General features: G+C 34.5%; 9 protein-coding genes and 1 non-coding gene across 14 annotated transcripts; 5 read left to right on the top strand and 5 right to left on the bottom strand.

Annotated features, from left to right (window-relative positions):
- Positions 1–3,181: 3,181 nt before the first annotated feature.
- Positions 3,182–5,386, top strand: LOC137826537 (uncharacterized). The gene has a single exon (XM_068632535.1). It carries the CDS (start codon positions 3,348–3,350, stop codon positions 5,097–5,099), a length of 1,752 nt encoding a protein of 583 aa, XP_068488636.1. The 5' UTR covers positions 3,182–3,347; the 3' UTR covers positions 5,100–5,386.
- A 3,518-nt stretch (positions 5,387–8,904) lies between these two features.
- LOC137824253 (RPM1-interacting protein 4-like) lies at positions 8,905–15,219 on the bottom strand. Its single transcript, XM_068629808.1, has 4 exons — positions 14,985–15,219; positions 9,701–10,237; positions 9,367–9,555; positions 8,905–9,257 (listed from the first exon to the last, which is right to left on the bottom strand). The coding sequence occupies exons 1-4, from the start codon at positions 14,988–14,990 to the stop codon at positions 9,228–9,230; spliced, it is 762 nt and encodes a 253-aa protein (XP_068485909.1). The 5' UTR covers positions 14,991–15,219; the 3' UTR covers positions 8,905–9,227.
- A 25,814-nt stretch (positions 15,220–41,033) lies between these two features.
- Positions 41,034–46,265, top strand: LOC137826318 (uncharacterized). 2 transcript variants are annotated; one of them, XM_068632246.1, is made up of 3 exons: positions 41,143–41,376; positions 41,453–41,967; positions 45,517–46,265. In XM_068632246.1, exons 2-3 carry the CDS (start codon positions 41,682–41,684, stop codon positions 45,885–45,887), a joined length of 657 nt encoding a protein of 218 aa, XP_068488347.1. In that variant the 5' UTR covers positions 41,143–41,376; positions 41,453–41,681; the 3' UTR covers positions 45,888–46,265. The 2 variants fall into 2 exon arrangements, with proteins under 2 accessions (XP_068488346.1, XP_068488347.1); XM_068632245.1 differs by having other exon boundaries at positions 41,034–41,967.
- Positions 46,266–49,084: 2,819 nt separating this feature from the next.
- Positions 49,085–49,164, bottom strand: TRNAK-UUU (transfer RNA lysine (anticodon UUU)). The gene has a single exon. It is a non-coding gene; the product is annotated as a tRNA-Lys (tRNA).
- Positions 49,165–49,201: 37 nt separating this feature from the next.
- On the top strand, positions 49,202–59,758 carry LOC137823964 (uncharacterized). Its single transcript, XM_068629364.1, has 13 exons — positions 49,202–49,427; positions 49,517–50,120; positions 50,639–50,723; positions 50,806–50,895; positions 51,272–51,345; positions 51,521–51,605; positions 51,700–51,789; positions 52,227–52,357; positions 54,802–54,883; positions 54,965–55,012; positions 58,591–58,663; positions 58,775–58,878; positions 59,253–59,758. The coding sequence occupies exons 1-13, from the start codon at positions 49,217–49,219 to the stop codon at positions 59,367–59,369; spliced, it is 1,794 nt and encodes a 597-aa protein (XP_068485465.1). The 5' UTR covers positions 49,202–49,216; the 3' UTR covers positions 59,370–59,758.
- A 3,299-nt stretch (positions 59,759–63,057) lies between these two features.
- Positions 63,058–65,067, top strand: LOC137824736 (acyltransferase GLAUCE-like). Its single transcript, XM_068630407.1, has 2 exons — positions 63,058–63,348; positions 64,180–65,067. The coding sequence occupies exons 1-2, from the start codon at positions 63,058–63,060 to the stop codon at positions 65,065–65,067; spliced, it is 1,179 nt and encodes a 392-aa protein (XP_068486508.1).
- Positions 65,068–68,770: 3,703 nt separating this feature from the next.
- LOC137824735 (uncharacterized) lies at positions 68,771–69,706 on the bottom strand. The gene has a single exon (XM_068630406.1). The coding sequence runs from the start codon at positions 69,704–69,706 to the stop codon at positions 68,771–68,773; it is 936 nt and encodes a 311-aa protein (XP_068486507.1).
- Positions 69,707–86,293: 16,587 nt separating this feature from the next.
- On the bottom strand, positions 86,294–87,983 carry LOC137825924 (probable inactive dual specificity protein phosphatase-like At4g18593). Its single transcript, XM_068631736.1, has 3 exons — positions 87,852–87,983; positions 86,721–86,991; positions 86,294–86,630 (listed from the first exon to the last, which is right to left on the bottom strand). Exons 2-3 carry the CDS (start codon positions 86,953–86,955, stop codon positions 86,476–86,478), a joined length of 390 nt encoding a protein of 129 aa, XP_068487837.1. The 5' UTR covers positions 86,956–86,991; positions 87,852–87,983; the 3' UTR covers positions 86,294–86,475.
- A 648-nt stretch (positions 87,984–88,631) lies between these two features.
- Positions 88,632–90,796, bottom strand: LOC137825922 (scopoletin glucosyltransferase-like). Of its 4 annotated transcripts, none has more exons than XM_068631734.1 (3): positions 90,583–90,796; positions 89,538–90,332; positions 88,632–89,403 (listed from the first exon to the last, which is right to left on the bottom strand). In XM_068631734.1, the coding sequence occupies exons 2-3, from the start codon at positions 90,294–90,296 to the stop codon at positions 88,756–88,758; spliced, it is 1,407 nt and encodes a 468-aa protein (XP_068487835.1). In that variant the 5' UTR covers positions 90,297–90,332; positions 90,583–90,796; the 3' UTR covers positions 88,632–88,755. The 4 variants fall into 4 exon arrangements, with proteins under 4 accessions (XP_068487835.1, XP_068487836.1, XP_068487834.1 ...); XM_068631735.1 differs by having other exon boundaries at positions 90,602–90,763; XM_068631733.1 differs by having other exon boundaries at positions 89,526–90,332; positions 90,602–90,759.
- Positions 90,797–113,497: 22,701 nt separating this feature from the next.
- LOC137825487 (uncharacterized) lies at positions 113,498–117,654 on the top strand. The gene is made up of 6 exons (XM_068631155.1): positions 113,498–113,917; positions 114,914–114,975; positions 115,083–115,348; positions 116,936–117,010; positions 117,239–117,301; positions 117,453–117,654. The coding sequence occupies exons 1-6, from the start codon at positions 113,811–113,813 to the stop codon at positions 117,495–117,497; spliced, it is 618 nt and encodes a 205-aa protein (XP_068487256.1). The 5' UTR covers positions 113,498–113,810; the 3' UTR covers positions 117,498–117,654.
- The last annotated feature ends 26,525 nt before the right edge of the window (positions 117,655–144,179 follow it).

Below are 144,179 nucleotides of genomic sequence, written 5' to 3'. Positions count from 1 at the left end.
TTTAAAAAAATTGGAGAAAACATTTGAAGAGGAATTAAGAGAAAATTGTGGAAATAAAATTACACTTAATAGTAATCTCATTCCTCACTCCAAACATACAAGATGATATTTTGTCTACTCATTTAATCCACATGGATTTAATCCTTCATCCACAAGTTTTCCAATTATATATGTACATCATGATCACGTGACAAATATTCAATAAAAATAATATAGCAATAATTAGTGTAAGAAAATTCCAATCATGATTAGTGCAATAAAACCAGTAAAATATTGTAGTAAAAATTCAACAAAAATTTGTAGTAAAACCAATAATAAAACAATTAAAGAGGGTGAGGCTTAGGGTAACTCACTCGAAAACAAAAAAAATAGATAGCATAAATATAAATATATATAGCATAAATATAAATATATATATATAGCATAAATATAAATATATATAGCTAGTTTTATTCATATATTCACAGTTTCCTTTGGAATTTAATTAGATTTCAATAGCTAGTTTTATTTTTCCCATGAAAGGTGAGGTGGTACAGTTAAAAACTGAGGTGGCATAGTGAAGTTTATCTTACTTTAGAATGAAATGCTTGAAGATTTTTATCTGTTATGCTCGTCTCTTTCGTAAGAAATAATCTCTTATTATATATGTAGGATAAACTCACGTTTTTAAAGAGATTTAACTTAATTAATTTGTTTAAATTTGTAGTTGACACGTTAGATTGAGTATTTAAAAGTTATTATATAGATCGTTTAATGTCCTTCTCTTTTGAACATATATTGATGTGTTTATATTTAATCTAAGATTGACCATCTAGGTTTGACCTACTAATCCAAATTTGATTGTCTAGTTCAAATTTGACTATCTAAAGCCATGTTAATAGTAAACACTAGGGGTTGATCTTTATTAATTTATTATTAGTAGATGATTGTATGATTCGAGATGAATGATTCCTTGTTTTGATAATTGTATAAGTTTATGACAAAGTCAAATAAAGTGTACATATATTCTTAATAGAAATTTGTACAACCGTACAGTATATTAGATTATCAGAGCATTTAACAAGCTATTAGACGACTCATTGAATCTGAAAAAATATTATATTATAAAATTTGTTGGATGTTTTATTTTGCCTTTTGACATCTTTGTTAGTGTTTTTAAACCAATCATTATTAACAATTATCAATTTATCACATAATAAACGATTTTAACGACTTTGGCCCCAAAATTTCATTGTTCTTAAAATAACTCTTGTTGTGTCCAAGGAAGTTTTTTTCATCTATCATGCCACACTGTTCTATTGAGGTGTATGTGTAAATATCATTTTCCTTGTAGAATGCTAAAAATTCACTACTTACATATTATTATTCGTTATTTATCCTCAAACACTTAATTTTTTCCTAATTTCAAGTTACACTCGTGATTTGGGTTCCTTGAACATTGAGAACACATTTGACTTTCCCTTGATAGAGTACATTGGTAATCTCCTAGAATAATCATCAATGAATAATGCAAAATATTTTTATTATCCCGTAAATCAAAATAAATAAAGTTCAATATGTGTTTACTTATAGTAGTCACTCTAGGAAACGTCAATCTATGCTACTTGCTTATCACACAATACTTACAAAAGGATAAAATAACCTTTTTGAGCTCGAGTAAGAGATTATGTTTCGCAAGAATTTTAGACCTTGCTCTGACATATGACTAAGTTTATGATGCCACAGTGTCACCACTTCTTAACTTGTTAATGCAACTATTTTCTATTTCTTGCAACGTATCTCCCCAAAGTACATACAAATTTTCTTTGATATTATTTTCTTTCACCACTACTAGATTCTCTCTCACCACCTTTGAGATCCAACTTTTAGCATGAATCTTATACCCGAGGTCATCGATTTTCCTAATAGACAATAGATTTTTATCCACCTCTCATCACCATCAAAGCATCTACTTGCTTTGAACTTTCCCCATTTTCACCTTATCTTTTTGCTTGGATTCTCCTTCAAGAATAACTCTGACAACATAATAAAAAATATGTGTCCATCAATATTATTTTTTATTATGTTGATGACGAGTTAACCATACAAATCAAGTAAACTTCAAAGTAGAAGCTTTGCACACTCATTTTCAACTATATTGAAATTTGCTAAAAGTTGGACAAGTAAGATATTCAAATTATTGACGTAGTTAATCACCGGTGTAGACTCACTCATACATAAAGTATAATGTTTTTTCTTCAAGAATATTATTGTGTGAAGTTTTAACCTCTAAATTTAAGTATTTAATCACATTCTAACTCAGGATAAAAAAACATAAAATTTAAGTGTTTGTTAAAAAATTAAAAGTAGAATCCTAAAGATATGAATGTGTATATATATAAAAAAACATGTTAAGTATTTTTTTCTTACACATAAATAAAATATATGAAGTGTGGATGATTAAGAAGAAAAGAGAAGGATGAAAGAATAAATATATTTGAGAAATTGTTTAAAGTGAACTTAATCACGCTAATGACAATTAGCAAAGGATATTGTTAGACAAAGTTTAACCATTTAAAGAAAATATAAAAATAGTAATTTTTGTATAAAGAAATTATATAAAAGAGTTTTTAAATTGTGTATCAATTAATTTTAGTTAAAAATAATTTAGAGAAATTTGTTGAAAACATATATAATTTGTATGACATTGAGGAACTTAAGAGAGGCAAATTCTTTCTGCATACCAATTTGATATCAAATTGAACTTGTACCTTAACAACTTCAAAAATTTCATAATTACCATCTATTCTGGATGTTTGAAAATCTAGAATTTAAAAATTAAAATTTCATTTCAAAAAAATATTAAAAAAAAAATTCTGAACACAAAATTTAAAAATAGACTCTAAAAAAGAATTTTCAGAATTTAAAAATATATTTCGGAAATCCAAATCTAGAAAAAAGTTGCAGAATTATTTTTTTACCCGCGCCCCTTTTATTAAAATTTATTTTCGTCATTTTCAGGGATATTTTTGTCATTTCAGTGGATTTTTTTTTGCTTCCAGTTATGGGAGTGGGACCTATCAGAGTTGGGCTCAATGGTGTGGATTGGCCCATTGAGTAAAGTGGAATGAGAAACATTCGAACACACGTGGCAATTAAATTCCAATGATGAAACCAAAGGCGCCAAGTTTGTACCCGCGCTCTGAAATTTTGATTTTCATTGGATTCAGTTGAAACAAAATTAGTGTTATTTGTGGCATCACCTGCACTTCAAAATTCCCAATTATCCTCATGAACCATTCTTTCTCACACAACAAACCCCAAATCCCTTCTTCTTCTTCTTCTTCTTCTTCTTCTTCAGTGTTACAATGAGAGAGACACGCGTGGATTCCTTCTACACCAAGCTTCGTCAATCTGCTTTATCTTCTTCTTCTTCGCCAGTTCTCATTTTCCCCTCAACCTCCGACGTCGATTCCCTCTGTGCTCTCAAAATCATCTTCCACATTCTCGAATCAGATTCCATCCAATACGCCTGCTACCCTGTCTCCTCCTTCCACGAGATCCACAAATACACTTCCTCTGCCTCAAACCACCACCCTCTCTCCGTCGTTTTGGTCAATTGGGGCAACCACCGGGACCTCCGCAAAGCGCTCAATCTCGGCCCCAACGCTCGCGTTTTCGTCGTTGACAGCCACCGCCCCATCCATCTCCGTAACCTTAGCGACCAAAACGACGCCGTTGTTGTCCTCTTCACCAAATACGACGAGCAGCAGTCTGATCTCGCCTACGACTTCGACCTCACCACGCTCGCCAACGCCGCCGCCGCTGATGGAGATGAATCCGAACCTGAATCTGAATCCGATTCCGAATCCGATGATGACGGCAACGGATCTAGGAAGAGGAGAAAGAAGAACGACGATGGCGAGGAGGATCCGATTAAACTATACCGGAAGCTGAAGAAGGACTATTACCGACTGGGGACTTTCCATGGGAAGCCGTCCGGGTGTTTGATGTACGAGCTCGCGGACTCTCTCAGGAAGAATACGAATGAGTTGCTCTGGTTGGCTTGCGTTTCGCTCACGGATCAGTTCGTGCACGAAAGGTTAAGTGATGAGAGGTACCTAGATGGGGTTATGGAGCTTGAGCAGCATATAAACAGTTCTGGTAATTTGGATGTGGTTACTTCGGTTACACTAAAGGATGGTACGAAGATTCGAGCACCGAATTCGTCGCGGATCACTTATGAGGAGCAGCCAAGGCTTATGTTGTTACAGGAGTGGAGCTTGTTTGACTCCATGATGTGCTCTTCTTACATTGCCACTAAGTTGAAGACGTGGAGTGAGAATGGGGTGAAGAAGTTGAACCTTCTGTTTGGGAGGATGGGGTTTGCTCTAACCGATTGCCATCAGAAGTTTCAGCACATGAATGTGGAGGTGAAGCGCAAGATGAAGGAGGAATTTGAGCGGTTTTTGCCTGAGTATGGACTCACTGATTTCTACTACAGAAGTTTCCAGAGGACTCTCAAGTACAGTTCTAAGGTCTCTGCCGCGGATGTGGTGTATGGTGTGACGGCGTTACTTGAGTCTTTTGTGAAATCGGATGGTTCTAGTGCTTCTAAGCAGTTTGGCGTGGCATATGATGCTCTCTCTTTGAATAATATTGACAACTTGAGAACTGGGATGCAACATGCTATTAAGATTCAGAGGGCCATTTTAAGGCAAGGGAGTGCTGCAATTACTAAGAATGGGTGTATAAGGAGTGGGAGGAGTTTCCGGTGGCTGAAGCTGGAGGATTCAAGTGATGCTAAGTTGTTAGGGTACCCACAGGCATTGACTAAGTTTTGTTATTTTCTTATGGATGCTTTGAGGGAGAAGGGGGCGACAATGAAGCCTTTGCTTTGTGCTTGTGTATCTCAAGAGCCTGGGAAGGTGCTGATTGTAGGGGTTTGTGGGAGGCCACGTTTGGCTGGGGCTCGTGGGAATGCATTTGGTATTGCATTTAGGACCGCTGCAGAGGAGATTGGATCTGAGTTCTTCCATGAGTTATTTGAATCATCGTGGATTGTTCTGGATGCTTCAGCGGTGAATTCCTTCATGGTTAGGTTGATTGAGAAGCTGTGATGCTTCTGAATTTCTTATTAGAATTTGTTCTTTGAGGAAGTGCTTTCTCTGACTGCTGTGCCTGGGACTGAGAGTAGTAATAAGTGAGGTGCAGTGGTTGATGTTGCACCAAGACATGACTCTTTTCTTAGTTAATTGTATTGTGATTTATAGCATATTCATTTGACTTTTCTTACCTGTTCCCCCAAATACTTTCATGTAACTAGTGTTCTATTCCAAATTAGATGTAACATTGCAATGTTAAATTGAAAGTACGAGATCAAATGAAGTTCGCATATCTATCTACTGCTACATTTTAAATTTGTGTGAAGTATTTCAGTGCCTTCTACCTGAAGTTCAACTTGTATAACGAGGTAAGTTAATACGGAAGTGTGAATAGCAGGAAGATTAAAGATTTAGTATGAGCATTAAAGATTTGAACTATGGTGTCACGAAAGAGGACAAAAACAGATATTTCTTGTTTTGAAGGTTTGAAGACAAAAATCCACATCCCCATATCTTATTTAAAGTGAAACCTTTGCTTTGAAGACTATTTTGTTACGATTCTTACAAACTATTATTCTGGCCCTAGGTAGATTTTAGGTCTCTTGCCTACAGTCTTTGATGATTTCCAAGTGGAAGGGTTTGATCACATGGAGCTGCCTGCAAGGCTGTCATACTTTTGTGGTCATATAATTTAGTCATTGGTTGCAGTTTAATTTGCTTTAATTTGTATTTCATTCCTAAGCACATTGACATTGATACTGTTGGACAAGCTCAAAGACTATTTGAGTTGATGATGAAGACTATAGTGAGGACTAAGAACTTGAAGCTGTCATCTAGGTTTGTCAATAATCCCAAGAATCAATGCTCTATTTTTGTCAGAATCTCCCAACCAAAATTCACGTAGTCTTGCTATTTTACCATTTCATTGAATTTTCTTACATTTTGCTCGTCTTGCTTTATTTAATGAACAATTTTTCGAATGCTTATATAACGTGTTATTTTTATCTGAATAGTAGGCTTGGCTTGATTCTCTGAATATTCCTTAAGGGAGGTCACCTGTATGACATTTGAGGAGACTCTTTAAAATTCCTGCTTCAGGTATGAAGCTAATGTCTCATACTATTATTTCATGTGCATATAATTTATTTTATAGTTATACTTGTGGATTGAGATAAATTGTATTACCTTTTTGAACTGCTATGTTTTTTGCATCAACTTATACAGGAGTATTTCACCAGATGTCATATGATTTCGTGAACCCTTTCATTACGTGCCTTCTCTAAGGGATCAACATGCGAAGATTTACTAGTGATATTAGATTGAGAAGCTGCAGTGCTTCTGAATTTCTGATTAGAATTGGTTCTTCAAGGAAGTGCCTTCTCTAACTGCCGTGCTCTGTGCCGGAGACCAAGATTACACAATAAGTGGTGTGCAGTGGTGAAGTTTCACCAAAATGTGACTCTTTTCTTATTCCTTTAAATTGTGATTCTTAGCATCTTCATTTGACTTTTCTTGTTTGTTCCCTCGAATATGTTAGCTTATACTTTCATGTAAACAAATGCTTTATTCCAATTTGATTAACGTTGAGTTGAAACCCTGGGAGATTTTCATGGATATATTTCACATTTCAAGTGCTAAATTTTCTAGTTTTTTACATTAGAACATTTTTCGTTTGGAGTCTTGCAATGACTTCTACCCCAAATTGAACTTGTTAACAAACTTTGACTTTGGTGGTTATAATGGGAGATAACGGACCTGCTGAAACTGGAGTTTGGTTTACTCATTGTCGTAGTATTTGTTTAGAGTCATGAGAGACAATTTATATAAATTGACATTTTGTTTTATGAATGTTTACTTGTTTAGGGAAGTTTGTGTTTTGGAAGAAAAGCAGGTGTTCCTAGTTGTCTAGAGGTTCTTTAGATTATATATTGTAATTACGTGTTCGTTATTTTCTTTATTTTAATTTGTAGATTTGCAACTATTCATTTAGTATGTTTTATGAATTTTATATATATTTATTTAGATATGTATTGTATGAGCTATTATGAGCTATACTTATTACATTTTATCCTCCTTTTTGTTACTGATTCGCGGAAGCAACTTACATTGTGTTAAATCCTAATTACAAGGGGTGAGGTGGCAAGGTATTTAAGTCAGTCTCTGCTGTGAAATTGTAAGGATAAACAAGCTTGATATTTTTACAGCATAAACACAAGCAGGTAAAGGTTACTATGTAAAGTTTTGTACCGACTATTCGGCTTCTTGTTAGTTCACATTTTGAGATAATTACTGTACAGTTGAAAGCAACACGTGTGGCCTGAGTTTGAGATCATCATTGAAGATGAAAGTGGAAATAGTAAAACATATGAGTATAATACCTAAGCTAATTCTTTGATCTCAAGGAACAGGGTTGATGACGTATTGAATCACTTTTGGGTAAGTTTCAGATATTATAGTTCTTTTTTTTAATGTATTATCTGTAAATCAAATTACCTGTGAACACATGGTGATGATGACAAAAGCAGATTTAGAGTGGCAGATTGTTTATTAATCTGAATGGAAGAAAATGTTTTCCAAATGGATCATCTTGCCTTGGGATATAAACTAATCAGGAAACCAATAGAATTATTCATTGCATGATGTATATCCCCGTATTTGAGAGATATCAACCTTTTTGTAATGTTGTATTGTGTTGATGTTATGCATAATCTAATGGCGATTAATGTTGATGCAGTGGTACGAAGTTGGAATTTGGATAATACATCTTAACTTCCTTCAAAGTCGCATCATACAAGGTACATTGCTTGATTTGATTGTGATGAGATAAAAAATAAATAAAACCGTGTATAACCTGGTTGATGTTATTGATTTATCAATATAGTGTTTGGTTACAGTTTTGTACTTTTGGTGAAAACAGATACTATAGGAATACAAATGCTAAGTCAATGTGGCTGGTAAAATTCAGCATGGTATGAGAACTTCGTAATTCATCCAAGGGGCATCTTGATTACGGGCTTATTTTTAATCAATGTTAGAAATTGGCTAGTGTATAGGTTGAGAATCTTGTTAATGAGAACCTTGAAAATAAGCCTTGATGGCCGCTTGAAAGGAAGTTTAAAAAATAAACTAGTTCAGTTATTAATTTGGGTCTAGGTAGATACAAAAATGTTAATCTCTACAAGTAAAAACATTTTATTTAAGTCCTTACGCATAACTTTCAACATTTTTTTTGTAGTTCTGCATTTTATATTTTTCTTTTTATTATTTACGCAAAGATTAAAAGTAGTATATATAAGAATTGATAGGACTTTTTATATCAACATACTATTAACTTGAATGGAACTTAACTCAAATTATTGGATTCAAGTTATATGTCGATGATACAGTTGAGTGAAAAGGTCTCACTAAAAACATTCAGTCGGATTTATCCATAAAAATTAATCATTAACAAAATTAATGATTTTAATATCAATGTCACGGTGAACTTTCTCCCAAAAAATAGAAAACTTTAACGTATATAGACTAAAAGTTTAAGTTTGTGACTATAAGAACAAATAAATAATTAAAAGAAAAATTTTACTCGTTATCATCGGAAATGAAGGAAATCTTGCAGACAAACCAAGACATATAGTCTAGTATTAAGAAAGGAGTAAAGAGGGATAGTAGGTGAGCATAAAGGCCAACAATTGACAATCTAAACATACCTTGAATTCATTTAAGAACCTGCATAACTTACAAAGACCAATAAATTTATATCAGCAAGTTTGTTATTGAATAGGATCAGTTTCAGTTATGGTGCAGGTGATCAACAAAATAGGACTAAAATCAGAACCCATTAATTCATTATAAAAGAATTGTATACTAGATCTTGTATAGCCCACCCAAGTACAGAAAATTGAATTATAAAGCGTGGTAGTCACATAACAAAAGATTAAAAAGGACAAGTCACAATCTTGCACTCAGTGTCTTTACTGACCAAAAGAAAGACAGGGAGAAGAAGACAACACAGATTTAAGACAAACACACGTCTACAATGTTTTCCTGGGAAGATAGAGCCTTGAATATTTACATGTGCTAGACACAACTCATGTCCATTCCCAACTCTATCTTTTCTCTTCAGATAATAATTTATACTTTCACAAATCATTTTTTGCCCCACCAAAAGCAGCAACTCTGAAGAAGCAAGAACAAAAAAAAAAGAGAAGCAAAGAAATATCAGTACGATGAAAACTCCATAGTTACAGATGTACTTTCTAAAGATTAACAGGTTTTGCAGGCATACCTGAGCTTTCTCATCATCAGGATGATTCCGCGCACCATATTGTCTAGCATTAGGTGTGCCTGGCACATGTCCAGCCCCCACCTGCTTCTCCTCCCGCACTTGGTTGAAAATATGAGTGTAGTTATCAGCTGATGCAGGGTTGCTCTCATCCCACTCACCAAATTTTGGAACAGCAGCACCTTTATCAGGCTGCCAAATCAGAGTGCCAGATTAGAAATTATTTGCGAAGGAAAGTCTCATTAATTCCTAAATCAAACCTTAGAGATTTGCAATATTCATGACTTTTACATTTCTTGCCACACATGGTCATAAAACAGGAGAATAGAAAACTTACAGTTTCATCACCTCGGTTAGATGGTCTTAACCGGGACCTTCCTGGAGTACCATGGCTGGTGTCATATGAATTCTTTACTTCCCAAGAAGGACTATCTCTGCCAGGGGTTTTTGCCTGGCGATGAAGGGGTGAACGGTCAAAATTGCGTTCTGATCCAATAGTTTGTTTTGAAGGTTTTCTACTGTTGTCAGTAGAACCTACTCCCTGGCCTCGATGGGCAGAATCAGTGCCACTCCTATTGCTGCCATTGTCATCAGCTGGAGTGTCAGTGAAATGTTTAGCATCACCATCCTTCCTGCTCTTTTGTAACTCATATGTGGATCTCATTGATCCCTTTTCAAATGGATCCTCTGAGTGAACTCTTGGTTTTGAATGGGGTACATCAGCAGAAGAAACTGGATATGAATTTTCCTTGGGCTCATTTGGATTAATCATCTTTGAACCAGGTTGACCTTTCTGGTCTTTGTCAGAATAAGCTGTATCTGAGACATTTTCTTCATTCTCCCCATTGCCAAACTTTAGATCATGAGAATTTTGCTGTCAAATAGAAACATTGAAAAGGTCCTGCTAAGTAACCGATACAAGTTTAAACGCTATGGATGTCATTCCAGTATCACAATAAGAGTTATCAATGGAGAAATTCCCTTTGCTTTTCTTTGTAATAAGGATCATCCTTTGGCATTTCAGGAGATTGAACATGTTAGATGATTATTTACATAGCAAAGTGCTGGTATGAAAATGGCTGCATTTTGCAGTATATAAAATGATAGAACAGCTAGCAGAGGATGATACCAACAAACTCAATTTGAGTCTAAAAGGCTTCTCATCAGAATGCATATATAGATGAAGAAAGAAACAAATGAAAGCACCTTGGTGAAGCACAGAAGACTAAGTGCGTGTTCGGAAATCCGTTCCAAACACTTTGAAAGTACTTTTTACTCAAAAGATACACTTCACTTCCTTCAACCAACATACTTTTGCTGCCCCACCACCGGATTCCCAAACATTCCTTAAATTTTCCCAAAGCAAATGTAATAGTAAACATAAACTACAAAATTTTAGCATTTCTGTAAGCACAGTAAAATACTACAGGCAGAAACAAAATTTCTCCATCTAACTTGTTTCCCATCCATTATTGTCCATCAAAACAAATGCCCACGGAACTCTCAAATGGTTGAAGGATTATGCAGAGAAATACTCCAAAATAGCCTTTTACAAAGTGTCATGCAACTGAACAATGCAAAATATACAATAATACATAATCAAAAGCAGAAGCCTACAATCCCAAATTTTAGGATATGATGTTTTACTTATCCCCACTCTTATAAGTGGCAAAATATTATTCATAACCTAGGTAAAAAACAATAAAGCATCACCTAGGTAGTATATTTTCTGTATTATGGGACTAGGCAAGGAGGCATGGGAAAACGAAATTAACAGGGATCAAACCCCCCAACCAACGGCAGGCCCCTAATAAAAAAGATCAGGAAAGGAACCATGTAAGCTAAGACTCGTCAAATCAGAAAGGTCCTTAACCATGCTTACATAACCAAAGCCGGAGAGTTGTCCAAAACTAATTAGTATCCTCATCAACAAATATATCTGCATTTTGAAGTCCAACTTGCATCTCACCTGTTCTAATTTTTATTCTTCTTGCTTGGTCTTTAATCTCTCCTTCCCTCCGGTATGGTATCTCTCAAACTTTCTATATTGCATTTAGGTAGTTTTTACCCATTTACACATTTATAATCATTCTCATATTAATAAAAAGATGCAATTTACTGTAAGCATTTTTTTCATCAATTCTTACATTTATTTTCTTTACCAATTAATCACCATTATATTCAATTTTTTTCTAAAGAAAATTGAAGTCATTGCCGCCATATTGACCCAAGACAGACAACATGGTTAAAAGATTGATGCAATTTATTATTTAGTAATCTGGCGTACTTGTTATTTGCAGTATCATGGCATTTTAAGATGTCCGTTAGTTTAATTTACTGTAATCAAGCGACTAACAGTCAATAAAGTCCATGTTCTTCTCCACTCCTTGGGAACCAAAAAATAGAGAAAAAAACTTTAGTGTTGAAACTGGCTCATTAAAGACTTCATTTACAATTCGCTTGTGCCATCTTATAAATTCAATATTCTGAATACTCTTGCAGAACTGAATAATTTCCAGAAATTTCCTTTGATCTTGAGGGGAAGGCTACAGATTAACTAAATCTCTAAGTCTTGTAAGAAAATTTCCAACAACCAGGTTCCAAAGAAGCAAAGATATTATCATTCTATGTTAGGACTATGAGAAAGGGGGAGTTAGTTAGGAAAGTTAGAATATTGATGAGTTAGTTAGCTAGAGGGGTTGTTCATTAGGAATCAATAGGGGAATAAGAATAGAAGGAGGGATTTAGATTTGTTGTGGTTGTATATTGAACCTTAGCACCATTTGTGAAGGGGAAACCCTTAGAGGAGATATTTCTCTTCTATTCAATAAAATATTTCTTTTCTTTCTCATTCCGATTCATGGTTTCTAACATTCTTTAATTACATTATATAACCACCTAGTATCTTACAGAAGGCATGATATGAGTCAACATACAAGTTTCAGTGCTGTTGTTATATGAAATCAAGAATGATTTTGTAGGTCTAAAATATTTTAAGAAGTCACGTTCATCCTACAAGGCTGATTCATGACAATTTGCTTGTTGAAACAAGTTTTAGAGCTATTGTTATTAAAATTCTTCAAATTATTTTTTAGGACTAATATTTAGTAGGTCTCTTAACTTCAACCTACAAGGCTGAGACACGACAATTTGCTTGTTGAACAGTTGAGGTTAGTTCATTTACGTTTTCATCAAGTTCAATTTAGATTTCTCAATTCCAGTTTCAAAAGGCTGGAGGATGTTCAAAATAACATAACATGGTTTAGTTTACAAACCCTAGATTTAATTTGCAAACCTAGCAATTTCATATCAACGGATACATATTTGCAAAAATCAGTACAACTTAAATCACAAAAAGCATTATTCATTTTCACTCTCATCTCTTCCATCAGACCATCCATTATGTATCAAAATATGTTGCATATACTCGTACCACTGAAAGTCACCAACTAACTAAAACTCAAAGTCATATGAAGCAGTAAATTCCCCATAAAATTTACTATGTTGTCAGTTGATGTTACACAAGAGTCATCATTATTTGGAAAAACTGAAATGATATTAGTAATTTCTTAGGAAAGAAAAAGCAAAGGTCCCTCTTTGTTTCAAAGGCCAGATGCATTTGAGATACAGCTGACAGTACATTTATCTGGATCTGCAAATGTGGATATTAAACAAAAAGGGTAACTTGGTGCAACAAAGTTCCACCCATGGTGGGGTCCAGGGAAATGCTTTGACCCATTAAGGGAAATAAACAAAGATGGTTATGTTGGATGGAGTTACCTTGGAGCTAGGAGCTATTGATGCAGTTTCAGTATTAAATTAGTCTATAAAAAAAACTCATGATTAGAGGATTCAATTTCCCTGATCACCTTAGTGTCCTTACCATGTTATATGCATCATGTTGGACCACTCCGAAAGTCGATCTTTAACTTTCCTTTTATGGCTTTTCATCTTTAAAAAAAGCAAGAAATTTTGTAAACTATAGCCTGAGTTATTTTATAAGCCAACTGTGAGAAAAAAAAATAGCTAATGATATAAAGTTCATGTTTTCTTTGTTATGCTACTGGATCATCAGATCCTAGCTCCAAAATAATTTTATCCAACATATTTCTTCTAGTTGGAACTTTGGTTGTCCTTTTTTGCTTACCTGAACAAAATTGTAGACACAGCTTTTCAAAGTTGCTCAAACATCTCTAGCAAATATATAAATCCTGCTAAAGTCATTAATTTTTTGTAAGAAATAACAAAATAGGATTATTAAGCTTAAAGGGGGAAAACATGTTCAATGGTTGTTTTTTTCACTTTCCATCAAAGTTTGCTTTTATATATTGTGATATGATTTACACATTTTAATTCATCTATATTTTGTATCCATATCCTTATATATTAAGTTTTAAAATCCAACATGATATAGCTCCATGCACTCAATACATAGCACTATCCTACATTAACAACTTTATCTTTATATAATGTTGTGAAGTTTTTAGTTTTTGCTACTGTAAACTCTTAGACATGCGCTAGGGTGTTTGTGACTCGGTTTGGTTGGGTATTTCATTAAATAGTCAAGTGAATCAAATATAAAAATTAACGTGGTTCAATTTGATCTGGTTTAAATTTAATATAAAGTCCTAAGTAAACCAAACCAAAGTTTTGTGATTCCATTGGAATTGGTTTTGTTACTATAAAGTTGTTAAACATTTGTATATTTTTGTATGATAGTTGTTCCATACATAATTTCTACTTTCTTTCATATTTATAAATTACATAATTTAATAGTTAAAAATTACAATACAAATTTGTTGCCTTGTTTTATAAATATAAGTAAAATACAATCATCAAGAGACATACTCATGCATATTTGTCCATAAAACAACAATCAATAGACATACTCATGTATGTTTGTTAAGTAACTCTAGACATCATTGTATTTAAATATAATAAGCATCCTTGTTTGGTTTGGTTTGGTCCTTGATTTCAATTAATAATTTAAATCAAACAATTCGGTTTAGAAAAAAGTAGATCCAAAAAATAGAAAGAAAATTTGGTTTTAATCGTTTTCGGTTGTTTATTTCGATCTACAAATAGCAGACCTAGTTGCTTTGTCTATGTTAATTCAACCAAAAATTGAACCTAAGAGTAACAATTTTTGTTTTTCCAATAACACTAATATTAATGCACATACAACTTACAAGTACAACTACTGAATACTTTATCCATACCTAATAGATTTAGAAGTAAGAAATCCATAAAAACAAAAGAATCCATTTCATAAGGCTAAGCTAAAATTTTAGTAAACCTGATTCATGAAACTAGTTTCCATCATAAACTAAAATCATTTGTTAACATGAACTGCCTCATGATTCCAATCAGCAGGATATAAAGGGATGGCAAACCAGAAAAATAACTACCAAATTTTTGCCAACTCTATCAGAGTTTCAGAACATGAAGGTATGCACAGTAAAGATAAAAATAAGAAGGAACTGCACTTGAACAAAAGATTACAACATAATGCAAGAGATTGAAACTCTGATTCCCTACCCTTTTCCTCAATTTTTGTCAGGGGTAAGGAACACACACAAGACAAGAAAAAGTGAAAGAGGAGTCAAAGTGGAAGAACTCACAGCCATCTTCTGCTTTACTGAACTTGGGAAAAAGAAGCAGTACCCAGAAGTGGTAGAGATGAATTGCTGAAGAAAGTTGAGATTTTTCTTTGGATCAGAGCCTGGAAAGGTGAAAGCTGAGAGAGCCCAACAAGTCTCTCCACAGAATGAAAAGACCAAGAAGGAAGCTTAGAGAGAAAGGTTTTATGCACCACACTGACCGGCGAAAAGAAAAAAAAAAGAAAAAAGAGAAAGATGGTCCAAAATCATTATTTAAATTGAGAAAAAAAAATAAAAGTTGATAATTGATTTAGTTAATATGAGAGGATAAAAAATTTAAATTCATTAGATAATATAATAAATTATTAAAATATTTTTTGTGTTGATTTAATAAAAATGGACGTGAACTAAAATTAAAATATAATTAAATATAAAATAATTATTTTATGAAATTTAATATAATATTAAAAAATATTTTAAAACTGAAATTTAATTTATTATATAATTAATTACGTGTAGTGCACATCTACTTGTTTTATTAATATTGTTGTGTAATAAAAATTTATTATCTACATTAACATTTAATACAATAATTTATTATATTAAAACTCCTCAAAAATTCTAATTAAACTTGTGAGATTGGACGTAACTTATGTTCACATATAAAAAATTAGTTCCTTTATATACATAATGAGTGAACTTAATAATGAGATGTTTAAATGCTATGTAAGAAGTAATCGATTTAAATTTCAATAAATCACTGTTAAAAATTATAAATATAAATATAACTCACTTTGGAATATAAATATAAAAATTTAGTAATCTACTTAACCCAAATGCATAATTCTTTTATCAATTTTTTATATTATATAGGCTTCGTCAAGTGTTTTTTCATACTTATGTCCTGATTACCAAAGTGATTCTAGTATTTTATTTGTTGAAATTCATTGGGTTATAAATATAATTGCTTGGTGGATTTTTTTTAGTTATAAATACATGGTAAAATCAATTACTAAAAAAATTTATAATTTAATTAATATATATTATATATATATATAAATTATACATACTATACTTTTTAATTTATGAAATTTTTACTCATTTATATACTATAAAATATTTTTATCTTTAAAAGATTTATCAACTCGTGCATAAGATTATGTTTATAGATGATCCGATAACAATGGTTGAATAAATCTAACAAACTTTTATTATAATACATTTTTAATAATTCTAATATTATATTAAAAAATTAATTTAATTTAATTTTATAAAATTCAAATGACATTTACCATCTCGTTCCAAACAATCATAATTTACAACTTAGATATCAATAAAAATTTTTTCCACAATTTACAATATTTTCCAATCATAAAACTAATTACTACTGATACAAATATCCAAAATGTAACATATCACTTTAATCAATGATTGAAATGAACCAAATCATTAACAGCAAGAGTAACATGTTATAGACTTCATCAATAAACTAACTAAATTCAAGCATTTCCCTTAATATACATACCAATCACACAATAATAAAATGCTAATAATTCATTACATAATTGATTCAGGAGTGACCTATTATAAATTGATTCAAGTGGCAAAGTAGGTTAGTATGATTAGTTTTTACTTGATTCATTATTGATTTGCATGGGCTGAAAATTTTAGCTGGTTTCATCAATTTTTTTGTAATTTTGTTTTTATTTTAGTGTATATATATATATATACATATATATTAAAAACAGTAAAATATTTTCTGTCTTTAATTGATTAATCAGTGTCTTTGATGGATAAATTAAAAATTGTTCTTACAACAGGGACCAAGAACACTCGAAATAGGTCAACAAGATTAATTCTTCATGCAAATCCTTCAATCTTGGGCTGAACACTATCTTGGGCTGGACACTCGGTTTCTCTTTACGACAGGTGCTCTCGGCTTCTCCTCACGGCAGGTGCTCTCGACTTCTCCTCACGGCAGGTGCTCTCGGCTTCTCCTCACGGCAGGTGCTCTCGGCTTCTCCTCACGACAGGTGGGGGGTACCTGCAAGTCGCTCCGATGCCAAAGTCAGAAGTAGTTAAACGTTCATCAGATAAAATCACTCTTACCTTTTTCTTACTCTGAACTCCTATTTATAGGGTTTCTTTAATGGGCTTTCCCCTTTACTTTTGGGCTTTCTTTCTACACCTTTTTTATTATTTATGCACCCCTCTTATAAGTTTTTATCTAATTGGGCTCTTATTTTTATAATAATATTTATATTTTGTTTTATTCTTTTATATGTCTTTTCCGCTTTCGGTCTAAACCTCTCGGTTTTAACCTAACATTTCTTAGTTGTTTACTATGTAGTTCTCGGCTTGAACCTCTCGGTTTTAGCCTACCAGTACACTAGCCCCCCAAGACAGAAATACTTTAAGCTTAGGCAAAAAATATTTGTGTCTTAATAAAATATAATAATTTTAACATTTGATTTGATATTAAATGCCTTGGTTTTCGTGCTTTAGTTTGTTGAGTTTAATTAATTTGACGTGAATTTGTTGTTTTAGCCGTTAGATTATATATTTTTGAACGGTTTCATATTGCTTGCAACGTTTCGAATTCTAGGGTGTATTTTTGGGTTATAAATAGGTTCTTCATTCAAACCTTTATGAATGTGTGTTTCGTTGCTTATTGAAAAAGGGAGCTCATTTTCAATCTTCAATCAATTCTTGCAAAGGTAATATGTCTCTTTCGAGTTTTTCTGCTTCTGATGATTTTTCGAGCGCGGGTGGTGAATCAACTGGGCGAGTGGTGCGAGAAGAAGATCATCTAGACTCGAAGTCTTCATCTGCTACTCCTTCTTGTATGAACGATTCAAATGGAGCACCGATTGTTGATGCTCCTCAAGAATTCGGAATTGTATTGCCTCGGAAAAATCTTCGTCCAAGTTATCAATGGGTTAATCCTAAAGTCCGAGAGTTTTTTTCGAAGTATCGTTCTGCTATCGAACTTCGTAGTTTTCTTTCCCATTCTCAAATTTATTATTCTGACATTGAAAATGATATTATTTCTTTTCGGCGTGTTGGAGATGTCGATAATGTTTGTCATGGCCGAGAGGGTGATAGTTATGAATTTTTATTTATTTTTATGCTTGCTTTTTTAGAGATCTTCATATTCGATTGCCTTTGAACAACTTTCAAATAGGCGTTCTTAACTTTCTTAATGTTGCGCCTACTCAACTTCATCCCAATGGTTGGGCTGCAATGCAAGCATCTAGTATTTTGTGTAAATTATTATCGCTTTCTCCCAGTCCTGCTTCCTTCTTGTACTATTACAGCTCTCGGCCTGGGAAACGGCCAGGGTGGTTATTCCTTATCAGCAAATCCAATGTTTGTTTCCTTAAACCTTTTACATCATCATACAAAGATTTTAAGGGAGGTTTTTTCAAAATTCTAATAGAACCTGTAGGAAGAGAGTATTTTTTTGATGGAGATTCTCCAAGGTTTCCTCTGTATTGGACAAGGGATCCCGTGAAGTTTAATTCAATATCGTTTCACTCAATGGGTGCGGCCGATCGTCATGTTATCGAAGTTTTTAGTCGGCTCTCGTACCAGGTTCCCACTCACGCCTTGCTACAATTGTACACTTCACCAAATCCTCGAGAAGATTTTATTGGTACATGGTTGTTCCACATTTTCCTGCTTTATAGGATGAGTTTTTTTTAACTTTGCTAAGTTTTTTATGGATTTTCAGCTCTGATGGGAAGCACAAATCCGAAAGCCCGATCTTACTTTTCAAAACTGCTGAACAAAGTAGGTGATGTAACTCCTCGACGTGAAAATGTGGTGAATCCTATGGTGGAAGTAGAAGTCGTGGAACCGGTTGCACATGTTGAAGTGGGTGAAGCTATACGTAATGTCGATGTTGGTGGTCCTTCGAAGAAGTCAAAGAAACGAGACAGAAACAGCAAGAGATCACATTCGTCGTCTCGGCGTCATCGTCATGTTGAAAACATTTCATCTGAACCTCTCTCTGAAACCATTTTTAGTGCTTCAACAAAATATGCGAAGTTTGTTCAAACTTCTTTTCATGAACCATCTTACAACATGTTAAAAAATATGGGCGCTGCTTCGTTGGCGGATTCTATTATTGAATTGTCAAGTAGAGGTCTGCTGATTGGAAAAATGATGAAAGAGAAAAATGGAAACTGTGTGTCTTTGTCTGAGTTTGAGAAATTGAAGACGGATCTTGCCGAGTATAAGGAAAAAATGAGCTCTTTGCTTGGCAATTAGAAGAGATGAAGAAACAGAAAAATGAAGACGATGCTGTAAAGGAAGGTCTTGGGAAGGAAAATGCTGAACTGAAGAGTGAAAACTCAAGGTTTGGTAAAGAGAATGCTCAACTACTCACAGAAAACCAACTTTTGAACGAGAAGGTATCAACGTTATCCTCTGCAAATGAAGCTGACAAGAACACAATCAAACTTATGGATGAAGAAATAAATCAGCTGAAGACTAATGTTTTTGAGGCCGAAAGCTTTATCTTTGAACAACACAATCTTGGTTTTGAGAAGGCTCTTCAACAAGCAAAACATTTTTATAAGATTCCCATTGATGAAGGGAATTTTGATGTTAAGAAGGATTTTTATAATGGCGAGTTAGTTCATGTTAATGAAATTCCGGATAATGATGCTGAAGATGTCAATATCGAAAATTAGGGAGATATAGGTGCTTATCTTTTTGTTTATAGCTTCTCGGTTTACTTGACGAGAATGATTTGGTTTTGGAATGTTGATCCATGTATGGATGTTTGCATTCTTAATGTAATCTTTTTTGGAACTGTAGCACATAGAAAGTTTATTAGCTTCTTTTTAATTGGAGTTATTTTGTTTGTTTGTTTAGTAGATATTACGTCATGCCTCTTACTTTCGGCGTATCATTTGAATGTTATCAAAACCCCTCGATTTTCATCCTCTCGGTTGTAAAAGGATCTGTTTCATAATTCTTTCGGTCCTACCCTGTTGGGACTATGCTTTCGGTTATTTTATTAAAATGCTCTAAATGGTATATCTCAAATTCTTAACTATTGTTCTCGGTGTCTATAACCTTGAAATAATAAGATTATTTTTCGGTTTTTATTACCTTGAAGTAGTGATTTTCTTTTGGCTTTTATTATTCAAAAACCATGATTACCTTTCGGTTTTTATTTTACAGTGCCGAAATGGAAGATTTTCCAACCTAAGTGCAATCATTAGCACTAGGGAATTCTTTTGGTTGTAACGTGGATGTATAATGTCAAAGTATATACAATATTTTAATATACTTTATCCGTAGTCTCATTAGTTGATAATTTTAATAGTAACAATTATGGATGAAAGATAAAATTTTAGATAAGCAAATATAATAACCGGCTTTGGACTTTAACTTTTTATTTATTTTTTGAATTGATTATAGATAGAGCTTATAATAAATTGCTAAGGTTGAAACGTAAATAGGATTGTAATAATTGGACGTTCCGTTCCTTTCGGTTTTTGAGCGAGTTATGAGACATTGTGAGGTATGGATCGAATTGAAAAGCTGGTAAAATTGAAATAAGAACGTTTATCCGGAAGGGATTTCAACTGAATCAAAAGACTGAAAGCATTATGTGACTTTGTCTTGGAGTGAAAGCTTTCAAGACCGAAAGAATTATGTAAATTTCGCCGGGAGGGATTTCACTTGAAGTGAAAGCATCCAAGACTGCGAAGAATTACGTAAATGTTTCGGGAGGGATTTCACCTGAAGTGAAAAACATCCAAGACCGAAAAGAGAAGAATGAAAATCCAATAAGATGGTGTCGGTTGGCGATTCTTCTTGATTTAGATGATAAGTATGTACACAAGTTTTTCGTTTACATCAGGTATTTCAACTAAAATAGAACTTTAAATGACTTGCATTCCATGTATTTGGTATTGCTTTTTCTTCCAGAGTTTCTAATCTATAAGCTCCATTGCGTAAATTTTCCATTATTCTGAAAGGTCCTTCCCAATTGGATGCTAACTTTCCATGTCGTGGATCTTTTCGAGCATCAGTTCGCATTCTCCAAACCAAATCCCCTTCCTTGAAATCTCTTAACTTTACTTTTGCATTAAACCTCTTCATTGCTCTTCTTTTTACTGCTGCTTCCTTTATCTTTGCTCGTTCTCTAAGTTCTTCAATAAGATCAAGGTCAGTTCTTAAACATTCATTGTTGATATTCCAATCTTCCATTTGCCTTCGTAATGTTGGTTCAGTAACTTCCACTGGTAACATTGCATCTGTTCCATATGTGAGATTGAATGGTGTTTCTCTAGTTGATGTTTGTGGTGTGCACCTGTATGCCCATAATATCTCTGGTAACTTTTCTGCCCATAAACCTTTAGCGCTTCCTAACCTCTTCTTTAACTATCCGAGAATAACTTTGTTTGCAGCTTCAGCTTGTCCATTTGTTTGCGGATGTTCAACTGAAGTGTTTGTTGACTTGATTCCCAAATCTGATACTCTTCTTGCAGCTGTCCCACCGAAAGTTGAGAGTCACTCTTGCAAATGACATTTTCGACTCCCATGTCTCGGGCTAATAGTAACCCTGCAACAAGAGCTTCATATTCGGCTTGGTTATTGGATGTTCTGAACTCAAACCTGAGCGCCATTTCTACTTGGAAGTTATCTGGTCCTTCAAGTACTATCCCTGCTCCGCTTCCTCTTTTGCTTGACGCGCCGTCTACATACAACGTCCACTCCTCCGGTTGCGTTGCTGTCGGCATCTGGATAATGAAATCTACAAGTGATTGGGCCTTGATCGGTCCTCTTGGTTCATACTTGATTCCGTATTCTGAAAGCTCCATCGACCACGTCACCATTCGACCTGCAAGTTCTGGTTTTCTCAAAATTTTAGATATTGGATAATCTGTTCTCACAATTATCTAATGATTCTGAAAATATGGCCGAAGACGTCTTGCAGCATATACTAATGTTAGGGCGACTTTTTCAACCTTGGGATATCTGGTTTCGGCGTTTTGAAGGGATTTATTTACAAAATATATCGGTTTCTGCTATGGATTTTCTTGTATTAAAGCTGCTCCTATGGCCTCATTTGAAGTTGCCAGGTAAACTATGATAGGTTGGGTTGACACAGGTTTAACTAAGATTGGTGGTTCGGCTATCATGCTTTTGATTTGAGTAAAGGATTGCTCACATCGGTTATTCCACTCAAAGGTTTCAGATTTTTTTAACAAGTTAACTATCGGCTTGGTTCTCTCGGCCAGTATTGGTAAATATCTTGACAATGAGTTCAACTTCCCTATCAGTCTTTGTACCTCCTTCAAATTCTTTGGACTTCCCATTTTCATTATCGCCTCACATTTATCAGGATTTGCTTCGATACCTCTGTTGGTTAACATGAAGCCCAAAATTTTTCCACCTTTCACACCAAAAACACATTTTTCCGGATTAAGACGAATATTGTATTCTCTTATTTGTGCGAACACCTCCTCAAGGTCTCCCAAATGCTTTTCTACTTCCTCTGATTTTACAACCATATCATCCACATATACTTCCATGTTTTTCCCAATTTGATTTTTGAATACTTTATCCATGAGTCTTTGATATGTTGCTCCAGCATTCTTCAAGCCGAAAGGCATGACTTTATAACAATAATTGGCAGTATCTGTGGTAAAAGCTGTTTTTGGAACATCCAACTCATACATTTGTATTTGGTTATACCCTGAATAGGCATCGAGAAAGCTCATCATTTCTTGTCCAGACGCTCCATCTACCAATCGGTCTATGTTGGGTAATGGATATGTATCTTTCGGACAAGCTTTATTCAAGTCTGTATAATCGGTACACATTCTCCATTTTCCATTCGGTTTTTTGACTAGCACCACATTGGATAACCATGTTGTGTACTGAGCTTCCTTAATGAAACCAGCTTGCATTAACTTCTCGGTTTCTTCAATTGCTGCTTTTCGCCTTTCTTCACCCAACTTTCTTCGTTTTTGAGATATCGATCTCGCTTCTCGACATACCGACAATTTATGACAAATCACCTCTGGATTGATTCCAGGTATATCAGACGGTTTCCAAGCAAACAAGTCTTTGTTGTTGCGTAACAATGTGATAAGTTTATTTAACAATTCTTCGGGCAAACTTCCACTTATGTAAGTGCATTGCTTCTCGTCCCGGCCCAATGCTATAGCTGTTGTCTCTTCTTTTGGTTCCAACCTCTCATCATTCAACCTGGGTCCAAGTCTGCCATCGCCACCATTCTTTCAGTATCTCTATTTGTTTTTAAATTCATCTTTAGACCTGTTGCATAACATTCCCGAGCATCTTTTTGATTGACATATATCGTGGCTATCTCCCCCTTCTCCGTTGGGAATTTCATTGCTAAATGTGGTGTTGAAACTATTGCTCCCAACTTATTCAGAGAAGATCGCCCTAACAACATATTGTATGATGTGGAAGCGTCCACCACCAGGTACCTGATTTTGATCTTTTTTGTCTTACTGCCTCTGCCGAATGTTGTCATTAAATCAACATATCCTTTAGTGCTAACTCTTTCGCCCGAGAAGCCAATAATTTGTTCCCAGAAAGGTACAATATCTTCTTCTCTCAAATGCAATCTTTTGAAAGTATCCCAAAACAGAATATCAACTGAACTCCCTTGATCAACCAAGGTTTTCATGACAACATACTCGGCTATCTCTACTGTTATCACCATAGGATCATCATGATCGGGATCGATTTCTTGAAAGTCTTCATCTGTGAAAAGCATTGGTGGCAAAGTTCTTTTTTTAAAAATGTGATTAATGGTTCTGATACTTCTCCAGTGTTGTTTTCTTCCTGATGAAGATTCTTTGCCAGAGAAACCACCTGAAATTGTATTTATGAATCCTCTGACCGGCCTTCCCAGACTTCGTTCTCTACTTCGTCTAACGGACTGGGTGTTTTGATAAAACCTATCACCTCTTTGTTCTGGCCTCCCATCCCTCCTATCCTCTCTTTTTTCGACTCTTCTATCTCCTCTTCTCTCAAATCCTTCCATTCTTCTTTGTCCTATCTCTCTCCTTTTCAACACTTTTTCAGGACTTAATCTTGTTTTCGCATTTCCTCCTTGGATGAAGCGTTTCAACTGTCCTGCTTGGATCAATTCTTCTATTTTATCTTTCAACCCGATGCACTCTTCTGTATGATGGCCATGATTTTTATGATACTCACACCGCCTGGTATGATCTGCCCTTTCTGGTGTTCTTGCTTTTCTTGGTGGTGGTATTATTTCTGTTGCCATGGCTTCTTGCAAAACTCTTGCTCTATTGGTATTCAGAGGTGTGTATTGTTGGAATTTTCGGCTTCTGAACTCTTCTCAGGCTCTTTTGACTATCGGTCCGCTTTCTCTTTCCATCCCCCTCCTCTCACCTCCATCGATCCTTACTTGGTTTCGAAACTCTCTTAGCTCTTCCATCTGCATGAATTTTGAAGCTCGCTGCCTTAGTTCATCCAAATTGGTTGCAGGCTTTTTGCAGAGGCTATCAGCAAATGGTCCCGGCCTCAATGTTGTTATCATATGATGCATGGTAACCTCTGGGCTAAGATTTTGAATACCTAAGGCAACCTTTCCGAAGCGTTCCATAAACATTCTTAATGATTCCCCTTTCTCTTGTCTTATGTTCACCAAAGCAATTGATGTTAAATGAAGAGGGCGACTAGTTGCAAATTGAGCGCCAAACTTTCCCACCAGTGTATCGAAACAATCAATGCTCAAAGGTGGGAGGCGCGTGAACCAACTCAATGCTGCTCCTTTCAGCGTCGTAGGGAACACTCTACACATAATAGCATCATTCCATGTATACAAGCTTATCTGAGTAGTATATATTGCAATGTGTTCATCAGGGTCTGTGCTTCCATCGTATTTGTCAATTGTCAAATTTTTCCAATTGTCAGGTAATGGAGTATCAACTATAACGTCATAAAACGGATGCTTTCTGGAGGATGCTCCTGAAAAAACCCCAGAGGTTTCAAGCAATCTTCTTTTGGTCTGGGAACTTTCGTTGTGATGAAGTCTTTCATTCATCTGCGCCCTAGGTTGGACAGTTTCAAAGGACGAATTCAGAACTGTCTCTTCCTGTAGTTTTCTCCTCATATGTGCGTTTTCGGCTCTCAACATGCTTAGTTCTTCTTCATTATTCTTTTTTAACATCTCAAATTCTTTCTGTAGTTGTACCAACATTGCCATTGGCATATTAACATTATCTTCCTGTTCTCCACCTTGTTCTCCTCTTTGGTCCATCTTGTCTTTAACCCTTTTCAACTACCTCCCGGCCCCACGGTGGGCGCCAAAATGTTCTTACAACAGGGACCAAGAACACTCGAAATAGGTCAACAAGATTAATTCTTCATGCAAATCCTTCAATCTTGGGCTGGACACTCGGTTTCTCTTCACGACAGGTGCTCTCGGCTTCTCCTTACGGCAGGTGCTCTTGGCTTCTCCTCACGGCAGGTGCTCTCGGCTTTTCCTCACGGCAGGTGCTCTCGGCTTCTCCTCACGACAGGTGGGGGGTACCTGCAAGTCGCTCCGATGCCAAAGTCAGAAGTAGTTAAACGTTCATCAGATAAAATCACTCTTACATTTTTCTTACTCTGAACTCCTATTTATAGGGTTTCTTTAATGGGCTTTCCCCTTTACTTTTGGGCTTTCTTTCTACACCTTTTTTATTATTTATGCACCCCTCTTATAAGTTTTTATCTAATTGGGCTCTTATTTTTATAATAATATTTATATTTTGTTTTATTATTTTATGTGTCTTTTCCGCTTTCGGTCTAAACCTCTCGGTTTTAACCTAACATTTCTTAGTTGTTTACTATGCAGTTCTCGGCTTGAACCTCTCGGTTTTAGCCTACCAGTACAAAAATATTATTATCTTTAAATCTTAAATTATTCTATTATAACTAATAATTTAAAGTATATCATTATTTCATATTTTTATCCTTCAAATAATATCATATAAAAATCAGTATTTTAAATTATTTATTCATTTTAATTTAAAATTTAGCAGCTCCAACTTCAAGCAAAGGTTATGATGGTTGGTACCACTATCAAGAAATAAGTTTACATGTAGTGTTCTATGCAAGGATGATATTGTAATTCACAGATTGACAGGTGGATTTAGTTGTAAATTTTTGCAAATATATGTGACAATTTACACAAAGAGAAGGTAAGTGTAACCAAATAACACCATCTTCCAATTTGACCCTTCTTTACTCAATGATCTTTTAATATTTTCTTCTTCATATTAGATCAATTTCATTTTTAAGGTCTTGTTAGCTTTAAAAGAGAAATTAAAAACACAGAAAAGCAAGTTGAAAACAAATAGACAATAGATAAAATATAATAAACTTGAAAATTATATAATTTAATTGATTTAATATAAATTAAAGAGATAAATAAAAAAAACAAATAAAATAAGTGAATAAGTCACTTCATTTTATAAAATTATTTATGGAGAGGAGAAGCTTTGGAACGGATCACCTGGGAGGCTGCCCATATCCGAAAATTTCATTTCTCTTGACGAATCAGAACAGGGAGGCCTTAGTGGGGAAGTCAAGATCACCTCACACCATGCGAAAGCACGAAACAGAGTAACCACTGTGCCCCCCTCTAACTCGTTTGTGGTTGCGAAGGAGAATAGGAGGATTCCTCCGTGCACGACGAAACTGGTAGCGGCAGGAACAACAGACTCACGGTCTCAATGTTCGATGTCAATGGAAGTTAACGGTTCATCCAAGTCCGTATCGAGGGTGGAGGATTCGTTAGGTGAGTCACAAGAGGCAAACCAGTCAACTAAGCAACACTTCTCTGTTGTCGCAAAGAACAAACATAAGCAAAGCCAATCTCAATCGGATTCGAAATCAAACAGAATCAAAGATACGTATCTTCCGCTCGGTAAGCAAAAGAAAAAGGGGACCCAACTGATTGAGGATGAGGTGGACTACCAAAAAAAGCAAGTCCACAATTCGACTCCCCCGAATTCGTCTACAACAATGGATAGGAGAGTGTTCTGGGTGGGAGAATCAAGCAAGAGCAGCAAGCGGGATGAACGCAAGAATATAAGGTCAGTCCTATCTCAAATTAGTAATTCTGTTTCTGATACAGCCATTAATAATTGTAATCGTTTATTTTGGTTGAAACATGGGAGCCTTGAAACAATTAGAGTGTGGGAGTTGGGTAAACAGTTAGGGGCTTCTTGCGGGGAAGAAGGAAAAGTTATGGTAAGCTTAGAGGAACTAGAAAAAAGGGATAGGTTTATGAAACTTAAAAGGGAAGCGGGGGACGCTTTAGGTTGTTGATGAGAATTCTCTCTTTAAATGTGAGAGGGTTTGGGAGTCCTGTAAAGTGGAGGTATGTTAAGGAAATTATTAGAAAGGAGGGGATTAAAATGTTATGTTTGCAAGAAGTAAGAATGAATAATTTTAGCTTAGATTTATGCTGCAAGTTATGGGGCGATAATGACATTGATTTTTTATATAGTGAGCCAGCAAACGGGTCAGGGGGTATTCTTATGATTTGGCATAAAGTTTTCTTCCAGTGCACTAGTAACATCATAAATAGAAGGTTCATTGTGTTCTTTGGGTTATCTAAGGAGAAAAATATCCCTGTTGTCGTTGTTAACGTGTACTCTTCCTGTTTAATTCACGAGAAAACACAAATGTGGTCAGAATTATTGGAGTTTAGGCAAAGGGAACCTTGCAGTTCTTGGTGCATATTGGGGGACTTCAACTCCATAAGAAATGAGAGGGAACGAAAGGGGATTAATAAAGTAAGCAGTAATAAGAGAGAAATGCAAGGTTTTAATAACTTCATCGATAATATGGAATTGGTGGATATACCTTGTATTGGAAGAAAATACACTTGGTATAGACCTAACGGCAAAGCAAAAAGTAGGCTTGATAGGTTTTTGGTGTCCTTTGAATGGTTACAATTCTGGCCAGGTAGTAAGCAATACATTACAGAGAGACAAATATCTGATCACTGTGTGTTAGTGTTAAAATCAAATGTGGCAGATTGGGGTCCAAAACCTTTTAGGTTTCTTGACATCTGGCAGGAAGATAAAGAGTTTGTTAATTTTGTTAAAAGCAAGTGGGATAGTTACTTGGTTCAAGGTAACAAAATTTTGGTGTTAAAAGAGAAACTGAAAATGCTAAAGAGTGACCTAAAAGGTTGGAACATAGATGTTTTCGGGTATACGGAAAAGTCAAAACTTGAGATCTTGAGGAAAATACAAGAGTTGGATTCGAGAGATGATGAGGAAGGTTTGGATGAAAACAAGATCATGGTAAGAAGAGAACTCCTGAGCCAGTTACAAGTTATAAATGAGAGAAATGAATCCCTATTACAACAAAAGTCAAGAGCGTTATGGATTAAGCAAGGGGATTCGAACTCTAAATTCTTTCATGCCTCTATCAAATGGAGAAGGATGAGGAACGAAATAAAAGGTATTAATTGTAATCTATCTGGGAGTTGGGTGGAAGAACCAAACAAGGTAAAGGAGTTGGTCTTGGAATTTTACAAAAACAAGATGTCGGCAATCGAAGATATCGGGGTTAGGTTGGACAATGTGGTTTTCAAGGAGATATCCGATTCTGAAAATAGGTTTTTGACCGATCCGTTCGATGAAAAAGAAATAAAGGAAGCCATCTGGAATTGCGATAGTCATAAAAGTCCTGGCCCAGATGGGGTAACCTTCAGCTTCATTAAAAATAATTGGAATATTTTAGAAAAGGACATCTTGGGAGCTGTAAAATTCTTTCATAAAGAGGGGGTGATCCCGAAGGGTTGCAATGCGTCCTTTATAACGTTGATCCCAAAATCGGAGAATCCCCAATCCTTGGAAGAGTATAGACCTATTTCTCTTGTTGGTTGTTTGTATAAGATTTTGACGAAAGTGCTAGCTAATAGGATTAAAAAGGTCATTGCAAATGTAATAGATGAGTCTCAATCTGCTTTTCTGTCTAATAGAGGTTTGTTAGACAGTGTTCTCGTATTGAATGAGGTTGTGGATGATCTGAAAAAAAGGAGAAAGAGCGGGGTGATAGTGAAACTTGACTTTGAGAAGGCATATGATTCGGTAAGTTGGGAATTTTTATTTTATATGATGGGAAGATTAGGATTTTGTGGGAAATGGGTTCAATGGATTAGAGCCTGCCTTGAATCAGCTACAATCTCGATTTTGGTAAATGGTAGCCCAACAAAGGAATTCAAACCAACTAGAGGCCTTAGACAAGGGGATCCGCTGGCACCGTTCTTGTTCCTGATCGTGGCACAAGGTTTAGCTGGTTTAGCAAAGCAAGCCACAAGAAAGAATATGCTTTCGGGTATTAAAGTAGGGGGCAAGAAGGTGGAGGTAAATTTGCTACAATTTGCGGATGATACCCTTTTCGTGTGCGAACCAAACTTGCAGAATATCATGTGTATCAAGGCTATTCTAAGATGTTTCGAACTAAGCTCAGGCCTCAAAGTTAACTTTCACAAGAGTAAGATTGGGGCAATCGGAGTAGATAGGTACGAGGTGAAGATGTATTCTGAAATTCTGCATTGTGGTTTAATGGATATCCCGTTCATCTACCTAGGTTTACCTATAGGTGGCAATCCATCTAGGTGTTCTTTCTGGGAACCAGTGTTATTAAAGATAAGAAAGAAGCTGTCTGTTTGGAAGGGTAGGAATTTATCCTTTGCGGGAAGAGTGTGCCTTATAAAATCTGTTATCAATGCTGTCCCACTCTTTTATCTATCCTTCTATAAAGCCCCAACTGGAGTGTGTAAGGAAGGGAGGGAGGAAAATTGCTTGGACTAGTTGGGAAAATATCTGTAAAGCGAAAGAGGAGGGCGGTCTTGGCATTAAACGTATTGATCTGTTTAATAAGGCTCTCTTGGCAAAATGGATGTGGAGGTTAGACTCCACTGAGTGTGGACTTTGGAAGGAGGTCTTGCAATCTAAGTATGATTTGAGGAGGTTGTTGAATTCATGTACACCGAATCGAAATAAGTTCACATCTAGTTGGTGGAATGATTTATCTAAAGTTGGCCTCTCGGACCAAGGCGACAATTGGTTCAATCAGAATACAACTTGGAAAGTTGGAAAAGGGGATAAGATCAAATTTTGGGAAGATGAATGGCTAGCTATTGGCCAACTCAAAGCAAGGTATGATAGGTTGTACAACAACTCTGAGCTTAAAGATAAGACTATCGAAAGCCTTGGCAGCTGGAATACAGGTGGGTGGGAGTGGAAGTTCAGTTGGAGAAGAGAATGGTTTGAATGGGAGAAGTCCTTGGTAGATGATTTCATGTCAGTAATATCACGGACGTCATTCCAAGCAGATAATGAGGACGTAAGGTTATGGAATGACCCTCCATCATATACTTTCTCGGTTAAATCTGCGTATAATAAGCTAGTTAATCACAGGCAAGGAGGGGTATCAGTGTTTGGTTCTCTCTGGGAACTGAAGGCAATGCCCTCAGCATTGTTCTTTGTGTGGAGGGCTCTCTGGAATAGGATTGCGACTAAACAGAATTTGCATAAGAGGGGTGTGCCACTAGGGGATAATTTATGCGTGTTTTGCGAAAGGGAAGAGGAGACTTCTTCGCGTATTCTCCTCTTATGTAGGGAGTCAAGTAAAGTGTGGAATATGTGCTCTAGATGGCTGGGAATTAGTTCGGTGAATCACAATGTGTTGAATAACCACTTCGAACAATTCTCTAGCATTTGTTTTAATAAGGAAGGTAATAGACTTTGGATGAGTCTTTGGGTGTCAATTGTATGGACTATTTGGAAGCATAGAAATAGGGTCACCTTTAATCAAGCAAAGGTAGATGCAGAGGAAATTTTCACTATGGCACAAGTACAATCATGGGTCTGGATGAAACATAAAGATAAGAGAGTCACTTTCTCATTTTCAGACTGGATCTTATCTCCTTTAACCTGCGTAAATATGGTAACAAGGTAAGTGTTGTAATTTTTTTCTCCCAAACTCTTACATATTCCTGCTTGCAAATCACAGGTATTCGGACAATCTTCAATATTAGAATGTTTTGGTTGGACGTTCTATAATATGCTTGTAGAAGTCCTTATCTGGTTTATTGTTCTAGAATTGTGCGGTGGGAAGGTTGTCTTTTCTTGATGCAGGTCCAGTTGTGGGGAGCAGAATTTCTTCAGTAAAAGGGAGTACAAAGAGACAAAGCACTTTAAAGGAAGAGGAGCTGTTTTTTACGTTTTTGATTATTAACGTTATTAATGTTTTGTAAGATTGAGGTTATTAATGTTTTGAAAGAGTATCTACTTTGTGGGGGAGGTTTTGGCATCATGCTGAAGACTAAGCTGGAAGTGTTTAAGCTTAGGTTATAATGAGAATATCTGTAACTGGTGTAGTTATGATGGATTACCTTACTGCATGCTTCGGTGGTTGGATTGAGACTGGAGGTGCAATCTAGCAATACGGACCTATGTTGCACTGATGATGAAATGTCACATTATTTTTTCCAGCTGAATTTAAGTTGGGTTGTTAGAGTAGTCTTCTTTCAGGATCAAAAGAGATTGGGTATGGGTGAAGTGTGTATTCTGTTTTGGGTAACAGGGAACCATTATGTTGTGTAAGTTTATATTGCAGGTTGATGGGGGTTATTTTTTGTTTTTTGGAGCCAAGGTGTGCTTGGTTAAGTAGGTTTCTTAAATGTAGTCGGACTTATTTGTTTTTTAAGGTTTGTATAAGGGTTGGGACACCCCTAAAGTGTCCTCTAATTTAATTTAATTGATTCTTTGCTGAAAAAAAAAATTTATTTCCTTTTTATCAAATAAGTTACATTAACTTTCTCTCTCCTTATTTCTTTTTTCTTCACTGTACTGAATAAAAGTTTACTCTTGATTTCAGTCATTTCTTTTCTTTCGTCCTTTATTAATAAAGTAAAGGTTCTTATAGTTTAATGTTTTCTATCAATCATTTATTTTCATCCTTTATTAATAAAGTAAATGTTCTTATAGTTTGATGTCTTCTACATACTTACTAAACCAAAAACATATATAAGGTAAAAACACTAATTTATAACTATTTTTAGGGAAAAAATTATAAGTTAAAACTAACTTATATGTAATTTAATAAGAACAATCTTTTATATTAGCTTCTCAAAATTAAAATTTTTGATATATATATATATATATATATATATTAGTTTAACTTATACAAAAATTATTTTAATTTATTTTCTTAAAATATATGAAAAAAATTGATCCAATCATGTTGAAAGTCATTAGTATTCACAATCAAGTAACAATTCAAAGAAACATTGGTAAAATAGAAGTAAAAAATTCCGAATGTGTATTGTTTTGATTAAATATCTCATATCTTCCTATTATTAAGAGATCTATAAAAAATGTTTAAAAATATTGAAATATTTTTTAAAATAAAAATGTTATTCCCAAATATAATGTGAGAAAATCATATTTATTTTATCATAAAGAGGTTGCTAAATGTTTCATACTCTAAACATGACAAAGTAAATCAACTTTGTAAATTCTTGAAGCTAAAAAATTATTACAAAATCATTTTATCGTCCACTTGCTAGTACTTCCTCTTCAAGCTCTTTTGTATAACTTGAGTGACGACTAAGACGTTCTTCTTTATTCAACCTGGAAGTTGTTGAAAGGTTATCCAAAGAGTTTGAAAAACGTTGAGTTGGATTTGAAGAGTTTTTTAGAAGATTTGAAGAGCTTCCAATATGGTTTTTGACATTATCATCCTTGATATTATCATCCTTAACAACATTGTTTGTTGTTCTTGATTTTCCACACCCAAAGCAACTAAATATGTTAAGAGCATATTTCTTTTGACGACTCTCACAATTTTGCTTTGGAGAATTAGAGTCTTCATTTCTTCCCTCAATTAGATACCTTTTGTTCAAATTTTGTATGATGAAAATTAAATTGGTCAAATGATACCAATGTTACATAATATGTATAACTTTATGTGAATGTTATAAAGTGAAACATAGAAAAAAAAAGAATATAGAAATAAATGACTATAAAAGAAAATAATTAATTTTTGTAAATGTAAGAAAAAAATTATTTGTTATTTATTGATTATGATCAATTCACTAAAACAATAAAAAAATTAAAGTTACTAAATTAATTTGGTAATTAAATAATAAGTTATCCTAATTCAAACCAATGAATGTAATTCACATCTTTATTGGTATATATTGTTTCCATGTGAAAGAAAATACATACATACACATAACATGTATATGTTTGGGGGCTTTAGAACTTGGTTCATAGGACCTTTTTGCTTAACAAGAGTGATTTTCTACTAATGAATCTCAAGCGATAAATCTACTTGATATTTTTTTAGCTAAAATTAATTTTTGTCTAGTCACTCTTGCATTAGATAAGAAATTCATAACTCAAAGACTTTCACTCGACAAATTTTAACTTGCATAACACATACATTTCTACAAAATCACAATCATTTGCGATTTTGCTTCCCCGTAGTCATCCATGGCCTCCCAACCAGTTCTAAACATACCAAAAGACTCCACGACACTTCTATTACAAAACCCAACCATTAATCACTCTTAACAAATTGTCAACCACTTAGTCATATAAAAATCCACTAAAATACTCATTTAGGCGAAAGAAAAGGGAGAAAATAAAAGATATACAAACACAAGTAACAAGGTTAGGAAAAAGAAAATGGAACACTCATACCTCAAGGATGATACAAATTTAAGCTTTGGGCTTAAAGATCTTAGTTCCTCTTCACACCTTTTCTCTTCTCTCTCTTTATTTTTTTTTTACCCTAACTTTTCCTTCTCTTTCTCCCTTAAAGGTATGCATGTATAAAAAAGTGTTTGTGGGCCTGAACTCATTTTGGGCCTTAACCCACCTGTCTATCTAATCTTACTAATGAGGCCTAATACTACGTTTGAGCGAGGAATTTCAAAATTTTAAAGAATATGAAATATTAAAAAATAGATTTGCGTTACTTTAAATTTCCTATTTTTTTTAAAATGTTTTTTTAAATGAATCATTTCAAATTTCTTAAATTTCAAATTCTTATTTTGGATAAGGGAATTTAATTTGTATTATAATCAATATAAATATATATATATATATATAAATAAAGAGATATTAAATTATGTTTATGTAACCTACATGAAATTTTACACCATAATAAATTTAAATAATACAACTAATTTGTCAATCTAATATTTGAATCAATAATTTTTATGTCAAATTTTGTATATACAATTAATGTAAAATGAACTTTTAATCTAACGATGCATTTTGAAAAAAATAATGATTCAATTAAAAATTATTTTTTACCCTATGTACAAGATGTTGATCTTGGCATAATTGGTTTTAGATGGGGACAATTGAATGAAGTCCTTAGAATTTTATTGTAGAAAGATAGACTCAACCATCTAACAAACAAGCAAAACAAAAATGACACAACACAAATTTCTTTTATACTAGTTCACTGAAACTCACAAGCTACGTCTAGTTTTCCTTTAAGGAAACTTCTTAAGAGGTTTCGTGAATCATATTAATTATTACAATGAGTACACAAACTAGTCCTACTTACAATGGGTACACAAATAACTCCTGGTTATGTTGTCTTGATCTCCCCATGAGACTAAGACCTCATAAAATAACAAAATAAGTAACTCTCAAAGAAAGGGCAGTTTAAACTCATGGGGTAATTTCTCATAGTGAAGAATTACACAAGTTTTTGCTCACTCACAAAGAATACTTAAAATCTAATAACCATTGGAAGGTTGTATAACACTTGTATTTTCTTGTTGTGTATCTTGTGTTTTTTGTCTTGATCTTGATGACTTTTTATAGGTCTTCAAAGATGATTGTTACTTCAACAAAAGGTTAACATCAGATAACATTATCAACTTCGTTGATCTTGCATTGTATTTCCTGAAATTCGTTGATTGAAACCTTGATATGGAAGGTCTTGATCTGAATGAGCTTATGTCTTCTCTTTGAAAAAAAATCAAACACATAACAAACATAACAATGATAATATTTAAATGTTAGATTAAAAGTACTATAGTTTCTAATATGAATGTTGTAAATATATATTCTTTCTATATGAAAACTCTTTCCAGTTATGCTTCTTACAATGTATATGCGTGATTATTATTTCTGAAGATAAATTCCAATGAATGTATCAAAACTTTTTGTGATTACGACTTTGATTACACACTTTGATTTTAAACAATATACGATTAACATGAATATAGCTTCTGCTAAATCGTCTGATGCTTTAAGAAGGATAAACGAACTAAAGATTGTGCCTTATGTGCTTCATCTTATGTAATTTGCTTCATTTTACACTGATGCACTTTGTCTAATGTGTTTTTCTTTGTCTAAAGCACTTTGGTTCATTTGACTCTGATGCACTTCATAAAGAGATCAAGCAAATTGCACTTAGTGAGAAGAATAAACAATCTAAAAAGCTAAAGCTTGCATAAACACACATTAGAAGGTTCATATGAGATATCATGCATATATAAGTTAGTTTGTTTGAGTGTTTATTTTCATCATCAAAACTCTTTTGGAAGAGGCTACAAATACATTGGGATAAAACCATTTATGGTCTCAAAAATCTCCTATTTTTTATGATGACGATGACTTGGACAAACACAAACAAAATGTCAAAGAAAATAATGAATATTAGAGATTATGCACAACTATAGATGAATATTCATTTATATATTGTGTTTAGTGCATGACAAATAACAAGTCATTACCAATATTTGTTGGACTTAAAAACAATGTTAAGCTTCAAGAGAAGTTATTTTGATGATGATGTTCGAAGATGTTGATGTTTATTTTATCAACCAAAGATGTTAATGATATTGAGTGTTGTAGCTTTCATTGCACGTGTTTGAGAGTATTTCACAAAAGGTATTTACAAGATACTCAATTAAGCACACAACCTATATTAAAATTAATAAAAATAAAATTTATTTTTTAAAGTTAAAAATATTTAAAAAGGGTTTTATGACTATGTTAATTGATTAAGATTTTAAGTAATCAAATAAATTATTCTTGAGATGTTTCAGGAAAAGATAAACAATTATCTATTTTGTTAACCAATTTAAATAGAAAGTGAAATAATGTGTTTTGAAAATGTTCTCATATATTAACTTATTAAATTCTTGTGATTAAATTTGTTTTCTAAACTAAATATAAAGTTGAAATAATCAATGACACATGTTATAATCAATTAAAACAAAATGTATTTTAACTTATTTTCAAATTTCACTAAGAATAATTGATTATCAACTTAAGATAATCAACATCTAAATAAATTTTTTATCAATGTTTTTGAACTTTATAAATAGAACATTGGTCTCATTCTTTTACACGTCTAATACTACTTTGAAAAGTGAATTCATTAAGATCAATTGAGTTATTTTCAATTGTCAAAGAGTGCTTTCAAGATTATAAATTCAAAAGGTTGTACTATATTACTATGTTGTGAAATTGTTGGTACATTCTTTCTTTTTCTGAGTTGTTAGAGTGTTTCTAGTTGATACCTCTTGTGTGATTAATAATTGATTGAGTTAGTATCCTCTTGGAGTGTTCTAAGGGTAGAACATTGTTAGGAAAAGGGAATGGTTATATTAAACCAAAAGGGGGTGAATTGGTTTTCAAATCTTTTTCACAAAAATCTCCTTTCTTGAAATTCTTTTAAAACTTCTTTAAGAGTAAATACAATTATAAGTGGAAGCAAGATTGATACAAGAATTGGTTGCAACACAAATATAAAGAGAAAGAAAAAGAAAGATTGCATAAGATTTTTTATACTAGTTCATATCGACAAGATCCTACATTCAGTCTTAACAATTCAACTTGAGAATTGTTGGTTCAACTAACTTTCAAAGTTAATACAAACAAGAATTAGCTCCTAAAATACTTCAAGAGGATATACACACCAAATGTTATCAACTTCTATTGATCATAAAGATGATATATGTCTATCAACTCTTGACCCATTTCAAAAGGATCTTAGGCTTTATAAACTTTTTCTCACCTAAGAGGATATATGCCTTATCACCTCTTGTTCACCAATAATAACAACACTAAAACACTTCTAACAAGAACAACAATTACAAAGTAATACCGAAACAACCTTGCAAAAACAAGAAAGAGTTTACTAAAGTATATTCATAGTAAAAGATTATACAAGATTCAACAATATAGCCTTTGGAAAACTTAGATTATATTACTTTCAAATTGTATATCAATCCTCTTAAAATATGTATCAAAACATTGAGCCAAGTGCCTTATTTTAAAACTGAACCTGAGGCCTTTAATAAATTATTTTAATATATAATTGATTAATTTATGTCAACATGTTGAAAACAACTTATGTTTTAATTGATTAAGTGAAGTGTTAATCTGTTAAACTAGTTCAACAATTAATACTAGAGTGTATTTAATCGATTATTAAATGATAAAATAGATTATTTCACTGATAACTCTGGAAGCCTTGAAATAGTTCTTTGCTTTGATCAATTATTACTGAGATAATCAATTATCTTGTTCCAATCCTCACCAAGAACAATTTAATCAATTAAATTAAAATATAATCAATTATTTTGATTTGAAAACCTTTTGTTCTATTTTCAAATACCATTTTAACTCATTTTATCTTGGATGTATGTTGATCTTATGAATACCTTTGTGTGAGAGATTCAGAAAACAATTACATAAAGAGCTTAAACATTCTAGACTCTTTTACAACATCTTCATTTCATTCTTCATCATCAAAACATCATCTTTTTGGGGCTTGAGCATCTTCAAGTCTAACAAATTTCCAATTTTTTTTATGATGAACCATACTTCATGCATGATCTTCTCTTGATGTTGGAGATGAAACAAGTTTGCAACTTTCAAAAGAGTATTCTCTTCACTCAAAGCTCAAAGACATAACAATGAACACCCCTTTTTATGTGCTCCCCCTTGGACCAAGCCCCCTGTTTAAAATACAAGGAAGATAAACACAAACAAAGGTACCAAGATATTAGGAGACTAATGAAATAACAACACATATCAATTCATTATTCCCCTTGTGGCATTATCAGAAAGAATATGTAAAAGATTATACAAACTAGCATGTGCTAAAAGAATGAAAAAATTCACTCAAGAACGATTATAATTGATTTTCTCCAGAAAAAAAACACCTATATAATAATCGATTAAACATTTTAGTAATCGATTAATTGCATCAGAACATAGAAATATTTTAGTACTTTTAATTTATTATGATGTAACAATCATTATTTTATACCTCTAATCATTCATCTTCTAGTTTTAATAGATTAAAACACGAAATAATATATAAATTGTTGTCAATATAGATTACGAAAAAAAAAAAGAAAAATCCATACAATCATGAAACTGAAATTTTACTCAATCTCATATATACATCCATGATTCAAGTAATGTACATGGTTAAAAAACTTGATGTAAGCCATTATTGATAATATCTTCAATTTTATAATACCAAGTTATTCAAAGTGTTACAAAACCATGATGTGTAAAATATAAAATCAAAGCAGTGGATTATAATAATATCACATGTAAAGAGTTAGTTCATCAAAACAAATTTTTCAACATAGAACATCATTTGATTAAATAATATGTAAACATAATTATACATGTCTTGAAAAAAATTGGCAAAGAAACAACATGGTTAACGTTTACATCATGTTAACATGCTCCAATTGAAGATCTTATAAAATTCAAATACTAAACTTATAATCCTAAATATGGTTCAGACATAAGAGATGTCTTAAGAAATTGCATCATCGATCTACATTATTTTTTTTAATAGAGATAACATTAACCAAAGAAAAACAATAAGCACGTAAGAAACCAACTTTTTGTTGTTTAGTTTAATAGGTTTTTTTTAGTCCTAATATTTATCACAATTAGTTAACGTGTTTCCTCAATTTTTTTGTTCTCAATATAGTCCTTATTTTTTTTAAAGAACTCATTGTGATCCTTTTTGTTAATGTCGTTACAATGACTTAACAAGAGAGCGAAACATGACACATATGTGACATTTTAAGCTTAGGTGGATATTGTGTAACCTTTGTAGTTACCTCCACAATCAACACCACCACAAATCTTCAACAACACACTAACACCTCCATAAGCCAAAACACACCATGCATTGTCTGAATTTTCAGTCAACTTCACCAAACACCTCGCAACCGCAACCTTTCCCAAATCACTCCCACAATCCAAAACCTTAAACAAAGGAGCAATCACCTCACCCCAACCAAAACCCCTTTGTAAGAATCAAACCAAACAACCACAAAAACCACCTTAGCACTCTCCTCTTGGATTTCCACCTCATGGAACCCAAAAACCCCACCAACAAATGGACCACGTTACCCACGTCAACAGTCACCTTCACATACTTTTTCTCCTCCAACATAAACTCTAGAAGGTTCCGCAACGGCTATTATTTCATCCCCAAATCTCCAATCTTCATCCTTGTCGTTAAGTCCCACACGTAAAACCTCACATCCTCTTTTTAAGCACTAATACTTGGCATTGACACAACAAGTGTGAACCCATTTGTTAAAATTCTGGTTTTGGATATCTTAGAAAGCTTCCTTGTTGCACATCAAGTTTCACAAATGCTAGGTCCAAATCGCTTTGCATCAGAAGCTTCCTACTATAGTAAACATATATTGTGGCACTCTGATGTGGTCGCCGCCACCACTGCCACCAGCTGCAAAAGCGACGGACTCTCACTAAAGTCATAGTTCTCAGCGACTAAACCACCGTGCAACTCCTCCAACTTGTTACAAATGCATTGTCATTTTCCAACGAAGATACATGTTAAGTGCAAGAAAGAGAGCACAACAAGAATGAGCTCCACCTCTCATTAAAGACTCGAAGCTCCTGCGAATTCTTCTTCTACACGTCGTTAATCCTCAGTGGCTATTGAGAAATCCCATTTTTCTGAAGGAATATTTTGATAAAATACGTTACAAGTTCGGACTCTAAGTAACAATCTTATGTTATCAAACCAAAGATAAAGAAAGAGAGAAATTTTCATTATGATATTGTTTCTAGATACCTATGCTTATCCTTATATTGTAGTTGATATATAATGGGTCAAATTGAACTCTAGTATTGTATTGATAAAAATACCCTTCCAAAGTTTCGTTTATTTAGTATTAATGTGCAATTGTGACATTGAAGCTAGCATAATGTTTGGGAAGTTAGAAGTGTGTTAAAGGGAGACCAGAGAGGCCTAAAAAGGTTGAGTCTAGGAATGTGTATTTAGATGGAATCATGCAGGTTATAGTTCATGTTTCTAGACATAGTTTAGTTTTGTCCTAAGAAAAAGAGAAGAAGAATATAAGTAGAAGAAGGGAATAATGTAACATAATTACATAAAATAGACAAACATGACACTGTACATTGTTTTAAATATACATCTAGCAAATTATTACCTTTTTAACAATGTCAACGTCAATCTAACAAACAGAACCATATTAAGTCATTTTAACAAAAATAAAAACTACATTGAGAATAAAAAAAATTAAAAGACTACATTAAATAATGGATAAATATTAAGAGTAAAAACTGATTAAACCTAATTGTTTAAGAAAAATTAATTTTTTCAATCACATTCTTACGAGAATAAAGTTCACAATTAATATATTTAATCTCAATAAAGAAACACATGTTACCTTCATTGGGTATAATATATTAACAACCTAATTTTTTATACAATCACTTTAAACTCCTAATATTATTATATTAATATTTTTTATCAAATAATTATAAATTTATTTTTTATTATATATATTTATTTATAAACCTATCGCATAAAAAAATTATATACAATTTCAAAAAGTTGTGAAATTATGTTTTAACTGCGAGCATTTATATGAATATGTACTAAAAGAAAGAATAAATTATCTGAACTGAGGCTTTCTTAATGTCTCTGCACCGAACAAAGTAGTTGTAGACTGGTAGTTTCAAAATGTGGGAATCTTGAAAAAAATAAGTAAATGTTTTCATTCATTTTACTGAAAGAAAAAGTTTGACATGTCACGAACATAAGACATCACAGTCACTCACACGGCGGTGCTGTTGAAACGCTTGACTCAATTCTTTTTTTCTTTTCTTTTTCTTTTTCTTTGACACACCTTTCTTAATGTACCAAACCCATTTTTGGAGCCTTCGCATTCTCAGATCAAACCCTCTACACTAACAAATCTCTCTCTAAAGGGTTTAAAGACGTCTCCTTTCCAAATGTTGTCTCTTTCTACTTCAACCATCGCTGGTGGAATTTTGAGCCTTTTCCCTCGAAATTAATGCATGTAAGACTCGAGCTTTGATGCTGCATATCAGTTTTTCGTTTGCACATTCATGTGGGTCATTGTGTGCTTGTCTCAGTTTCAGCAAAGGGATAAAAGGGTCTGGGTGAGTGTGGCTTGAGGAATGCCTTTCCTTCAATTCAGTTCAAGGGTAGCCTTGTGTTCTTTTCATATTGGAGCATGAATTTGCTTGTGGGGTGGATTTTAATTTTCAAACCATAAGTGATAGCACTCTATTTGGCAAAAAGTAAGGATTTTTGCAATTACAGTGAAGTGGGGGGCATTTGTTTTAGTTGAGGGAGCAAAGGATGATTCAGCTGTTGTTCTTGGTGATTTTTGCTGAGGGGGTTCTGGCATTTCTTTTGTTGGTGAAGATAGGACCTTTGAGAGATCTTGTGATCAAAAGCCTGGATCAGTTGAAGATGGGGAAGGGTCCAGCTACCGTCAAAACTATTGCTGGTACCATGTCTGTGATTCTCCTTTCAAGTCTCATGAGTATTGTCAAGATCCAGAACAAAGGTGCTAAACTAGGCACGATGTCGCCCATGGATCAAGTTCTGTGGAGAACTCACTTGCTGGAGGCTTCCCTTATGGGTGCGTTCATGTTCCTTTCATCTGGGTTATTTGCATCCTTGTTGACTGGTTTAGTGCTTATTATACACTTCATGATTTTTTCGTAGTTTTAAGGCTCCAAGTGTTGATGTGCATTTTTTTGCTTGACCCTTCTTTAGTAGGATCTTAGTTGTATGAAATCTTAAATTGGTTAGTGTTTGATGCGTTGTTCTGCTTACCATTTTTGTCAGTTCTAAACTAAAAGGATTATTGTTAATGCACTTGCTAGTTCCCGAAAGAAAGGTTTTAAATCATGGTTGTACTGTGCTGATGGTAGTGTTGCAGTTGTTGTAAGGTTGACGTGGTGATACCATAATCACATATGGTTATGTGGACGATTGGTGATTCAAAAACCTTTCATGAAAGACGATGAAATAATTTGTTAGGGTGTGTTACAGGCTGTGGTTTTCTTTTCGTAGTTCTTCTCATGCAATGATAACACGTTTATAGATAGTAGAAGAACATTCTTCCCACACATGGTTTTTTAGCTTGGTGGTATCTTTCTCTAAACAATGTGTCATGTTCACAAATAAATAAATGGTCGAATTTAGTAATATCTCTGTATAACTGTTTGATCGAGGCCTCTGAAAATTATTTGTTGTTACTCTGTTATTGAACTTGTTCTAGAAAATATATCCATAATATCTTCAATTTGAAAAGATTCTGAGAAGGAATAATGTTTATTATTAAGTTGCTATTAGAAAATTGACTCCTAAAAGGATGCTTTTGGCTACAGGAGTATGGAATTGCATCACGAGAATATAAATCGAGAGTTGTTGGGGGGGAAGGGTTAGAAGAGGATAGTCCTGGGACAGTGTTCTCTGTGTTCTTCATTATTAAATCAAGATTACTGTTTTTGTTTCCTAAATAATATATGTTTGTATAAGCATGACTCCAGAGTTTTAGATATTTTCCTTAACTTCTTTGTTATTGAGCTTTCTCCCATGGTAACTTTGTACTACTGAATATTAATATCACAAACTTAAAATTAATATTGCTCTAATATAACATTAGAATATGAAAGCTCACTTTTAAAAGCAATGATGTTATAAACTAATTGCAGAAACTTTCTCATACTATTTTTCTAAATTCTTATTTTAACTTGTACATGAACTAATTTTAGCTTATGAAAAAGTTTATTTCATTTTTTTTTCTTACTTTTCTCTCCTAGAAGTGTCTATGGAGAAGTTACTCCAACTATGCTCAAAACCAATATGGGACATACACTACTCCATCAATCTTGTCAATTTGTAAAGAGCAATGGAACCCATTTCAGAGTTCAGAGGTTAGGTCCAACTTTTTTGATCCATCAAAATTCATTTTTGGACTGACCCGAACGTATGGTGGGCTAGGTTGGTCCACGGGTTTGGGCCTGTTTTGACGGCACACCTCAATACCAAGTTCCTATCAGTTTGAGAGAAGAAATAATGAAATGGGAATAGAGCTATTTGATGTAGTTACAAGTACTTTGGAGTTAGTTACCATGTCAGCACATGTAGTTAACAATAAGAGAAGTGGGGGCTTGAGAAAATATATGTTGGGAGGATACTGGTCCCTCAAAGAACCATAGTTATTCATTTTGTAATATCTTACATTTTGGAGATATGCATTGTTCAGTCTTTCTTCTTTCTGTAAACCTCATCTTTCTTAAGTTTCTGATCCAGTTTCTATAGATACGCCTGAGCCAACACCCACTTCCACAATTTAGAGTAGGAGATCCCCCAGGGTAAGATGACGACACTTTACTCTGGCATCCAAACCTACTCTGAAACAATTATCAGCTTCTTCAAACCAAGAACTTAGTGTTGATGGTAATGAGGGAGAAACTTCGAGGGTCCACTATCTTCTGACTGAGACAAGCCAACTTCCAATAAGATAACTGCTCTGATGCCCGTGTCTGGTGCTTCACTACCAAACTGGTTTGTTCATCTCCATCTGTACAAAAGGCAGTCATTCAAAAATTTAGAATCAAGAAATTTTTTTAAATAGTGAATAAAGCAAGATTTAGATGGACCCTGTCTTTATCTATCCACTGAAATACCTATATATATATGAAAAGAAATCTGTTTGAGAATCGATCTAGAATATCCTCTATCTGGTTAGGTAATATCCCTACGAGTGACTATAGCAAATGCAATGATATTATTAAAATAAATATTTGTCTTAAACTTATAGAAAAGTCAACTTAAAATTAAAATAAAATATTAAAAAGTAACATCTATTATTAGAGAAAAGGTGAAAAGTATGCAATATGTGTGTGTGACTGGTGTCTTGGTGTGCTACATTTTGGACATTAGTTGTCAGACATGTTGTGTCTGATCTGCCCTGATAAACTTAGAACGAAAGAAGATGAACTCAGAAGTCCAGAACATAACTCAGGAAGGACTCAATTGGTCAAAGAGGAACCCAGATGACCTCAGAACCAGAAAAAGAAGTCAAAATGAAGAGAGTGAAATGAAGACAGACCAAGTTTACCTGAATCTTGAAGAGAGAAGATTAATTGAAAAGGAGGCAGAAAATAAAAGGCCAAATGAAGCAAATAAATGTGGATCAGATGTTTTATAAATAATAAAAAAAAGGTTTCAAGAAGCACATTAAGATTTTTGCGCTTTTTGGTGATCTTACTTGATAGATCCTTTGATCCCACAGTTCCCACAAAAAAATGAGCTGCAACTTGGAATTGCTATTGCTCAGCCTTTCGAAAATCATAAAATCGTGCTACCTTACTTAAGATCATGATTTTGACTACCCTGATGGTAGTATTAAGAACAGCGTAGTAAGCAGTGTATAGAGTTGACGAAGCTGATATGGACTTTGATTGAATATGAAACATCATTTTATGATATAACACATTTCATGTTTCACAGTCATCTGGTTGAAGAAATATCTATGCAGTTCAAAACATAATTAGGAAGATGTAATGAATTTCAATAAATGCTTCTTAGTGTTTGTTTGCTGGGGGCATGATAACAAATACTATTATATGGCATTTCATCTACTGGCCTTTGTATTGTGTTTTTAGTTAGAGTTGTTTGTAGAAATTTCAGAACTTTTGATTAGGTATTTTTTTTCAGTCATGTGTCATACTTGTAGAATTTGACATAACTAAGGTTAAGGTTGTGACACTTGTAGAATTTGAAGTATTGGAAGTATCCGCATATTCTCTAGTGATGTTTTATTTACTTATTTTTTGGTAGAGATGTGCTGTCGTATGTGTTTTATTCAGCAAGTTTAGTCTGCAATTAAGTGCATAAGAAGATCTATGTCTATCCAATCTTGTCTTTTCTTCTAGACCTTCTTCACTTTGAATGCTCCGAGGACACTGGACACCAATTTTCTTGAGTTCTTTTAGGGCCAACTTAGTTTAAGGAAATGTTTTTTGGTTTCATTAATAATTAAACACATCTCAACAGAAATAAAGTGACATTTTTGTTGTTATTTGTAAAAATAGAAAATGGGACAAAAACAGTTTGACACAAACATTACCATACATCTTAAACTTGTCTTAAATGAATTATTCTGGTCTTGCAGGTTTTGCATTATTCCTTGGATTCCTTATTGATCGAATCCACCATTATCTTCAAAAACTTGTCAATTTAAGGAGTAGTACAAGAGCTTCAAACGAAGATTTGGAAAACCTTAGAAAGGAAACTGTCCAACTTAAAGGAAAGGGTGAGAAAGCTTCCAAGGAGATAAAACAGCTGAAGGAAGAGCTTTCACGTGTGTCCGAAAGTTTGAAAAACATAAAATTGGAATCTGAAGAGAAGGACAAGAAAGTTGAGACTGCTGAAGCACATGTTGCTTCCCTCCAAAAGCAAGCTGCAGATCTACTACTTGAATATGACAGACTCTTAGAAGAAAATCAAAATCTTCAGGCTCAAACACTGAGGCATAAGAGTTGAGGAATGGCTTAGATGCATTGATAAACAAATTTTTGGGTGAGCTTTCATCTGGGTCATCCCTGGTTAGGCTGCAAAATCTTTATTTTGGAAAAAAAAAATTCTTTTGGTCCTTTTTGAAAATGCAACATTAACCAAAAGAGTACTGTGCTAAGTTTTGCAGTTCGTTATCGATTTAGTTATTTAGATCGTTGCGTAACAAATGCACCATCTAGTTTCTCTTTTTGTTTTAACCCCGTCCTTTCATTGTTTGATGGATATATTTCAGTTGAAGTATATTCGCAAGAATTAGAGAGGGTTTGTTGAATTTCAACACTATAATTGTGCCTTCAAGTGCGTCTTGCCTTACCATTTTATGCAAAAAATTCTTGAGGTCAGAAATTCGTAAAGTACATTTGATAGTTGTTTGGACCGACTTGAGATAATATTACTAAGATGAATTACTAACTAAGTTGATTTTATTCTTAAAAGACGTTTTTGTAAGTTAAGAGAGAGGAAGGTTTATTTAAAGTGTCATTAGTCTCGATTCTTAAGTGATGTGAGATTATTGGACCACTGAGAGTTAAAGGGAACAAAGATTAGTCTTTAGAACTACTTTTCAGTTTTGTTTTGTAGATTGTAGATTGTAATTGTTTTAAGTAATTTAAGGTGTTATTTATATTAACATATATACTTGAGAGTTAAGGAAACAATTCAGCTTTAGAACTACTTTTCAATTTTTTATAGATTGTTGATTGGAATTATTTTATGTAGTTTAAGGCGATATGTATATTAACATATATATTAGGTATCTATTATCTTCTATGTTATAACACTAAAAGTACAAGTATTATTCATTATTTTTTTACTTTATAAAATTTAATTTATCTACATATATATTATTAATTTTTATTATTTTAACAAAAATATGTAATAAGAATTTCTATGACTTTGTTAATTTCTTTAATTTTCATAACAATTACCTGGATGTAAGAAAATATTTAAAATTGGAAGAAAGAATTTTGTTTTATCCTATATTAGAAAATGAGTTTAAAGTGTAAGTTATCTTTACAAAATTTATTTGTAAGGTAAAATTTATCTATACTTATATATTATAAATTGGTATAGTATTTAATTGTTATGCGTGATAACACATATTAACATATAACTAATTTAGTTATATCAATTACTTTGATTTTTCTTATATATATATATATGTTTGCTTCTCTCTTTTGTATGATAATTTTTATGATACCGTTTTCTGCAATACAATTTTTGCTTCTATCCTTCTTACATGATATTTAGAGATACCATGACTTTCACCATTTTTTCTCTTACCCATAACTTTGAAATTTCTTCCATTGTTTTCTCCTCTCTCCCACATGTCTTAAACACACCTATTTCTCTTAAAAAACTGTTTACAATTTTTTAATATGGTAACGACAAGTGTTTCTCACTTTTAAAGGTCTAGAACTATTCAAATTCTTGGAAGGCTACTTTCTCTAGTCAAATATCTTACCAGTATTGATGCTCTTCATGATATCATCGATCAAGAATTCAACTATGAGCAACAAGATCAACTCTTGGTTGTGTGACTTCTTGCTTTTATGGACTCATCCATTCTCACTCAAATGATAGGTCTCTCTTATTCTTTTGAAACATGGAATAAATTGCATGTATACATCATGTTTCTTGGTCAAGAGTTAAGGTGAAGAAATTAAAGCTTCAATTATGTACACCTAAAAAGGATAAGAATGTTACCACTTATCTTCTTGACATCAAGAAGATTGTTGATAGCTTAACTGCTATTGGTCACCTATCACGACAAAAGATTACATTGAAGCCATCTTGGATGGTCTTTCTAAAGACTATGATATTTTTATCACATATATTCTTATATACACATATTCCTACACGATTGAAGGGATTGAAACATTGTTGTTGTCTCATGAAGAAAGACTGCAATTGCTATCAACAATACCCATATTTTTGGATCTGCAAATTTTGTTCCCAAATTCAAAAATAAATTTTCTCAAAATAAGCAATAGATAGAAATACAAAAATCATTTTCAAAGTCAAAATCATTGGTTCAATGAAACTAAGAACTCAAAAAGGACTTCTTGAAACAATTTCATTATAATCTTTGCTACGCATAAGGACACAATGCATATCGTTTTTAGAGGAACTCTTAAAGATTATATATTTTTCAGCATTTTCAACAACCTACTATTTTCATTGTTAATAATGCATCTCTTACTTCTACTTTGTCTTTATGACATTCTCGTCTTGGACATGTTTCATACCAAACTGCTAAAAAGGTTTTAACAAATAACAATATTGTTTAATTTAGTAAAAAAATCGCATCTTTAATGTTTTGTATGACATTTGTGTAAGAGACAAGATGCATCAATTACTTTTTTAGAAAGTTTTATACAATTTATCATAATCCCTTATAATTAGTTTACATTTTACATTTAGGACACTACTCCTCTGACTAACACAAGTGTGATATAATGAGAGTAGAGAAATATCATATATTTTTAGGTGAAATTATTTTCAAGGAATGATATTTATACATATAGATTAAAAAAAATCACAATTTATAAAATTTATTCAATAAAAATAATTCATTGAAATTTGTATGATTTTAGATGTTAATGATTCTTTCTTAATATTTTAAAATGTCATATTGAATACCAAAAACTTTTTTTAATAGAAAAAATCTTTTAGAATATCACTTGAATACATCTATTTAGTTTTCCTACAATCTATTTTTAGGTGAAATTATTTTCAAGGAATGATATTTATACATATAGATTAAAAAAAATCACAATTTATAAAATTTAGTCAATAAAAATAATTCATTGAAATTTGTATGATTTTAGATGTTAATGATTCTTTCTTAATATTTTAAAATGTCATATTGAATACCAAAAACTTTTTTTAATAGAAAAAATCTTTTAAAATATCACTTGAATACATCTATTTAGTTTTCCTACAATCTTATTCTTGATGTGCAAAATTGAGAATGTCATACAAATCATAAGTGATGTTGTTGCATGTCTAATTCATTCTCACAAAATCAATCTCCTCAACTTATAAGGTGAATATTACCCATTTATAAATTAACCATATTTCTAGTTCATATGAAATTTCAATTCACATCCTTGAATGTAAATAATAAATAATAAAAATGAAAAAAAAAAATGGAAAAAAAAAAACGCCGTCTGTGGGAATCGAACCCACGACCACGTGGTTAAAAGCCACGCGCTCTACCAGCTGAGCGATGAGCTAAGACGGCTTTATATTATATATTTGTTTTGTTACAAAATAAAGGAACTTCTCACTCGTGTATGTATTTTTGTCTCCCACCTCTCGAATTCGAATTCGCACAACCTGGATCAACAATGGCGGAAATATCCGATTCTCCATCAACTTCAAAACCTGTAGAAGAAAACACGCAAACCCACGCGCCACAAATCGACTCCAAAACCACGCGAAACACAAAACCTGGAGTCAAACGCCTCATTATCAGTGTTTCTGTGCTCATCTCTTTCATCCTAGGTCCTTTTCTCCCCCTCTCTCTCTCTCTCACTTATCTTCAAATATTTATTATTTATTTATTTATTAATTTTTTGTTGTCGTTGTTGCAGGTTTTCCTCTTCTGTGGAAATCCATCGAAATCTACCGGGCGCCCCTCCCTTTCGATCGAATCGACTCCTTCTCGTCCCAAGTCGAATCGACTCCCCTGTCCTTCCCATGCCGCTTTCAAGCCGTTTTCATCGGTTTCGATTTCAAGGCTTCGCGCCGGGAGGTGGGAGCGGCGATCACGAGGAAAATGTCGGACCTAGGTCGCGGCGGTTGCGGAGGAAATTACTCCGTCGCCGTGGAAATGGGTGATGTTAGTGCGTTCGAGTTTGGTGGGAAGTTGCGGAGTGATGACGAGGAATCTGATGAGTTGGTGAGGAGTGTAGTGAATGAGTATGGAGGAGGGCATGCTTACAGCGTTGTGGTGGTGAATGAAGAGGGGGAGGTGAGGAGTGTGGTGGGGAAGTATCGGCACGCGTGGATCGTGGGGCGTGTAGAGGAGGAGGAGGCGGTGTTGCGTGTGGCTGAGATCTTTGTTAAGGTTTTTGTTAATGGAGGGGACGAGGAGGGTTCAGTTCGCAGTGAGTTTATGCCTGTTGGTGCTGATGGGAGGATTGTTCTGTCTTTCAGTTTGCTCAATGCAGACCCTCGAGATTGGATATATGATTGGTATGAATTGTGAAATGGAATTTTGCTCAGATTAGTATCAAATGTGAAATGAAATGATTGAGGCTTTGTTTCTGTTTTATAAAGAATTTATGTGTGATTTGATTCATTATAAGTAAGGTGCAGCTTGTATTGCATTGTTGCTTGGAAGTTTTGTTTTATACAAATTAGTTTTTGAGAGATGAGATTATTTGCAAGTTGATGGCTTAGTAGGAAAACTTGTGATCATGCTAACACTTTTGGGGATCAGTTCTATAGATTTGCATTTTCATGAATCAGTAACCACCCTATTATAATTGTAAGATATATACTTACGAAAGTTGAGGCAGGTACAGAATGCACCTGCTTCAACTAGTGCCAGAGTTGGTGATTTTATGATTGGGTAAAGACAAAGATTAACCATGCGATGTTAAATATTCACTGAACCTGTTATATAATGTAGGTCCTATCATCTATTATCAGGATTGTTTGAATCTTTTGAATTGTACCAATTTGAAGTTTTTGTGATGATCATATTGTAGGAATTTTCGTGAAATTGATGAGACTTTTTTACAACCCGTGATTGAGGCTTTACAACCTATAGCAAACATCAGTGTTGAAAGCCAGGTGAAATCTCGTAAATGTAACAATTGTTACAAGTCATTGGATCCCACAGATGAAATGATTTATTGTTCCTCCCGTTTTGCAGGTTTTATACCATACGCCAAAGTCTTCATTTTCTTACTGGGATGATAAGCATGACAGCCACATATTTACAACCAAGGATCTTCCTTTCTTTGTATGTTCATCTATGACTTTGAATTGTGATTTATAATATTTAGTTTATTTTGAAAACAATTACCATGTTTTTAGGTCTAACTTGTAACTCAACTAACTTATTAGCATGATGATGTAATGTAACTTCCCCCCCTATGCACATGACATATTAGCACGATGTTCAGCTGATAAAATGATGGTATATTGGTCATTCAGAGGTTTTTCTTATCTTTTTATGTATGAGTTCTCTTAGATTTGTTCTAGTTATATACTTTTTTTATGGAAACCTGCTATCTGTTCTTTTTTTATCTTTCTCATCATAGTTTTTTCAATGTTTCACATATCTGGTGGGATGCTTTAATGGTATATTTATGACATGAATATTCTAACTGAAACAGGTGAATTCAAATGAGTGGCACTTAGATACTTCTGTTGCAGCAGGAGGAAGGTCAAAAGTATTGCAACTTGTGGTGTATATTACTTGATCCTAAATTTATTTACATTTTGATTGCCACAATTTACGGTATGTAGTCTTTAGTACTAGGTGGGTTGGGGGGGTGTGTGTGGAGAATGAAATTACTTCTCAAGTGTCTGATTCCAGCTAGTTTATTAAAGACAGCTTACATTTTAAGCTTTCTTTATGTTAGGTATATACCATCTGCAAAGGAGTGTCCTCTTCAACTGAAGCTTCCAAATGGAGATATCTCTAAAACTAATGGCTTTATATCTCCGGTTATTCATCTTACCTTAAAAAATTTCCTTATAATCTTTTATAAAGTTACAAAGTCTGTTAATATTATGAAGCACTTATTCTGGAATGTTGCAGATGTGGGGAGGTGTTGTTGTCTGGAATCCCCAAAGCTGTATAAAAGATTTGGAAAGCAAGGATCCAGTTAGAATTACAATTTCTCGCCAGGTTTGTCTTATATTCATTAGTTGGCTATGTTGTTGACAATAATTTCTTCTCATTGTTACTTTTATACACAAGCATCTTGTAACTTTTTATTTCATGTGTGATTCACTGATACACTCGCAGCCCTGATTTGCTTCTAAGTAATAATTGATAGATTATCATTCTAAGGAACTTCATTTCAGCAATTTGGAAAATAATTTTTTCTTTTTTATAAAATAAAGAATTTAATGCCAGTTATGTATGCAGATGTACTTTGTGCATGTTTGGAAATTGCTTAGTTTTAGTTAATATTCATTTAAAAAATATATGCTCATGAACTGGCGAAACATAGCAACTATTCATTCATATTAAGCTAATCTTGACGTGATTTTTATAGTCCCAGTGTTGTAGATTATCATTATTCTCTTGCCAAACATTGAAGCATGCCTATTCTGGAACAGGATCTCCAAATGCTTTTTGAAGTTCTCATGGGGCAGCTGCGGCAACTCCTTGGTCTGAAGTCTGATAACCTTTATGTTGGTGAGTCAGGCACATCCATTCTCCTAGGCAGTGAAAGGGGTTTCACAGAATGGTGAGAATAGTAGTCCTTGTTCTACCCTTTTAAAATTACTAATTGCATGTTTTATGTAGTTATTTTCTTCCGTTCAAAAGGAAAGAACCAAGAATATGTTGGTTGAATTGAAACAATGTGTTTCAAATAGACAGTGGAGTCTGTTTATATAGAATAATTACAATTAATCATAGAACATTTTGTTCCTATAATCCCAATATCAATCCAATTAATCCTAGGACATTTTGTTCCTATAATCCCAATATAAACATAACTGTACAAATAATAATAATAATAATAAAAAGATAATATGAAACCAACGAGAAAACAAAAGGGGGGAGACCGTTTTGATATTCAGTTTGAGGAAGGATATTGACCTCACACTCAAGAAAGATGAGTGATAAATCATGGGGTTGATCACTACAGGTTATCCTGATAACATCAAATCTGGGTTCTTATAACTCAGAACTCCATAAAATTGTTACAAAGAGAAAACTTAATTTTCTTTTAGATTTCATATATTTCTCATTATATTACAAGTGCATCCTTTTATATTTCTTCACTAAGTAATCTTTAATATCCACTAGCAATTAACTCCCACTAGTGCGGCCTTTAATTCCCATTGTGCATCATTATTTCCCACCATGAGAAACATGAATGGTTCACTTTGAAGTTTTTTTTTTATCTTATCAGCTGACCATTCAACCTTTTAATTAAAACATAATAAAAGTTATAAAGAAAATCCAAAATTATATTGACCCCTCTACATCATATCATTTCCTCCTTCTTCAAGGAAATTCATCCTCAAATGTCATGAGTACACTTCCACCAAGAGAATCATAATACCCGGATCAAAGATCATCCTTTTATTAGTTTTCCATTCTAGAACTAGAATCCTTGCAAACACTATTGATTTTAATTGATACCATATGATGTGTTGTTGAGACATATCGTGAAAAACTGTTCCTCACATTATTGAATGGACAAAACAACAATATCTACTCAATCATAAAAACATCTTTATTATTATTTTTTCCTTCCTCTTTGTTGGTCACTTCTTTTCGTTTATTTCTCCTTTTCTCTTTTCTTCTATATCTTTTTTATTGAATTTCTTTTTCTCTGAACTCCTCTTTAATTTTTTTTTCTTCACTAATTTTCTTTTGTACTAGTTCTCTAATTTTCTTTTTCTCCATCTCTATCATCCCAATTACAAAATCATCAATAAACAATTTGTGATATGCATTGAGTTGAGGAGTAACTTTAGCACCGGTACCTGCCATAAGTCCAAAATATAAAAATAAAAATAAAAATAAATTGAAAGTAAAAAGAAATCTTACTGAATATCAAGTGTGGATTCTCTAATACTAACGATGAGAAAAAGGAAGGGGTGTGTTCTTATATCTAGTTTGGGAAAGGATATTGATGCCACACTCAAGAAAGAATGATAGGTCACGAGGTTGTTTGTCACATGTTACCCTGGTAAAATCAAATATGGGTTCTTATAACTCAGAACTCCATAAAGTTCTCACAGAAAAAAACTCAATTTTTGAAAATTCATATATCTTCCATTATATTACAAGTGCATCCTTTTATAGGATGAATTAGGTAAGACTCTCTAAATTCCACATTAATTCTTACTAAGTTATCTTTAATAACCACTAGTAATTAACTTTAACTCATACCAATGCTACCTTCAATTCCCACTATATGCATAATTATTTCCCACCATGAAAAACATGAATGATTCATTTTGAGGTTTTTTTTATCTTCTCATCTGACCATTCAACCTTAATTAGAAACATAATAAAATTTATAAAGAAATTCAAAATTATATTTACTTCTCTAGATCATATTAGAAACTGATCCTACTTTGATTCTTTACCGTCACTCTCAAACTGGAGAAAATAAATCATTCACTCCCTCTATCCTTTTTGGTTGGTTGTGTTACTATACTTTCATTCTTCTAAAATGATGGCCTAGTGCTGGCATTTGTTCACTCTAGCGCACCATATTGGCCAGATCAATGCTTTATTTTCCTTCTTACTTTCAACATGAAATAAGTGAGACTTCTCTTTGTTTTGTCAAATCTATAGTTTAAAACCATCAGATTAAGCGCTATACATCATTCATATGATATATTTAAGCTATCTTTTGATGCGTCTTTGAATCATATGATTCACTTCACATGTTATTTATTGTAATTAAAAAAATAGCATAATAATCTACTATATGAATCATGATCTGATAACCTTGTATTGTCCATTAAATAGATGAACCCTAGAACACATGGTATTGGTTGATGCCACTAAAGCAACACATTTAGTTTGAAATGGTGGTAGAACGGAAAATTTGTTACATTTATGTTGTATGCATGTGGCTAAGAGGCCTAAGCTATTTATATAATTTATTTTCTCATGTAATGAATAGATCACCATGAAGTTGTTTTTGTGGGGAATTGTGTGTAGGGAGTTGGATGTTTTGTCTCGGAAGCATATATGCTTTAATCTTCTTTCATGTGCTACAACACTTGGATCGCTTTCTAGATTGGTATGTTTGTGAATTAAGTTTCTTCATCTGTCTGTTTTGGCTGGCTACTGTCTAATATTATCGAACTTTCATTTTCTGCAGGTACAGTCATTGCCAAGGATGATTATCATGGATGAGATTGGAAAACAGGTGATTTGTTGGTCTACATGCTTGACCTTTGCTTGTTAGACTTATGTTGGATGATACTACACGAAGAAGTGTATGAGAAACGAACTTGAGAGATCTTTAATTCAGATTCATATACATTAGGATTGGTGGCTTAAAAAAGAACCTCAAGGAAAGATAAAAAGGAAAACATGATAGAGTTTATTCATAGGATTTTAGGTTGCATATAGATTGAACACAAAACACCTTTTGTTTAGAAAACAATATAAACTATTCTAACATCCCCCTCAAGTTGAAACATACACATTGTATGTTCCAAGCTTGGATCATGTAAATTGAATCCCTCATCATCTTAAGGATTTTGTCAAAATGTCTGCAAGTTGATCATTAAAGCCAACAAGCACAGTGTAAATTTACTTGGATAACAACTTTTCTCTAATACAAGGATAGTCAATGTCCGTGTATTTAGTTCTCTCTTGAAACACAGGGTTAAAAGCAATGTGAAGAGCTGCTTGATTATCTGAATACATCCTCATTTGTTCTAGCAACTACATTCTGATTTTTACTCATAAGACCTCAATTCTTGGATAAAATTTTTATCTACACAAGTTCATGAGTGAGTGGCGCCATTGTCCAGTTTTCATCTTCATCACTTGTTCTAGCAACTACATTCTGTTTTTTACTTTTCAAAGAAGCAATATTCCCTCTAATGAAAAATGATATCCAGTAGTGGAACGTTTGTCTGTAGAAGATCCTGTCTAATCAACTTCACAAAACCTAGATATTTGGGTACTTCCTTTATCTTCATATAGCAGACCTTGTTCTGGTGTCTTTTTGAGGTATCTAAGAATGCAAAAGACAACATTCTAGTGATCAATGCGAGGAACATGCATAAACTGACTAATCCCATCAATTTCAAAAGATAGGTCAGACCTAATAATAGTGAGATAAATAAGTTTTCTGATAAGTCTTGTATATATCTCTGGATATGAGAAGGGCTTACGTTGTTTTGCCATTAATTCTTGATTTGGATCCATAGGACCATCCACAAGTATACAATCAATCATGTCTCTTTCTTTCAATAGATCTAGCTTATATATCCTTTGAGAAATCACAATACCTTTTGATTGAGTCACTTCAATGCCTAGAAAATATTTGGGACACCTTAGATCTTTGTTTTGAAAGTTACTGCACAAATGTTGCTTTAGTTGAGCAACTTTAGTTTCATCATTTCTTGTGATAACTATGTCCTCAACATACACAATTAAGTAAACACATTTTCCAGGAGATGTATGACAATAAAAAACTAAATAATATGCTTTGTTGTGTTTCAAACCAAAGATTTGAACAATATGACTAAACTTTTTAGACCAAGCACGTGGGGACTGTTTGAAACCTTGGAGGTAATCTCAATCTGCAAAGCAACCCAGACTCTCCTTGAGCAACGAATGTAGGAATTTGCTCCATGTAGATGTCCTCATCCAGATCATCATGAAGGAAAACAAAAACATTCTTAATATCTAATTGATGAAGAGGGTAATGTCAAAGAGTTGCCATAGAAAAAAAGAACAATAGTAATTTTTGATGTAGGAGAAATACTCGTCACCATTTGCTATATAGGAGACATTTGAGAATATCCTTTGGTCGCCAACCTAGTTCTAAGGCAATCAATCTCACTATATGGCCCCACCTAAAGGGCATACATCCATCAACAGCCAATTGTCTTCTGCTAGGTAGTAGAGAAACAAAGTCCCATATGTTCAAGAGTCTGCATTTCAACAATCATGGCTTGTTGCCATCTAGGATCAAAATCTAGATTCACAACTCGCAAAATCATGACCATAAAGGATTTGAATGTCATTTGTAAAGATGCTGAGGCTTCTTCCTAAAGGATTTGCCTGTTTTGAATATTATGAGGGTCCCTAATATATTGGGTTCCACAAATTTCTTAGCAGAGCACAAAGTTGGAAGTCTAGCTTCTAATTGTTCAACACTTTCTGATGATATTTCACCGTTGTCTTTTTCCCAGTGATCATGAAAACGTGGCTAAGAAACCAAAGCTCAAGAAATGAAGAAAATAAATAATTTTTATTAAGTTTTTCCGAAGTAATTGTGGGAGACCCAGGAAACGAGTAGGTAGGTCCAGTACATAGACATTCCACAACTCCAACAGTCATGGTGACCAGAAACGAAAAACCAAAAAAGGTTTAGAGAATAAAGTCCTCTAGGGTTCAAGAGAACATGTACATAAACAAATGACGAAAAGGTAAGTAGGAAGGTTGAAAGAGGAACAAAAGAAGTCAGTGCAAATGACGGGGATGGCGCAATGGTGTTTCGGTGACAGGAAGGAAGTGTGTGGGTGACATGTGCTTGACTAAGATGCAAAGAGAAGCCGTGCCTGATAGTGTGAGGAAGAACCAGCCTTCTCAACTGGTCGGATTGGGCGTTGCACGAAGAGACATTTCAGATCTGGTGGTTGTTAGAGAAAAAGATGCTGTCCAGTGACAATGTCAGTGGATGATGTTAACTCATTGAACAATACAAGCAGAGTGGGAACAACTCGCTCTTACTTGAAGGAGTATATGCGAAAAAGAACTTGAGAGATGTTAAATATCTCTTTTGGTTCAGATTCATATGTTTATAAGGATCAGTGACTTTCAACATAAGCTTAAGGAAAGAGAAAAAGGGAAATGTGATGAAGTTTGTCCCAAGGATTCTAGGTCATAGAAGATGCGACACAACACTTTGCTTAGAAAATCATATAAATTATTATAACAGTATTATTAATGATGCCATTCATATGCTAATAGCTGATAGGGCGATGAGGTGTTGCCTTTAATGCATGTACCTAAGTGCATGAGGAACTCACGCTTTAAAGCTAGCTTTTAAAGGGGAAGAACCAAACACTTCATTTCTCCTCTGAACATCCCATACTACTGATAGGGTGTTGAAGTTTGACTTTAGTGCATGTTATTAATAAGCACCTAAGTACTTGGGGAACCCATCCTTGAAGCTAAGTAAGGAGAACCTGAACTTAAATACTCTACTGAACATCCAATATTACTCAGTATGAGACTTAAACACCTATGATTCTAAAATCCCTATCATAGCATCGACCTTGAGAGCTAACATCTTGACAATTCACACTTCATAGCGCTTCACTCAACCATTTTGTTGGTCAAAACCCTCCACCTACAACCCAGCTCTTCTAATACCAATTGATAAACACCTAAGCACTCGGGGAATTCACCCTTAACTTAAAAACTAGTTGTTAAGAAGGGGAAACCAAATACTTGAATACTCCACTGAATGTCCCATACTACTCGATTAGGGTTAAACACTCCATAATATTCAAATCCATATCAGTTAATGTTCATTTTAGGTAAAATAATGTTTTCTCCTTTTGCATTTTAGTTGTGAAAATTTTTAAGTTATGATATTTTATTTTAGATTTTTGGTCAGAAAATGACAATTAATTTTCAGCTGTAGTAATAAATTTGTTGTATATTAACACTTTGCCTGATGAAGTGATATAAAAATGTTGTCATCATCTTTAATTTCCAAATTATACGGTTTCTCAATATTTTATGGTCTTGGAGCAGGTGAAGTTTTCTCTTGAGGCAGCAAAATATGCTCAAAGTAATGCATCTATTGGAATATATGATGCTTCAGCTGGTATGCTTTTCATAGACTTTATGATAATTTCAAAAGCTTGTTACCGACCTTGGTGAAGATTTACTACCTGATTTCTGCTACTAACATATGGTTAATCTCTTCTCTTATCAGTATCATCAAGGCAATCGAGATCTCTGGCCGAGGATGCCTTTTTTCACCCTTCAATTATGTCCATAAGCTATTATTCTTTTGAGCATTGTTTTGCCATCTATTCGGTTTGTCCTTGAACTCTTCCCTATAGTCTGGCTTCTGTGGATTGATAAAACTTGACCTTTGGATGATTGCTTCTTATTGGTGGTCGTCTTTACCTTTTGGCATGCATCCTTAGGGAATGTAGGTTATGCATCTGAAATGATTCTTGTTTAATTTGTCAATTTTTTTATCACAAAGACTGAAATGAATTAAGATATTGAAAGAACCGTGGTGCCCATAAAAAGTTTAGCCTTTACGTTGTTCTTTAAGCATGTCTAAATTCTTTTTGGCTTGTTTTGCCAACCTCTTAATGTTTGTTGTTACTGCCTCTGCTGCTGAACGAGATCAATTAGTTGAGAAAATTTTAAGCATCAATTGAATACTTCTATTTTTGCAGCCATTTTTTCTGCCAGTTATTATGCATGTCCTCCTAGCTGCTTTACGAGAATGGAAGAGGTACAAACAAGAAAGTAGAAAGTACTTAGCAGCGAAGGCGAAAGCAAAAGTTTCATAATCCTCTTGACCAGAGATGGCAAGATGAAGGAAGTTTCATGGTGGTTGGGGCCTAGCATGTGGTAGAGCACCTCAGTAGAGCCTCCTTCCTCTCTTCCCAAGATCTGCTATATGTGAATTTTGTTGAAAATGACAATATTGACATGACACTTACGGGACAAATCACATTATTGGAGCAAGGTAATGTTGACACGGCGGCTTTTGGTTGTACCATAGTTGAGTAGATTGAGGGGAAAAAAGGCACTTTACTCAAAATTCACACTTCAGAAAAGTCTATCTTCATTCTACTATTGTGAATGAAAAACGATACTTTTGATTTGACTAGATTTTGCTGAATTGTGCTTATTATTGTATGTGATTTCTTAATGGAATATTTGATATTTGTATCCATTGTGATTTTATTTTTCACATGTCTCCTTACTGAACCAGTACAACCTTATTAGTGGAGCAAAAAATATGGAGATATACGAGGGAATTTTATTATCTATGTTGTCTTTTGCGGGAACTGCACATATACGAGAATACACTGATAAATAAAAAGTAGATTCCTTTAATGTTAAATTTTCATATGATGGCGGCGTTACAAGATTTAGTATCCATCTTTGCATTTAAAGGCCCTGGTTCCTCCATTAAAGGTATCAATTGAGCAGAGAGAGACGCTGGTGTTAGAGTCATTATATTTGTGCAAACGATAAACTCTAATGCTTCGCATAAACTTTAATAAACAAAATACAGCCCAGAGAGGTTACAATTACATTGAACGCTAACACAGAACAGGCATCTAAATTTTTAAACCAACTGTATGAATCTTAACACAAGACCCAGAAAAACACCTAACATTAATGTACATTTTGGTCGCACATAAATTGAAGGATGGAAGAAGGGGCAATTCTTATTGCACTTCCATGCGTTCCTCTGCAGATAGAAGAAGTGAAATGTAATTTTACGTTTTTTTCATCTTCTCCATTAGCACTTTCCTCCCCTTCTTCGCTGCAACATCTCCTACCTCCAACTTTTAGTGTCATAGTCGCAGTAGCCTCCACTTCTAGTGTCAGCGTTGCAGTAGTTTTTCGCCTTCATCGTTTAAATATAAAAAAAAAAATATTTTGGATTGTATAATTAGAATAGAAAATAAATTTAGTATTTTAAATTGTATGATTTGGAATAAAAAAAATTTAGTATTTCGGATTTCACAATCCATAATACAAATTAATAAAAAATACAAAAAAATACAATGTATTTCAGATTATAATATGTAATGCAAACCAAAATTTATATTATGAATTGTGGAATCTAGAATATAAATTTGTATTTAGATCACAAAATTTGAAATATAAATTTTGTATTTAAATTCTACAATTCTACACTTTAAAATATAAATTTTTTATATTTTAGATTGTAAATTTCGAAATATAAAACTTCTATTTCAAAAATTTGGAATGAACAACTTTTTGGTATTTTTGAAAATATGGGGTGTTAGAGGAAACTATATAGTTTTTAAGAGTAAAAAATAAGGTATAAGACCTATTCGTATTCTTTATCACTTTAAATTCTTTTATATATTTTTCTTTATTTGTTTGTCTTCAATCTAACATTTTTCATTTTTATTTTAGTTCTCCCATATTTTATTTATTTATTTTCATCTATAGATGAGTTGAGGCAAGGGACTGCAGAGAATACTATCAACCGGTAGATTCTATTTAAAACAGAGATGCAAATCTTGTATATCCCATTCTTTGTTCTAGGAGTAACACTAAGTAATTTGACACGTCATTAAAATATGAAAAAATAGTATTAAATTAAGAAGAAAATACCATAAATTTAAATGATTCTTTTACATATTGAAATCTCATTATTGTGCCTGCTTTGTTCCCTGTCAAATTCAACAGTATCGAAGGTTATTGTTTCATGCCACTGTCCCAAAGGTTTCCAATATTATTCATGTTTATTACAGGCATGGTTTTTTAGGCATTAAGAAGTGATCTTTGTGCTTGTTTACTCTTTAAGAGATTCATTAATAATTCAGCATCTTTACATTCAATCAATTCTAAGTTTCCAATGTAAAAATTAAACTAAGTTTATCAAATCCACCAATTTCCTCTCCTAAATAACCCTAAATCTGACTCCTCTTTGATGGCTATTACATCTCTTATAGAAGATGACAAGTATTTTTACTCATGTGGCAAATTCCTTCCTTACTCAAATTAAATGACACAATTTCTTGGCAACCCATTTTTTAAGTGTATCTACTTTTTTCTTATTATCACATCATTCTTCTTTCTTACACTAAATCCATTTTTAAAAGAATGTGTTTGATATAAGTTATAAGTTTCATCTTTATTATACACAACTCAGACACAAATAATATTTTTTTAGCTCATCAATTTTGAGTAGATAACATTTCTTAAGCTCCTTATCCTCCTTATACAACTTTTTTAAATCACTGTTTGAGAAAAAGTATTTTGAGCATATCTACTTTTTCTTGTTATCATAATACAGTTCCTTCCCTTCCTCACACTAAATCCCATTTAAAACTAATTATCACTATGATTGATTACAAACTTTTCAATTTTAAAATTTCTTTCTTCGCATTAAATGACACAATATTTTATGTATCTCATTTTTTAACATTTTCTTTCATATGTAACTTCATCTTAAAGTTTCATTATCTTAAATCTCTTATGTGAAGCATATCTTTTTTATTTATTTATTTATTTTTTTATCATAATACAACTCCTTCTCCTTTCTTACCCTAAACCCCATTTTAAATGGATGTGTTTGATACAAGTTATAAGTTTCAGCATAATTTTTTTTAAGTATTTTTTTATTTCTACAATTTATCTACATGATTGGAACGGTATTGGTATACTATATCTAAAGTGTTTTTGGATTTACTATAAATTATCAAAATCCAAAACCTACAGTTTTACAAAATTTTAAATCTTAATCAACATGTTGATTTCCATGTCATGTTAGTTCACCTAATCATGAAAAAAATAGATACTAATCATGGAAATTCTTATTAAATCTTATTATTTTGCACTCTATTGTTAAATTTTAACCAAAAAAAAAAAACACTGATCACAAGTTCAATTTATTCTACTCTAACAGAGATGTGAGATCTACTATTGAAAATAAAATGGTTTGACCTTCTGGAAAAGGAAGGTTTCAGATGAAACTGGCATAGCATTTATGTTTCTTTATGGTTTCAAATAGTAACATGATGTAGTGAAATAAAGTGTAACCAAAGTATATAATATACATTCAATAAATAAATGTTACTAAATATGTGCAATAGAGTTGAGAGTTACACAATAAATGTATGAACAAATAATCAAAACATATTTTGTGTAAAGAAGTATTATTACATAACTCCAGGTAAGTTAGCAACGTATAGAGGAATAAGTGTAAGTTAACTAAGAGTAATTAATATTAGAAAACGAATTTACTAACCAATGAGCAAACTTAATATATAAGTGGCTAAAATGTTGGTTGGTGTTGTATGTTAGAAAAAGTTGAATTGTTGATTAGTGATATTGTGTAGAATGGGTAAGATTGAACTAGTAGAGAAAATTGTAATTGTTCCTGAGCAACCTACACCACGCAAGAGAATGTTCTTGTCAAACATTGATTTGTCTCTTGTTGTTTACCAAGACTCTGCCTCTTTTTTTGACCCTCCAAGCACCCAAATGAGTTTCAGTGAGATTTGTAACAAATTATACACCGCACTTAGTAAAATGCTTATGCAATATGACTTTATGGCTGGTAGACTGGTGCCAAGTTTGGAAGAGACTCAGAGATTTGAAATTGACTGCAATGGTGCTGGCATTGTGGTTGCAGCTGCAAGAACTGACAGAAAATTGAGTGATTTTGGTGTGATTTCTGCACCTAATCCAGAGTTGAAGGAATTAGTTGTGTTCCTGCATGAAGGGTGTGACCAAGAAACTGATCTCAAAGAAAAACCCCTTGCATCCTTACAGGTTAAGGCTCCTCTTAGTTCTTTCAAACTCATGTTTTCAAGATTGAATGTTTTTAACCCTTGTATTCATTTTTTGTTTCTTTTGATTCTCTTATTATTTTTTTTTTATCTGTTTGCACTCTTAATTTCCATGCATTTTAGTCTTCACATTTGATTCTCTTAATGTTTTTTTATCTGTCTGTACTCTTAATTTCCATGCCTTTTTAGTCTTTAATGTGAATATTAAAATCATGAAGAAAAATTTAAGCATGTTAAAATGTATTAGAATAAAATATAATTAGACATTATATTTGTTTTTGTTTTATTTTGTTCTCTTATTTTTATTTTGTATTTAATAAAATGAAAAAAAAACACATTATAGACTGAAATTTGTTTAAGTAATTTGATTTGAATGAATGTGTGTTGGTACAACTTGAATGTCTGTGTAATACACCTCTCAAGTTATCTTAATCCAATTTATGAGCTTCTGAGATTCTTGAATATCCCTTCAATCAGTTCATTTTTCTCCATCTTTATTTTTGAACACAAAAGTATATAGGATCAGTTTGTATAAACAACCTATAGTGATAATACTTAAGAATAGATTCTAAGTTTAATTGAAGAAGGGAATATAATTAAACTGTTCTCATATTATACAATGTTTCCATAAAGAGAATTTATTGAAATAAGTTACACATAGCTTATGAACATATTATAAACTACTTATATAATAAACACTTCTAGATAACTACATATATAAGCATTTATGCCACAAATCCATAGAACAACCTACACTTTTACTTTTTGTTAAAGCATGTGCAGAATAAATACTCTAATTTGTTGTTTATAACAGCTGACTCAATTTGGTTGTGGAAGTTTGGCACTTGCTTCTCACTACAATCACTGCACACTGGACGGTTTTGCAATAAGAGATTTTGAGGTAAACTTAGGTGCATTAACACGTGGTGAAGACCTCATCATAGTACCTAATGCAGATAGAACACTGCTGAGAGCTCGAAATCCTCCAACTGTTACTCATCCACATTTTGAGTATTCAAAAGCTACTGTGACACACAACTTGTTCACCCTCCGAGGAAAAAGTGATACCAATGTCATACAATCTGTGCTAGAAAACCAGATTCATGTTCTTCATTTGCCACCACAAAGCATTGCTAGCTTCAAAAAGAAAGCCCTGGAGGATAAGACCTTAAAGAGCATAACCACTTTTCAGGTTGTTGCTGCAAAAATATGGAAGGCAAGAAGCATTGCAATAGGGATGTCAGAGGAAAAAGTGTCCACAATGTTGTTTCCAGTGGATGTGAGGAAAAGGGTTGTTCCTGAACTCCCAAATAGCTTTGCAGGAAATGCACTGGTGCCTGGTTTTGCAAGAGCAACTGTGAAGGAGTTGAAGGAGCTAGAAGATGGTTGTCACATAAGGAAAGTGCAAGAAGGGGTGGAAAGGTTGGATGATGAGTACATAAAGTCAGGGATAGATTGGTTAGAAGTGAACAAAGGGGCACCTTGTATGGAAGATAGTTTCTCCTTGGTGGCATGGTGGAGATTAGGGTTAGAGGAGCAACTTTTTGCATGGGGTAGACTAAAGTCTGCTACTCCACTTGAAGTTAAACCTGGTTTGGTCATGCTATTGCCAGGGCCACAAGATCAAGGGGGCATTAACATAAGCCTTGATTTACCTCAGGATCAAATGCAAGAGTTTAGTAGGATAATGCTACAAATTTAGATCTTTTTCACATTTCTATGAAAATATTAATTATTTAGTACCCTTTTATTCTAATTTATTTAAAGATGAACTGTTTGTTACTCCTTTCAATGTTTCCTTAAGGTTTTGGACCATGGTTGAAATGATTATGCAAGTTGAGACTCACATTCATCAGGTTTAAGAGATTATTCATAAACTAAAATAATTCATATGCTTAAAACAATGTTGTATTTTGAGCATATTTTTTTTTATAAGCAAATAATGAAATTAAATTAAGGTATATCCCAATCCTTTTACACTTATCATTTACACTTACCAGATCAAATAAGAAGACAATAAAATAAAAAAGCATCCCACACAAAAAGAAGGTACAATGCTGATTACTACCTAAGACTAAGAGCTTTACACTTGGCTCTATCAAACTGCTAAAAGGGAAAGCAAACAGTAGCATAAAGAACCTCCATAGCTCCCTGATAGTATCTTCCTCAGCTATTTCCTATACTCCATGTTGGACATTGGTTCCACCCTATAAAGTCTTGCTTACATTCACTTCAACAAACAAAAGAACTAATGACCTCAATAGGGTGTATGCACCTGGGTAAACCTGCATGGCCAATTCCAATGTTTCACGTTTCACACATCACAATAAAATGTAACAACAACTCCCTGCTTCTGCTGTTCATCTAAAAGCACTGCAGAACACGCACCACAATCCTACTGATCTAGCATACTTCAATACCAATTACTACTTTGGTTGCGGATCAGTCAAATGGAAACCGATACCAATTACTACCTTGGTTGCGGATCAGTCAAATGGAAACCGACCAATAAGAATTCCAGCGCCATATACAATTAACCAGCTTACTATGATCATTGTATCAACTTGTTCTTTCTTTCATCTTCATTCCTTCAAGGCACGTTACTGCCTCGTCCAGCTCCCCTGCCCAGCCCAAAGGTGGCATCACTCCATAGACACCCTCCGTATAACCATGGTCCTACCTCATAACCACTAAATCTGGTTGGGCCCATGTATGCAACATGGGGCAGCCACCTTACACCATCCAGTAAGCACACCAACCATAGTAAACAAGCAAGCTAATAAGCCACCCAACATCAGTAACCCAGATCCTGTTAAGGTACCACCGCACAACAGCCCCTGCATGGTTCAGTGTTGCCAAAGTAGGGTTGGTGATTAGCACTGCATCAACTTTCCCTTCACACTCCTGCACCTTACCACACTGCTTCGTTCTTGGCTTCAACTGATGTTAGGGAAAATCCTGCAGCAGCCCACTACAGAACAAAGCATAATAACTAGGATACACCATCCCCTATTCAGCATAAACTCAAGAGGCATTGGATTGGATTAAGGATCCAATCAGAGAAGGAGTATGAAAAAGAACTTTCCCTATGTTTTAGCCAAAGCCATGATATGAGTTGAGCTGCTTGTAAAGTTTCTTCGGGGTCAGGGACTCCTTGTCTGAAAATCACATTATTCCTGTGCTCCCATATGCAACGTGTGATGGTCGCCCACACTCCCCTTCAAACCTGATTTTGTTTCTCAGACATATTAGTTAAGTGAAAATTCAAAAAATGATTACAAATATCCTTGTTCTGTGTTCCCACAATACCTATCCATCTGTAGCATAGCATCCATACACAGTAAGCAAAAGTACAATCCAAAAATAGATGTTGTGTGGATTCTACGTACAGGTTACAAAAAACACAGAGAGGTGAATTCACCACAATTCCCCGTGCCCCAAGATTCTGATAAGTTGAGATTCTGTCCAAAAGGATTCTCCAAGCCGTGGTTAAAACTTTTGGTACAACTTTGGTCTTCCATAAGAGGCAGAAAACAACGTTACTTGGTGCAGAATCATGGTTGGCTAATAGGCCATATGCTGATTTTACCGAAAACATCCCCTTGGAATCCCCACTCCAACTAATAAAATCTCTGGAATCCTTAACCAAAACTTCCCTGGCTAGAATTCCTAGTAATTCTTCCTCCAAACCCGATTCCTAGCAGAATCTCTCCCTTCTCCAATTTAGGTGCCAGTGCCACCCATGATCATCCCAATAACCAATTTCACCCACCGTCATCCCTTGATTCAGTGAAAGAGAGAATAATCTAGGGAATAACTCCTTGAGATTATTGTCATTAGTCCAAGGATCCTCCCAGAAACGGACTGAGTCCCCAGATTTGACATTCCATGTAACAGCTTGTTGAAACCAGCCTACACCATTACCATCCTTACATATTTTTTCTAAGTCTCTCCACCACCAAGACTGATTACATGGCCGGACTTGGCTATTACCTGATGTCACCATATATTTAGACTCCAGAATATCTTTCCATTTCCCCTTCTCGTCACTCATTAACCTCCATTTCCATTTCGCCATTAAAGCATAGTTGAATTTCCTGATATCCTTGATACCCAGACCACCTTCCTCAGTAGGTTTACAAATGTTCCCCCAGCTTACCCAAGGTATAGATCTATTGTCTCTACCCCAAGCCCACAAAAAACTCCTTTGAATACTCGTGATTCTATTACAGATCGAGGTCAGAGTTTTAAAGAAAGATAAGTAGAAAAGAGGAATAAATGTGAAGACAGATTTGATTAAGCAAATCCTACCCGCCATAGACATACACCTCCCTTTCCAAGTACTAAGCCTAGCACTGACTTTACTGACAACCGGCTCCCAAAATTGTACATTCCTTGGATTACCTCCTACTTCTAACCTCAAGTACTTGAAAGGCATCCATTGTAAAACAATTGAGAGACTTGGCGTAGGTTTCTAAGGTGAACCTGTCCACATTTATCCCTGCCAATTTCTACTTATAAAAATTAATTTTCAGACCTGAAACTAGTTCGAAACATCTTAGGATCATCTTTATCGTGAACACATTGGAAAAAATATCCTCACACATGAATAAGGTGTCGTCCGCGAATTGAAGCATGCTGCATTCTATTTCCTTCCTCCCCACCTTCACACCTGTGAGCATATTTTGCTTAGTCGCTTGTCTCACAAGCCCAGCCAAACCTTCAGCAACCACCAGAAACAAGAAAGGAGTCATAGGATCACCCTGTCTCAGCCCTCTTGACGAAATGAATTCCTCTGTTGGGCTTCCATTGATAAGCACTGAAATGGATGACGATTCCAAGCATCCTCTAACCCACCTCACCTAGTTGTTGTGGAAGCCTAACCTTTGGAGCATGTCGAATAAGAAGTCCCACCTTACTGAATCATATGCCTTCTCATAGTCCACTTTAAAGTAAAGTGCACTTCTCCAGTTCCTCCTAACCTCCTCCACCACCTCATTTGCCATGAGCACGCTATCAAGCATACCTCTGTTCTTCAGAAAAGCTGATTGGTTTTCATCAATAACCAAAGGGAGGACACCCTTCATACGTCCCGCTAGGACCTTAGAGACGATCTTATAAAATGTACCTACAAGGGAAATGGGTCTAAACTGGTCTAAAGAGAGGGGGTCATACACTTTAGGTACCAAAGCAATAAATGAAGCGTTACAACCCTTTGGTATAACTCCGGTTTCATGGAACAAATGTAAGGCTTCCATAATGTCATATTTAAGGCAATCCCAGCAGTTCCTGATAAACGTGAAGTTGAATCCATCCGGGCCTGGACTCTTTGTTCCTTCACATTTCCACACGGCTTCTTTTACTTCTTCCTCTGTGAAACTTGTATCCATGCTTATGCTGATTTCTTAGGGAAGGCATTTAAACTCCACAGAACCCAAATTAACTCCAAAGTCTTGTGTAGCTGTGAACCTTTTTTCAAACAAAGACTTAGCTTCCCTTCTCACTACTTCCAGTTCTTCACACCATTGCCCCCTAACTTCCACACCTTTAACTTCGTTCTTGAGTCTTCTCCATCTAATAGCCGAATGATAAAATTTGGAGTTCATGTCCCCAAATTTACACCAATTTGCTCTTGCTTCCTGTCTTGAGAGGGAATCCATCTTACTATCAACCATTCGCAGCTGACTCAGTAACTCCATTCTCTTTAGTCGATAATGTTCCTCTAAATCTTCATTATCGTCCTTAGTATCAAGGGTCTCAATTTCCATCTGAATTTTCCTTTGACTTGTCTGTAAACACCCGAAGACATTCCTATTCCACACTTTGAGATCTGCCTTCAGAGATTTTAGTTTTTCTTTAAAACTAGACATGCTGTTTCCCTGGCTATTGTATGAGCCCCATTTCTCCTGTACAAACGCCTTGAACCCTGGCTCCAGAAACCATGCATCAATAGATCGAAAGGGTTTAGGACCCCAATCTTTAACCCAATATTTCGCCACAATGGCATAGTGATCGGACACGGTTCTTTGTTGTACATATTGCTTGTAGAAAGGCCAAATCTGAATCCACTCTTCAGACACAAGAAATCTATCTAATCTACTTTTGGCAGTACCATTTGGTTTGAACCAGGTATATTTTTTTCCCACAGTTGGAATGTCCACCAAACAGTTTGTATCAATAAAACCGTTAAAGCCACTCATCTCCTTCCTCTGGCTGGATCCCCCTCTGATACCTTTCCTTTCATCTTCCCTTCTTACAACATTAAAGTCTCCACAAAAACAACCAACCATGTTCTGATTGGTCCTCCTAAATGACGATAGATCTTCCCATTGTTTGAGCATATCTACTTTTAGTTATTATCATAATACTAAATCCAATTTCAAAATTTATGAGTATGATTGATTCCAATTGTTTGCAATTTTCAAATTTCTTTCTTAAATCACGTTAAATGACACAATTATTTTGTAGCCTTTTTTTTTAACATGTTCTTTCATATGTTATTTCACTAAGCTTTTAAATCTCGGTAAAATTATCTTATTGGTACCTACATTTAAGATCAATATTCAATTTACTACAATGGTTTTTTTAAAAAAAATCAATTTGGTCCCAAGTTTTTTTAAAAAATATGCAATTTGGTCCCTTATGTTAGATTGACATGAACAACGTTAACTGGTGAGTACGTGGCAGAGTGCGTGGCATAACGAGTGATTTTTATTTAGAGGTGTCTTGTGTAATCTATTATTCTAACACTCTTCTCCATTATGATTTAATTTAAATTAAATCCTTTAACTAAATTAAATTCATTTATAACCCAAACCAAACGACAAGAAGAAAAAAAAAGAGCTTTATATTTGAACCAATCAAAATTGTATCCCAAGTTTCTTTGTAGTTGTGTTGAATACAAGAGAAAAGGTGAAACCTAGTGAATTGATGAATTTGAGAAGAAATTGTTAAGACATAAGGGTCCACCCTCTAAAGAAAAAAAGGGGGAAAATTGATGTAAAGAGGAAATTGAATTGGGGATTTGTAATTCCACATTTGCAATTACACATTTGATATTGTTGTTTAAGAGAATGTTGTTGAGTTAAGAGATTGAAGTTTCAACCTTTTAAAAAAATAAAGGGCTTCCAAAGCTTTGTTGGTGAAGAAGCATAATGATGGAGGAAGAAGAAGAAGACCAACAAGATATTTCAGATTTAGTGAAGAAGTGAGTCCACCGCTTCCTCTCCCAAAACCTGCCCTCCAATTCCCCACCACTAAAGCCAACTCCTTAAATTCTACAGCTCTCTCCACTACGCCCTTCGCCTCGCCACCCACGCCCGCTCCACATACACACTCTCCTTTGCCTCCAAAGCTCAAAAGGAACACAATAAATGGGTATTGGACATCAATATCGTATTGCTTGATGAACTAGAAGACGAGAACCACGAAAAATTGAACCTGCATGAGCTGTGGTTTTGCTTATGAGTTTGAGATTAGGGTTTGTGAAGATGGAAAGGTAATATTTGCTTATGAGTTTGGGAGTAGGGTTTATGCAGATGAAGTGATAATATTCAAAAGTTAAAAATAAATATAATTAATAATTAATTATAAACTTGGAATAATACATGGACTCAATCTATGCATAAATGTGTCAAATTGCGCGCCACTTCATCACCAATTAACACCGTTCATGTCAATCTAATAGAACGGACCAAATTGCATACTTTTAAAAAAAACTTGACCACATTAGTTATTTTAAAAACCACTGTAGTGTTGAATCAAGTGTGTTCAAGCTTTGAAGAATCCAAACCCTTTGAAGGTTGATGAAAGGCTGAATGTGCTTGTTGTTGCTGAGCTGTCTTTAGATAGGATCTGTGGTAGATTTTATGTATAAATCCACTCTTGATTGAATCCAAAGCATAAGCATTCTCAAAACTTTTAATTGAAAAGTGTTTTTTAAACTAAGTGAAAAACAACCTGTTGTTTTGTCGAAACAACCAATTGTTTTATACTTAGTTGTCTTTAGAAAGGTTGAAAATTGTTTTTGATGGTTGACTTGCTGTCTAACCAAAACAACCGATTGATTCATGAAAACAATCGATTGTTTGTTTTGGGACCATAACAAAAAACTATTTTGTGCTTTGACTGAGCATTAAATGATTTTATAACTGAATACGCTTCAGTTTTAAATGCTTTGACTAGTCTTTGAAAGCAATAAATAGTTTGTTAAGATTGTGTAACAAACAACTGAGATTTAATCACAAAAAAATAGGTTTGAGTTTGAGATTGCTGGATCAAAGAGAGTGTGATATAGGATTTTCATCTTGTATTGATTTCAGATATGTTCTGTAACAAGTGGAATCCTTTGTACTTTGAAAGAAACTCTGTGTGTATAGCTGAGAAGTGCTGTGTGTTTTTGAGGTTGTCAAGATCAGCATTCTTAGTGGTGTTGTGCTAAGCCAAAGGAAGTGTGTGTCTTGAGGGGATCAAGGTCACTTCTTTGATGGTGTTGTAAGTAATCTAGGGTTGATTGCTTAGTGGATTCCCCAGTGGTTTCTGGGAAGACTGGATGTAACTCTTGGTTAAGAGTGAACCAGTATAAACCTCTGTGTGCATTCTCTCTATCCTTAAACTCTTTAATTTCAATTTTTATATTTGTGAACTGGTATAAACAACCGATTGTTTATGCGAAACAACCGATTGTTTATGCGAAACAACCGATTGTTTTTCTGGTGCTGTACTTATTTGCTTTGTGTTTTGGCAAACTGATTTCTTAATCAAGTATTTCTCGAAGTAATTTCATTCTAGACTTAATAGTTTGCAAAAACCCTCTTTAAACCATTCACCCCCTCTAGTTTAAAGCCATACATTCTAACAATTGGCATCAAGGGCTTGGTTCTTGAAATTTATTCAAGTGTGATCCTAAAACTGTTTTTTAATGGCTGATAGACTACCTTTTAGGGAAGGTGCTTCAATCAACAAACCACCTCTGTTTTGTGGTTTGAACTACCAATTTTGGAAAGTCAGAATGAAAATCTTTGTGGAATCACTTGACAAAGGAATTTGGGATGCAATTGAAAATGGTCCCTTTGTTCCAAAATTTGAAAAAGATGGATCTTCGATTGAAAAAACTTGGTCTCAATGGACTGATTCTGAAAGTAAGAAGGCCAAATTTGATTGCATTGCTAAAAACATAATAACTTCTGCCATGAATTCAGATGAATTTTTCAGGGTCTCTCAATGCAAATCAACAAAGGAAATGTGGGACACCTTGGAGGTAACTCATGAGGGTACCAATGAGGTGAAAAGAGCTAGGAATCATACTCTAATCCAAGAGTATGAAATGTTCAGAATGCTCAAGGGTGAGACAATTGCTAAAGTTCAGAAAAGGTTCACGCACATCATCAATCATCTCATGAGCCTTGACAAAACCTTTGAAAAAGAAGAGCTAAACATCAAGATCCTCAAGTGTCTTGATAGGTCTTGGAAACCTAAGGTATCTGCTATATCTGAATCTAAAGATCTAACATCATTGAGTATGACTTTTTTGTTTTGCAAGCTTAGGGAACATGAGTTAGAAATGAATCGACTCAATGTTCAAGAAAGCGAAGACAAGCATGTAAGGAATATTGCCTTAAAAGCTGTCAAGCACAAAAGCAAGCAAGAATCCAGTGATGATAGTGATGAAGAGAACATTAGTTTGCTATGTAGAAAGTTTAGCAAATTCTTGAAAAGGAACCGCAACAAAGATACAAACAACGAAAGGTATGGAAACAAAAAATCCAATGATTTTAATTCCAATAACTATACCTGTTTTGGTTGTGGTGAGCAAGGGCATATAAAGGCAGATTGCCCAAATAAAGAAAGCAAGGAGAAAAAGTCAATCTACAAAGAAAAGAAGGGAAAGACAAAAAGGGCCTACATAGCTTGGGATGAGAATGAAGTCTCCTCATCAAGTGAAGAAGAAAGGGCAATCATATGTTTGATTGCTGAAGGAGATGCTGAATCTTGTAGCTCAAGTGAAGTAAGTTCATGTGCTTCTTTAAATGAACAAAATTATAGTGAACTGCTTGAAGCTTTTCAAGAAACACATGATGAAGCTAATCGATTGGTTCTTTCAAACAACCGATTGAAAGATCTTAACAGCTAGCTTGAAAAGAGAGTGAAGGCACTTGAAGAAGAGCTGGAAAAATCTAAAAGGGATTTTAAAAATCTTGAAACACATTTCAAAAACTCTACTTGGAAATGTGACACTCTCATTTGTGAAAATTGTGAAAACCTTGAAAAGAAAGTGCATTAACTTGTAAGTACTGTGGATAAGCTTTCTAAAAGAAAATCCAACTTTGAGAATGTCTTGGTATCTCAAAACTATTTTTTTGGAAGAGCCAGATTAGGTTTTAATCCCCAAAACAAGCAAGATAAGTTTTCAAAAAGTTTTTCAAGAAAGCCAATAAAACAACCGATTGCTAAGTCGAAACAACCGGTTGTTACATGCTTTTATTGCATGAAGAAAGGCCATTTTGTTAGATTCTGCAAAATAAGAAAATTTTCGGTTCCCAGAGGCTTTATGAAATGGATTCCTAAAGGTTGTAAGGTTTCAAATGAAAATAGTAAACCAAATGGACCCAAATTCAACCGATTGTTTGTTTTGGGACTATAACAGAAAACTGTTTTGTGCTTTGACTGAGCAATAAAATGATTTTATAACTGATTATGCTCCAGTTTTAAATGCTTTGACCAGTATTTGAAAGCAATAAATAGTTTGTTCAGATTATGTAACAAACAAGAACTGAGATTTAATTAAAGAAAAACAGATTTGAGTTTTTCACTAATTTGGCTTTTGAAGAGTTGAAGTTTGCTTAGAGATTGCTTGGATCAAGAGAGTGTGGAATAGGATTTTCATCTTGTATTGATTTAAGATCTTTCTATAACAAGTGTAATCCTTTTGTACTTTGAGAAAACTCTGTGTGTGAAGCTTAGAAGTGCTATGTGTTCTTGAGGTTGTCAAGATCAACATTCTTAGTGGTGTTGTGCTGAGCCAAAGGAAGTGTGTGTCTTGAAAGGATCCATGTCACTTCTTTGGTGGTGCTGTAAGTAATCTAGGGTTGATTGCTTAGTGAATTTCCAGTGGTTTTTGGGAAGACTGGATGTAGCTCTTGGTTTAAGAGTGAACCAGTATAAACCTGTGTGTACAATCTCTCTATCCCTTGAACTCTTTAATTTTAGTTTATATTTGTGAACTGGTATACACAACCGATTGTTTCTGCGAAACAACCAATTGTTTGTCTGGTGCTGTGCTAAATTGCTTTGTGTTTTTAGCAAACTGAATTCTGAATCAAGTTTTCTTAAAAGAATTTCATCCTAGACTTAAAAGTTTGTGAAAACCCTCTTTAAACCATTCACCCCCTCCCCTCTAGTTTAAAGCCATACATTGTAACAATTGGCATCAAGAGCTTGGTTCTTGAAATTTATTCAAGTGTGATCCTAAAACTGTTTTTATATGGCTGATAGATTACCTTTAGGGGAAGGTGCTTCAATCAACAGATCACCTCTATTTTGTGGTTTGAACTACCAATTTTGGAAAGTCAGAATGAAAATCTTTGTGGAATCACTTGACAAAGGTATTTGTGATGCAATTGAAAATGGCCCCTTTGTTCCAAAATTTGAAAAAGATGGATCTTCCATTGAAAAACCTTGGTCTTAATGGACTGATTCTGAAAGCAAGAAGGCCAAATTTGATTGCATTGCTAAAAACATAATAACTTCTGCCTTGAATTCAGATGAATTTTTCAGTGTCTCTCAATGCAAATCAGCAAAGGAAATGTGAGACACCTTGGAGGTAACTCATGAAGGTACTAATGAGGTTAAAAGAGCTAGAAAGCATACTCTAATCCAAGAGTATGAAATGTTCAGAATGCTCAAGGGTGAGACTATTGCTGAAGTTCAAAAGAGGTTCACTCACATCATCAATCACCTCATGAGCCTTGAGAAAACCTTTGAAAAAGAAGAGCTAAACATCAAGATCCTCAAATGTCTTGATAGGTCTTGGCAACCTTATGTAACTGCTATATCTGAATCAAAAGATCTAACATCATTGAGTATGGCTTCTTTGTTTGGCAAGCTTAGGGAACATGAGTTGGAGATGAATAAACTCAATGTTCAAGAAAGTGATGACAAGCATGTAAGGAGTATTGCCTTAAAAGCTGTCAAGCACAAAAACAAACAAGAATCCAGTGATGAAGAGAACCTTAGTTTGCTATCTAGAAAGTTTAGCAAATTCTTGAAAAGGAACCGCAATAAAGACACCAACAAGGAAAAGTATGGAAACAAAAAATCCAATGATTTTAATTCCAATAACTATACTTGTTTTGGTTGTGGTGAGTAAGGGCACATAAAGGCAGATTGCCCAAATAAAGAAAGCAAGTAGAAGAAGTCAAGCTACAAAGAAAAGAAGGGAAAGTCAAAAATGGCCTACATAGCTTGGGATGAGAATGAAGTCTCCTAATCAAGCTCATCATCAAGTGAAGAAGAAAGGGAAAACATATGCTTGATTGCAAAAGGAGATGATGAGTCATGCAGCTCAAGTGATGTAAGTTCATGTGCTTCTCTAAATGTTGAAAATTATAGTGAATTGCTTGAAGCTTTTCAAGAAACACATGATGAAGCTAATAGATTGGTTCTTTCAAACAACCAATTGAAAGAGCTTAACAGCTGGCTTGAAAAGAGAGTTAAGGCACTTGAAGAAGAGCTGGAAAAATCAAAAAGTGTTTTTGAAAATCTAGAAACTCATTGCAAAAAGTCTTCTTGCAAATGTGACACTCTCATTTGTGAAAATTGTGAAAATCTTGAAAGGAAAGTGCATTATCTTGTGAGTACTGTGGATAAACTTTCAAAAGGAAAATCCAACTTTGAGAATGTCTTGGCATCTCAAAACTGTGTTTTTGGAAGAGCTGGATTAGGTTTTAATCCACAAAACAAACAAGATAAGTTTTCAAAGAATTTTTCAAAACAACCGATTGTTAAGTCGAAACAACCGATTGTTACATGCTTTTATTGCATGAAGAAAGACCATTCTGTTAGATTCTGCAAAATAAGGAAATATTCTGTTCCCAGGGGCTTTATGAAATGGATTCCCAAAGGTTGTGACGTTTCAAATGATAAAAATAAACCAAATGTACCCACATTTGTAAGGGGACCAAACCTTGTTGCTTGAATTCATGTTCATGCAGGAAATCTAGAAGAATATGAGGAACTGAGTCATCTGATCAGGTTCTTGGAAGGAAAAGTTTAACATTGAAGCTGAATCAATGTTATGTATCAGTCCAAGGTTCTTAATAGTCAAAAGAGGCTTCTTGATCAAAGTCATATGACTCATTGAAGAACATCATAAATGATAAGACCTTCCTTATCTCTATCTTTTGTTCCTTTTAAAATTCATATTCATGCTTAATATATCTGGTTAAATGCTTAATTTCATCTACATTGAATTCTATTTGCAAATTCTTAAAATTCAAAATCTGTTTTGCTGCTACAGAAAAACAATCGATTGTTTCCTCGAAACAACCGATTGTTTCCTCTCTGACAACACTGTGAAAGAATGGATTTAATTGTTTTTTGAATTCTGTCTATTGCATATCTCAATTATGAAAGAATCCTTAGTCAATAAAGCAGTGTTGAAAGTTGATCACATTCTGGAGGAAGTTACAACATGTCATAAAGGAATATATTCCAAAATCTTGAAAATTTAAGAGCTTTTATGACTAGTCAAAGATCACATGTGATGACCATGTGATTTTCTGCTTTTTCTGACGTTTTCTATGCAGGTCTTGGTCAAGTCTTTTCTACTCACATCATTGAATGCAGTTTGGTTCTATGTTTCTTTAAATTCTGTTGCAGTTGTTCTCTCTCACAAGAACAATCAATTGAGCCATCTCTTGCAACATCTCTTGCTCTTCTTGTGTGAGTCTTCTTTTCCTCTTTTTCTGTTGTCATGGAATCAACTCCTCCTACATCAAAGAGGGTCAAAACCAGAGATGTAAGGTCTGGAAGGAGATTAGAGGGCTGGTTTTCTGGAGACAATGAGCTCATTGAAAGGTATAGGTTTGAAACTAGCACATAGGTGATCAACAACCCCAAAGTTGTTTCCTTTGATTGGCTGAAAAGCCAAAAGCTAGACAATATGAGGAAGCTGCTCAAGGACCAATCACTAAGAAGGTTCTTGGAGATGAAGGGAAACATTTACCCTGATTTGATCCGGATGTTCTACACCAATCTCATGTTTGAGGGAAACAATCTTGTTTCTCATGTGAAGGGAGTTGACATGGAGATTACTCATGATGTGTGGACTGTTGTTGCTGGTCTGAAATATGCTGGTCTAAGAATCAACAAGGGAAATCTTGGAGTAGTGGAGGATTTTAACAAAGTCCAATACTACAAGAGTTGCTTGAAGAATCAAAATGCCCAAGTGAGAACTTGTTCGGTTGAAGGCTTAAAGCTAGATGAAAGGGTGCTTGCTCTTATTGTAACTTGGATTCTTACTCCAAGGGGGAGCAACCATTTTGTCCTAACAGAAGAAGACCTTGTATACATCTACTACATCATGAAGAATATCAAAATCAACTGGATCCACATAATCAAAGAACACATGCAAAAAGCCATGAGGTTAAGTGATTATCACTATCCATATGTTGTTTTAATCTCTAAATTCTTGCTCTATTTTGAAGTGAATCTTGAGGACGAGACATATGAGTTGGTTAAGTCAACACAAGAGATGAACAATGGCTCTCTTAGCAAGATGAGATTCACCAAAATAAATGGGAAATGGGTGAGCAGAGATGGTGATCATGGTGCTTCATCAAGTGCTGCAGCTGCTGATTTTGATGAAGAAGATCAAGCTGCTGACATGGATTTTCCCCATGAAGAATAGCCTCAAACCAATCTAGGTGTTGGAACCAGTGCAGGGAATCAAGGAGATGAAATGCCATCCATGTCTTATTTTGAAAGATACATGGTAAATAGGCTTGTTGGTTTTGCCGAGAATAAAAGGAATCTTCATGATTTGTGTGTAAGCAACTTCCAGAGTATAGACAACAGATTCAACAACATGGATACACGATTTATGACCTTGGATGAACAAATAGAAGCTGTTCATAATCAAATTTTTGAACTCCAGTATAGCAAGGATGATTAAAGGAAAAACAACCGTTGAATTCACGAAACAACCGATTGTTTTTGACCTTGTAACAGTTTAAGTGCTTATGTTTTTCAATTCTGTATAATCTGGAACAATTATCTTTATATCTCTTCTTCTTGTCTATTTGTGAAGACAAATAGGGGGAGATTTTATGCTGTGTTGTCTTTCATTATTGTTTAATATTTCTGCAAACTCTATGATTGTGTATGAGTGTTCAAGTAAGCCTTATTTTTGTTGGTGTTAATGCTATTGCTTCTGTTTTTGCTCTAACCACTATAAGATATATTGTGCTTTGCTTAAACTTTGTCTTGCAAGAACTGATTTAGATTCAATCAAATCCAACACAAGCAACTAAGGATTTGTCTTCATCAAATAGGGGGAGATTGTTGAATCAAGTGTGTTCAAGCTTTGAAGAATCCAAACCCTTTGAAGTTTGATGGAAGGCTGGTTGTGCTTGTTGTTGCTGAGGTGTTTTAAATAGGATCTGGGGTAGATTATCCGTGTAAATCCACTCTTGATTCAATCCAAAGCTTAAGCATTCTTAAACCTTTTTATTGAAAGTGTTTTTCAAACGAAGTGAAAAACAACCTGTTGTTTTGTCGAAACAACCGATTGTTTTATACTTAGGTGTTTTTAGAAAGGTTGAAAACTGTTTTTGATGGTTGACTTGTTGTCAAACCAAAACAACCGATTAATTCGAGTATTCAACCGATTGTTTGTTTTGGGACCATAACAGAAAACTGTTTTGTGCTTTGACTGAGCATTAAAATGATTTTATAACTGATTACGCTCCAGTTTTAAATGCTTTGACCAGTCTTTGAAAGCAATAAATAGTTTGTTCAGATTATGTAACAAACAAGAACTGAGATTTAATTAAAGAAAAACAAATTTGAGTTTTTCACTAATTTGGCTTTTGAAGAGTTGAAGTTTGCTTAGAGATTGTTTGGATCAAAAGAGTGTGGAATAGGATTTTCATCTTGTATTGATTCAGATCTTTTTGTAACAAGTGTAATCCTTTTGTACTTTGAGAAAACTCTGTGTGTGAAGCTTAGAAGTGTTGTGTGTTCTTGAGGTTGTAAAGATTAACATTCTTAGTGGTGTTGTGCTGAGCCAAAGGAAGTGTGTGTCTTGAGGGGATCAAGGTCACTTCTTTGGTGGTGTTGTAAGTAATCTAGGGTTGATTGCTTAGTGGATTCCCCAGTGGTTTCTGGGAAGACTGGATGTAGCTCCTGGTTTAAGAGTGAACCAGTATAAACTTGTGTGTACAATCTCTTTATCCCTTGAACTCTTTAATTTCAGTTTATATTTGTGAACTAGTATAAACAACCTATTGTTTCTGCGAAACAACCGATTGTTTTTCTGGTGCTATGCTAAATTGCTTTGTTTTTTTGGCAAACTGAATTCTGAATCAAGTTTTCTTAAAAAAAATTCATTCTAGACTTAAAAGTTTGCGAAAACCCTCTTTAAACCATTCACCCCCCTCTAGTTTAAAGCCATACATTCTAACAGTAATCAACACAGGGCACTTTTATTCCATGTGGTCGCAAATATATTCTTAATGTTGCTATCGGACGACCTGAGCATCTTGGACGTGTTCGTGTAGCTGGATATGGGGTTGGGATTCAATCATACTTTGGACCTTCTTCACATAGCAAGGAACAATTATCTAGTCAACCTAGCCAAGAGTATTTACTACAGTTATGTCAACAGATAAAGGTTGAGGTAACTCAAGAGATTAGAGAAAGCTTAATGGAGGAGTTTAATAAGCGGATGGATGGGGAGTTTGAAAAGTGGTGGGAGGGTTTAGGACTCTCGCAACAGCCACCTACTATGGTACAAGATGAACCACCTCCGCCTCCTATTAAGAAAGTTAACACTAAAGGGAGTTGTTCGGCGGTTGATCTATCGGGGGATGACATTGGCTAAACTAGCCAATGTGAGTTATATGTTGAGTATAATTCTTTGACCCCATTCGTTACCCTAGGTAAGTGTTATGAAGGGGTCACAATGTTACACAATGTGCCTCTTGCTTCTAATTTGATAAAGGTCACGGTGGAGAAGGTCCTTTATGGTGATGTTGCAATTCCTGTGCCGATATTAGAGGTGACAATTGTAGCAAAGACATTACATACTTTCGTTGCCTGACCTAGAAATCTCGTCAGACCTATAGACTCTACGGTATATCTTTGCACTAATAGGATTACGTATTACATTATAAGTAATTTAATTATTTGTTTGTTAATGAGTAGCAAGAACCTAAGACAAAACTGCCTTTTTGCGAAAGAAGAAAAAATTCTCCACTGATGATCCTGTGGCGACATTGGTAGAAGTTGCTACAACTTTAGATACAATCATCGTAGAGGTTCCATGGGATGCAAATGCTTTTGGAAGGCATAGTGATGTACCATTGTACTTTCACATGTCTGATTTGTTGGACCTTGCATCTAGAAATCAAGAGATTAACATAGCAGTTCTACAATTATGGATGATGTAAGTTCAAATATTAAAATCTTTATACTTTTGATTTATTGAATATATTAGTACTAACTTATTGAAATTTAGGTATATTTATGGATTATGCTTCAATGAGGGGAAACAAAATATATATGGGTTTTTAGACCCTCAACTCATTCAATCACTTGGAAACAAGAATTCAGAAACACAAACAGACATCACCACTACCTTAAAGAATGGAGGAAAACGAATTTATTTTGCTTCATACATCCATGAATAAGTCCATATTTATTAAATAAGTTATACTAAATTATTGAAATAAGAGAAACTAATTGGTATTTTATATAGGCGTCATTGACAACTATTGATCATATCTGTTCAAGATCATACCGCTGCATGTTTTTGCTCCCTGCATAAGAAACCCCCTACCTTTTTTAAACACATTATAGATAGGTACGACAATTTCATTTAACATTTATTATCACTTATACATTATATAATGTTATGTATTCTAACATGAAATCTTCTTATTTCAGTGCTTACTCTGGATATAACATGTTGAGTGGGAGGGGAAGTGCAAACACACAAAAACTCACTTAGATGTAGCTTAAGGTATTTAAAGTATATATGTTCACTCAATTTAATGTGTCTCATTCATTCATTTATTATATTTATTTTCACGTGCAGTCCAACAAGCAATTTGGAAGTTATGAGTGCGATTATTATGTTAAGCAGTGGATGTCGACTACAAGTGATAGAGGTTAGGATCAAGTAATACCTCAATACAAAAAACACTTTAAAATTCAGAGTTTATTATTCATGCACTAATTAAAAAAAAAATTCAAATGTCACAATTTTTCAATGACCAACAACCGCTAGGTTCGGAAGCATTGGAGTACGTGAGGACAACATGGTCAATGTGAGAACTTTTTCATATATTACCAAAACTTTTTGTAGAATATTATAATTTTTTGTATGTATTTTCCATATTTAAATTATGATTTTAAATGCTTTTATTTTCTGGAAATTGGATATTTTATACAGGTTATATATATATATATATATATATATATATATATATTAAAACATTCTTTATTTTAAAAAAACCTACATATAACGCGGCTCCACCTAGAACTGTCTTTAAAATATTTTTTTTAAAAAGAAAACATACTTACAATGACGATTCCCAAAGGAACTGCCTTTAAAAATATTTATAAAAAATAGTTATTTACTAGTATAAAGTCGGTTCAAGAACCGTCATTATAAATGAATTATTTATAATAACACCTGTAATAACGACGGTTCTGAAATCGTCTTTATATGTCCTTATTAATCGTCGTTATTGTACCTTTTTTACTAGTGAATAAGGTAATTATACCTTTAAATCTCTTATGTTAAGTATATTTTTTTTCTTCTTATTCTCCTTTCTTACAGTAAATCCAATTTTAAATGGATGTGTTTGATACAAGTTATTTAGAAATAATGATGATTACATTGTGAAACAAATTAATTATTTAAAAAGGAAAAGATATACAAAATGATGAGAATATTACATAGTAAGAAAGATAAAAACATTAGGAGAAGTTAAGAAAATATTAGTCTCCATATCATGTTCATCATTCAATTAATAAAATAATAACTTGGCTAATCATAAAAAGTGTCATTTATTCCAAGCATTATAGAATGGAATCCATTTTCATAACTTTTTTTGATTATGAAAACATGAATTAGAAACAAGTAGATTTGCACTACTAAAAATACTCTAACTCAAAAGGCTTCGATTCTTGAAAGTCAATTAATAATTGGTAAAAAATTTATTATACTATCTGGAACTTTATCTTTTGAAATACTCTTCAAAATACATAAGTATATATTTCTACAAATTTTGGGTTTGTTATTTCTTCACGAGTTTCAAATACTTTATCCTACACAAAAATTATTGTAAAACTCAATAACAACTACGACGGGTTACAGTACAAGAAAATCATTAAATAGAAACCAATTATAAAGACAAAAAATGATTAGTTACTATATAAACTATTTTAGAGACTAAATTTGTGACAATACAAGTGCTATAAATCTCACATAAAATCAGATTCAACAGTCAAGAACAAAACACATTGAGATTCTTCATCACTTCATAAGGGATCATGTGAACAATGAAGATTATGAGATGAAATTCATTGAAACATGACTGCAACTTGCTGACATATTCACAAAACCTTGGCCAAAAGATAGGTTTTTCTTTTTAAGAAATGAGTTAGACATTCTTGATTCTCAAACCCTTTCTTAAATATGTTTTTCTTTCTTCCTAATTCTATTTGTGAAGACAAATAGGGGGGGAATATGGTTTATGTGTTGTCTTAAAACTGCTATAACCTACTATAAACTCTGATTTAAGTTTATGATGCATATGATGTTTGATTTGGTGCTGCAGTTTGGTGTGTTTTGGCATAGTTTGTGGCTGGTTTTTCTACTCTTGTGGTTATGTAGAAAACTAGTTGATGTGTAACCATAACCTACTATTAGAGATGCTCCTGATTGCATAGTTTCTATTTTGCATGTGCTGTTTTAGATTCAAACAAGACCAACACAAGCAACCAGGGATTTGTCTTCATCAAATAGGGGGAGATTGTTGATCAAGAGTGATCAAGAGCTTTGAAGAATCCAAATCCAAGGTGTTTGATGAAAGGCTGGTGTTGCTGTTGTGTGCGGGTGAGATCTAGGTAGATTAAAGTGTGATCCACTCTTTTTGAATCTAAAATTGATGTGAATTAAAAGATTTTTGAAATTAAATGTTTTTCCAACTAAGTGAAAAACAACCTGTTGTTTTTTCGAATCAACAGGTTGAAAGTTGTTTGACTTGGTTAACTTAACTATTAAACCAAATCAATCGGTTGTTTCGTGGTTTCAACTGATTGTTTCTTTGAAAATTCTAATAGAATTCTGTTTTGAATGGTGAATCTGTTTTAAATGATTTCTAACTGAATACGCTCCTTCATTAAATGTTTTGACCAATCTTTGGAAAATATAAATAGTTTGTTATATGTTTCTAAAGAGTAAGAAACATTTTTGAGAAATTCAGTTTGACATATTTGATCTCAAGTTTTCAAGATTCACATCAAGCTTTGGATTTTCTAGTGAGAGTGGAATAGGATTGCAATTGTATTCTTTTCAGATTGTTCTTTGATCAAGTGTAATCTTTTCTCAATCTTCTGTATTTTTGTTGTTGTATTGCCAAGGAATGTTGTGTGTTCTTGAGGTGTTCAAGATCAATACTCTTGGTGTGATTTGCCAAAGGTAGTGTGTTTCTTGAGGGATTCAAGGTCACTACTTTGGTGTGTGGTGTTTTGTAATCTGGTTTGATTGCTTAGTGGATTATCCAGTGGTTTATGGGAACTGGACGTAGCTCTTGTTGTAAGAGTGAACCAGTATAAACTATTTGTGTGCATTTCTCTTTCTCTGAACTCCTTTAAATTATGTTTTTAAACTGTTTAAGTTTTAACTGGTATAAACAACCGATTGATTTGAAGAAACAACCGATTGTTTTTCTGTGTTTTTCTTTAAAATAGTTTGTGTTCTTGGCTAACTTGATTCCTCTTTTTGATTTCTACACAGAATTTCATTAAACCTTTAAAAGTTTTCGAAAATCTCTTATAAATAATTCACTTCCCCTCTTGTTTAAGGCCATATATTCTAACACACTGCTCTCCAGGATAGGCTCAATGGCCGCGGGTGGCAGTCCTAGCGAGGAATCACAATTCAACCACACTTATGTTTATTATATCTAAGGAGAAAAAACACTAAATAAGGCATTATATTCTTCTCACTCCAATATTGTTTCTTTCATCACCTTACTATCCCAACTTGGGTAAGAAGCCATTGTTACCTAACTCGACAACAATTGGTGTTTATCACTACTTTATATATCCTAAATAATTGATTATCTATCAGATGTGGACTTCAAAGTCATGTTTGTTCTTGGATAAAGATTGCAAGAACATATTGCGAGGAGAAATTAACTTTATTACTTCTCACTTTCACGATGAATTAATTATTAGATGCATTTTAAAGTAAAGGTCTTAATTTAAAATATTTCAAAATTATGAGAATTAAATATTAAAAATTGTAATTAAAACTAAAATTGCACATATGCAAATACTGTTGAAATACTTATTATCTAATGTTATTTTGTTGAGTTTTTAAAATAAGTTTTTGAAACTTTAAAAAACTTATTTGTAATGTAAAGTTACACTTTCAAAATTTTAGAGAATTTAGCTATAAAATATATTAAAACAATATAGTTTTTAATTATTTATTTATAAATAAATTTAATTATATTTATTTATTGAAGTTTGAAAAATCTAGAGTATTTATTGATGTTCTACAATAAATATTCTAAATTTAATGAAGATTTAAAAATCCTCTATTATTTTGCTGAGGTTTTAGAATAAACCTTTGGAATTTAACGAAGGTTAAAAAAACCTTCATTAGTTTGCTGATGTTTTAGAATAAACCTTTGGAATTTAAAAAAAGGTTATGGGTATCTTTACTAGGAGGAGATTGTTGTTCACGTGTAGACCTATTTAACTGTCATCTCAATTCTTTGGTTTGCTCTTTGAGGAGACATACCTCTCTTCATTCTTTTGACGATCTTCTCTGCTTTTCTGACGTAACTCTTCCATATGCTTTTGTAGTGTTGGAAACATAGCCATTTGATCTTCAGAAATTCGTTTGTTGTTTGTCTTGTTGAAACCATGATTGCTTGTAATTCTATCTCGACCTCACGGTGGACGCCAATTATACTTGTATAAACAAAGTATCGTCCATAGATGGTAAGCCAACATCAGTGATCAAGGGACATGACAGAACCCAGAGAGCAAAAGCATTACAGCGAAACTCGCGGCTGCATATATCTTGCAGTGAAAACCTATTTTACTGACAACGTGTAGGATTTGTTGTATGTATCAAAACATACAAAGGATTCGCTCTTCATAATGATTTAGGGTTTAGGGTTAATGATAAAAAAATAAAGAAAGAAGATATAAAGTAATAAAAGATATAATCCTTCATTGTTAGCTATACATTTTTCCCTAGATTATCGAAACATGTCTTCGATATTAACTATACATATTTCCCTCTTTATAGTATCTTTAACAAAACTATACAGTTAATGGTGGCTCCTTAGTTATTCCAGAATTAAAATTCGTATCCCTCTACCTGATACAAACTACATTGTATTTTTACTTTTCATGCCATTCATTTCATGTAAGCATGCTGAAAAAACAAAGTTTAATGGTGAAAAAAAAACCTTATTTTGCATATTATTACTATAAAAACAAAGTTTTAATCAATAACAAGCATGGAGTTGAACAATACAATCTTCCAAGCTAAGCTGCCATTGTGTTTTGTTCAGAAAAAGAAGAAGCTTCATTTTTTTTTCAAGCTCTGGTCTTCTGGAAAATCTGCAAGTTGATTGATTTACATATAGCACTCATCTAATCTGCTTTTATGCAGCTGAAATGCAGGGTTAATCCAGGCTCCACAGCTGCACTGCATACCAGCCCAGTTGAAATTACCCAAACGAGCATTGCAACCCATACATAGAAGTTTATCCCCCACATTACCTTCTTGTACTTTCAAGCCAATCCATATATCCAGTGTTAGTATGAAGTTTGACATTATTTTATGGCAAGTAAAATATATGAGGGAAATTTTACACGTACCTGCTTCCATCCATTTCATCGGCTCAACAAATATTGAAGTGCAATCAACTGGTTGCAGTTCCGCTTCCCAGGCTTCACTGCTTCTCTTTTTCCACTTGAAGCTTGATTCTCCTTTCCCGCGCTCATGGGAAACTATACTTTCCTCTGAAGCAACAATTCTTCTGCATTTCTTACACCGGTATATAAGTTGAGATTTGGTCGTGGCTTCCGTCCGAGAGTTACTAGCTTCAGCCATTTGTATTGAATAATCAAATGATATTTGATTTATACACTGCAAATTTATAAGCAAAAGAGTATAATGAAAGAATTTGATGTCCAAAACTCCCAGACAATTAAAACTGCAATTAGCATGTAGTGTCGTATAACAATTTTCACCACAGCAATCTTCTTCAGGAACACTAACTGGATTTGCTTCTGGGTATAATTACTTTGAAGTTCGTATGAAACATATCGAAAAACACAGAGTTCATACACCTTAAGTCAGCCAGCATGCATGATGCATCTCAAACCGAATCAGAAGATTAAAATGAACACCTCACAGGACAAACAGAAAGTCCTATAAAGTTGTTAGATCAAATTAATAGCAGTAGAGACATATCAAATAGTAACTAAACGAAAAGAATTTAGTACCCCTACCATGAAGCAATCAGCACAGGTTCAAACCAATGGACCCACTATGAAGGTATATCCAAAATCAAGAGAAAAAAGGACAAAAAGTAATACAGCTAATGAAAGAGAGCCAAAATTCAGAGTTTGTGAATAATAACTTTGTTCTTCTTAACACAGGAATGCTTACACCAAAGTACTTATACCAAGTAATACAACTCAAACAGAGTAACAAACTCATAACAGACAAGTAGCTCTCATTCCTTACACACCCAAAGTTGGCGTTTTATCAAACACTTAGTATGCACTAACATCAAGTTAAATTAACAAACCCAACAAACATATCAAGCGTCTCACAGTATTGACAGCATTCAACTCCGATTTGCAAAAATTTAAATTCATTTCCACACGGGAGCGAGTCATAGATAATAAGAACAAACCATCAGAGAAATTAAGAAGATAAACACATGTATCTGATATCCTTACAATTTATAAAAAAAAAACACAGAAAGGGAAGAGGGTTACCAATGAATCTTTTCCTCTAATATCTCTGATTTATGATTCCACCCCAAAAACCTTAATATTTACAGTGTTGTTGAGTTGAGCGAATATCAATTCACTCTACATTTTGAAGGGTAAAATATGTTTTTGTTTAAGTAGTACACCAAGAAAAAAAAATTTAATATAATAAGTTTAATTCTATTAGTTTCTTGTTTCAATTTCATTAAAGTTCTGTTAAATGGGCATAAGAAAGTATTATTTTGTGAAAAGAAACAAATGTCAAGAGTTAAATAAAAAGCGAAGGGTTACAGAAATAAGAATATTTACTGGATAAAAGTTTATTTGAGACTATTAACAGTACAAAACATATATTTGATATTGTTTATAATAATATAATAATATTTTTAATTAAAAAAAAATAAAATAAATAAAATATTAATTTATTTAAAGTGTGAAGTGTATGTTTTTATTGTTGAGAGTTGTAATATATCAATACCCTATTTATTATGATGTGAAAAAACTTTTCGTTGAAGAATGCGTAATTTTATTTTGTTTTCGAGTATTTTTTGTGAAGTGTCATTTTCGTTTGTTCTATTTTGCAGTAAGGTTGGTGTGGAATTGGTTTCATGTACTATGCTAGATTCACCGACTTAAGTAGAGTTCGTGAATAAATCTTTTTTAATTAAACAAGTTTTACTTAATTTACTTCTATCATCATTTAATATCCACTTCCTCTTCTGAAAAAAGACATTTTTATTTTACTTAAAACGCAAATGTCTATCTATATCCCCTGCAAAGAAAAAATAAACATAAATAATATGTTTTTGGTTTAACTGGTAGAAATATCTTGTTAAAAGAAATTGGGACGAAATATAACCTAAATTCGAAAGAAAAGAGTCCCTAATAAAATAAAACATTGACATGAACCTCAAACATTCATCTCTTTGATTGATTGAAGAAGGGCTGTGACATGATCATAAGAGGATCCACCTTCTTGAACAGCTTTGTGTGCTTTTTCCTTTAATTCATGCACTCGTTTTGTGAAGAAACCTCCTTCATCCTTCATCACCTTCCTCACAGCACTCTCAATTCTTTCCCAGCCCACCACCTTCCTCCTCGCATCATAGGGTGACATGCTCCATTCCCAAACCCCCACAGGCTCCCCAACCCCATGCACCTCAGTCACCAACTTCTCACACAGAAAATGGTCACCAAACCTAGGCATGGTCATCATAGGCACCCCCTCACAAATCCCCTCCACCACTGAATTAGCTCCACAATGTGTTAGGAACCCTCCAATCGCAACATGCTTCAATATCAAACCCTGTGGAACCCAACCTCTCACTACCATCCCTCTCTCATTTTCCCTCATCCTTTCTTCCAACCCATGCACCCACCCATCATCATTTACATTCTTTGGAAGCACAAGAAGGAAATTCTGCCCTGAGGCCTCCATCCCTCTTGCTATCTCCAAATATTGCTCCTTGCTCAGACCACCCAAGCTTCCAAAACATATGTACACCACTGATTTCGCTTCCTTTGAGCTAAGCCAGTTCAGGCACTCATGCTCACCAACCTGAAATTATTACAAAAGATACATATTCATAACAAAATCGTAAATAATCCTCCTTTTCTCCATGTAAAAATTGGATGTTCATCCATTTTCTCCAAACAAGTGTACAGTGAAAGTCTACTTACTTTGTCGCTTACATGATTCTTCTGTGATGACGAGCCTCTTCTGTGGTAATAATCCAGCATAAGGGAGAGTTCGCCAACGTGCCACACTTTAACGCCGGTGAGCTTCTGGAAGTACTCACTGTACCCATCTTCGAGCTCTGCAAAGGTGTTTACAATAACCCCAGCAGTGTTTTTTTCCTTGGCGTGTAGCCAACAGCGAGCCATGGTGCGAAAGCTGGTTGTCCAAGGGTCAAAATTAAGTGTGACATGGTGGGGGAGATCACCAGGGACAACAAAAGGAAGCGAAGAATCCGAAGGCAACACTTGGGGGTGGCAATTGTTGATCGCCTCAGCAACGCAAAGAGCGAAGATGGGGGTGGGGCTGAAAACCACTCTGGGGATGTTGAGTGTGGAAGCGAAATTCCATGGAAACATTATATCAGAAATCAAAACATGAGGAGGGTTTTGCTGCAGAAAGGTTTCTATCTGGGGTTTGAGACCGTGTGTGGCCTTCCATATCTTGTAGGCGGTTTGGTTGTCTTCTGCAGAGGATATGTTCTGGAGGGTAGAAGAAAGACCAGCTTGGTCGGAGGGGAAGTTGAAGGTATGAACGTTGAGATGTTTTGGGATGAATTGATGGTTTAAAGGGGTGGTGAGAATGGTAACATGGTGGCCACGAAAGGCTAAAACTTGAGCCAGATTGATCTGTGGGTTCATGTGTCCCGGAGCTGGAAATGGAAGGATGTAGAGCTTTAGAGAACTTGATTCTGCCTCTGAAAATAAGCCTTCCATCTCTTAGATTTCTCCTTCTCAATTGTTTCTGCACACCTGTTTGTGTAGAATAGACAAAACAGATCATACCAGTTGTGTAAAGAATTTGTCAAAGCTTGTTTAGTTGTGATGAAATATGTGTGGATTGGATTCCATGCATGCTTAAAATCCAAGTTTTTTTTCATTGGTGAAATCTAACAATCCTAAACAAGAAGAAACTTAGAAATCAAAAGAAATTAGCTTAAATTTAACTGATAGGTAACAATTAAGAAGAAGAAATGTTGTGTAGAAAGGAAGAGAGATTTACCAATAGAGAAGAGGATTACCAATAGAGAAGAGGATCTATGGCTTGTGATGTGTGTTGAGTTAGGTGAGTGGAATAGATTTTGAAGGTGAGTAAGAGGAGGAGGACACCAAGTTTTCTCAGAGTGACATGTATCTGATTATCTGATTGAGTTCTATTATTGTCTGTGCCAATCTCAATGTTCTTCTCACTCTTATGCATTCTTTATTTATTTCTTATTTCGAGGTAAGAGGAGGGAGTGGTAGTTATTATGTTTCTTTCACTATTTTGAAAGCGGGTGGGGAGTGAATGGGAGAGAAGGTGGAAGTACTTTTTCATTCTTTACATAAGTTTATCTAAAGATTTGTACTCATTTCATATAAAATTCTTGGCATACATTTTATTATAATATAGTATACAAAATTAAATATTACATAAATTTATTTAACAATTTAATAATAAAGATAAATTTATAAATTTTATTTTATATTTTTTAATAACAAAAATAAATTTGGAAATTTATATTTTACATCAGTGTCACATCGATCACAAATCTCAATAAATCATTATCATAAATTCAGTTTATCATCCTTTAATCCAAACAACCTCACATATCCTCACACATCATCTCTAATCCTCACAAATTCACTTTCTCCCCTCCCCACAAATCCTCTTCACAATCCAAACATCAATGACATGTGACTTTATATGGATACCATGATGTGTTTACTCGTGCAACTCATAGGAATTAATTTAAATATATAATATTTATAATATAAATTTAATTTAAAAAAATAAAAGAATTGAAAATGATAACAAATAATATATATAATATATATAAAAATTTATTATTATATATTTTAGAACAATAATTACACATCAGAAATAAAAAAAAGTAACATATATCATCATAATTTTGTTGTTTGAAAAATATATTTGTTCATTAATTTTATGACTCATCATTATAAATAGAGTAACATGATCTTATAACTTCAAAACATAGATATGAAGACCACTTGTGTTTGAAACATAATTAACAAACAAATCATTTATATGTAAAATAGTAAATTTTATATTAGATTTATAATAATATCATTTAAGATCTCAACAATTAAAAGACAGTAAACATATTTTACTCTTTTGTTAACTTGATAAATTATTACTTAACACTACATTACACGTAATATGTCAGTTTTCAATAAAATCAAGCACATAATTCGTAAATGAATAATAATAAATTGATACAAAATATTTAAAAATAAATTTAATGTTTTTTAAATTCAAATATTGGTACAGATCACATTTGAAAAGGAAATGATCCGCCATAACCTAATAAATTATTATTTAACACTGAACGGAAATTTAAAGCTTCCAATAAAACCAAATAAACAATTTGTAGATGAATAATAATAATAATTAAAAACATTATTCCATAAAATAATTCAATAATATAAAAGATAATTGATGCAAAATATTTTAAAACAAATATATTATTTTTCAAATTCAAATATTAGAACATATCTCAACTATCGAAAGAGAATGAACATATATAACCTTATAATAACTTACTAAATTATCATTTAACATTACATAAAACTTTTCACTTTCCAATAAAACCAAACATATAATTCATAAATGAGTAATAATAATAAAAAATAATTAAAAAATATGATACAATAAAATAACTAAATATTTTAAAATGGTAATTGATACAAAAATATTTAAAAATGAATTTACTATTTTTCTAAATTCAAATATTGGAACACATCCCAATAACGGTGAGAGAAAGAGAGTGAATAAATATAACATTTTTTAAGTCCTTTAATATTTTAAGAAACATTTTAATTTCTAATGAAATCAAACACACAATTCTTAAATGGGTAATAATAATAGTTAAAAGAAAGTTATACAATAAAATAATTAAATGTTGTAAATGAGTAATAGATACAAAATATTTTAAAATATTTTTTTTTTTTTTTACATTCAAAGGTAGAAACATATCTCAATAATTTAAAGAGGTGAACAAATTTGTGTTGAAGATGGATGAAGCTTCTTCTCAACCTAGTCTTAGTGTGTTTGATGTAGAAAATAGCTAGTTTGCTTTGAAGAGTGTAATGGGTTTAGATGATCTTGTATTTAGGCTTGTGTATGTGTAAGGTTGCCTTTTGCTACATGACCTGTCCTAGATGCCTAGCCAAGGTTAGATCAAGCATTTGAAGTGGTTAAAGTTTTTCAAAAAGCTTTTTAGAGTTTTCTCAAAAATCAGGATAATGCACAAAAATAAATTTGTTTCTCTGTAAAAGAATAGGTTTATTTTTGGTTTGCTGAAAGGCTTTTCAAAAGTTGGTTAGGGCACCAAAGGTACAACTCAGTCAATTATTTCAGTTAGTTGAGTTGGCAGTTTTCCTAAAATAAATCTGGTTGTTTTTAATCTGAATTTGTTGTTTTCATAACAGCTTTTCAACTGTTTTTTGAAAAGTAGTTAGAAATTGTTTTCTATATAAAGAAAAGCTTCTCTCACATGAAAGGTTGTTGAGCAATCACGATTTTGAAAGAGATTAAACACTTTCTATATGAGAAGAAGGATTGAATTGAGTTTTTGAAAGGTTTTCCAAAGTGATCTTCAAGTGTGCTTGTTCTAGGAGAACTTTGATCTTGGTGAAGGTGCTGGTGCAGTACTGTAGCAATTGAACTACTGGTTTTGAGTTCTTGCATCTTCTTTTCAGGTGTTATCTTTCCTTTATTCTTGTTTGTAAAGGTGTAAATGTTAGTCACTCTTTGATAGAGTTTCTTGGAGTGCAAGGTGTGCTGAAATAGGGTTTTTTCAGCTTTGTTGGTATTGTTCTTGTAGGTTTCAAGAACTGTTGTGTTGTAATTGTTTGGAATTGGTTTTTAGTGGAATTCACCTTGGAGTGAGGTGAAACTGGATGTCGCTCTTTATGAGTGAACCAGTATAAATCGTGCTTGCATAAATCTTCTCAACCCTGCACTAGTTTCTGGTTTTTTGTTTAATTTGTCAAGAACAAAATCTGTTTACTTGAAAATAAACTTGTTAATTCTGGGCTTAATAAAAATTGTTCTTTGTGATCTGGAAAAGTTCTTCAAGACATAAACAAAGCTTTTGAACATAAGTTTGTAATTGATTAGGGGAAGAATAGTTTTCTTCATTAAATCCTTGATAAAGATTCATTGTCTTTAAAACCTTGAGTTGAATACTCTTGATTGCTCTTTTGACATATTTTGTGTTCTTCAAAACTGTTAAAAGTGAACCAATCTGCTTTTGCCATATTTCACTGTCTGATCTCAATTTTGATCTGAATAGGTTTTGTTTGTGTTAAAGTGTTGTGAAGAATCAATCTGTTCATTCTAAAATCAATCTGTTCTTTTTCCTCTGATAAACTGAAAAACAGTGTGTGTTTACGAAAATTTTATAACTTCAATTCACCCCTCCCCTCTTGAACTTAGACATTAATAGACCCAACAATTTGGTTTTCCCGTAACTTAATAATATTATCATTTAACATGGTAGGATATTTTTCGCTTTCTAATAAAACTAAGTACACAATTGGTAAACAAAAATAATAATAATAATAATAATAATATTAATAATTACAAATTCGATACACTAAAACAATTAAATATTGTAAAATATTGATTATGTAAAATATTTTAAAACAATTTTTTTCTTGTTTAAATATTGGAACACATCTCACTAATGGAATAATGCTGAATAAATTTGACATTTTGGTAACTTAACCTATTATCATTTAACTCTCCACAAAACTTTTTCAATAAAACCAAACACATAACTCCTTAATGACTAATAATAATAACTAAAAAATACAGTACAATAAAATAATTAAATATTTTAAATGGATAATTGATGAAAAAATATTTAAAAATAAATTTACTTTTTTTTAATTTAAAATATTAAAGCATACAACAATCATTATAAGATAGTGAATAAAGATAACGTATTTTATAAGTCAACAAATTATCATTTAATATTTTGTTAGAAACTTAACAAATTTAAGAATTCAATTCGTAAAAAAGTATTGATAATAATAAATAAATAAAATATGATACAATAAAAAAATTAGGTATTATAAGGAGTAATTGATGCAAAATACTTAAAAACAAATTTATTATTTTTTTAATTAAAACATTGAAAAAAAACCTCATGATTGAAAGATACTGAATAAATTTCTCATTTTTGTAATTCAATAAATTATCATTTAATGTTCAAGTAAATTTTTTAATTTTTAACAAAATCAAGTAAACATTTCGTAAATGAGTAATACACTACAAGAAAACATGGTTTTAGTGAGGGTTTATTTTTACATTATATAGGGTTAATAGGTCTAATAAGTCATTTACCCAATGTTGCAGTTTTTCTCGATAAACCATCCCTGGAAAACGTGTTCCCCAGGATTTTTTTAAACCTTGGAAATGTTGAAGATCGGAAGCTTTGATGTATAAAATCCTCTTTGAAGCCTGAAGCTATGTTGTGTTTTAGGTTTAGGTTTTGGTGTGGGGTTTAGAGTCTTTGTAAGATCTTGATTCTCAAACAAAGCTTATTCCAATCAGTTTTAAAGATTTAAGTGTTTTTCCATGCAAAGGGAAAAACAACCGATTAAAGTTTCGAGATAATCGGTTGTTTGTCGCTTAGCTGGGAAAGGTGTTTTGAAACTGTTTTTTGAATCAGTTATATAACTGTCAAAACCATTTAACCGGTTAAATCTCAGTTTTAACCGATTAAATGTGTGTTTTCATAACAGTTTTTTGAAAACCTGTTTTAACTGATTTGCTTGTTCAAATCTACCTTCAACGGTAGCTTCTCATGTAATATAAAATTAGTCTTCTTTCAAACATGAAAAGATTAATAAAACAGAAAATTTTGATACTCTAATTAGAGATTGATTTGAGAGATTACCAACTGTTTGTAAAAAGGTTTTTTACCAAGTGTTAGCAAGATTGCTTTTGAGCTTGGCTGTGATTCAAGAACTGATCAATAGGGTTTCTGGTGTACTGTGATTCTAGGTGTTTTTTATTCTTGTTTAGGTTCTTGTAATTGTTCATATTACTCTCTGAAAAACTGTTGTAAAATCCTGTAAAGTAGTGTGATTCTGGCTTGAGGTGTTGGCTGTGTGCAAAGAGGGTGAGTAAGCTTTGTGGGATTCAAAGTCACCTCTTTGTGTGATGTATGTGTAATCTGTGATTGGTTGCATAGTGAAATACTTAGTGGTTTGACTAAAGACTGGATGTAGCTCTTCGATAGAGTGAACCAGTATAAACCTTGTGTGCAATTCTCTCTATCTCTTCTCTCCATATCTGTTTGATATTTTCCTCTGTCATAAACAACCGGTTGAATCGTAATTTTAACTGATTATAATTTTGTTATCTGTTTTTGTTTGGTAATTTGATTGGCTTTCTGGATTGCTTTTCTGAGTTGATTGTTAAAGTTTCTTTCTGAGCAAAGTATTTGTGAAAATCTTTTAGAAACAATTCACACACCCCCCCCCCCCCCCCCCCCCCGCCACCCCACTTGTTATAGCCATCAATCCTAACAATTGGCATCAAGAGCAAGGTTCTTGAAAGTTACTCAAGTTTTGATTTCTAATTTTTTAAAATCTTTTGATGGCTGATAAAATGTCCTTTGGGGATGGTGCCTCAATAAACAAGCCACCTCTGTTTTGTTGAGTCAATTACCAATTTTGGAAAGTGAGAATGAAAAGTTTATACACTCAACTGATAAAGGCATTTGGGAGTCAATTGAAAATGGTCCTTTTGTACCTCAAGTTAAGAAAGATGATGTTTTAGTTGATAAACCTTCATCCGAGTGGACTGAGGCAGAAAGTAAGAAGGTTAAATTTGATTGGAGAGCCAAAAATATTATAACATCTGCTCTAAGTTGTGATGAGTTTTTCAGGGTTTCGTAATGTAGCTCGGCCAAAGAAATTTGGGACATCTTGGAGGTCACACATGAAGGCACAAATGATGTGAAGAGAGCTAGGAAGTATGCTCTGATCCAAGAGTACGAACTCTTCAGAATACAAAAGGGAGAATCAATATGTGATGTGCAAAAGAGGTTTTCTCACATTGTGAATCATCTTATGAGTCTTGGTAAGAAGTTTGATGAAGATTAACTTAACATCAAGGTACTGAAGTGTCTTTATAGAACATGACAACCAAAGGTTACTGCCATTTCAGAATCAAAGGATCTCACCTCAATGACTGTGGCATCTCTTTTCGGCAAACTAAGAGAGCATGAAATTGAGATTCAAAGGCTTGTTGTTCAAGAGAGTGAAGACAAGCATAACAAGAGCATAACACTTAAAGCTAGCAAACAACAACATGTTTCTAGTGAAAGTGAAGAAGAGAACATAAGTTTGTTATCAAGAAAATTCAACAAATTCTTGAGAAAGAAACAAGCTTCTAAAAGGTATGATTCAAAGAAATCTGGTGAATTCAATTCTAATAAGTATAACTGTTATGGTTGTGGTGAATAGGGACATATTAAGTCTGAATGTCCAAACAATGAAGTCAAAGAAAAGGGAGACTTCAAAAGGGAGAAAAAGGGAAAAGCTAAGAAAGCATATATAGCATGGGATGACAATGATGTCTCATCCTTAAGTTCTTCAGATGATGAGGAAGCTAATCTTTGCCTTCTAGCATCAGTAAAATGTAGTGTGGATTCTACTTCAACAAGTAAAGGTACCACCTATGATCAGTTGCTTAATGCTTTTATGAAACTCATGATGAAGCCAACCGATTGGCCCTTTCTCTTAACCGGTTGAAAGGATTAAATAACTGGTTAGAAAATAAAGTTAAGGATCTAGAAGAAGAGATGTGCAAAACAAATGAAGATTTAGAAAATCTGGATTTAATCTATAAGAATTCTTCTTGCAGTTGTGAGAAAATAAGTTGTGAAAATTGTGAACTTCTTGAAAAGAAGATTTGCTATCTTTTGAAAACCTTGGACAAACTTACAAGTGGAAAGTCCAACTTTGAAGATGTTTTAGCCTCACCGAAATGTGTATTTGGAAAAGTAGGTTTGGGATTTTATCCTCAAAGTAAAGAAAAAAAGATTGCAAAACCTTTTTCAAATTTTCCAGAAAAACAATCGGTTGAAGTGTCGTTTCAACCGGTTGTTACATGCTTTTATTGTATGAAGAAAAGCCATTTTGTCAAGTATTGCAAGTTTCGTAAATCTCTTGTACCTAAAGGCATCTATTAGTGGATTCCAAGATATACTATCAATACAAAAGATAAAGCTAACACTTAAGGTCCCAAATTCTTCAAGGGATCAAATCTTGAGATTTGACAAAGTTCTGTTTTGCAGATTTCAAATTTCTTTTGAAAGGTTCAGCAAGGACTGGATGTTCTGTACATGTCAACATATCAAAGTTTTGTTGGTTTCTTGAACTTTTGTAATTAGAAATTCAGTGATCTGAGAATGAATTTCTCATTCCTTGTTGAGAACTATTGGTGTATAAAATTCAATTCAATATGCTTCTCTTTGTTTCTATGTGTATTTTCTATTTGTGCCATCTACTCTTCATATGTTTTATAGCTTGCAAATATGTGAAAACATAATGCAACATGTGTTTTTGGTTTAAAACGAGTTGTTTTTCTTCGGAACAGAAATTTAACTGATTGTTTCCTCAAAATAACCAATTATTTTATATATGATAAGCTCTGGACAAATATGTTTTTTTTTTAATTTTTGGTTTGTTATTCTGTTAGACCTAGTGACGTGTATGGTCAAAAACGCATTAATTGGATGGTTGAATACAGGTTAACTCTAGTATTTTTGCTTTTAATAGATCAAATCTCTAGCTATCTTGAAAATCATATGTCTTAAATGCTTGGTCAAATATCACATGTGATACTGTACTTTCTGATTTGACTGTCTATGTCAGTTTTATGATTCAGATTTGATTCGTTTTTATGTTGAATGCAACCAGCTTTGATCTTGTAAAGGTATTTTACACTAACCTTAGTTTTGATGGTGACTCACTTGTTTCTCATGTCAAAGGTGTAGATATGATCATCACAAGTGAGGTATGGTCTGTTGTGACCGGACTGAAGTCTTTTGGACTAAGGATCAATAGAGGAAACCTTGAAGTAATGGAAGATTTCAACAAAATCCAGTTTTACAAAGGTTGTCTCAAGAATCCCCACTCCAAAGTGAGGAATTTTTCTATTGAAGGGTTGAAGCTTGATGAAAGGTTGGTGGCCTTCATAGTTTCATGGATTATCACACCTAGGGGGAGCAACCATTCAACTCTATCTGAAGAAGATCTTCTCTTAATCTACTGCATCATGAATAAAGTGGAGATAAACTGGATTCACACTATCAAAGAGCACATGCAAAAAACTATGAGGTTATGTGACTTTCATTATCCTTATGCCATTTTGATTTCTAAGTTTCTTCACTATTTTGAAGTCGACATAGAAGGAGAGCTAGCAGAAGTTATCAAGCCCTCCAGTGAAATCAACAGTGGATCCCTAAGCAAGGTGGGATTTACTAAAATTGGTGGAAGATGGGTAAGCAAGGATGGTGATCTAGCTGGCCCAAGTGGAACTCATGAAGGAGATGAAACTGAAGAAACGACAATTCAAGATGAACCTGCTGTTGAAACTCAAGAAGGTATACATCATAACATCAATATGGAAGAAAGGATGCCAAACATGTCATCCTTTGAAATGCAAATGATCAATAGAATGTATACCTTTGCTAAATCAAAGGAACCTCTATGAGATGTGCGAGTCAAGGTTTACTTACATGGATACACGGTTCTCTACTCTGGATGAACAAATTGAAGAAGTTCAGAGGCATATTCTGGAACTGCAATTTCAAAGGGAGGATAACCCTTCTTTTTAGCTTAACAATTTTTTTTCTTATGTTGTTTTTAATCCTATCTTTTGCCCATTTGATGAGAAAAATAGGGGGAGAAGTATTGTTGGGAAGTTGTAATGATTCTTAAACTGTTTTTAGTTGTGTTTACTGCTTTAGAACATTGCCCTCATTGACTGTGTTACTGCTTTATTTCTGGAAGTTTTAAAGCAGATGTGTTTTCTGGTTTTCAGTTTTTTAACCGGTTATCTCTGTGATATAACCGATTGTTCTATGCAGCTCTGCTTATTTGAAATCTGATATACTGTGCATATTTGTTTTGGACTAGACTATTTTGTGTTTGTTCAGTGATTGCAGGATTCAATAAATTCTAAACAAAGAACATTCCTAAAAGCATCCCAAGGATTTGTCTCCATCAAATAGGGGGAGATTGTTGAAGATGGGAAGCTTTGATGTATCAAATCCTCTTTGAAGCATGATGTTGTGTTGTGGTTTAGGTTTAGGTTTAGGTTTGGGGTTTAGAGTCTTTGTAAGATCAGTCTTGATTCTCAAACAAAGCTTATTCCAATCAGTTTTAAAGATTTAAGTGTTTTTCCATGCAAAGGAAAAAACAACTGATTAAAGTTTCAAGATAATCGGTTGTTTGTCACTTAGCTGGCAAAGGTGTTTTAAAACTGTTTTTTGAATCAGTTGCATAACTGTCAAAACCATTTAACCGGTTAAATCGCGGTTTTAACCGATTAAATGTGTGTTTTCATAACAGTTTTTTGAAAACCTATTTTAATTGATTTGGTTGTTCAAATCTACCTTGTGTAGTGTATGTGTAATTTGTGATTGGTTGCATAGTGAAATACTCAATGGTTTGACTGAGGACTGGATGTAGCTCTTCGATAGAGTGAACCAGTATAAACCTTGTGTGCAATTCTCTCTATCTCTTCTCTCCATATCTGTTTGATATTTTCCGCTGTCATAAACAACCGGTTGAATCGTAATTTTAACTGATTATAATTCTGTTATCTGTTTTTGTTTGGTAATTTGATTGGCTTTCTGGATTGCTTTTCCGAGTTGATTGTTAAAGTTTCATTATGAGCAAACTATTTGTGAAAATCTTTTGTAAACAATTCACCCCCTCCCCTCTTGTTATAGCCATCAATCCTAATAAGAAAAACACTTTCAGAACCTCTATTAAATACCATGGGTTTAAGAACATCCGTAAAATACCATGGGTTTAAGAACATCCGTAAAATACCATGGGTTTCAAAACCTCTGATGGGTTTAAGAACCTTTATAAAATACCATGAGTTTCAAATTTTTCATAAAATGACTTGTCATTTGAAATAACCTTCAACCCCGTTGTCCACCATCTCTAACAATCCTCCTATTTTCTCTCTTCCACTGCAGACACACTACTCTCCAGCACAAGCTCAATGGTCGCGGGCGACAGTCCTAACAAGGAATCATAATTTAACCATACTTATGTTTATTATATCTAAGGAGAAGAAACACTAAATAACACATTATCTTCTTCTTACTCCAATATTGTTTCTTTCATCACCTTACTATCCCAACTTGGGTCACAAATCACTGTTACCTAGCTCAACAACAATTGGTGTTTATCACTACTTTATATATCCTAAATAAATGATTATCTATCAGATGTGGGCTTCAAAGTTTTTGCTACCAAATTTACAATATAAATTATTGGTAGTTAAAACCTTGGTAGCTAATTAGATACCAATTTAGAAACCATTTAAGAATAATAGAAACTAATTTAGAAACCAGTTTTTTTTAGTCTCTAAAATAGTCTCTAATTTAGTCATTATAGCAACTAGTTATTTTTTGTTTCTAAAAATTGGTTTCTATTTATGATTTTTCTTGTAGTGATTGATTGATGTAAAATATTTAAAAACAATTTTTTTTCTTGTTTAAATTCAAATACTGGAACACATCTCACTAATTAAATAATGGTGAACAAATTTGTGTTTTGGTAACTTAATCTATTATCATTTAACACTCCCTAAAACTTTTTAGTTTTCAATAAAACCAAACACATAACTCCTTAATGACTAATAATAATAATCATAATAATAATAATAAAACACATACAATAAAATAATTAAATATTTTAAAAGGGTAATTGTAGATAAAACATAATTTTTTAGTGTTACTTAATTAGAATTATAGTTTAACCATATTAGCTTGTTAATTTATGGTATACCCTCAGGTGCTAAGGAAAGAGCATGGTAGTCAAAATCGTGAGTTGCATCGTAAGATCGTACGATTTTACGATATATACTTATGGTGTCGATCTACAATCACAAGAATAATATGATTTCGGCAGATCGCATGGAATCGGCGTTGCAAATCGCAACTTGCGTGGGATCGTCGAGTTTCGCGATGCTGGAAATCACCACATGCAACGCTTCTTACATTGTTGCAGCGGCGCGACAACGCTTATAGTGTCACAACGCGACGGCGATGTGTGGCACGGTGGCTGTGGTGTGACAGTAGCAAATGGGGTAGTTGATATTAGGGTTTCTGTTTAAGATGGAGGCAACAACATCATATGGGCTCAATTAAATAAAAAGCCCATATAAGTAAAAAGAATCCACTTACTGCACAGTGAAAGAAACCACCTACTGCACAGTCAAATTTTTAATTTTTTACCGAAAACTTTACAACTTCTCCAACAAAATTAATTTTTTTAAGCCTATGCAGTTATGACTCGCTCTTCTCTCCCCTTCCCTTTCAACTTCCCCACTACAGTCCCGCTCTCCTCTGTTTTTTCTCTTTGTAACCAAGTGCAGTTTTTTTTCCCTCTTTTTTTCTCACTACAACCAAGTGCAATTTTCTTTTTTTCTCTATTTTTTCACTTTGTAATCAAGTGTCATTTTTTTATCATAGGATGTGTTGTTTACACCTAACTATGTACTCTTTTATATATTATGAGGTTCTGTTGAACCAAGTGTGTTCAAGCTTGGAAAAATCCAAACCCTTTGAAGGTTGATGAAAGGCTAGTTGTACTTGTTGTTGCTGAGTTGTCCTTAGATAGGATCTGGGGTAGTTAAATTGTATAAATCCACTCTTGATTGAATCCAAAACATAAGCATTCTCAAACCTTTTAATTGAAAAGTGTTTTTCAAACTAAGTGAAAAACAACCTGTTGTTTTGTCGAAAGAACCGATTGTTTGATACTTAGGTGTTTTTAGAAAGGTTGAAAACTGTTTTTGATGGTTGACTTGATGTCAAACCAAAACAACTGATTGATTCGTGGAAACAACCGATTGTTTGTTTTGGGACCATAACAGAAAACTGTTTTGTGCTTTGACTGAGCATTAAATGTTTTTCTAACTGTTTACACTCCAGTTTTTAATGCTTTGACCAATCTTTAAATGCAATTAATAGTTTGTTAAGATTATGCAACAAACAACTTTGATAAGATACAAAAAAATAGATTTGACTTTTTCACTGAGATTGAGATTTTAAAAAGTTGAGAATTGCTTAGAGATTGCATTGATCAAAGAGTGTGAGATAGGATTTTCATCTTGTATTGATTTCAAATTTGTTCTGTAACAAGTGTAATCCTTTGTACTGTTGAAAGAAACTCTATGTGTATAGCTGAGAAGTGTTGTGTGTTCTTGAGGGGATCAAGATCAGCATTCTTAGTGGTGTTGTGCTGGACCAAAGGAAGTGTGTGTCTTGAGGGAATCAAGGTCACTTCTTTGGTTGTGTTGTAAGTAATCTAGGGTAGATTGCTTAGTGTTCCCTAGTGGTTTCTGAGAAGACTGGATGTAGCTCTTGGTTAAGAGTGAACCAGTATAAACCTCTGTGTGCATTCTCTCTATCCTTAATCTCTTTAAATTTAGTTTTTATATTTGTGAACTGGTATAAACAACCGATTGTTTCTGCGAAACAACCGATATTTTTTCTGGTGCTGTGTTTTTTGCTTTGTGTTTTGGCAAACTGAATTCTGATTCAAGTTATTCTCGAAGTGTTTTCATTCTAGACTCAAAAGTTTGTGAAAACCCTCTTTAAACCATTCACCCCCCCTCTAGTTTAAAGTCATACATTTTAACAGGTTCAATTATGAATTTCATAAACTTTGTAGGATCTTACGATCCGTGTTACGATATTCTGATTTACGATTCATGTTTATCTTTCCGATCCTAAGTAAGATATTGATTTTGACTACCTTGGGAACAAAGGGTATGTTCTTGCACTAGCTACTTCAATTAATCTAAATTGAAACAAGTTAGCAAAGGTTTCGGTGAAGAGATTGAAAAGGGTTTTAGAGGTGAAATGTAAGGGTGTCTTAATCGATAAACAAGTCATGAAAATAAAGCATTTGCATGAAGTAGCAAACCAAGGAGAAAATGAGTTTCTGACTAAGGTAAGCACCATTGGAAAGTTTAACTAAATGAACTTAATATGCATGTTCAAGTATAATGCAGAGGGAAAACATAGGTTGTTGGTTTATGAGTACATGGAGAATGGTTCTTTATCTTAAACCCTTTCATCAAGTTCAAATGCACTTGAATGGAGCAAAAGGTATAACATTTCTCTAGGGACCGCAAGGGTGTTCATGGACTAAATAAGAATATTTTAATAGATTTAGAAGAAACTGAAACTTGCATCCAAAGAAAAAAAGTTAAGAATTTAAAATTATTCAAACATATACTAACATTGTTTGTTAATTTAAAAATTATACATTGATATATTTAATTTGTAAAATATTAAGATATTATTTATCTTATTTGAGCAGAGAAGTTCAACAAATTCTGTGAGAAGATGGGAATTATGCACAACTTCTTTGCTCCAAGAACACCACAACAGAATGGAGTGATAGAGAGGAAGAACATGTCTCTTGAAGAAGCTAGTAAGGACAATTCTTAGTGAATCATCACTTCCTAAGTACTTTTGGGCAGATGCAGTGAGCACCTCATGTTATGTGATGAATAAGGTGCTTATAAGGCCTATTTTGAAGAAAACTCCATATGAACTCTTCAATGGAAGGAAGTCTAACATCAGTCATCTCAAAGTCTTTGGCTGCAGCTATTTCGTTCTCAACAATGGAAAGGAAAACTTGGGAAAGTTTGATGAGAAAGCGAACCTTGGTATCTTCATAGGGTATTCACTCACAAGTCATGCATATAGAGTCTACAACAAGAGGTTGATGACTGTAGAAGAATCAGTTCACGTTGTCTTTTATGAGGTAGATCGCAGAATCAATCAAATCCCAAAGACCAGTGCTGAAGAAGATGAACAGAGCATCAGTTTGGAGAAGCTGGAAATCTGTGCAGAAAAACAACCGGTTGATTCGCAGAAACAACCGATTGAAATTCTGCAACAGAGTGAGCTGCCCAAGGAGTGGAGGATTCCTAGAGATCTGTCAGTGGATAACATCATAGGGCAGATAAAGGAAGGTGTCTCCACACGTAGCTCCATCTCAAACTTCTGCAGGCACACAGCTTTTGTCTCTCAAGGATGAGAAGTGGGTTGAAGCTATGCATGAAGAGTTGAATCAGTTTGCAAGGAATGAGGTATGGTTTCTTGTCCCTAAAATTAATGAAATGAATATTATTGGTTCGAAATGGGTTTTCAGGAACAAGCTAGATGAGGATGGTGTGATCACAAGGAACAAAGCAAGGCTAGTTGCCAAAGGCTACAATCAAGAAGAGGGCATAGATTATGGTGAAACCTTTGCTCCTGTTGCTAGATTGGAGGCTGTGAGGCTGTTGCTGGATTTTGCGTGTATGAGTGGTTTCAAAATCTTCCAAATGGATGTCAAGAGTTCCTTCTTGAATGGCTACATCAATGAGGAAGTCTATGTAGATCAACCACCAGGCTTTGAAGATCATAAGTATCCCAACCATGTCTTCAAGTCGAAGAAAGCTTTGTATGGACTGAAGCAAGCTCCAAGACAGTGGTATGAGAGGCTTAGCAACTTCTTGCTATCTCATGGATATGAAAGGAGAATGGTAGACAAGACTCTCTTCATCAAGAAGTCAAATGCATAAATAATTCTTGTGCAAATCTATGTTGATGATATCATCTTTGGTGCTACACAAGATAGTTTGTGTGAAGAATTTGTGACTGCAATGAAAGGTGAGTTTGAAATGTCTATGATGGGAGAACTGTCTTTCTTTCTTGGATTGCAGGTTAAGCAAACAAAGGATGGGATCTTCTTAAGTCAATCAAAGTATTGCAAGGAGATTCTCAAGAAATTTGAAATGGAGAGTTGCAAAGAAGCAAGCACTCCAATGTCATCAAGTTGTTACATGGATGCGGATGCTGCTAGAAAAGGTGTAGATCAAACAAAATACAGAGGATTGATTGGATCTTTGCTTTATCTAACAGCTAGTAGGTCGGACATCATGTTTGCGGTGTGTCTATATGGAAGATATCAAGCAAATCCTAAAGAGTCACACTTCAAAGCTGCAAAAAGAATTTTGAAATATCTCAAAGGAACATCATCTGTTGAATTATGGTATCCTTCTTACTCTCCAATCCATTTAATTTGTTATTCAGATTCTGACTTTGCAGGTTGCAAGCTAGATAGAAAGAGCACAAGTGGCACTTGCCACCTTCTTTGCTCAAGCCTAATCTCATGGCATAGCAAGAAGCAAGCATGTGTTGCTCTCTCTACTGCTGAGGCTGAATACATTGTTGTTGGAAGCTGTTGTGCACAGATTTTGTGGCTCAAACAACAACTTGAAGACTTTGGATTACAAATCAGCAAGATTCCTTTGATGTGTGATAACACAAGTGCCATCAATCTTACCAAAAATCAGATTCAACACTCAAGGACCAAACATATTGAGATAAGGCATCATTTCATCAGGGATCATGTAAACAATGAGAACTGTGAAGTGAAGTTTGTGGAGACCAAACTGCAGTTAGCTGACATCTTCACAAAACCTTTACCAAAAGATAGGTTTTTCTTCTTAAAAAATGAGTTAGGTATCCTTGATCTTAATAATCTCTCCTAAATCTGTTTTGATACATGCTAAAGTCTATTTGTAAAGACAAATAGGGGGAGAATTAATTGGTTCTTGTATATCTTTATCTGATATTGTATAATCTGTTAAAATCTCTTATATAAAAGTGTTTTCTGCTGTTGGTGATAAAAACAATCGATTGTTTCGTGTAAACAACCGATTGTTTATCATGTTTTATGCTTTGAATATATAAAAATCTAACCTGTTGTTGTAAGAAGCATTGGATAGTATAAATGCTATTTTTGCAGGTACTGCTTCAGATTCAATCAGATCAAACACAAGCACCAGGGATTTGTCTTCATTAAATAGGGGGAGATTGTTGAACCATGTGGTGTTCAAGTTTTGAAGAATCCAAATCCTTTGAAGGATGTTGAAGCCTTTGATGTGTTTGTTGTTGTTGTGCTGGTTTAGTTTAGTTCTGGGGTAGTTTGAGTGTTGTAATCCACCTTTTGATTAAATCTAAAGCATAGGCATTCTCAATCTTTTTGAAAGTAAAATGTTTTTAAACTAAGTTAAAACAACCGATTGTTTTGTTGAAACAACCGATTGTTTATACTTAGATGTTTTGAGAAAAGATTGAAAACTGTTTTTCAAATGGTTGAACTGTTAGAACCAAAACAACCGATTGATTCAAGGAAACAACCGATTGTTTGTTTTGGGACCATAATAGAAAAACTGTTTTATCTTTGACTGAGCTTTAAATGATTTAACTGCTTACGCTCCAGTTATTAAATGCTTTGACCAATCTTTTAATTCAATTTAAGAGTTTGTTAAGATTTGATAAGAAACAATATCTTTGAATAAATTCAAAAAAACAGATTTGAGTAACAATATATCTTTTACAAGATTTTAAAAAGAGATTTTGAGTTTTTCAAAGAGCTGAGATTGCTTAGAGTTTGTGATTGATCAAAGTGTGTGGAATAGGATTCTGCTTGTATTGATCAAAGTGTGTGGAATAGAATTCCTATTCGTTTGTATTTTTCAATGACTGACCGGGCCATCAGCTCAGTCATCTTGCAGCAGGAGGAGAAGGTAGAGAAACCAATTTATTTCATAAGCAAAGTGTTGCAGGGGGCAGAGGTTAGGTATCAAGCTATCAAGAAGGTGGCTTTGGCACAGCTCGACGACTCCGCCACTACTTCCAAAGTTTCACTATAGTGGTAATGACCGACCTACCCATTCGAAAGGTCTTTTAGAAACCTAATATTGCAGGAAGAATGGTGCGGTGGGCGGTTGAGTTATCTGAATTTGACATGCACTATGAGCCGCGAGGACCAATCACGTGCCAGGTATATGCAGACATCATGACAGAGCTCTCCCTCAAAGGTTTCGAACCTTATTTAAACAATTTTTACTGGGTCCTTTATGTTAATGGGTCCTCCAACTTACAAGGGAGTGGTGGTGGTGTCATTTTGGAGGGACAAAATGAGGTCTTAATCGAGAAAGCTATTAGGTTTGCATTTAAGGCAAGTAACAACCAGGACGAGTACGAAGCCCTGATAGTAGGAATGTTGTTGGCAAAGGAATTGGGAGCTCACCATCTATTAGCAAAGAATGACTCACTGCTGGTAACAGGGTATGAACAAATTGCATACTGCATTTTTCATCAATTTAAAAGGTAATTTTTTGTTATGAAAAATGTTCTTTTTGCTGTCACAGTAAAACAACCGATTGTTTCTGCGAAACAACCGATTGTTTTTCCTTTGGCACCTTTGTATAATGCTGCCAAGTTTGCTTATGCATGATTAAACCATTCCTCTTTTTCAAATCTTGGTTTTTGGACAAATATACATTTAGTGTGCCTCAGAATTTGATAATAAAATATTATATCCACTTGTTTTCTTGAAAGCTCTATATCATTTTCTATTCTTGAAATGTCAACATTGTTTGTACTGCTGGTCTACTATATTATCATTATGATTTCTGCTTTGTACAACCCTTCCATTGTCTATTTGTGAGAGCAAATAGGGGGAGTTGTTTATGCTTGATTTGGTTGTACAAGATAGCTTTAAAACTGATGCATTATGTTGTTGCTTATCTGCACTTGATTACTTCAATTTTTCTGGTTTTTCTACTAATGGTGTATATGCAGAAAACTGGTTTGTGTGTGTCTTGTTATCTGCAACAGGAAAAGTTGCCAAAGGAATGGAGAATTCCAAGGGATCTTTCAGTGGAGAACATCATTGGATGCAAATGGGTTTTCATAAACAAGCTGGATGAATCTGGAGTAATTACAAGGAACAAGGCAAGGCTTATGGCTAAAGGTTATAATCAAGAAGAAGGCATAGATTATGGTGAAACCTTTGCTCCAGATGCAAGATTAGAAGTTGTAAGGTTGTTGTTGGCCTTTGCTTGTTTGAGTGGAATCAAATTGTTTCAAATGGATGTTAAGTGTGCTTTCCTCAATGGAATCATCAATGAAGAAGTCTATGTTGAACAACCACCGGGCTTTGAAGATCATAAACATCATAACGATGCATACAAGCTGAAAAAGGTCTTGTATGGGCTTAAGCAAGCTCCAACACAGTGTGGTATGAGAGGCTTAGTAACTTGTATATGTTCATCCTTTGTAAAGTAAGTTGTATATATTCATCATATGCTTTTGGCTTCATAAGACCAAATGAGATTCTAAACATGCTTGAGGTAATGCAAAGATATGAATGTATTTCATTATGCATTTCCCATCACTTTGAAAGATGATTTGCTTTGAAAAATAACATTTTTTTGTTGTCTCATAAAAACAACCGATTGTTTTTACGAAACAACCGATTGTTTTACCTCTGGCACATTTGAATAAAGCTGATATGATTTCTTATGCATGATTACAACTGTTTATTTTCTTTCATAACCCATTATGAGTCAAATATGCATTCTTTATGCCTCTGAATTAGATCATAAAGAGATATATTCTTTGTTTCTCTTGAAATTCAAAGCTTTTTATGAATGGCAACCACATTGGTGGTCATGAGGTTGATGAATATTTGTCAATGTATCTTTGGAGTGTCTGGAAGGTTTGCTCTTAACAGAAGAAAGAATATTTCTACCTAATCCAACTCTTGAGCAATCATTTAACCAACTTGAATTGCTTGATGAAGAAAAGATAGGGGAGAAACTGTGGTCTCCTTGCTGAAATTTATGGGATCTATGGTACTTTGATTTTGCTGCTGTCATAACTCTGATACACCATAGATCTTTGCTGCAATTTTGATATGGTATCACAGGTTTGTTGCTGCAATGGTGCTGCTACACATACTGGTATTATGGTTTTTTCTTAATCCTGATTTTATCCCTTCTTTCATTCTATTTGAGAAGACAAATAGGGGGAGAATGGTTTGATTTTATGTGTTGTAGTGTTGCTGCTACACTCTGGTGTTATCTGGTTTTATCATGGTTCAAATTATGTTGTTGCCATGCTCTTATTCACCAAAGTTCTGTTGTACACAAGTCTCATTTTTTACGGTTATTTTAATGGTTTTTCTACTTAAAGGCTTATGCAAAAAACTGGTTTTGTGTGCCTTGGTATCTTGCTGGTATACTTGCTTTGTATATGCACAAATTCTGTTTTGCAGGACCTTTTAAGTTCAAAAACAACAACACAAACAAACCAGGGTTTTGTCTTCATCAAATAGGGGGAGATTGTTGAACAAGATGCTTTGATGTCTCCAAATCCAAAAGGAAAGCTTGAAGACCTTCCTGCTGGGTGTGTGTGTGTGTTGTCTAGTTGTTTGAAACTTGTTAATTCACTCCTTAAGATGATCCAAGTTCATTTGAATCTTTAACCTTTTGAAAAGATGAGTTTTCTAAAATTCTTTTAAAATTTCAACAGGTTGTTTGAAACAACAGGTTGTTTTTACCTTAGCAGTTTTTGAAAAGGTTTTTGAAAAGCTTGACTTTGCTGTCAAGTCAATTCAACTGATTGTTTCGACAAAACAATCGATTGTTTTCCTGTAAACCTTAACAAAATTTTGTTAAGTGGTTTTAATATGTTTTAAATGATCCTAACTAACTTGACTCCTTTATTAAATGTTTTTGACCACTTGGTTGGTCTATATAAAGGTGGTTTTACGCTCCTAATCTTGGAGTAAGAGAAAGAGTTTATCAAAACAGTTTTTCCAAGATTTGAAAGAGCTTTAGATCATTCTTAAGTGTGTGGAATAGGATTGGGTTGTAATTCTGAACTTTAAGCTTTGTAATACCCAGGTGTATTCTATTCCCTTCTTCCTTGATTACTGTATTTTTGTAGTTGTGTTGCCAAGGAGTGTTGTGTGTTCTTGAGGTGTTCAAGATCAACATTTTTGGTATGTTTTGCCAAAGGTAGTGTGTTTCTTGAGGGGTTCAAGGTCACTACTTTGGTGTGTGATGTGTGTAATCTGGTTTTGATTGCATAGTGGATTACTCAGTGGTTTCTAGGGACTGGATGTAGCTCTTGGTGTAAGAGTGAACCAATATAAATTTGTTTGTGTGATTCTCTCTTTCCCTGATCTCACATATATCTGTTTTAAGTTATTTTTATTATCTGCTGATAAAAACAACCGATTGTTTCGACAAAACAACCGATTGTTTTTCTGATATCATCTTAAAACAGTTTTGGGTATTTGTTTCCTTGATTCTTTTCTATGTGATTCTTCATTGGCTTTCATTATACCTTTAAAGTTTGCGAAAATCTTTTATAAATAATTCACCCCCCTCTTGTTTAAGGCCATATATTCTAACAGTCACTACATATAGGCTCACCCTCCCTACAAACTACGACTTTTACTAAGTTTTCATCTTTCTTGCTTAACGCCCCCGATTCCCTTAACTCCTTAATTCTCAAACGGGAAGTGTAAATAAAAGCTTATTTAATTCTTTAAGCAGTTCCTTTTTGGCCCAAGGATAAGTAGAGCTATAATCCATCTTTGAAAGCAACTAAGACATAAACAAAAATGGAATACAAAGCACAGTTTAGGAAAAACATATACAGAATAAGCTAAATTGAAGTATAGCAAAGTGCATTATTCTATTTGAAATCAATAACAAATGATAATCACCACCACTTAATAGAATTTTGTATGGACGAAACGTACCTGTTTTTATGGTGAGACACGGGGATGTAAGATGGTGTGGAGAAAGGGAAAAGAAGTTTGTTTTGCACAGGAGTGAGAGAGCGTGAGTAGTGAGTTTGGAGAGGGAAGAGTGTTACTTTTGAAAAGGGGAAGTTGAAATGGTAGGTCTCCCCACCATTGATGATGTGCCACGTGTACGCACCATATTTATTATGGTGAGACGTCTTTTCAAAAGACGCTTCGGAAACTGTGTCCGAGCTACCCTTCGGAAATCGTGTCGTGTCAACTGCTGGTGCAGGTAAGCCTCTTCGTCTCGCCAAGCTCGGCTCGAGGCTGGGGGGTTGTGTACTGGTCGGATGTGCTCGGGGCCTCGACCCGAGCACTTAAGTGCATTAACTTGGCTGGTTAAGTCAATTTGGGAGAAGTACCTAACTCGATCCAAGATAAATGATAAGTCCAATGACGCGTCAAGAGGTCAGCCCAGACAACTGGGAGCTCATATTGAAAAGATAATTAAAGTAAAAGTGATAGGAATAACTGAATTAGTTAAGCACATATATTACTATAAAATTTAATTAAAATAAACAGTTACAAATAATGTTGCCTGGACTCATAGAATAAATTAACATAATATCTTTATGTTTGTTAAACTCCTGAAGGGATGTCTACGAATACTATAAAAAGGGGCTCGAGACCCTGAGCAAAGGTAAGTTTTAATCTGGTGAAACTACACTCATACAGATACTCTATATTTAGATACTCATAGTTATATGATCTCACTGACTTGATCGTCAGATTTTTGTCAATAGGTGGAACTCCCCTCACTGTGAATTATTAGCATCCCAAAGCAATAACAACAAAAGAGAAAAGTCAACTCAAAGTCTATCACCAAGATCCAGGTCAGTCAAATAGAATAACAACTAATTATTAATTTTTTATTTAAAATTAATTTTTATTTAATAATTTTCTAATGACATTTTCCACAAAATCAAACCATCTTCAATTTGCTTCAACTTTTGATGAAACATGACAATCTCTTCATCAACCCTTCCTGACCTCTGTCCGACATAAGCAACTGTACCGACATAAGCAAAGTTCTTAAATACATTATTATCAAATCCTTCAGTAGTCAAATTGAGTTGAAAATCAAGATTTTACTCCAATACAAATGGGAAGTTACAACATCCCAGTCATGTGAATCCTTTTTCATCTTGTTTGTTGTTGAAACTAATTGATGCTTAGTGAAAATTCATCTATTTATTTTATTTTGTTTTATTTTTCTCCTTTAAAATGGTTTATAAAAAATATTGTACTTTATATTTTAGAGAGAATATAAAAAAGAATTTTTTTTCTCTCGATAAGAACAGTCTAAGAAATTTCATAAAATTGTAGTGAAGAATACTCGAACATATAGCACCAAATATATCTAATCTATCTGCTTTTGACAAAAAAATCTTATGAAAAGCAACAACGTTCAACAACAAATAATCCTGGAATGAAATTTTATTTAAAACATATTCATCTTAACATTTTTTTTCTCTAATATTTTTATTTGTCTCGAAATTTATATGAATAAAACTAGTACAATTTAATCTCCTAAACGCTTTTATGTGTCCAATTCCATAAACCTAAATTAAATTTTGTAAATATTAGGAAATATTTACATATATATATAACAAATTAAAATATAATAAAATATATATAAAATTTGTATATTATAAATTGATTGGTGTTGGACCTTACTAACTAGATTAATTTACATACACAAGATATACTTTTAGTTATATTTGATAAAGGATAAAAAATCTTTTAAAAACCCAAGATTTTTTTTTTCATTTTATAAATAAAAATAGTAACCTTTTATATGGTAAATGATCGTAAATGAATTTTTATTATAAAATTAAATTTATTTTATATTTTCTTAGAAAATCTATTATTTTTCTGTAAAAAATCTTTATAATCTTAATAATTTTATTTTCAGAAAATAAGTTAATTGAGAAGGAATAATTTTTTATTTACTCCTAACTAAAGGCATCCAAGCCAAACGCGACCTTATTGGTCCCAGTGGCTAACACCACTCACTCACTCACTCTTTTCTTCTATCTGCGACCCCACTGAGACTTGATAGACTCTCACAGCTACCAAATTCCAAAGCCGATTTTTCTTCCTTTTTGTGTCGTGTTCATTTTGGGGGTGAAATTTGCAATCTTCAAGAAGCATTGTTCTTATTCTCTTTCCATCAAATTCTTAAGATTTTGATTCTCTGCAACCGTTTTCCAATTTGGGTTCGTGCACCTTCAGCAAGTGTTTGTGTTTAGGTTTAGGTTTCATTTGGAATAAACGCAGAGGATGTATGCTGATCGGGTGGAGAGTGGAACTCGGAGGTCGGTGAAAGAACGTCTTGATGGGAATTTCCTCACTGATTCTACTCGCCAACACAAAGTCACCGGAAAGAGGTTCTTGTGTTATTATTCTTATTATTATTACTGTGTATGAATTATTTTAATTTCCGCTGTGGAAAAAGAATATATGAATTTGTGGTTGTTGGTGTGCTTAATGTTGATGTTTTTGGTGTTGGGTTGAGTCGCATTCTGGATTTTTTGATAGTGTGGGATGACTTTTTTATGCTTGTGGTGCCTTGATCTTGGTGTGATGGTTGTGAGGGGTTCTGTTTATATTTCTTAATATCCATGTCTAGTGGTGGCACTGATAGGGGTTTGTGGGTTAGGGGAGTGCTTTGTCTTTATGTGATCTTCTATGTGTGGAATTGAGGAATTGGGGAAATGGCTTGACCTGGAGCTGGAAGGAGTTCCTTGAGAGGTGAAACTGTGGTAAATACTTGGCTGGGGTGGGGGCTTATGATGATGCGGTGGCTGTTACTGAGGATTGATTTTAATTTTCGATCAGAGGATTACTGGATTCTCATTACTTGAGTGTCTTGGAGCCTCTTTTGATTATTTAAGCAGTGTGAGGAGATTTGTTTGGAATTGTTCGTTCAGCGTTTTGGTGTTGTTCATGTGATTGTATACTTGAATGTGGAGTTTTGGTGATGGTCTGTTAGATATTTTGTGCCCTTCGTGTTTAGTATGCTGGTGGGAGGCAGGGGGAGAGGATGTAATTTTTAGGTTTTTCTTTACTGATGCTTCACAATGACTGTGACTGTCTTAATTGCATTCTTACTCATTAAATTGTTTAATTTCATGATGTGGGAAGGGTGTATCAATCCTGATCTTTGAGCAAAAGCCCTGCTTAGCCCCAAAATACTCCCGGCAACCTTGGTCACAAGAGAAACCTTTAGGAGTAATGCTCATTCATTGGATGGGTTATTTCCATTTTATTTGTATTCATTATGTTCTACTTGATTGCTTAGCACTGTGGACCTTCTATGTTACAAACTTAATGCTTATTTAAACTGAAGACTTGGTGATGTATCCAAATCATGATTTTTGCAGGCAGAGGCAAGATGACAAGTGGAAACATGATCTCTATGACGACAATGAGCCCCAGCTCTATAGTATGGATTGATTATGTTATTCTCATATGCAAGTATAAGTTGCTGCTCTTGTTGGATGCCGATAGTTGATTTTATGGGTTTTGACTGTGTGTTAATGACTTGTGAAGATCGCAAGGTCACTGCTCAAGATCTTCGTTTGAAGCTTCAAAAGAAAGGCCTGCATCCTGGAGGTCAAACTGGAAAGAGTTCTGTTCCTCGTGAGAGGGATCTCCGTGAAAGGCTATCAGGGACGATGACTCCACAACCTAAAAACTATGACCCACCAAAGCCTAAAGTGGCTACTAAACCTAGCGGTAAAAGTATCGATGTTGAGACTCCTTCAGTACATAACAAAAGATCAGCTAACCCAACTCCTAAAAATGTGTCCCGAAAGGTATATTGTTGACATATTCTTTGTTTATTGTTTGATCAAGATTTTCTAGAATGTTCTTCAAGGATTTTGGTTGTAGTGTTTGTCATGTTCTGTTGCCCCTTTTGCCTCTGCATTCCATTGGCCGTTAAACTAGTGATAATTTTTTTAAAACAATGACGCTGACTGCCTTAGTAATTTTAATTATTTTACTACTATGATATATCATATTCATTGGTTTCTTTATATGAGTGACCTTAATCTTGAGGTGTTTTATTAGAGTGAGGACCAATGACTGTATCTGTGTTCCTGTAATTTTACTTGACTGATATTATGTTAGTCACGTTCATGCTTTGTCTAGTGTAACAGTAGCAAAAATGGATATAGGATTCTCTGCTTGAGTCCTACATGTGTTGAATTCATCTTTTTTGAAACAGAATAGCTGCATTACACTTGAACTTAGCCAGTAGAGACTAGAATTTTGTCTTGCATTTTATGATGTTTGTAATACTATTATTTTATACTATTTTTTTGCAAAAGATGTCGTTGCCTTGTTCTTATGATAAAAGTCAAGCTGAAAAGATGGGATGGGAGGGCAATAATTGTATCATAGATTTTATGCAATGTTGAAAGTTTATGTGATATTGAAAACTAAGACGCAAGTAGTAGTTACATGTACTTAACTTAAATTCTTAATAGGATGGATTTGTGAAGAAGCATTAGAAATTCAAATCTTGAGCATAGGATTAGATGCAGGGCAAAAGTTGTTAAATACAATTCAATATTTGATAGCTTAGGCTGTTGTAGCTTCATTACTGTTTATTACTGTGCAGTAGGATTAACAGTAACTGTCATTTAATTATGAATCATGATCGACCTTCTATATCCTAAATTAGATGAGTACTTAATAAATAGACTATAAATAAATAGAATAAGGACATGGGTCTTGGAATTTGTCAAAGACTATCTGGAAGCTTCATTTGTTAGGTATGCCTATGAATGATTTTACAGATAACGTGCCTTATGCAAAAACTCTTTGGTTATGAAGTTCAAATGATGCAAATGTGCACTTTATCATCTAAGACCAACTTTTAAACTGTTTGTTGGAGATTCTGGCCCAGTGATGGTTATGTGTATCTATGTTCCCCTACTTCCTATTTATCTATGTTCCCCATGGTTCAAAAGTCAGTTTTACATAATGAACTGTAAATTTGCTGGAATGTGATACTGCTGGCAGGCTGGAAATAGTTCTAATAACTAAACATTTGTTATATGATGCTGAAAGTGAAGTAGATGACGCATTTTGTTTGTGATCCAAACAAACTGATTGATTAATGAGATAAAAACAATGGAGAAACCAGGATTGTAATAATCCTGGATATAAGTTTCTTTTAATGTATTTAATCCTTTAATTTTTTGCTATTCTTCTTTTTTACCTTTATTTTTATTATATTATCTTCTCCATAGATGAAACTGTCCCACATTTTATTCACACTTAATTCAGTTATGTGAAATGAACTGTTGCTTTTGCCACAATTTTCCTTGCTCGGAATGTGTTTCTTTTCATGTGGAAAAGACTAATTCAGTATAAACCTGGTCCTTGCTTGACAGGCTGACGCTTCTCTGGATGAATTTTTGCTGTCACTGGGTCTCGAAAAGTATCTCATAAGTTTTCAAGCTGAAGAAGTATGTCTTACATCTAGTTACTCCCCTCCTTGAAATCCATGTTCCTTCATCTTATTTTTTAGAGACAGTAATTTTGAATTTTGCTTTCAGAAAGTTGCAAAAGGGAATAATTTATTCAAAATAAACCAATCTAACTATGTATTTTTAGACTAAAATTCAATATTATAACTGAATTTTAATTGCTCATTAAAGAGTTTAAATATTTATGACTAAAAGCTATTTCTTCAGGTTGATATGACTGCACTCATTCATATGACTGATGAGGATCTCAAGGCCATGGGTATACCAATGGTACGTATCATCAAGGAGTGTGGATTCCTCACTCCCACAAATTCCTAAATTCTTATTTATCTTAAGTCAATCTAACTCTAGTTTTGATAGAACAATTATTAACATTTTCTGCGTTTCTTAATTCCATTCTTATATGCTTTGTTGATTTCAGGGACCAAGAAAGAAGATACTTTTAGCCTTGGAGTCAAAAGACTGACATTTTGGTCTTGTAATTCTATACCCTTGTTATAACTCATGACACATTAGAAGGCTTATAATTATGTTTATACTTTGGACTTGTCAAGCTTGCCTGTAATTTTTTAGAAATCTTTTTGGTGATTTTATTACCCTTTCAATCTTCTTTGCTGCCATCATCCCATGCGTTGCTGAAAGTGGCCTAAAAAAGCTATTGATATTTAAAAGAGGAAAGCATAAAAAATAATTGATAGAGTTTTTTGTTTAGCTGGAAGGACCTGGTTTGATGGGCGATGGTGGTGGTGGATGCTTAGTAAAACTAAGTTTGCCTCTTTTGCTCTGTCACGTCCTTTTACTCTTTATTTTTGGCTTTCTTATAGAGTAACGTATCTGCCTGGCATGTTATAGGCACACAATGATGCACATCTACTATTATAGGAAATGAAAGGATACCATACCTAATAAAAAGAAGGTAAATTAAGAATATATTTATTATGAATTTATAAATATAATATATAGAAATTCTTGATCATTACTAAACATAATTATTTTTTAAGTATCATTTTTTAAATAGTTTTGTATATTTATCATTAGTAGTATAATAATCAAATCCCAAACCATTCTCTCGAGTTTTCTTGAATGTTTCTTCCCATGTTTGAACCCTTTTATGAAGAAAGAACATTTAAATTTGAAGCTATTTGATTTATTTTTTTAAAGGCCATGGGATCAGGATTCTCTACATTTGTATAACAACTGAACACAGAAAAGAATCATTTCATATAATTATAACAAAGAAATATTGTTACTGTGTGGGAGGACCGTAGAGTTTGCCCTTTTTCTTTTTAATTCTCTTTTTTCCTCAAGCGCTGGTGATATTGTGCTTTGCATGCAGGTTATGCCTCTGAATTTTTTTTTCCTTGTTTACTTTTAGAAACCAAACATGCTTTTTCTTTTTAATGTATTTTCTTTATAATTTTGAATGGGGTTTTACTTCCTCCATCCCCATTATTACTAACTGAATCCCCGTACAAACAGAAAAAAAAAGAGTACCCTCCCTCATTACGCCATGCTACTGCCGCTACACCTCTGTTCTCTACTGCACTTTTGAGAGGAAGAAGAAAGAGTTCATTTTGGACAAAAAAAATAGTTCTAGAAAAAAATTATCATATATATATTCTGGAAAGCTTGTTATGAATAAAATTCATTCTTAAATCCTGGAATGTTGTTATGAATATTTTTTTTGGAAAGGTCTTTTTTAAATGTATTTAATATGTTTTGAAGTTTGTTATAGAAAGTTCATTTGAATACCATATATGTTTTGAAAAGTTTGTTTTAAAAATTGTTTAAAAAAATTGTTGTGTTACAGAAAGCATGGAGAAATTTTACTCCTTGAAATTTTTGTTTCAGAAATCTTGTTCTATAAATTTCAGAAAGTTTGTTTTGAAACATTTTCAGAATAAATAATCTAAAAATAATTTTTATGAAAGGTAAAATGGTCATTTTAGAAATTATTAGGTGCAATTAAAAGTTATCGGAAGAAAAAGCCATGTGGATACAATTTTGAGTGTTTGCAAATTGATGCATAAAAAAGTTAATGTACACTATAGACGTGCTGTGGGTCAATTTTAATGCTGACAAGGTGTTGCGCATGTATTTACGTATGTTTCGTGAGATATAATTTTGTTTGTATTGGATAGAATTATTATGGATCACAAAAAACAATTGTTAATTTTTTTTGGCAGATTCTCCCTACACCCAATCAATTTTGACTGGCACCCAATCATCCTTATGAAAAGATTAAAATATCCTTAATGAAATGAAAATTAGGTTAAGGATGTGCACCCAATCCAGGCACTCAACACATACACAACAACCACCCACCGTCGTTTTCATTCTTCTCTGTGCGCGTTCTCCTTGTGGCAGCATTCTCCGTTCACCGAGGCAGTGACGCTTCACCTTCACTGAGGAGCGACGTCTACTGTTGTGGTGATTGAAGCGGCATCATCTGTGAGGGAGTTAGACGGCGACAAACAACGAAGCCACCGGAAAAACAAAGTCACCGGAGAAGATGACACACATTATGATTAGTTTTCTCTTTACCTAGGCGTTCCGGATATTTTTAGTCGGAATTGCTTAATGACCTACGAATATGGTTATCCGGACATCATTTTGTTCGTTCCATATTTGTGGTATCCGGAAGTGTGTTTTTTTACTGTGGATGCCTATGTTCGGAAGTAAGCTTGTTTGCACTGCACTGCTTATATTTGGATAAATTTATCCAGAATCCATTTTCCACTTACGGTCATTTACGTTTGGAATTCATCTTTGTCTTACGGATATATATGTTCGAAATATTAAATTGAAAATCTTAATTTTTTACACAGATTTCTATATCTGGAATGAACAACAATCTCTTTCATACTTGTGCATCTGGAGGCCAATATCCAGTTTTCACCATTTTTCTTAATAAAGAAGACAAGGGCAAAATGGGATTTTAAAATTTTTGTCGGGTGCTAGTCAAAATTGATTGGGTGCAGGAAACAATTGCCATTTTTTTTTAAGTAGATCTACAACTTGCTGCTAAAATACTTGTGAATATAAGTGGGCCACAAGTAGTATATGTAGTATTAAAATAGGCAAATGCTCCCTGCACCATATCAATTCCAACATGCACCTGGTATTAAAAATGACAAAAATGTTTGACAAAAATGCTCTTTAAAATGACGAAAATAACCTTAAAAAAGAAGGGTGTAAATAAAAATTACTTTTGGATCCTTTATCTGGAAATATTCGGGATCTTTTATCCAGAAATATTCCGGATTTAGATATCCAGAACACATTTTTGAATTCCAAAAATATTTATCCGTAATGCATTTTTAATTTTATATTCTGGATTTTTTTATCCAGAATTTATTTTTTTATTTTTGAATTATTTTTACTATTCCAGATTTTTAAATCCTGAATAAGGGTAATTTTGAAAATTTTGAAAAATGTTAGGGTGTAGGTTAGAATTGATATGGTGCAGGAAGAAATTGCCATTAAAATATTCCAATTTTGATATTGTGAAGTCCATTTAAAAAAGAGTTTAGTATATTGGTGGTAAGAGTGGTCATGGATTGGATTTTGGGTATTCCAATCCAAATCTAAATATTTGGATCATATTTATAATCAAAATCTATATTTTTAATAAAAAGATTTTGGATATCCAAATCCACATATTTGGATTGGATTTTAAATAAAATGTTCATATTTTTATAAAAATAAGTAAATTGTATTTTAAATCAAAATTCATGTTTTCTTACAAAATTAACATAGTATTAATATAATAATATGTAACAAAAGTTAAAATATTATATAAATATTAAGAAAATATAATACAGTTATAATTTAATAAAACTAAAAAAATTAAAGATAACATAATATATAAATTTTTTAACATTAAAATATACCTACCTATAATACTTTAATTAATCTTTGGAAATATTACATTCATTTATTATGTACAAAATATTGGAACAAATAAAATTATAAAGAAAATGTATAAAACTTGATTGCATAATGTGTGTGTGAGAGAGTAATTAAAATTTAAAAAAGTGAGTAAGAGGTGGAAGAGATAGAGAGAGAGGTGGAACCCAAAGAGAGTAACTAAAATTTTAAAAAGTGAATAAGAAGTGCAGGAGAGAGAGAAAGAGAGAGAGAAAACCACAAATGATAAAAAGTATTGAAGATGGTTTGTGTAGAGGTAAGAGAGAGAGAGATTAATTCCAAAAATTTGGAATGGAAATTTGGATTTTCTAATTTTTAAGATCTTTATAAACAAAATGGAGATCTGATATGAAAATATAATAAAATGTGGATCAAACTAAAAACTGAATTTAAATAAAGTAACTTATGGTCACTAATAGTGAAGTAAGTTTTATGCTGTTTTTACAAGTGGTGGTTATTAGTGAAGTAAGTTTTATGGTGTTTTTACAAGTGGTGACTGTATTTTTGTATTTTTTTTCATTTTTATGAAAGCCACAAAATCTAAAAAAAAAAATAGCGATGGAGTACAAAACTCACAAAAAAAATCTTTGCATTAGAAATGACAAATACAATGATTATTCTCGCTAACCCTCTCACACACTCTTAAAATGATGGAACTGCTCTCTCAAATGCTACAACTGGAGAAGAATGAAAGTGTTGCGGTTGGAAAAGAGGTATGCGGCTGTTTTGAAGTTTTGCATTGGCACAGTAAGTGATAAAGCGCAGAGACAAGGAAAAAGAAGATGAATAGTAACTATGAGAGAGAAACTAAAATATTCTAATCTTATTATTAGTGTAATACTTCACGTTTTTCATACCCTGAATTGCATGCACTGAGTCATATATATACATGAGAAGAAAGGAGGGAAAGAGGACTCGACCCAACAGTTTCGTGAGAAAGGCCCAACCCAATAGTAAAAAAAAAACCAGAGAACATCAAAAGGCTGGAAGGAGGTATGGGGTGTCGGGATGCAATTGAGGTTATTGAAAAAAAGTGAAATTATGCTCCATTTATGATTACTTAAAATTTTTAAAAAAAGATTAAAATCGACTTTTTCACAATTAATATGGAGATACAGGAAAAATATGGAGATTGAGGAAGAATTTCTCAATAAATAATGTATTGATTTGTTTAAAGTACTTAATTTGTATGATGCATGGTGTTACCTTAAAGTATGAAGTATTACTAAAAGAATAAAGAAATTTTTTTGGTGAGTTTGTTGGTTGAAGTTGCTTGTGTAAAATTCTTTAAAGAACTTATTCAGGTATAAACAATATATATGAAATCATTCTCATGTTAACTTAAATAATATTAAAAACAACTTAGAAGGTTTTAATGAGAAAAAAAATTATATTATTATAAATATTAATTAAAAGTTCTTTACTTAATTTATGTGCCCAAAGAACGACTATTGAGCTCGAGTTCATAGAAGATAAAAATTAACTTAAGAAAATATGAAATCAAATTTGACTTGATAAAACAATTGAGACTGTTCAAAAGTATATCTGCCACATGTTGAAACTTTGAAGACTAGGCTTCATATATTTGAGAATGTTTTGTTTGTAGAGGATAAATAATTTCGACTGATCATTTCAAATTTATTAGCATGCGATATACAAATTAGGCATTACTTTAGTTATTCATATTAAAATTGAACCAAGTATTCTACTATTCTAGACTCATAGTTTATGTCCAGAAACATGATAAAAAAAAAGAAGAAAACATTGAAATGGGGAAATGTTGAAATGAGAAAGATGATGAACCGATTATTTTATTATATTTTCTCATACTATACATGTAATCATGTGAAATATTTATACTAACATAATTACATTAAACCAGAAAAATGAATATGGACTTAAAGTCCAAGACAAAAAGAAAAACAAACCATAACCAAAACTCTTTCCTCAAGTTGGAAAAGACATATTGGTCATCCCAAGCTTGCATATATACCTGTTGAAAGTGTCATTATCAAGAACTTTAGTAAAAATATTTTTTGGGTCCTCATTGGTTTTTTATGAAAAGAAGATAAAATAGGTTGTTAGGTAGTTTTTCTTTAATAGAATGACAATCAATTTCGATGTGCTCTATTCATTCGTGGAAGTTCTGATTTAATATAATGTGTCTTGCAACTTTATTATCACAGTAACGATTGGTAATTGCAGTAGTGATTTGAACATCATGTAAAAGAGAACCATTGTATCTCACAAAACAATGGTAGCAAGGGCATGATATTCAACTTCAAAAGAAGAGTATGACATAATGCTTTTTTCTTCGACCTCCATGATATAAAATAGTGCCTAAGAGAAATATGAAAACCAGTGATCGAACATCGCATGTTTGGACATACAACCCAATCAAAATCACTGAAACATTGTAATTGTAGTGTAGAACTGGAAGAAAAGAATATTCCTTGTGATGGAGCAACTTTTATGTACCTCAAAAATGATGTTCCCACTTGGTGGTGCTGAACAAAGGGTGATTGCATGAACTGACTCAAGTGATGAACAATACAACATATATCAAGTCTAGTTATGGACAAGTAGAGAAGACATCTAATAAGCCTTTATCATGTTTCTAGTTCATGGATACATGTGTCTTGTTAAAACGAATGCTTTGAAGATTTCAATATGGGAATATCAAGTGCATATTTTCTTTGACAAAGATGTATCCCTTCTTTTGATAAAGTAATTTCAAATCCTAGAAACAATTCAATTATCCTACATCCTTAATTTTAAAACAATCATTTAAAGATCTTTTGATTTTATTTATTTCTTCTAAACTAATTCTTGAAAGAATGATATCATCTACTATACGAGTAACACAAGGAATAAATGATAAATTTTCTTAATAAACATAGAGTGGTCAAAGGAAGATTGATTGAATTTCTTAATTTTCAAAAACAATGTGAGCTTGCAAACCACTGCCCACTAGCTTATTTAAGACCATATACGAATTTCTTTTAACCAAAAAACCTGATTGGATTTTTGGTTTCAATTCCTAGGTGGCACAAGCATATATAGACTTCTTTCTTTAATTCTCTAGGTAGAAAAACATTGTTCACGTATAATTATTCAAGGTGCCAATTTTTTTATAGCTACAAGAGTGAGTAAGAAACGTACAATAGTAAGCTTGACAAATAGAGAATATGTATCAATGTAACAATTTGATTATATCTTTTATACACAAGTTGTGTTTTATATCGTTCAATATCACATTTTCTTTATATTTGATTTCGTAAACCCATTTGCAACTAATGAGTACTTTGTGTAATGGTAGATCAGTGATACCACGTTTTGTTATCTTCAAGCGCTTTGATTTCATCCTTCATAGCCATATGCCATACAATGCATTGTGATGCTTCCTCATATGTTTGAGGTATAGAATGTGATAAAATAAAAAATATATATTTTAAATCTTTCGGTGAAACAATCATGTAAGAAATAACATTGTTGATAGGAAAACATACCTTGTATAATTCATTGCAGTGTTGTACAATTTAATTAATCTTAATAGAATTTAAGGCTTGTTGGTGATATTCTTTCAAAAAGCTCGGCACCTTACGAGTTGTGTTGGATCTTTGTAAAACTTCATTCTCAACTTCTTTCAGTGTATTGTTCACATTCATTGTTATATTTGTGAGGGATATCAAACAAAATACTAAAAGTATCTTATTGAACATCATTATTACAATTATCAATGTTTGTGTGTATAAGTGAAAATTTGTTCATGAATGATTTCATTCAACCACAATTTTTTTTTCTCGTGGGCTTTCAACCATGAAACTTGATTTATAATTCTTAATTTCTCATAAAATTCTTTGTATTCAAATTCTTTTCCATTTCTAGTTATAATAGTTTCAATGCCTTTTTTTTTTATTTAGTTTTTAGCGTAAGTGATGAAATTATACAAAAGTTGCCTTGTATGATCATATAGTGAGAAAATAATGATAACGATCAAATTTCATCCTCTCAATGATGCAATGTCTAGCACTCTAACATAGTATAAGAATGAACAAAATTGATTAAATCAATTTTAGCATTAGCAAAACGGGCAATGACTTGTTTTTACCCATATAAACCTTATTCATAGGATCTCTAATAACAAATTTTGGGTTTCCATCTCTTGTTTGTTTACAATTGGATCGAGTATCATTATTTCCCTTGATGTGTTCTAAAATCATATTTCTTCCTTGGGGTTTTGTCAAATGATCTGCTAGATTTTGTTCTGACTTAACATAATCAACAGAAACTGTTTCACTATTTAGCATATGCTTTATCAAATTATGTCTCAATTATATATGTTTTTATTTCCATTGTAAGTTTTGTTTTTAACTATAGCAATTACCGGTTGACAATCGCAATGCATTGATATAAATTGCTAGGTTTCATTCCTAATGGAATGTTTACTAAGAACTTTTTCAACTACTCAACTTCATTTCCAGTCATTTCAAGAGAACCAAACTCTCACTCTATTGTTGATCTTATAGTAATTTTTTGCTTGGATGATCTCCATGTAATCACATCACCCCCAAGTGTAAACACATAACCACTAGTGAATTTTGTCTCATATGAATAAGTGATCCAATTAACTCTGATATCTTCTAGTATAATAAGAAATCCACTACAATTAATTATACAAATTATTGTACCACTTGAGTATTTCATGAATCTTGCAAGTACATCCCAATGATCCTGATTAGGGCATTGAGTGTACATACTCAGTCTACCTATTATACAAGCAATATCTAATTTAGAAAAGCTAATTAAATGCTATAAGCGCCCAATTATATGGCATATTAAGGTTGAGAAATATATTCTCTTTTATTTTTCTTTTATTTAAAGTTAGTATCACGTACTTGTTTAAAGTCATAATAGTCAAACTTCCTAAAAAGTTTCTCAGTATATTGTTCGTATGATAGTAATATACTATCTTTCCTCCTTATGACTTTAACTCATAAAATTACTTTTGTTTCACTCATGTCTTTCATTTCAGACCTAAATCCCATAAATAATTTTGTTATATAAACTATATCATTACATGTACCAAAAAATAATGTCATTAATATAAAAACATATAATGATACATTCACCTTCTTCAGATGTAGTGTACACACGTTTATTAGCATAGGTAGTAGAAAAAACATCATTGAGTAAAACAACAACAAATTTCCCATTGCATTATTTTTGTGCATGTTAGCCCATATAAATTTTTTAAAAGTCTACGTACTTTGTTTTCTTAACCAGGAACAACACACCCTTCAGGTTGAGTCATATAAATTTCTTCCTCTAGTTAACCATTAAAAAATGTTGTCTTAACATCCATTTGGTGAATAACTAACTTATGAATAGATGTTATACCTAACAACACTCGAATAGAAGAAATCCTAGTAATTTGGGAAAATATATCAAAGTAATCTATGTTGAGTTTTTGAGTAAAATCTTTTGCTACTAATATTGTCTTATATTTTTATATGGATCCATCATGATGATAGTTTTTTTTTTTCAAGATCCACTAATAACCAATGAGTTTTTCTCCTTTGGAAAAATATACTAAATGATGGAAGAGGCCCAAGCACAAACTCAAGTACAAACCCAACAAATAGAATATCAGGGCCAACTACTAGAGTTATGGCAAAGAAGATTCAAGAGGAGTGGGATATAGCTCCTGATGGCAGAGAAACCTTCCAATATATGTTCAAAGATTCCATAAATCTAGTGTAGAGTAGAATTTATTTTCTTGTCAAAATAAATAGGAATTTTACTTGTATTTTTGTTTAATTGTAATTAGGGTTGGATTAGGCACCTAAAGACCAACCTAGGTTAAATTAGGGTTTCTAGAAAACTCCTAATTAACCTAGGCCGACCCATTATACCTAAAAATGAGCATATGTTACACACCCATGTCACACCTTCCATGTGAGCTCATTTTAGGGGCCAAATTCAAACCCATTTCATTTGAATTTTCCCACCATTTCTACTTGTTCGAATCCAACCCTCTCATGCTATATAAAGAGGTGCTTGGTCCATGTATTTTCAAGATTAATGAATGAGTGAAATTGATTCCAAAATATTTAGCCAATTCTCACTATTTTCTTGCCTATTTAGGATAGACACTTTAGTCTTCAACTCTCCACCTAGCTCAAGTGATTAGGCCTCACCTATCACTCTCCATACTTAGCATGCACCTCCAAGAAAACCGCAAGCTCCATGTGAGCCTCCTTGCACGCCTCCTCCATTGGAGCTTCTGCCAATCCTCTCCAAAATTCAATCAAACAATTCGGTAATGAAGACACAATCCATCATTTGGTATCATGAGCCATGGTTCTTCAAGAGCTAAGTGTGCCTTTTCTTATTTTAATTTTTGTGTTGTTCTTAATTCTGTATGGTTCATCATGTTGTTGAATGTCTTGTTGTTTTTAATTTCGTTTTTAGTACATGTGTTGTTGTTTTAAAATTTCAATCAGTGCATCTTGCTTAATTGTGCTTGAGAAATCTGTGTACAAATTTGATTAGGATTCCATGGAGTTTTGTGTTGCTGTTTTAATTTTGCCTTATTTGAGTTTTTCTTGATGTTTTAATCCGTTCATATTGTTTTGATTTGAGTCATTTTGATTTTTGAATCCAATTCTGTTTTGTCAAGTCATGTGCATCCACAATTGTCATCAATTCCATGTAGTACTAATTGTTCTTGATTTGGTTGCTTGTTTTAATTTGAGTGCAGTTTTATATTTTTGTATTTGAGCTTTTGGTGCATTTTTATTTTTATATTTGAGTTCATGCTTGTGTGCTAGATTCATACAAGTTCCTATACATCAATTCCATTGTGTCTTTGAAGTTTTTCAATTATGTTTTTAATTCCAGTGTAGGTTTCCTTTGTTTCACTGAATATGTGTTGGCTGAAAATGTTTGTGAAAAATAATTTCGTTGGAGAAAAATTCTGAAACTGTGGATTTGAGTAGTCTGAAGTGTTATAAAAAAAAGTGAAAAAAAAGGTGAATCAAAATTCAAAATACAAAAAAATGATAAATCAAATAAAATCAGTGTGCAATTGTGGCGCGAAAAAAAAAACCGGTGAAGTGGCAGTAGATTTGAAAAATTTATCACAATTAATTGGTGGATCATTTTGGTGTAATTCCAGTGCCAAATCTGAGTTAAGATCTTGAAATTTTTGTGGTTTAAATTTAAAATTCAAATTTGAATTATCCAGCTCAACATAAGTTGTTTAAGTCACACATTTTTTACACCTCAAATTTTTAATAGTGTTGTTTTGGTTTTCTTAATCCAAATCTAGTACCATTCTTTAGGTTAAATTTGTGTGCCACCTTTAATTGAGTTCCTTATTTGTTTGCTTGTCATTTTCATTCAATACTCTTTCAAGATTTGTCATATATCTACTCTCTTTGTTGTAGTCCAATTATAAATTGAAACTTTTGTTGCTTTAAAATTTTGTTGACCTCTTTCTTGGTGGAAGTATTTCAAAAGTGCCTTGTTGAGTTTGAAGCTATCAATTTTCGGTGAGAATCCTTATCACTCAAAGAGGTGCATATTTGAATAATCACAGTTGAATATCCTTAAGAGGTTTAACAAGGGGACAACAACAAGTTTGTACCCAAAATATACATAAAGAGGGAGTGCATATACTAGGATTTAAAATTTTTGGTGCTTCAAAAATTTGTTGTTTCAATTTTCATTGTATTTTCTTTGATTTGCATTTTGTTAAACCTTGAAAAATTAGTAGATTGATGGCGCAATTAGACAGTGAGTGTGTCTTTGAGGTTCTAAGTGCCAAGAAACCTCACCATTAGGATTTCGACTAGTTTAAAGTTTTCTAGTTAGAATGTATTTCAATTGTGTTTAATTGTTTTTGCATTCTTGTTTTCTTGCATAAAATTGTTTTTTCATTCTTGATTGTGCTCTAAGTGAATTACTTAGAGAAAGGTTTGTGAAAGTCTTGGAGGATAGAATCTGGCTAGGAAAGCCTTGGTACTTAAGTGATCTACCTCCCTTTCCTGGGAATCTACCTACATTACTCCACCTATCTTTCTTGTGGTAACTTACTTTTAACACATAACTTTGAACATGTCTTCTCATTCTTCTAGTCCAAATGAAACTGATACAAAGTCTACAAAATCTCTTTTAAAATAATTAGTCAGAGACTTTCAATCACTATCATATAGACAATTGCGACATGAGGCCCAACTAAAAGAAAGGGATGCTCATTTTGTTAACTTAGAAGAAGAGTTGAAACTTGTTAAAGAAAAGAATGAATACACAAAAAAAAAAAAAAAATCTTCACATACATCTAGCTCTAGGTTGAGTGATTCATATGGTAAGGAAAGCTTTAAAATGAATGAATATTATCAACTTCAACCTAGGAGAGTTAGAAGGGAAGAAAAATAAAATAATGAGAGAGCATATCCATGAGAGGGGGAGTTAATGATGATCCAAAGAACCCTCAACAACTAATCTTGTGGGAATAGAGAGACACAAAGAGAGAATATTTTCCATACAAGATGTAAAGTTTTAGAAAATGTTTGTTCTCTCATTGTGGATAGTGGCTCTTGCTGCAATTGTTGTAGGACTAGGGTGGTTGAGAAGCTAAATCTACAATTAATACCTCATCCTAAACCTTACAAACTTCAATGGATAAATGAAGATGGGGAATTAACTGTAGACAAGCAAGTGAAAGTCAAATTTTCTGTGGGAAACTATAAAGACAAAGTTTTATGTGATGTAGTTCCCATGGAAGTTTGTCATTTGTTGGGTAGACCATGGCGAATTGATAAGAAAACTATGCACAATGGTCTTACCAATGAGATCACTTTCACTCATAGGGAAAAGAAGTTTGTACTCTATCCCTTATCACCTTCACAAGTGATACATGATCAAGTACAAATGAAAAAAAGGAGAAGATGAAAAAAGAAAGAAAGTATAAAACCAAGGAAAAGTCCTTAAGGAAAAAGAGGTGTGAGAGAAGAGTGTTCCTTCTCACAAGGTCATTCAGAAAGAAGAAAAATTCAAATTTTTTTTGAAAAGATACTTCTTTCTTAACAACCTTCATGCCTCATGCTTTGTAAAGGAACACATAGAAAACTTCTTAAAGAGTCTCATGAAGGAGGGCTCATGGGCCATTTTGGAGTTGATAAAACTCTAGAGCTTTAAAAAGGAAAATTCTTTTGGCCACACATGAGAAAAGAAGTCCAAAGACATTGCTATAGATGCATTTCTTGTTTAAAATATAAATCTAAAGCAATGCCTCGTGGACTCTATACTCCTTTTGCAAGTGCTCCATGGGAAGGCATAAGCATGGATTTTATATTAGGACTTCCTAGGACAACAAGAGGTTTTGATTCCATTTTTATGGTTATGGATAGGTTTAGCAAGATGGCAAATTTTATTTCATGCCATAAAGTGGATTATATTAACAATATCTCTAGGCTCTTCTTTAGAGAAGTGGTAAGAATTCATGGTCTACCTAAAAGCATAGTTTTGGATAGAGACCTAAAATTTGTAGGCCATTTTTTGAGGATTCTTTGGGAAAAACTTGGAACTAAGTTGAAATTTTCAATTTCTTGTCATCCTCAAACGAATGGTCAAAAGGAATTTGTAAATATATCTCTTTCTACCATGCTTAGGGCAATCATGAGAGGCAACAACAAGTCTAGGGAAGAGTACCTTCCCCATATTTAATTTGCATATAATAGGATAATACATAAAACTACTAATATTTCTCCATTTGAAGCTGTGTATGGATCAATCCTCTTACTCCTTTCGATTTGTTACCTCTACCTAATCCACAAGAATTTGTGCATAAGGAAGGAGTAACAAAGGCTGAATTTTTTAAGAAAATGCATGAAAGGATTAAGGATCAAATACAACAACAAACAGAGAAATACTTGAAACATAACAAAAAGGTGAAGAGAGAAATAATTTTTGAGGAAGGAGATTGGGTTTGACTTCACCTTAAGAAGGATAGATTCCCTACTAAGAGGAAATCCAAACTTAGTCCCCAAGTAGATGGTCCTTTCCAAGTCCTCAAAAGAATCAATGATAATGCATATCAAATAGACCTGCCTGAAGAATATGGAGTACATACTACTTTCAATGTTATGGACATAACCCCTTTTGTAGGTAGTAAAGATCAAGAGGCAGAAGCATTGGATTTGAAGACAAATCCTCTTCAAGAGGGAGGGGGTGATGGAAGAGGCCCAAGCACAAGCCCAAGTACAAGCCTAATTACAAGCCCAACAAATAAAAGATCAAGGCCAACTACTGGAGCTATGACAAAGAAGATTCAAGAGGACTAGAATACAGCTACTAATGACAGAGAAACCTCCCAATATATGTTCAAAGATGCCATAAATCTAGTGTAGAGTGGAATTTATTTTCTTGTCAAAATAGAATAGGAATTTTACTTGTATTTTTCTTTAATTGTAATTAGGGTTGGATTAGGCATCTAAAGACCAACCTAGGTTAAATTAGGGTTCTAGAAAACTCCTAATTAACCTAGGTCGGCCCATTAGACCTAAAAATGAGCATAGTTTACACACCATGTCACACCTTCCATGTGAGCTCATTTTAGGCACCAAATTCAAACCCATTTCATTTGAATTTTCCCACCATTTCTACTTGTTCAAATCCAGCCCTCTCGTGCTATATAAAGAGGTGCTTGGTCCATGTATTTTCAAGATTAATGAATGAGTGAAATTGCTTCCAAAATATTGAGCCAATTCTCACTCTTGTCTTGCCTCTTTAGGATAGACACTTTAGTCTTCAACTCTCCACCTAGCTCAAGTGATTATGCCTCACCTATCACTCTCCATACTTAGCATGCACCTCTAAGGAAACCGCAAGCTCCATGTGAGCCTCTTGCACGCCTCCTCCATTGAAGCTTCTGCCAATCCTCTCCAAAATTCAATCAAACAATTCAGTCATGAAGACACAATCCATCACTAAAGTTCAAGTATTACTTTTTTTAATTGAATAAATTGTAGTCTTAATGGTCTTATCCCAATGCTTTGCATCAGAAGTGCTAATATCTTCTAAATAACTTTGGATTATTTTTAATAAGGTAAGTATCAAAGTCATCTCCAAAAAAGTTTCTTTTATTTTTCTTTTACTTCTCCTTAAATCCTCACACATTATATCATTAGTAATGATTAGGTTGTTTAGATATAAAATTAACCTTTAAAGGAAAAACATGTTCAAAGAACTCAAACATTTTTTGTCTCAATTATAGTATTACAATCAATTACATCACTTTTAAGAATAAGGAACTTATAGGCAACACTATCTTTCGCTTAGCCTAAAAACACATGATTAGAAATTTTAAAACTTATTTTCTTTTTATTAGGATCAGGTAACATCACTATAACTAGACACTCTCATACTTCTAGGTATATAAGATTAGGTTGGTAACATTTTCGTAACTCATAGGGTGTTTTACGAATTTTCTGATGTGGTATCCTATTTTGTTAAACACATGTTGTAAGAAGTGTTTCTCTCTAAATATTATCAAGGGCACTAGATTTAATAATTATAACATTCATCATTTTTTTATTCCTACTTTTTCTCTCAACTACTTCATTAGATTCAGGTAAATATGTTGAGGTTAGTTCATAAATAATATTTTTTTAACACAATAATCATTAAACAAAACATATTTACCATCTCTATCTGATATAATCCTTTTACTTTTCCTATTTAATTGATATTTTACTATGTTTTGTAAGTTAAAAACATATCGAACACTTTATCCTTATAATTGAATAAGTACACTTTGGTGTATCTAGAATAATCATCTATAAAGGTTATAAAATAATTTTTACCACATCTAGAGATGATTTGTTTTAGGTTAGAGAGATCAACGTAAATTAAACCTAAAAGTTCAGTTTGACGTTCTACAAAATGGCATGTCTTATTTGTTATTTTAGAATCTACACATATATTGCATTTCCTACTTTGTTTGACATGCATGTAAATTAATCATAGTCGCTAAAATTTAATAACATACGAAGAATTTACTTGGCATAATCTAACATGCCACACATCATAAGAATCAACAATATAAGCAGAAGACTCAAATGCAAATTCATTAACAATATTAGATATGTTAAGTAAATGAGACCTTGATCACAATATCTCTTCTCCATAAACATATTCTTTGTCATAACAATTTTTTTAGACTCAAATAGCACTTTAACCCCAACCTTTCTCAATAGTGTTACAAAGATTAAATTAACTTTAATAGATGACACATGTAGCACATCATTTAAAGCCAAAGTATTTCTAGATGTGAGTTTTAGAAGAAGTTTTCCTTTTCCTAAAATCAGATTTTTCCTAGAATCACTGAGAAGTTTGTTCTTCTCCATCCCCATATTAGTGTAGGAGGTAAACACATTTTTGTGTGCACATATGTGTTTGGTAGTCTGAGATCTCTACCACCTATTTGTTCACATTGGTCACAATGTTCACTTGCAAAACAACTGCATCAATTGTATTTTTCCCTTCGACTATATTTTCCTTAGGAGGATTGTCTTTCTTAATTTTGTTCTTATTATCTATTACTATCTTCAATGATGATACATGTTTAACAAAGTGACATGCGTTCCTACCAACGTCAAAATTTTTTAGCAGTGAAAACTTTGATGTTCGAAACATCCAAAATCAGTTTAGCAATTATGGTATATGTGTTGTGCAACCCCCGGGGTACAATAGGAACTTCTTAAATGGTATCATAGAGACCAAACTAGTAAGAAAACACGTAAGAATAAAGAACCCGAAACTTCTCAAGTGGTACCAAGGAGCACAAAACTAGTAAGCAAACTCGTAAGAATGAAGAACACCCCACACAAGAGGGGATGGGCAGTACTTATACTGAACTGTGAACAAAAAATCCAAATGAGGATCACAACTTCATGAACGTAAGACCCACTTGTTGAACAAGAGCTTTGATGTCTCCAAATCTATATGGATTGCTTCAAGGCTGGATGTAGCATGTGTGTGAGTTCTGAGTAGTTTGAATTTGTAAATCCACTCTTAAGATTTAAATTTGGTTTAAATCAAATCCTTTTGAAAAAGAGTGTTTTGCAAAGAAGTGGAAAAACAACCAGTTGTGTTATCGTTTCAATCGGTTGTTTGACACTTAGTGTTTTTGAAACAGGTTTTGACAAAGCTTGAAATTGGTTGACTTGTTGTCAAGCCAATTCAATCGGTTGTCTCGACAATTCAAGTGATTGTTTTTTGAAAATTATGAACAGAATCTGTTAAGTTTGGTAAATCTATTTTAATTGATTCAAAACTGATTTGGCTTCTTCATTAAATGTTTTCAACTACCTTTTGGATTTTAAATAGTTTAAATTAGTTTTCTCCAAGATTAAACTGCTATGTAATCTTTAAATGTTTTCAACTACCTTCATTAAACTGCTATGTAATCTTTTGTAATTCAATCTGTATCAGATGTGATCTTTCCTTATTCTCTTTTGATTTGTATTTCTGTAAAGAACTATGTTTCACATAGTCAGAGGTTGTTATGGTTTGTGGTGTGTTGTTTTTCCAAAGGAAGTGTGTGTTCTTGAGGCATTCAAGATCACTTCTTTGGTGTGTATATGGTTGATTACATAGTGGAATAACCAATGGTTTCTGGGGCTTGGATGTAGCTCTTGGTGTAAGAGTGAACTAGTATAAATGTGTTTGTGTGATTCTTTCTTTCCCTAATCTCAATTATATCTGTTTTAAGTTGTTTTTATAAACTGCTGATAAAAACAATCGGTTGAATCGCATAAATAACCAGTTGATTTTCTAGATATGAACTAAAACAGTTTTGTAACTTGAGTATTTTCATTCTTTTGGCTTTGATTCTTCATTGGTGTTCTCCATGCCTTCAAAGTTTAAGAAAAATGTTCAAAAACAATTCATCGTCCCTCTTGTTTTAGGCGTACAATTCTAACAATTGGCATCAAGAGCTAGGTTCTTGAAAGTTACTCAAGTTTTGATCCAAAATTTTGTTTTTATGGCTGATAAATTACCTTTTGGGGAAGGTACTTCTATAAATAGACCACCACTGCTTTGTGGTGTAAATTACCAATTCTGGAAGGTAAGGATGAAAATCTTTCTTGAATCAATTGACAAAGGTATTTGGGATGCAATTAAAAATGGTCATTTTATCCCTATGATTGAAAATGAAAAAGTAATTTATGAAAAACATTGGTCCCAATGGACTGAGCAAGAAAGGAAAAAGGCACAATATGATTGTATTGCTAAGAACATTATCACATCTGCACTAAGTTCTGACGAGTTTTTCAGGGTGTCTCAATGTGAATCAGCAAAGGAGATGTAGGATACTCTTGAAGTGACTCATGAAGGCACCAATGATGTGAAAAGGGCAAGGAAGCACACTCTCATACAAGAGTATGAGAGTTCAGAATGCAGAAGGGGGAAACAATTGTAGAAGTGCAAAAACGGTTTAATCATATTGTAAATCATCTTATGAGTCTAGGTAAAACATTTGATAAAGAGGAGTTTAATATCAAAAAATTTAAGTGTCTTGATAGATCATGGCAGCCTAAGATTACTATCATATCTGAATCAAAGGATCTAACCTCCATGACCACTACCTCATTGTTTGGAAAGTTGAGGGAACATGAGTTAGAAATGAACAGGCTAAGTGTTCAAAAGAATGAGGACAAACATGTGAGGACAATTGCATTGAAGGTTGCTGGGAACAGAAACTGTCAACATTCAAGTGATGACAGTGAAGAAGAAACTTTTAATTTGTTGTCAAAGAAATTCAGCAAGTTCTTAAAGAAGAACAACGGCAAAAATAACACCAATGATAGGTATGTTAGAAAGAAACCTATTGATTTCAATACTAACAAATATACATGTTTTGGATGTGGTGAGAAGGGGCATATAAAAGCTGAATGTCCTAGTAAAAAAAGTAAAGAGAAAAAGTCCATCAAGAAGTTTGAAAAGAAAGGCAAATAAAAAAAGGCCTACATTGCTTGGGATGACAATGATGTTTCATCATCAAGTGCCTTTTCAAGTGAAGAAGAAGAAGCAAATTTGTGTCTAATGGCCAAAGGAGAAAATGACACAAGCAGTGTAAGCTTCTGTTCCTCAATTAATGTTGAAAATTGATCCGGTCGGTCATCGGTAGTCGATGACGTCAGCAACAGATAACCACGTGGACCACTCGCACGGTGACACGTGGATCAGGTGGCAGAGAAATCGGGGAGGAGATCACCCGGTATGGTTATCGGTGGTCAGTAACCGAGTGACCACCGACAGATCAGTTCCAAGATAAACGGGTGACACGTGGATTAGGTGGCAGAGTAGTCATGGAGGAGATTCCCCGGTATGGAGATCGGTGGTCAGTAACCGAGTGGCCACCGACAGATCAGTGCCAAGATAAACACCCGGGGGAGAACGCGAGAAGCAATAGAGCACCGATCAGTCATCGGGTGCATGGTCATCGGGGTTTCGTGTTACACGCAGTTAAACTGGGACTGAGATTCCCAGCGAGAGCATTACGCATGGACCTCGCATGATCATACCTCAGAGAAAGAAGAGCTCCTCATCGGTATAGTCGTGCACGAGAGTGGCCTGAGGGAGTCAGTAAACCGGTCAGTGATTGGTTACTCTCTCAACCCATTACGTGCATGGCATCGTGAAGGGGAAATCGTGTATGCAGAGAGCAATGCTTGGTGAGTGTGCCTAGTCCAGCCACACCTGGCGTTCTCCTGGGAATGTGCGATTTCACCCAGATGGAAGAAACGCGCTAAGTTACTCCGCAAGGGAATAACTTAGGCACACAAGAGATGCGCTAGAGCCCTTCAGGTGGAGGCATGTGAACGGTTAGATGCGAGTTGCATGCCTCCACGTGTCACTGTCTGAGAGGGGCGCGACCCAGATAAAGGTGCACTCCGTGTCGTGAAAGGTACAGACAGAAAACCCAGACACCCATGACCCTGACTGTGGTACGTTTTCGTACAAAAGCATAACAGAATTCTGACATGCGCATAGGACAGCGTAGCAGAATTCTGTTAGGCACAGACACAGGGGGGGATAAAAAGAGAATCAGAGAGAAATACACACACTGTTTTTTTTTACACACATTATTTTCTAGTGATTCTGTGATCTAACTTGAGCGTCGGAGTGCAAACGGCCGCTAGAGGCGCCGTCTGTGTGTCTGCAGGTTGCGTTTGGAATTCCCAAGGAGGAGGTTCTAAGAGTGTTCTTGCAGATAGCACAGTTGCCAGAGGCGGGTCAAGCAAGCGACAAGGCAATTCCTCCACGCTCGAGTTGTCGGCAGGATCATTTGGCGCCCACCGTGGGGCACGTATAAAAGGTGATTCCCACCCATAGTTTGTGTTGGTGGTGCTTCGAGTGTTCTCTGTTCGACTGCTCGCTATCGTAGTTGACTCCTGGAGTTTCCGTTTGTTTGGAGTTCTTTGAGCTGCTGAGTTTGCTGAGGAAGGATGAGGACAACGCGCTCAAGTTCAGTTGCGCCATCAACCGACGAAGATGCTGTGTCCATGACGCAAGTGATGGACATGATGAGGACGCTGCAGGAGAACGTGGCTGCATCGCGTTCTGAGCAGGAAAGGATGCACGAGGCGTTGGTGGCCTCGCAAGCAAGGAACGAAGAGCTCAACAGGATCAACGAAGAGCTGCGCAAAGCCCTTCAGGAGCGGGAGGAGCGTGCGGCAGGGGACAGATCTACACCCCAATCCCCGCCACGCAGCTTTCCTATGCCATTTTCCCAAGAGATCATGGACTCAGTAGTCCCGGCTAACACTGTGGCGGTGAAAGCGTCTTTCACTGGGGTGGAGGACCCTGAAGCCCATCTCACGCCGTTTCATACTCAGATGATGCTCTCAGGGGGCTCAGACGCGGTGTATTGTAAGGTGTTCATGAGCACTTTGAGCGGAACGGCGTTGGACTGGTTAGTCAGTATACCCACTGGCCACATTACCACGTTCCAACAGTTTTCCAAGATGTTTGTTGAGCAGTACATAGTGAACAAGGCGCCACCTTTGGTGTCTTACGACTTGTTCGATATAAGGCAGTACCAAGGGGAGTCCTTGAAGGATTTCCTAAACAGATTCAGAGCTCGGATAGTCCGTTTGCCAGGAAAGGACGAAGAGATGTTCGTGCACGCCTTCAAAAAGGGTGTGTTGCCTAGGCCTTTTAGTGAGTCGCTCATCAGGAGCCACCCCGCCACGTTCGCCGAAATCCGGCGACGTGCTGTGGCTCACATTGCCGCCGAGAGCGAGGTCACCGAGAAGAGAGGAAATGTGGCCCCAGCTAAACCGCGCACCCAAGCAAGGGTGTAGCCTGAGAGGGTAATGGAGGCGGCGGCGGGAAAGAGGGATCAAAGGACGCGTCATCCTTACGACCCTAAGAAAATAAGAGCAAGGGACCAAGGTGCCCCAGGGAGAGTAATCGCCTCCCGAGGTATGAGTTTGTGACGGGTTTGGTTAATTTGATCGCCATCCCAAACATAGCTGTCAGGCTCAAAGTGCCTGAGAAAACGGCGGAGAAGATTTTGGGGCCAAAACCAGACGCATGGTGCGAGTTCCACAAGAGTTTTGGCCACTCTATCAATTCGTGTTTGGCTCTGGGGCACCAGCTCGCCGAGCTGGTCAAATGTGGTTTCCTGAAGGATTACTTGCTAGAGAAGCAAGCGGACCAAGCATCAGGGTCTCAACCGGTGAGCAGCGGAGGGCAACAGCACGAGGTGCCTATTCACGGCGAGATCCACACCATAGCTGGCGGATTCTCCGGCGGGGGGTGCACAGCGTCGCAACGAAAGAGGTACGCGAGGTCGATAATGTCAGTGGAAGTCTTTGAGGATCACTCGCCCGACGTGGACATCACGTTCACCAAGGGGGACCGCAGGGACGTGGTGCCTCACGACAATGACCCCATTGTGATCTCGCTTGTCACGGCGGGAAGGACCGCCCACCGGGTGCTGGTCGACCAAGGAAGCTCAGCATATGTGATGTTTTGGCCAACCTTTGAGAAGTTGCAATTGTCCCCTGATCAGCTAAGACCATATGGGGGCTGCTTGTACGGTTTTGCCGGCGACCAAGTGGAGGTGAGGGGGTATATCGAGCTAAGGACGACTTTCACCGACGGCTTGGCCTCACGAACGGAGAAGGTCATGTACCTTGTTGTAAACGCCCCATCAGCATACAACATACTGTTGAGGAGGCCAACGCTCAACAGAACAGGAGCTGTGCCTTCGACAAGGCACATGAAGGTCAAGCTGTCGTCTATGGAGGGTATGATCATCACTATTTGCTCCGACCAGAAGGAGGCAAAGAAGTGTTACGAAAACAGCCTCAAGAACAAGAGGTTTGTGTGCCACGTAACCACAACGCCTCCCCTGGCGTGGAGCCGGAGCGCGAACCCCGACGAGCTTCGGATGCGGCGTTAGAGGTGGTCGCCGAGGGCGATGTGCTGATGGGGAATGTAGAGGCGAGGTCGGAGAGAAAATGCTCGGAGACCGCCAGAGAAACCGGTATCGCGAGGGCGCTGATCGCCAGCGAGAGGAAACCTCAGCCAGTAGAGGAATGGCTCGAGAAGGAGATCAGTGGTAAGGTGTTTAAGCTGGGAAGAACCCTGGATAGCAAGACGCAAGACCAGATCGCCGAGGTAATAAGTAGACACTTGGATGCGTTTGCGTGGGCTGCTTCAGATATGCCGGGGATCGACCCCGATTTCTTGTGCCATCGTTTGGCAATGGACCCCCAAGTCAGGCCTATCCGCCAAAGAAGAAGAAAATTCAATGAGGAGAAGAGACAGGCGATCAAAGAAGAGACACGGAAACTACTTGCAGCGGGTTCAGGGAAATCCAATATCCAGAATGGCTCGCTAACGTCGTCCTGGTCAAGAAGAGCAGCGAAAAATGGCGGATGTGCGTTGACTTTACAGACTTGAACAAGGCCTGCCTGAAGGACTCTTACCCTTTGCCAAGCATTGACGCCCTAGTAGACAGTGCATCAGGGTGCAAGCTGCTCAGTTTCTTGGATGCCTTCTCGGGGTACAACCAAATCTAAATGCACCCCATGGACGAAGAGAAAACCGCCTTCATGACGGAAAGGTCATGTTATTGCTACAAGGTGATGCCCTTCGGGTTGAAGAATGCAGGGGCCACGTACCAAAGGCTGATGGACAAGGTGCTCGCACCCATGCTCGGAAGGAATGTGTAGGCATACGTCGACGACATGGTCGTGACGTCCCTGGAGAAAGATAAGCACGTCGCGGACTTGGAAGAGTTGTTCACCACAATAGCCATGTACAAGCTAAAACTGAATCCTGAAAAGTGCGTTTTTGGTGTAGAAGCAGGGAAATTTCTGGGGTTTCTTCTGTCAGAGAGGGAATTGAGGCTAACCCCGAGAAGTGTGCCGCCATTTTGGCAATGAGGAGCCCCACCAATGTGAAGGAGGTGCAGCAACTCACGGGGCGGATGGCCGCCCTGTCTCGATTCGTATCGGCAAGCGGAGAGAAGGGTCACCCATACTTCCAATGTTTGAAGAGAAACAACAGATTTGTTTGGACAAAGGAGTGTGAGGAGGCCTTCGTAAAGCTCAAGGAATATTTGGCGAGCCCTCCAGTTCTGTGCAAGCCCCAAGACATAACACCCCTCAGGTTGTACTTTGCCATAACTGAGAGGGCGATCAGCGCAGTGCTAGTGCAGGATCAGCACCAGACCCAAAGGCCTATATATTTCGTTAGCAAGGTGCTGCAAGGCCCGGAGGTAAGGTACCAGGCCCTAGAAAAGGCAGCATTAGCGGTTGTATTCTCGGCGAGGAGATTGCGCCATTACTTCCAGAGCTTCACGGTACTGGTGATGACTGATCTGCCGATCCAGAAGGTTTTGAAGAAGCCCGATGTGGCTGGAAGGATGGTGAAGTGGGCGGTCGAGCTTTCGGAGTTCGACATCAAGTATGAACCCCGGGGATCGATCAAAGGGCAAGTCTTCGCCGATTTCGTGGTCGAGTTGTCCTCCTAGGTGGCACAAAACGCCGAGGGTGACTTTCGCTGGGTACTCTCTGTTGATGGGTCGTCCAACCAGCTGGGCAGCGGGGCTGGGGTCATCTTGGAAGGGCCCAACGGAGTGTTGATAGAGCAGTCATTGAGGTTCGCTTTCAAAGCAAGCAACAACCAAGCAGAGTATGAGGCTTTGATCGCTGGAATCTTGCTGGCTAAGGAAATGGGGGCGACAGTGCTGATGGCCAAGAGCGACTCGTTGTTGGTCACAGGACAAGTAACTGGCGAGTTCCAAGCCAAGGACCCGCAGATGGCAGCCTACTTGGAGTACGTGCAGGAGCTAAGAAGATCTTTCGCTTCGTTTGAAGTGGTGCACGTGCCAAGAGAACAGAATGCCCGAGCTGACTTGCTAGCCAAGCTCGCCAGTTCGGGCAAGGGGGGTAGGCAGAGGACTGTCATTCAAGAAATTTTGAAAGCGCCTCGATTATTCGTGGCAAACCACGAAGTTCTCCATGTTTGTAGATCAATGGGAAGACCGGCGAGAAGTCATAGGTCCCTAACGCAGGAAACTCTGAGGGCGCCGAGGGTCAGAGCGTGCCCAGCAGAAGAAGGGGCAAGATCGATGTAGATTTGCGTTGTCCACGAGCCAGACACGTGGATAACGCCTTACCAACGTTATTTAGCGGATGGTGTACTTCTAGTGGACTCAACTGAGGCCAGAAAAATAAAGAAGAGCTCCAGCAAGTTTACCCTTATTGACGGCGAGCTGTACAGGTTTGGATTCACGCACCCCCTCCTTGTATGCATACACGGAGAGAAGTGCACGAGGATTATGGCTGAGCTCCATGAGGGAATTTGCGGGAGCCACATTGGAGGTCGATCGCTGGCGACAAGGACTATCCGTGCAGGCTATTACTGGCCCACGATGAGAGAAGATTGCAAGAGATACGCCCAGCGTTGCATGCAATGCCAGCAGCACGCCGATTGGCACAAGGCACCCCCAGAAGAGCTGAAGTCGATTTACAGCCCCTGGCCGTTCCATACTTGGGGAATTGACATTCTGAGACCCTTCCCATTGGCGATCAGGCAGATGAAGTACTTGGTGGTGGCGATTGAATACTTCACCAAGTGGATCGAAGCGGAGCCAGTGGCCCAGATCACCGCACACAAGATCGAGAGCTTTGTATGGAAGAACATAGTGCGCCGGTTTGGTGTGCCTAAACGCCTGGTGTCAGACAATGGGACTCAGTTTGCAAGTCACCTCTTGAAAAAGCTGTGCGAAGAGGTGGGGATACAACAGGTGTTTGCATCTGTCGAGCACCCACAGACGAATGGCCAAGTGGAGTTTGCCAGTCGGGTGTTGCTGAGAGGTTTAAAGAGAAGATTAGAGAAAGCTAAGGGATCGTGGGCTGAAGAGGTACCCCGCATAGTTTGGGCATACCATACCACTGAGCAGTCAGGAACCCACGAGACCCCCTTTAGTTTGGTTTATGGATGTGATGCGATGATTCCAGTCAAAATCCAGGAAAGCTCGCCGAGATTCCAGAACTTCGTGGCGGAAGACTCGAACGAAGAAAGAAGAATGAATCTAGATTTGCTGGATGAGGTCAGGGAGGAGGCGAGAGTGAAAGCCGAAGCGGTAAAGAGAAGAGTGGAGCGAAGGTACAACTCTAAGGTAACGTCAAGGCAGTTTAGAAGCGGCGATCTGGTGATAAGGAAGGCCCATCAGTATGAGATGCAGAACAAGTTATCGCCCAAGTGGATGGGACCGTTCAGAATAACTGAGGCGCTCGGGAAAGGCGCCTACCGCTTGGAGACGTTAGAAGGAGGGGCGATTCCTCGCACTTGGAACGCCACACATCTCAAGTCGTATTACAGTTAAAGCCTTGTAAGTAAAGACGAATATGAAGAGATTTGGATAGTTTCTGTTAAAACAATTTCAAGGGGGCACTCTTTTTTCCCTAAGGAGGGTTTTTAATGAGGCCACCCAATAAAGAAGAGTTTTTCAAAGTTTAAAGCTTCTATGTTTGCATGCTTATGGCTTCGAGAGTTTTAGGAAAAAGGCCTTATTACTCGTATGTGATCTAGGGCAACAGTAAAATCGTATTGCATGCTCTCAGTTAAAAGTTTTAAAGTCCCCATCGTTTTTCGGCGATCGGCGGCATCAGTTAAAAGTTTTAAAGACCTCGTCGTCTTTCGGCGATCGGAGGCACCAACAATGATTAAAGACCTCAACGCCCTTGCGTGTCTTGAGGCGAGAAAGAGATAAAGTCCTCCTCGTCTTTGTGCGAGTGCAGATGAGAACAGGTTAAAAGACCTCTCTGCACCAGCAGATAGAGGCAAGATTAAAGTCCTCAGTGCATCCAGGGGGGGTGGAGATGTACACCCGGGCAAGTTGAGGCACCAGATAAAGTCCTTCTCACCTTAGAGTGAGTTCAGGCAAGATAAAGTCCTTCTCACCTTAGAGTGAGTTCAGACAAGATAAAGTCCTTCTCACCTTAGAGTGAGTTCAGGCAAGAAAAAGCCTTTCTCACCGAGTGAGTCCAGGCAAAATGAGTTGAAAGGTCAGGGGTGTTTGTGACCTTAAATGGTGGGAAGGGGAGGAAAATGCCTTTCCCCCTTTAAGTGAAACATCAATGTTGACCCAGTAAGACCAGATCATTGTTCTGAAACTCAGGAAGGTAGAGAAGGATCCGAAAGGCGCCTCTATCCCCAGATGAGGGAACAATGATCAGGTCAGGAAAAGAAGAAAGGTAACATCGCCAGAACCTTATGGCGTGAAAGTTGAGACAGTGAAGGGGTTGTGCGGCGAGTACCAGATCAGAAGAGCTCCGGGCGATGACAGAAGTAGGGGGGATTTCACTTGGCAGATCAGGTAAACTGTATTTTAATACTAGTTTGAGTCAAAACCTGCTGCCTAGTAAGTGATTTTATGTTAAGGTTTGTTTCCTTAAGTTCACAAGTTTTATTGAACGTCATCGCCGAAAAATTGATAGTTGCTCAAGTTTACTTTGAGTTAACAGTTTGCCAAGTTTGTTATAAGGTTAAACAACTTGCTCGAGTTAAAAGCGGTACATGGAGGGTCAAGTTCAAGTATTGCTGAGTTCACGCAATTGAGCAAGTTTCGCCAAACAAGGTATCACCTCTGACCATCGATGTCCTCTATGCACTTAGCGCT

The sequence above is a fragment of the Phaseolus vulgaris genome, chromosome 8, assembly GCF_000499845.2.
Source record: "Phaseolus vulgaris cultivar G19833 chromosome 8, P. vulgaris v2.0, whole genome shotgun sequence".
In the NCBI taxonomy this organism is placed as follows: Eukaryota; Viridiplantae; Streptophyta; class Magnoliopsida; order Fabales; family Fabaceae; genus Phaseolus; species Phaseolus vulgaris.
The sequence above is the reverse complement of the archived record's forward strand: the minus strand, read 5'-3'. Positions and strand labels throughout refer to the sequence as shown.

What these genes read in the sequence shown, in the direction of transcription:
- LOC137826537 (XM_068632535.1), top strand. Translation starts at nt 3,348, where the DNA reads ATGAGAGAGACACGCGTGGATTCCTTCTACACCAAGCTTCGTCAATCT.
- LOC137824253 (XM_068629808.1), bottom strand. An exon ending in CTAACCGAGGTGATGAAACT is followed by an intron (nt 9,556 to 9,700) that starts GTAAGTTTTCTA and finishes CTGATTTGGCAG; the next exon opens with CCTGATAAAGGTGCTGCTGT. An exon ending in CTGATGATGAGAAAGCTCAG is followed by an intron (nt 9,258 to 9,366) that starts GTATGCCTGCAA and finishes TTGCTTCTTCAG; the next exon opens with AGTTGCTGCTTTTGGTGGGG.
- LOC137826318 (XM_068632245.1), top strand. Translation starts at nt 41,682, where the DNA reads ATGATTCAGCTGTTGTTCTTGGTGATTTTTGCTGAGGGGGTTCTGGCA. An exon ending in GCTGGAGGCTTCCCTTATGG is followed by an intron (nt 41,968 to 45,516) that starts GTGCGTTCATGT and finishes CTGGTCTTGCAG; the next exon opens with GTTTTGCATTATTCCTTGGA.
- LOC137823964 (XM_068629364.1), top strand. Translation starts at nt 49,217, where the DNA reads ATGTATTTTTGTCTCCCACCTCTCGAATTCGAATTCGCACAACCTGGA. An exon ending in GCTCATCTCTTTCATCCTAG is followed by an intron (nt 49,428 to 49,516) that starts GTCCTTTTCTCC and finishes TCGTTGTTGCAG; the next exon opens with GTTTTCCTCTTCTGTGGAAA. An exon ending in TGGATGAGATTGGAAAACAG is followed by an intron (nt 55,013 to 58,590) that starts GTGATTTGTTGG and finishes GTCTTGGAGCAG; the next exon opens with GTGAAGTTTTCTCTTGAGGC.
- LOC137824736 (XM_068630407.1), top strand. Translation starts at nt 63,058, where the DNA reads ATGAGTTTCAGTGAGATTTGTAACAAATTATACACCGCACTTAGTAAA. An exon ending in AACCCCTTGCATCCTTACAG is followed by an intron (nt 63,349 to 64,179) that starts GTTAAGGCTCCT and finishes TGTTTATAACAG; the next exon opens with CTGACTCAATTTGGTTGTGG.
- LOC137824735 (XM_068630406.1), bottom strand. Translation starts at nt 69,706, where the DNA reads ATGCTCAAACAATGGGAAGATCTATCGTCATTTAGGAGGACCAATCAG.
- LOC137825924 (XM_068631736.1), bottom strand. Translation starts at nt 86,955, where the DNA reads ATGGCTGAAGCTAGTAACTCTCGGACGGAAGCCACGACCAAATCTCAA. An exon ending in GATGAAATGGATGGAAGCAG is followed by an intron (nt 86,631 to 86,720) that starts GTACGTGTAAAA and finishes TTGGCTTGAAAG; the next exon opens with TACAAGAAGGTAATGTGGGG.
- LOC137825922 (XM_068631733.1), bottom strand. Translation starts at nt 90,296, where the DNA reads ATGGAAGGCTTATTTTCAGAGGCAGAATCAAGTTCTCTAAAGCTCTAC. An exon ending in AGAATCATGTAAGCGACAAA is followed by an intron (nt 89,404 to 89,525) that starts GTAAGTAGACTT and finishes TAATAATTTCAG; the next exon opens with GTTGGTGAGCATGAGTGCCT.
- LOC137825487 (XM_068631155.1), top strand. Translation starts at nt 113,811, where the DNA reads ATGTATGCTGATCGGGTGGAGAGTGGAACTCGGAGGTCGGTGAAAGAA. An exon ending in CACAAAGTCACCGGAAAGAG is followed by an intron (nt 113,918 to 114,913) that starts GTTCTTGTGTTA and finishes TGATTTTTGCAG; the next exon opens with GCAGAGGCAAGATGACAAGT. An exon ending in TAAGTTTTCAAGCTGAAGAA is followed by an intron (nt 117,011 to 117,238) that starts GTATGTCTTACA and finishes CTATTTCTTCAG; the next exon opens with GTTGATATGACTGCACTCAT.